Source organism: Lates calcarifer, linkage group LG18, assembly GCF_001640805.2.
Source record: "Lates calcarifer isolate ASB-BC8 linkage group LG18, TLL_Latcal_v3, whole genome shotgun sequence".
Lineage (NCBI taxonomy): Eukaryota > Metazoa > Chordata > Actinopteri > Centropomidae > Lates > Lates calcarifer.
In genome coordinates, this window is record NC_066850.1 from 14248108 (window position 1) to 14362685 (window position 114578).

General features: G+C 39.4%; 3 protein-coding genes and 2 long non-coding RNA genes across 34 annotated transcripts; 3 read left to right on the plus strand and 2 right to left on the minus strand.

Moving 5' to 3' along the window:
* The first annotated feature begins 1222 nt into the window (after nucleotides 1–1222).
* LOC127143557 (uncharacterized) lies at nucleotides 1223–43160 on the plus strand. 3 transcript variants are annotated; one of them, XR_007815100.1, is made up of 4 exons: nucleotides 1248–1274; nucleotides 1407–1549; nucleotides 1634–1764; nucleotides 42835–43160. It is a non-coding gene; the product is annotated as an uncharacterized LOC127143557 (long non-coding RNA). The 3 variants fall into 3 exon arrangements; XR_007815099.1 differs by having other exon boundaries at nucleotides 1223–1549; XR_007815101.1 differs by having other exon boundaries at nucleotides 1223–1540.
* Nucleotides 4886–43919, minus strand: rerg (RAS-like, estrogen-regulated, growth inhibitor). 4 transcript variants are annotated; one of them, XM_018702853.2, is made up of 5 exons: nucleotides 43629–43919; nucleotides 35444–35575; nucleotides 16281–16337; nucleotides 8292–8365; nucleotides 4886–6361 (listed from the first exon to the last, which is right to left on the minus strand). In XM_018702853.2, the coding sequence occupies exons 2-5, from the start codon at nucleotides 35502–35504 to the stop codon at nucleotides 5951–5953; spliced, it is 603 nt and encodes a 200-aa protein (XP_018558369.1). In that variant the 5' UTR covers nucleotides 35505–35575; nucleotides 43629–43919; the 3' UTR covers nucleotides 4886–5950. The 4 variants fall into 4 exon arrangements, with proteins under 4 accessions (XP_018558369.1, XP_018558368.1, XP_018558367.1 ...); XM_018702852.2 differs by having other exon boundaries at nucleotides 35444–35578; nucleotides 43629–43916; XM_018702851.2 differs by having other exon boundaries at nucleotides 43515–43916.
* A 2933-nt stretch (nucleotides 43920–46852) lies between these two features.
* On the plus strand, nucleotides 46853–96325 carry plxnc1 (plexin C1). 25 transcript variants are annotated; one of them, XM_051077829.1, is made up of 31 exons: nucleotides 46853–47248; nucleotides 48519–48641; nucleotides 50400–50534; nucleotides 50802–50902; nucleotides 50979–51084; nucleotides 51173–51338; nucleotides 51933–52035; nucleotides 52139–52214; nucleotides 53483–53524; nucleotides 53656–53786; nucleotides 54218–54397; nucleotides 54593–54701; nucleotides 55047–55226; nucleotides 81693–81860; nucleotides 82024–82120; nucleotides 82263–82364; nucleotides 83236–83339; nucleotides 83465–83506; nucleotides 83606–83730; nucleotides 84041–84239; nucleotides 85497–85643; nucleotides 88776–88944; nucleotides 89520–89620; nucleotides 91067–91142; nucleotides 92671–92705; nucleotides 92805–92900; nucleotides 93318–93481; nucleotides 93569–93716; nucleotides 93889–94029; nucleotides 94111–94185; nucleotides 95464–96325. In XM_051077829.1, exons 1-31 carry the CDS (start codon nucleotides 46916–46918, stop codon nucleotides 95566–95568), a joined length of 3879 nt encoding a protein of 1292 aa, XP_050933786.1. In that variant the 5' UTR covers nucleotides 46853–46915; the 3' UTR covers nucleotides 95569–96325. The 25 variants fall into 25 exon arrangements, with proteins under 25 accessions (XP_050933786.1, XP_050933784.1, XP_050933779.1 ...); XM_051077827.1 differs by lacking the exons at nucleotides 51173–51338; nucleotides 51933–52035; nucleotides 52139–52214; ... (3 more) ...; nucleotides 54593–54701; nucleotides 55047–55226 and adding exons at nucleotides 62167–62332; nucleotides 77473–77575; nucleotides 77846–77921; ... (3 more) ...; nucleotides 80865–80973; nucleotides 81433–81612 and having other exon boundaries at nucleotides 46859–47248; XM_051077822.1 differs by lacking the exons at nucleotides 51173–51338; nucleotides 51933–52035; nucleotides 52139–52214; ... (3 more) ...; nucleotides 54593–54701; nucleotides 55047–55226 and adding exons at nucleotides 76771–76936; nucleotides 77473–77575; nucleotides 77846–77921; ... (3 more) ...; nucleotides 80865–80973; nucleotides 81433–81612 and having other exon boundaries at nucleotides 46859–47248.
* cep83 (centrosomal protein 83) lies at nucleotides 95997–104764 on the minus strand. The gene is made up of 16 exons (XM_018702895.2): nucleotides 104620–104764; nucleotides 103334–103540; nucleotides 103048–103198; nucleotides 102815–102907; nucleotides 101409–101540; nucleotides 101064–101315; nucleotides 100762–100893; nucleotides 99708–99822; nucleotides 98940–99084; nucleotides 98682–98831; nucleotides 98203–98278; nucleotides 97953–98110; nucleotides 97715–97844; nucleotides 97465–97568; nucleotides 97086–97275; nucleotides 95997–96546 (listed from the first exon to the last, which is right to left on the minus strand). Exons 2-16 carry the CDS (start codon nucleotides 103531–103533, stop codon nucleotides 96409–96411), a joined length of 2166 nt encoding a protein of 721 aa, XP_018558411.1. The 5' UTR covers nucleotides 103534–103540; nucleotides 104620–104764; the 3' UTR covers nucleotides 95997–96408.
* Nucleotides 104765–106443: 1679 nt separating this feature from the next.
* Nucleotides 106444–114272, plus strand: LOC127143555 (uncharacterized). The gene is made up of 4 exons (XR_007815097.1): nucleotides 106444–106850; nucleotides 108978–109424; nucleotides 110301–110339; nucleotides 113779–114272. It is a non-coding gene; the product is annotated as an uncharacterized LOC127143555 (long non-coding RNA).
* Nucleotides 114273–114578: the final 306 nt, after the last annotated feature.

Here is a 114578-nt window from a genome sequence, read left to right on the forward strand (position 1 = left end):
GCATTTTAGAAATAAACTCTTCAAGTTCAACTTAAACAGCTTGTCAGTGTATCGCCAGTCCACTGTGGGAAGAAGTATGTGTTGTTTGTAAGACATTGCGCTGCAGAGGAGGGAAGAGCTTTGGAGAGTCAGCCTGTTTACAGAGGGAACATTACCCCTCTCTGCAGGCCCTTCATTTCCTCTGCTATGAAACTTCTCTCCTTTCTGTTTTTCCCCCTCCTCTGCCTTATAATGGAAAATTTCATAAAGAGGATCTGGAGAACACGCTTCCTACTAAAAATGTTCACAAAAAATAAACACACCGCACACATGAACATCCAAACTCTCTTTTATTGACTGTCTTGGATTGATTTACTTCTGTTTGTCTACAATAGATCATCTTCTGCTGTATTTTTATCTCCTGTCTGTCAATCATTATGCTCTCTCGTGCTTATTTATGTCAATGTGCTGAAATCACTGCAGTGCTAATTTTCCCCTTGATTGCATATCTAAACAGGATGTATGGCGATATCAGCCTCTACAAGGATATGGGAATTACTTCTGCTCCAGAGATATTTGTTTCCCTCCAGAGATATTGTTGGTATCAGCAGAGATAGTTACATGCTTTTCAAGAGTGTTTGCTGAATGTTTTCCTCCTGTTGAGTGCAATGCTACAAAAGACTAGACACAGGCTACATTTAGCTCAGTTCAAGGACAGTGAACTGTTTTTAAATCTGCATCAGAGAACTTTTTTGCATTGAGGCAAAACAACATAACCACAAGATGCATTCACAAGCTGTTCAGAAGCTTTCAGTGTCCACACATGATCTTCATCTGCAGATGGAATTTGCACAGTGTCATGGATTTGTACATCAACACATTTCCAAGTTGACATACAGTTTAAACCTCATGCTAAAGGATGTAAAAGGCAAGAGGGTGAGAAGTAGATGTATCTGTACCCTCAGGTAACCAAACTTCTAAATGTATTACCATGGACCAATTTTGTTTCCATAATATTTTTTGATCTGACATGCATTATGAATTTACAAATGTGATTTTTTTTTTAAATGAACTGGCTCAATAATGCTTTTTGTATATTTATCTTTGCAGTGACTTGGTTGAGTGAATTGTTTTATGTAGTACTAGCAGTATCCTCTGTTTGGAGCAGTCCTTGAGCTTCTCATGTACTATTCCTTTGGTTGGTCAGGTGTGTGTCCTTATTTAAGCCAATCAGTAATGAGCACTGTAACTTCCTCGAGGGTGGGACTAATTAAGAATGGCGTCAAAGAGATAGGGTAAACAAACAATATGAATAGAAACCAAACGGTGTTTTTTGTTGTTGTTGTTGTTTGTGTGTCACGTTACTTTAGAGTGCTTAAGCCTAAAGATAGATGATATATATATCGTTTTATTAACATGTAAAACAGGAAAGTAAACCTTGCACTATTGGTATGGACGCCATTAGCACGCAGTGGACTGGTGCTAGCTTAATAGCTATCGTCCTCACCAGCTTGGTTGAGAAGGGACTGCTTGAGAAACAGATTCTTCACAGAGTTTCTGCGTGAGTATGGTCAGTGGTCTGTACGCCGTATTCGTGGGTACATATATAGTTTAAAAAAGAAAGAGGTTTCATTAATGTTTGTGGATTTTTCAGCTTGTTTCGGATGCTGCTGCAGTTGTGGAGGACGGACTCGCGGCCATGAGAGGAGTCACACGCACGTACACAGAGCCTCGCCAGAGTTTGACGAACTGTTGGAGAAAAGTTTTCTCAGTTTCCAACGAACAGTGAGTACTGAACGGATACGCGGAGAATATACAACCACATGTTATCGTAGATCCGGGTATTGAAACCTACAGCCATCTATTCGTTTTCCATGTGGGGCGGGGTTGCAGTGAATTCAAACGGTGTGTTTATTTTCATTTCATTATCATTAAGGGTATTACTGTGTAACACTGCTTCTGCAATACATGTTTGGTATTGTTATTACAGTTACACCGTTGTGTAGCTATATTATCAGTTTAGCTAGGTGGCATCCTCTACCAATAAAAGGAGAAATGTGACTCCAGGTCACTTCAGTGTTACCTTATTTAGTGTTACCTTGTGAGCTCAAGAGGTTGAGTGGGTTGCCCATTAATTGGAAGGTTCAGTGGTTCAATCCCTGGCTTCCCCAGTCTGCATGCGAAGTATCCTTAGGCATATAGTGAAGATACTGAAATTGTCCCTGATGTATCATCATGCTGTGTATGTAGAACAAGCACTGTAAGAATGTGTGTGTGAATGGGTGAATATGACCTGTAGCTTAAAGCACTTTGAGTGGTCGATATGATTAGATAAGCTTTATATACGTGCAGTACATTTCCCTTTTAAATACACAAGATGCAATGTGTGGGTATGGAGGATTTGGAACTATTTAAAGGTACTTTTGATGTGCTGACAGCTGACTAGTGAAAGTAATGAGTAATGCAACGCATTACTTATGCTCTTGAGTCATTTGAAAAGTAATGTAGTCACTTTTTCAGTGAGCAGTGTGTAATGAGTAATTGATAGCAATTGTGTATCCACCAGTCAGGAAGCAGCAGTAGATTCAGCTGATTGTAATAATGCCGCCTACATTTTTAGCATCCATATGTCTAAACCATAGTGATGATAGGGAGCCATACCACCAGGATGGAAATATTTCTGCCCCAGCCATGACGTTTCCCGTTTTTCAGGAAGCACATTTTTTCCATCTCCTGTTGGCACCCTCACTTACTCTGTAGCTGACCCCTCCACCTTGTATTGATGTAAGAAATCAATGAGAGAACTGCGTTAACTCCCAAAATGTTGCGGTCATACATCCTCGTGCCACGTGGTGCCTGCATCACATCCACCCAGAAGCTAAACCCCTGCTGCTAAGTGGCAATGAGAACTGTGGGAACAATCTGCTGTCCTTTGCCCTGTAATTCCCCCACAGTGATTTCCTCTGGATGGAACACCTTCCAGCTGGCTTTCCCAACAAACCTTCCCTGTGTGTCTCTCTTCAGAGCAATAAAAAATGATAAGTGTCCCCACAGTGCCTTGAACTCTGGACCTTGCTTTGCACCAACCTTTATTGCATCATAACATGACAGGAAGACACACACTCTAATTCATCCATCAGCCCCTCTAGTGAGTAAGTGCATGGCCACTACAATCCATTCACTTACTCAAAGCTTTGTATCCACTGAACATCCATTTGAAAGTTTGATGTTAAAGCTACAATAATCAGTATTTTTATCCCAACAATGGGTCAAGTGAAAGCGTTTTTTGAAGTGATGAACCTACAGAGAATTATCACTCAGCTCTGCACTTCCCTCTGCTTACCAGCTCAATGTATTGGTTTTAGGTACTGTTTTGCCTCAGTCACATCCCTTTCACAGATCTCAAGTTCCCCATATCAATTTTTGAAGTAGGAGATACTGTTGCTAAATAGCTTTAAAGTTAATCGTGACAAATGTGGAATAGTGGAAGAATGTAATCATCTCAGTATCTGTGGCTGCTTCCAAATTTTGTGTTTAGAAATATTGCTAGCTCAGACTTTTTTGTTATGTGTCTGTGTGCAGTGGTTGCACAGTTCACACTAAAAGATAAAGAGCCTGTTGGCCACCTGGTGCATCAAATCTGGAAAATGACCCTTTGGCCAGCACAGTGGAAGGTCAAACCTCCAGCGGCATCCAGAACTGTATGAGGGTGATTAGAGCTGATCGACCTGCCCACCAGCGGTAAAAAAAAAAATCTCACCACATCCACTCATATCTACCTTGTATGTGACACAGCAAGACTGTCTCCCTCTATTTAACATGATTCACTCAACTAGGAGTTTTTTTTTCTGTGTTCAGTCAGAATTCTTGTGCAGTTGGGGACTACCCTTTTACACTGGTCAGGATGAGGAGTAGCACTGTGGCTCCTTTCCCTGGTTATGGGATTATGGGATTTTCACCTCTAGTAATCATCTGCCAGATAGCTGGGCCACTCCTCCCTCCTTCACCCAAACTTAAAGTAAGCCATTTGTGTTTTTGTGTCCTCTCCCTGACTCAGCAGACTATTTGAAATAACAGGGTGTATTTTAGTGGGAGTTTTTCCTTTCCAGTGCAGTTCACTGTCAGACGTGGGTAGCCCTTAGCTTTGATTTTCTTGGCTACTACTGTGGCAGGAAGTGAAAAAAGTTTTAATTTAACAGCTTTAAATTTCAGGCTTCAAGGCAATAAAAATGAATGAGGAGGAGGAGTGTATTTTGATATCTATATTGCCCAGAGGATACGTGACTGATGGAATAGTGAGCTGTAGCAACACAACACGCCACTGAATCCACCCAGTATTGTCAGTGACTGTACAATGATAAAGGAGCTTTTTCCTGTGACTCACCAAAACAGCCCCAGTAGGGATTTAGTAAGAGAAAATATTCCAATCATAGGTCACTTGCCTATCTATATATTTATGATAGTTTGTGCCCATGACATAGATGATGAGACAATGATTCGCTCTTAAATTTTGACAGTGCAGAATAATTTTTACTTCTCAGGTTGTTTCATTTGATCAGACTGAAGCATGTTTTGTATTCAACTACAACTGATTGAGCTCTCCACATGTATCTTCTGAAGCTTGTCACTGATGTTGTCTGCCTCCTCTGTGATTACAGCATAAAGGTATTCATTATTTGTGCACTATAGTTTCATTGAATAATTTGAAATGAAAAAGAAAAACTGACATAAATCTTGGCATAGTATCAGCTCAACTTGCAAATGAGTTTTGGGAGTTGGGTATAAGCTGTATAGTCTGGAGACACTGTCATCATGTTAATGTGACATTTAATGGTCAAGCTGAAGGCGTCCACACCAGTCACATTTACATTGACGTCAAACAAACATATGGACTCATGAGGAGAAGTTGGGGATATATCTCAGTTTTTAATTACAAGTGCACAGCTGGTTGTTTTGATCAGAGACAGGTCACACACAAGTAACATTACATTTCAACAATTACAGTATCAACTACTGTAGATGCCTTTGGGTTCTGTACACACCTAAGACACAGCAGTGCTTAAGGCAATATACTATATCATACATACTGTAGTTTACAGTATTAACATTACAACCATAGGGAGCATCCCTGGAATGTGGCATGTCAGGGTAGATGGTGACGGCTTCTCTAAGGTTTAGAGAAAACAGCAAAAATGTTCACTCATGAGCCATGACATGTTCTGAACCTGTCCTTTGGTTCCTTGAGAAAAAGATCTTGAGTTCATATGTCGTGGACAAACACAGAGAGCCACATCCCACTCTGCAGAACAGTTAATGTCAACAGAACATAGTGGACTTTGTTACAAGGTTTGTTTGAAGGACAGGCATTGACAACTCTGGGGATTTTTCTAGGGTTGACATGGGCAAAAGACAGTGGATCTACTTTTATCTAATAGTTCTCTGATCTTATTTTTCTTTGCTGACACAACAGTTAAACACGTGGGCTGAGAACATCACAACATCCCCCTACAGACAAGATACAGAGAGGAGCTACAAATCTTCTCATAAGAAAATTCTTGGATTCTCTGCATGCTAAATGAGACTGTTTGCATGCATAATTTTCAGACTGCCCTCTGGATTACTGTTTGATTTAAAGAGAGTTAGATGAGAGGATAAAAGAAAAAGTTGAGAACCTCACCATGTTAATGATTCATCACGAAACGTTCCATATCTCACTAGTATCCAGGATTATTTTGATCCAAATGAGCTTGAATGTTTGGATGATAAATAATTTGTTAAGGTTCCCAGTGATAACATCATTAACCTTTTCCAGAAGAAAGAGACATTGCACTTGGGATCTTTAGATGGAAAATGATCAGAGAGTAAGTAAAGAACATATTCCACATCAAATCAGTCACAGTTTGTCCATTTCAGAGCCATTTACATTTACATTATCTGTTCTTGTGGCATCAGACGATATTGTGGCTCTTTCCTAGCTGCTGATCTTGGTCAGCATCTTGTTGATGGCCTGTTTGACGTGTGTGGTGGAGCTGCGGCGTCTGGCCTTGCCTTGCACAGCCTTGCGGCGCCTCACCTCACGGCAGAGCTCATGGAAGGCTTCAGCCACTGCGCCACCTTCATCAGCACACGCTGAACATTCATAGAAAGCGCACGCCATTTCAGCCGCCAGCCGCTCGCCTTCCTCTGTGCCGACCTGCCTGACATGGTCCAGGTCCGACTTGTTGCCCACCAGGACCAGAGGGACATTCTTTGGCTTCTTCACCTCCTCTAGGAGACTCCGGAGCGGCGCCACCTCCTCAAAGCTTCCCCGGTCTGTGATGTCATACACAATGACAAATCCATCACCCCAACGCATGTGGCCCTCCTTCTGCTGGATGTCCTCCTGAAATCAATACAAAAAAACTGGTGATGAACTCTAATTGTAACTTAAGCTCAAATTTTGAAGACTCTTAAAGGAATAGTTCCAACATTTTGGGAAGTTCTACACCTACTTTTACAATGTGTAAAACAACCCTCTTGCCTGCGTTCCTATTTCAGCTACAGCCATGCAGTTCAAGGTGAGATCAGCATATCAGGTAGTTATGGTGTCCCATTCTAAGTAGAGGTCCACTTCTGTGTTTTGGGACAATAGCGTTCACACCTCATGTGTACCATACTTGAGTACACATGAACTGTCCTTAAGACCCCCTTTTCAGTTGGTCTTGAGTACACAGTTAATTGATCTCTGCCCCAGTATATTATACAGTGTTCACACCAGCTAAACAAACTGGACTTGGGGGTCAAGTGTACTCGGATCCCGGCCCAGGTCCATTATCTGAAAGCCCTGAAAGACTAGCTGCTTCCCCTGTTTTCAGGTTTTGGATTAAGCTCATCTGGCTGGCTGTAGCTTCATATTTACTTTGATATATTTTAGGCTACAGCCATGTACAGACTCTTGGCAAGAAAGCAAACTTCCCAACATATCAAACCATTTCTATAAATTTGGTTTCTCAAATCATCAAATGGTCAAGCTTCAAACAAGGATTTTTCTTAATAGCTCTTGCATAGGTGACAGTTTCAGTCATGTTTGTGTATGTACGATACCTAGTTTCTTTATGAAAAATCATTTGTTTTCAATTCCTGACTTTTTCCTCTCTCCTCTCCCACATGTGCTTAAGCTATTAATTTAATTCTGGAGCAGTCTGAGGAAGGAACATTCAGGCATCTGCTCCTAATTTGATCATGTCGAAGCAGAAACAGTCCCTCCAGTCGTAACAGGACCAAACTGTGCATGTGGTAGACTTGAAATTGTAACCTGACTGGAGGGAGGCACACCTATTCTGATCTCATAGTTATTGGTAGAGGAAGCTTAAAAAATACCGCATTCCTCCAGATGACATATGTGAGAGCTTGACATTTGGGTACCTGACTGACTTTTGAACCTGGAATTTATGAGCTACCAATGACAGTTAGCACCATGCTTTGATGCAATCAGAGTCAGGAGAGGTCTGACATCCACCATGCCTGGAAACATTCAGACCTCATCCTAATGCCCACTGGAAATAGACTACAATGTAATGAGAGAGAGATGACTTGGCTGAAGTGTTGCAGGGGAAATCAACTGCCAGCAGAACACCTACGCAGCACTGCAGCATATTTATCTTCAGCCCGAGGAATTGCGCAAGCTCTCCCTCATGGCCATGTTTCTGTCAGACTGCAGGAAGTAACCATCTTTAAGTGCCATTCAGTCTCATCTCTCAAGTCCACTCTTACATTCTTCCAACAAGTGTTTTTCCAAAGTAAGTGTCAAACAGCATCACTAAAGGCTGGATTCTGAAGTTGGACTGCATTAAAGAAAACTGGAGCCATCTCGGACTCCAGCTGAGCTGAGTGATTTAAAGTGTGGATTGCTTTTGCAGTGTGTGTCAGCTCTCCCTATGACCAGTGTGCCCTCTGAAAATGGGCTTTAGTCCCATGTATAGAAATTTAGATTTTTTTTCATGTGATATAGACAGGATATAATTTAGTTTTTAACATGATATCAGGATAAACTTAAGGCTTGTGGCATATGTTTTCTTTCCCCTGCTATATGATGTGCAATCTGAAATTTTGCAGGTTGATATACTTTATTCTTACGTATATAGATGTAAATATAATGTTATGATAGTTTTGTTTTTCTGTATGTGATACTAGAAGATGTTGTATATGTTATTTATATAATATAATATTCTTTAATTTGGTATTGAAGTTTTAAATCTAATGATTGTGCAAATGAAGTTTGTCACATTTCACCTCCTCAACGCCACAAATGTTTGACGGATAATTTCTCTCACCTGCCCTGCAGTGTCCAGAATCTCCATGGTAACAACCTCATCATCAATGTTGGCTTGATGCCGATATGTGGATTCTGTAACACACAAAAGACAACAAAGAGTTAGTCCATTTTTTTTTAGAAATCCAATCCACTGTGAATCATCATTTGATAATAGTGACACCTGACTCCAAACAAAAGAGTAAAACTCATTATGATGCATTTTTGAGTTAGTAAATTATATATCAGGTGGGCAGATTTTGGAAATGTCTCGACAATAACTCATCATTATTGAAGTGGGGAATATAATTCCACCTACTATTTTCTTGTATGATTCAGAGCAGTGGTTTTGTATAGGAAGTAGGTGTGGAGGAGCATTTTCTAACACATAAAACTGATTATAACTGACTGTGCCTTTGCAAACCAAACTTCTGTCTTGAGCCTAGATTTTCCTCTTACGCAAGTAATTTACTTTTTCTGTAATGAAGTAGTTTTCTGATCTGTTGTGTGATGTTGTGGTGTTGCTATTATTCCAATTCATCCTTACAGTAACATGACTATCTATGCCAAATTTCATAGCGATCCATCAAATAGTTGAGGAGGTAAAAAATAAATAAATAAATAAATAAAAAATGAAAAACTGAACTGTGAACCACAAATGTCAACATCATGGTGGCTCTAGAGGAATAGTCAGGGATCATAAAAGTTGGCAAGATTCATGAATACAATTGGATGTTATCAGTTAGCTGGTAGTCCATACAATGGATAATATGGCTGCAAGCATGATTTCAATGCTCTCCTTCTGTTTCATTTCACTTCTTTTTACACTAAATACACGGTTGATGTTGGTTGATTTATTAGTTCTTTTGTGTCACAAATATTCTATAGAAACTTTGCCCTCCATACTGCCTGCTTAAATTTTACTACCAGCACTTATGGCTACCCAGCTTGACACAGCCAGACCAAACACATGTGGCTTTGAAATGTCTCATCAGAGACCTATGTCTGATATGGGCATCACTGACATCTGTGTTGCTCTGGTTAAGCATTTTCATGCACAGGGTAGGGAGCTTCTATCATAGGTCAAAACAAGGACGCACGCTGGGTTCTGCCTGGCTCAGACAAACAATCCATTGTTTGAAAAAGGACATCATGTGTCCATTTTCCTTGGTTCCTCTTCCATTAAATCATTACAGCACATTTTGGAACCAAGCTCTGAGGTTTCTTTTCAGCGGGTTGTTGGACCTTCCTGGTTGCTGGGAGATGGCTGACTCCTGCAGAGACCTCAAATGACCTGAGCTTGACCTCTATCAGGATAAGAGCTTCTTATTCCTGGCACAGGAACACAGGTGTGAACTGTGACCGTGACCTTTCATTCCACCTCGGACAGCACAGGACTTATCTGCCTGAATTGCACCCTTGTAAAAATCCCATCTGTGTAAACACCTCGCAGAGAGCACTGAAGCCCCCGAAATCCTTCTTGTAAAGACAAAGATTCTGAAGGATTTTTTGCCATCATCTCTACTAAAGGGTTTAAGCCAACCTTTCTCAAAGCTTTCTGACTTGGTGAATCCAGTTTTATAATTTCTTTCAGCTCGTGAGTCATGTCCTACCTGTTCTGCTGCCATTTCTTGATGCATGGTTATTCAGTAAAGGGGGTATTAGAGGAATTTGTTCCATTTACAAGCATAGTAAGTCAGGAAATTCTTCTCACTTCACACTATACATTATGTACAAAAACTTGTATTTTTTTGTTCATCCTCTGTACTGATGATTAAACTGGGACAGTATCAAAGTGCTCCAACAGCTGATCACCTAATATCACATGCGACATGATAACTAGAACAACTTGTTGTCATAGTAATACAGGAATCATATTACTTGTTTATACCAAATGCAATAAGAATGTAGTGGACACTGGTGTAATACTGTGAACAGGTGTATATGCTTATGTTTATAAGGCTGACAGCTCATTTTGTGACATATAAAAGCAGAGAAGACAGGAGAAAGTGAGAGTTTTTGTTTTTGTTTGACTTAGGGAGTGTGAGCATGTGGCTATTTCCTGGAGGCAGTACATACTAGTGCAGACCTGAAGTGAATCAAACTCCCAACAGGATCAGTAGAAAAGAAGTGTTTAGTCATTTTTGGTCCTTAACCAAGGGCTTTTCAGGTGATGTTGCCATTAACTCTGTGAGTAAATGTCCATTTCAGCAAAACTTAACAAGCTTTTAAGCCATCTTACCAATTTTATGATTAGATAATAAACTTGTTCGCTTGCTAACTAGCATCAGGTCAGGTAACATCTTTGTCTTGTTGCTGACAAATCTAAGCTAATATCTTAGCAACCTGTGCACCGAGAATCTTTTCAAGACCACCATTTGTAACCATTGGCCTGGGAACATTACTTTTAATTGAGCAAATAACAGTAAAAAATGTACACTCTTAATGACAAAATTGTTATGTGGTACCATAGTTACAGTACTCCTAATTAATGTACACATCAGAAAAGATAACAAGCCATTCCTACAATGTGTGAGCATGTTGCTGTGACACCTCACTACTAAAATGCTATTGTTTCTATACTTTCTATAATATTATTATTATTACTTATATTTCTATACTTAGACCTTTTTTCTGTGAGAGTCGGCACTGATTGGCATATTTGGAAAAAGGCCAAATTATTAGCTGGATCATGCTCAGCCAACTCCAGCCATCTCGACAGTGTGGCTGGAACTTTCTCTCCCTTCTCGTTACTCCCTATCACTCTCCCTCAACTCTTATGGTGATTTTCTGTTCTTTATACATGTTTTTGTCCGAATTTTGTCCAGGAAACAAAGGTTTGAAAAACATTTTATCATCTATGACAGAAAACAAGCCAATTGGCAGTAGAATCTGATAACGCAGCAGAGTGCACTTAACATGCTTGAGACAGGCGGCGGCTTGCTTTTAATGTTGCAGTGGTAAATAATGAAGATGATGATGATTGCACAAAAATCATTCATCAGAATAATGTGAAATTCAGCTCTAGTTTGTTTTTATGTCAGTCTATGAATAGTGCGTCTGATTCAGCGGGCCAATTATAATGTCGAGCCCTGCTTTTACAATATATATCTGTGTGTGTGTTTCATGTCACTTATTGCTGTACAAAACACTGGAAGCTATGTGAATTGTGCTACAGTTAGCATCTGCACAGGGAGAGAGAGTGGGGGAATGACACGCAGTAAAGGTCCGGCCGAACCGGGAGTTGATTCGGAGACCAGCTGCTCAGGGCACTCAGGCCCATGTGGTACGTGCCCCAACCATTTGGCTATGGCGGCGCCCCAGCATCTGCATTTTTGCTATATGAATTTACTGGATAACTAGCAAACAGTTCAGGTTAACTGAAGCTGACTTTTCCAAGGCTACAGGCTACAACAAAAAATATTTTGAAGTAGCAGTATTGTTATAAACCAGAAAAATTACACATAACCACCATATTAATGTTAACTTTTTAATGTGAGAATAGATTGTCCAAATCTAACTCCCTCAGCGAATGTGTGCTAAAACTTTTAAATCTTCTGTACCAATGATAAAGTACCAGCTTTGCTCCAGTAATTTAGTAATAATTTGGAGAAATCATGCAAACAATGATACGCAAAACCTGACAGAAAGATGTTAAGATTCTTAGTGACAAGAGAGTTTAAAATAGAAGGTCTGAAGCTTTTCTGTTGCTCCAGTCCCTGCACGTCCACCCTACTGTGTCCCAGGTGCGCTCACTTCTCCAGGGGATAAACTGCATCCTGTGACGTAAATGAAATGTCACAGAGAGCCAAAGGCGGAAGCAGTGTGGTGATTTATAGCTGTTTAGCTGGAGGCATGAGGAGCATATCTGAGGAGGAGAACCAAGAGTCTCACACTGTGACTCGTGGGACCGCCTATTTCAGGAGCCATCACTCTGTCAGCTGCAAACAGCACTCTTATCTGTCCACGTCCACCCCTCTGTGTATTTGTTGCTAAATCCACTGACAAAGGGCAGGGCCGGGATGATTTAACCAGCCTGTTCTGTCTAAAGGTCTTGGAGAGAAACAAAAGCAGTAATTTTCCTGGCAGCGAGCAATTTCATCCCTCATAATTCAAAACCCCTCACTGCCTGAAGGCTGTTTTGGCAGAAGACAGAATGAGAAAGTGTCACACCAGACTGTGTCAGAGGTGTCAAAACTGGAAACAAAAGCCAGTTAGCTTGTCAACATTTGCTTCCCTAAACTGGTCCACTATTTGAAAAATACTTTTCAGGTTGGTTTACAGTAACTCTATTCCCATCATTTTCATACCAGAAGTGTTATCACTGCACACATATGATGCAATATTAAGCACAGCTGCTGTTGTGTGGATGTAGCTCAGAGTTAATTTTCTGTGCTGATGAGATTCTGTAACTGGCTTGTGTGCAGGGACAGAAATAACTGTTGCAATATTGTGGCCATCTGCAATTTGTGCTGCTGTTTCCCATAGTGCTACAGGGAATGAGATCCAACCGGTTTCTGGGGAGTTATGTACATTTGCAGTATCTGCGAATAAAAGCCCACAACATACGTAGACAAAGACAGCCTACGACTGAGTTTAAGTGGCAAGTCTGTAATAATCAGTTATCCACATTTTCATGTCTTCTTTTTGCATAATAATAATGCAATACTGTGGGATGTTGCAGTTATTGCTATTTTATGTCTAACAGTTTGGATAATGGACAAATGAGTGCAATAAACAAGTTGAGTCACACAGTTTAACACATCTTTCTTTTTAACAGTGTACTGTGGGAAAACAGTGACTCAGTATCAGTGATGTTAGTCATAGGCTTTAGAAGGGATGTACCGATGCTTGTATTTGTGTTCTTGCTACCAATTTAGTAACTGGAGTGATAATATCCAAATGTAGTGTATGATATACCTGTCAGTAAAGCAAACATGCTCCCAGAGTTATCCGTCTTGAAGCATTGGAGTCTTTTAAAAATAAAGTAGATATAAATAATTTGTGTTTTAAAACAAAAAAAGTGGTATATGTCACTTTGTGAATAGGTCTCATTACAGTGAGATTTTTATCTAATGGTGTCAAGCAATGGTTAGTCGTGTTGTGCAGAAGCAAACCATTACCATAATAATTTAAATTTGAATTTCAGCAACTGAATACTAAATCTTGAAATTCATTCAATTAAATGAATACTAAATAACATCTATACAGACTCGATTGTTTTTTCTTGGTGTCTTGGATGTTGAAGTCTGAATTTTAGCATCTGAGTTTAACCACATGTATGCAAGCAACCAAAAGTTTGGACTTGCCTTGGATGTGAATTGATCATAGAGCAATTTGAGTATAGCTTTTGAATATTAGAATGTGAGCATATTGTAGTAAATACAGTGATATTTAAATTCAGTGTACAGTACTGATTGAATTTCAAAATGTTGCATTCATTTGATGGTAAATTCTTATTGCAGTGATTTAATTAGTGATGATTGGTTAGGGTAACAATATGAGGGTACACCAAGCCAATCATTGCTTGAACATCGTTCAGTCAGTGCTGAGTTTGAAGAGACTGATTTCTTAAAAAAAAAAAAGTAACTGCCAAAATTGGCCTCCATGCTGCATTGTACTGTTTACTAACCCTGTTTTCCAACACTTTTGTGATCTAGAACATGGCACACCAGGAGTAAAAAGGAAAACATGTATAAATGTGCTAATTTTGTGTAAAAGGATATTACAGTTTGCCCTTGCTATCACTTTCTGTCTCCATGTTTCAGAATTGTGTATTTAAGAGAGAACAGTTTAAACTGCCTTTTTCCTGATGAAGGGCTCTGCAGTCTCTTTACTTAAACCAGCAGATGTGGTTTGGGTCCTTGGTGTATGAGACACCTCCTTGCTCCAGCATGTCCTGGTTCTGCTGGAGCAAGGACAGGCAGCAAGCCATTCCTCCACTCTGTTTAAAACTCTATGTTATAATCAGCCAAATCTTGCTTGGTTCAAATGAAATTCTTAAACCCTTCATGGCATGTGATTGTCTAGCCCTGTGCTGAAGGGACTCAGTCTCCCAGCATGCCTGGGGACACCAGTAATTCTTTATTATAGAAAAGAGCATCTGAGCTTGTTTGTGACCCTGATCTGGATAAATAGGTAGATAATAAATGGAGATGAATGGTGAGCTGTAGACACTGGAAGGCATACTGAGATAGATGAAGTGCAGCCCAAGCTCTGGCACTAATCCTGCATTTATAAGCCTAGCACTCTGCACGCACACCCCCACCTGCATGATGCCCATAATAGTGTTTTAATAATGTGTTGACCACTTCATGGGTAATTTCAACCAGGCAGTCTGATTGATTACAGGCATCCGCCAACGGTGCTGTTACTCCCGTTATGCACCTCTTATGTTTTCTTGGTTGTGACGTCAACTCTTATGGTAACCAAGGTAGCAGCCACTGCCCTTTTCTTGTTTTCTAAAGCATGTATAGAGTTTAGAGTAGCTTATTAGAATAACAATACAACACATTACAAAAAGCCATCAACATCATTGTTGTTGAGCTGTATTCTGAGGAGAGAAAATGAATCTATTTATTTCTACCCATTTCACATTGTTAATAGCATGTACCTGAGCTCTAAACTCAAAATCTCTCTGTTCCTCTAAATGTAATGTGTTTCAATTTTCTCACCCTGGCACCTGAAATATTTCAACAAGCCATATGTTGAGATACAGTGACACAGAGGGCATAATGGCTACAAGATTGCGATCATCATGTTGTTACATGAAGAGCTGATTGACTATAAAAGAGAATATCTCCCTGAGTGCAGTGTGTTTATGCTGGTAACTGCACTCTGCTGAGATGCTGCACCTGATGTATCACCAAAAACAGATGTCCTATTGAGGAGAGCACCATGCGAGCAACCCAGAGGCACTGAGCGGCTGTTGTACAGCCAGGGAATGAAAAGCACCTTACAGAGGAGGTGTGATATCTTTGTGCCCTGTAATTACAGTATAGAGAATTGGCTCAATCAGCATCAGTGTATAAATAGCCCAATTCTATATTATGCATTGATGGATTTTTTAATTAAACATAGTTTGATCTCTTTGAGTTGTGCTTGAACAGTATCATCGAATTCACTACATCCATGACTCATTTTTTTTATTTTGTGTTTCTTCATGTATATGCTCTATATGATTATAAATTTAATGTGATAGTGTTCCTTGTTTTTACACCTTTTTAATATAGCAATTTTTAAAATCTTTATATGCATTTTTAATATAGATCCTTAAAATAATAGTGCAGCATTTTGGGAAAAACTATTGTCTACTTTCATGCCAAGAGTTTGATAAGAATATTGATAACACTTTCATGTCTGTATGCTAAGCATGATGTTATCGTCAGCAGGCAGTTAGCTTAACATGGCATAAAAGCTGGACACGGGGAGGAATCAGCTAGCTTGGCTCTGTTGAAGGTAAAAAAAAACAGCATCTCTAAAGCTCACTGTCTTGGTTGTTTGAGTCATAAAAACATAAATTATTTGCTTTATGTAGAATTATATGCTTAAACAATTTCTTGCTGCAGTAAGTTATCATGACCCAGCCAATAGCTCTGGCACAACTTCCCATAAAACCAACAACTTACATTTTTACTCTTGGGATACACTGACCCTAACCCCCACTGTATGGAAATCAGATACAACATGTTAAGTAGTGTTAGTGGGTGGACGGCCAGGCTAGCTGATTCCCCTGATTCCACTATTTACACTAAATTAAACTAACCATCTGTAGGCAATCTTCTCCTCTGTTGGCAAGAACATTTTTTGGGGAAAATTTCCCAAAATGTTGAACTGTTTAGTGACTTCTGACAGGCACATAAAAATATTAACAGAATATATTGATGGTAACAGTAGTAGTGTTGTAGTTTCTGTTGCAGTAGTTATAGAAGATGAGACAGCAGCAGTAGTATTGGCAGTACCAGTGGTCATAGTAATGGTAATAATAGAAACAGGTATGTGGTTGTCTTACCAAGTGTTGGGTCATACTCCCAGATGAAGCGTCTGGTCAGAAATCTCACCACCAAAGCTGCAGAGAACAACAAAAACATGTTCAGAATAGGTTTATCTTCACGGTTTCCAGATTATATTCAATAGAATTTATGTGGGATAGGATTTTGGTCTTCTCCATATTCTGTCTTCTTGAGAATGAGTGTGGATTTCCTCATATGAAGCCTTTGAAGTACTTATTATATCAGGCTGAGGTCCTAATATGCACATCCACTGACGTGTCGACTTCAATAGCTAATCAGCTGTGGATAACCCACCAAGAGGCCATAAGATCCAAACCACTTTAATACACTTTTCATCTAAATGCTAATACCTGTTTGAGTAGTTCCACATCATTAAGGCAGAGTTCAGAACAGCCTTCAGGATGAAACACTGGCTCTCAAAGTTCATCATCAGCTGCTTCTCTCATATGGGCTAGTTAGTCTGCCCTTTACAACATCAGCCTTCATCACAAAAAAAATAAATAAATAAGAAAAGCTTCCCCCAGTAGGCCAGTGACTCACTCCCTTAATGGTTTACCATCAACAAGTAATCTGCTGCACGGAAATGTTGATCTCCTTCATTTGGACATAATTAGCAGGCCACTGCTTGTGTATCACACAGCACCATGAACCAAACAGTCTGTGTGCTGTTAGAGTAAGAGTACCTGTAAACACCAATTGGAAATGTGAATTCTAGGAGTGTGATTCACAGGGTTTTCAGGGAAGCCTGAAAAGTGCATAAAAACCTCTATCACCAATCAGAATGTTACAAAAATCCCAATACAGCTTGTATTTGCTGCTATTACCAAGCTGAGATCCACTTTTCTGTTCTGATTTGTCTTATCAATAGGGACAGACACACTCCCATGCCTTCTCTGCTGCTTATTGTAATATTATAATCCCCTGGCACTTGAAAACTGAGCACTACAGTGTAATCCAATTAAAACACCAAGTGCTGTACACCCTCTCACCCCCCCCCCCCCAGGGAGTCACTACAGGAGGTGTAAGCCTCTCAGCTCTGCAACCGTTTATCTGAACATTGCAGTGTTTCTCTCTTTAGTTGAGTTAATGGGTAGACATGATGCCACTGAAACATTTAGTCCTCTGGGAGGGCATAAATGTACCCCCAACAGGAAAAGGAGATAATGCAAATATGTGTTTGTAGCTATTTATCAATGTGTTTCCTGGAGAAATTAAATTATATATGTATGTTATAAGAGTTAAAGGAATAGTTTGACATTTTTGGAAATGTATATCTTCAGTTTATTGCAAGAGTGAGTTGAAAAGATTGATGCCACTCACGTCTGTGCATGAAATATGGACCTAGAACCCTAGCTTAGCGTAAGAGTTGTCAGCTGTCTTGGCTTTCTCCAGATTTAATATATATGCATATTATTGCAGCATTTTTGCTTTCGTGCAGGACGAACAAATGAGATATATAAATAAGTGAGTTTTACAGAAGTTGGTAGGCAGATTTATTTTACCCTTGGACAGAGAGCGGCTACATATTTGCTCCTCTTTGCAGCTCTTATGCTAAGCTAGGCTAACTCCCTCCTAGCTTTAGCTACACAGATTTGCTGAGGCTTTGTGTGGTATTCATCACTTCTCACGCTTGGGAAAACAAATATGCGGTTTTCTCAGAATGTCGAACTCTATCTCTCTGCCCAGCTTTGCTCAGACCACATGTATTTTCATTTTAATCCATTTGAGTTTGACCACAAGTGACCACTATGGATAAGTGTTTAATGCTAAACTATTGTGTAACAGTAATAGTCCCACCACATCATAAATTAGAAGTGTTTATAGTATAGGCACAGTGAAAAGCTGGTCTTTTAAATATCTTTTCTCGAAGGCATTCATAGTCTTCTAACTTCAGAGGAGTGGGAGGATCGGTTGGGCCAGTCGATCGTTTGACAACTTCAGAAGAAGCATACTGGTCAGATAGTCATAACAGACAAAGTAAGGCTGTAGCAGCACAACCTCTGAGTGCATCATGTTGGACAAAAGCCACCTGTAGACCCAACAACTGCGTAGAAAGAAGACAATGACAGCTCCTTTACTTGTTTTACCTTAAAGTGAGTAAATACATTTTCCTGAGTTTTGCAGGAATTTTTTGTGCTTTTTGTTAATTGTTTGCTAACACACATCAGTAAGCAAGTGTTCACACTTTGAGTCCACTCCTCTACAGCACATGTCATGTGCCTGAGTGACTACCAATGGGCCTTAGTGGTCCACTTGAGTCCAGGCTGGTATCTTGTGTCCTCATGTCTTATTGAGCTGCTGTTTATGGAAAAGAGACAATGGGGAAAGAGTTTTGCCATTGAACTGGGGGGAAAAAACACATCCATCTTGGCCAGGCCTGTTTTCTGCTCATAATTAGCCATAACAAAGAATAGGAAGAAAACCAATTATGTCAGCCAGAGTGTCTCTGCCACGTTTCATTACGCTTCTAAAGAACTCAAGTCCAGCCTTTGAGCTCAGGGCAGTGTTTGATGATGACTGAGAGTCTGGTGTTCAAATGTTTCAATTTGTCATTCACACATACAGAGTAGCTGCAGAAAGCCTCACCCTAGCTTCTTTTTACTGTCCAAACTAAGATTGTTTTTGATTGAATGAAGTTGTACATTTGTTAATGGAAAATTGGCAAATTCACAAGGAGATGACTGGGGTGGATGGTGAGCGTTACAAAGTGCACAACTCAAAAACATATTAACAGTGCATTAATAGTAAACATTAATCAGGTTGCAGGTTAATTGTAGATAAATGCAATCTTGAAGAGGCTGCGTCTTAACACACTTAATGTGTTTTCGGGCAAAAGAAGAGTGTATCATGCAACATTTAATTATTCACTGAATGTGCTGAAAGCAGAACAGCAGCAGATAATTTGTCATGCTGTTAAGAAGGCACACTGACACGTGACATACAGCACTGAATTTCCCACTGAGGTTATTTCATGTTGCTTCTGCTACAGTGGCCTGGATTCCAGGTAGACAGAACAACCAATGGGGTGTGAAGTCCTTTCCTCATTAGACGTAACTGTATCTCCTGCTTTTCACTGCCACTGGAAAGAAATGTACACATAGAAGAAAGGAGCCTTTGTTAACCTGCGTCAGTATGGACACTGTGGCCCAGATTCACGAAGGTTTGTAGAGGGAATAATGTACACTGTATCACTAAGCTGACCAAATCACAAAGGCAGGTGGTTCACTGACTGTATGCAGTAAGAGGAAAGCTGATAATTGCTGGTTAAAAAAAAAAAGAGAGAAAGAAGAAGAAGCCTCTTTGCACCTGTCACAGTCAGCAGTAATAAAGCTTATCCCTTCATATATTCCAGACCAGTGCTCTAAGATCAAGCAACCAAGTCAAAAGAATTTAACTAAACTCTGTTAATACCTCTATCTAGGTAATGCCTGTGTTTCTGGTTTTTGCTATATATTTTGTGATATTTAAAATTTTGTCAAAAATAATCTTTAAAGCTGCACAGAACAGTATCACCTGACTCAGCTCTCAGACCATTTCAGACTTCTTTAAAGTCTGTGTTATTTTACAGCCCGCAACTGAACTGGTTTGGTTAAGTCTCAATGCCCTCATCAGTCTAGTTTCCCGTTGCAGCAGGAAGCTGTTTTCTGCAAAAAAGCTCCAATATTACCACTGTGCACTACTGGCCCAGCACTTAACAGTGCTGACAAAGTTAGCAGTTAGTTGATGAAAATAGGGGAGCATTTATCAGCAAAACAGAGCTAAATTTTGGTTCAGTTAGCCAGAAACAGAACTACAAATGAATGGTAATGTTGGATTAAACATTCAGAAGGCAAGGTTTGCTAGCATGTTTACCACAGCAGGCTGCCCAAGTGGCCATCAAAATCAATAAATGCAGCTTTAAAGTCAGGCCATGGAACTTTTGCTGACTAGTAGCCACTGTGGCTGCAAGTGACAGTACAGTGCTAAAATGCAGGATAACAGTAGCACAGTTTTCTCCCATGTTGATGTCTGGTCTCACAGTTTGACAGCCTCCTTGAGTTTGCTGTTGAGGTTGCAGTGGGTAAATACAGTATCGGCAAGGGAGCTGAACAGAGACACTTTGACAAGCATGCTGTACTGACAGGTCTCCTGTGGCGCTGACACCACACGCAAGGAATAGATTTCATCACCTGACAACTGACAGAAAATATATTTTGAAAATGAAATAACCCCTACATTCAGTTTTTATCATCAACAGTTGCTACATAGGGTCATAAAACATCATAGGAATGATGACATCCCATCTTTATCACAGAAACCCTAAATTTTGCATGAGAGAGTGAAAATCAGGTTTGCGGAGTGGTCACTGTTTGTGTTTATGCCCTGATGTCACTCCAGCATGGCAGTGTTGGAGTGACAGATACAGTGTACTGTTCACAGCTGTTTGAAAAATCCCCTGCCATGTTAAGTGCAGCTCTTCCCATGTATCATCTTGTATCTGGCATTCCGAGAAAATCAATACCCTGTCATCTTTTAAACCTGGGCTGTTGTGTTTCTGACATTCTCGAGCTGCAAACTGGTTTTCCAATACTTGATATTTCCTTGCAAATACTGCTGCTGAAGTCTGTGTGGAAGAACTGATATGATTTTTATGAGATTTATCAAGCACTGCTATGAGTGGATGGATGGAGCCGTGCCAACTTTTCAGATTTACGTCAAACACATCATCCACAGGAGGTGTTTGCCAAAAGCTGCTTTTGTCCAAAGTGACCTAATCACATTAGCAGCAGAATGTCAGACTAATTGCAAACAAAGCAGGAGCAATTAGTGGCGCCTATGGCCCTGTTCTAAACTGGCACAGTGTTACTCATTGAACAGTCTCTGTTGATTCCCTACAGCCATCAGACAGACACCCATGGCTGTTTGGTCACTTTGACCACAATAACACTTTCACTCGGCTGGCAAATAGAGCTCTCCCAGAGCTGTGCAGCTGCAGTCATGTTCTGTACCTATTGTGTTCATGTCATGTCAGGTCATGTCATACAGGCCAGTTGTGCTGATAAGACTGGAGAGGAAATGGTTAGACTGGGGCTGACAGAAGAACCAGACAGCAGAAGCAAAAAAGTACCAGCTTTAATTGGGGGAAGAAAAACTTCTAAAACTAAATATCAGAATCAGATTTTTGACATCTGTTGTACTGTATCAAAACATATCCCATAGAAAGTGTCATTTTATGAAACTGGCATTTTAAATTAGAAGTAATACAAAAGACAAACCAGTCTGCAGTATTGCTGCTTGTGGCTGTAGAACTTGCCTTGCTTTTACTCCACTGTTTACCAAAGAGACAGTAAACTAGACCATTAAAGCAAGAGCACTTGCTATATCAAGCAAAAGCTAGCTGATGAGATAGCTATGGATAGCCTTGGCTGAAACTAAAGCTAAATTTACTCCCTGATCTGTAACTGTAAAATAATAATTTTTAACTGACATCTTGGTAATTGGGTTTATTATTCCACAAAATTAAATGAGACAATAGCTAAATCCAGTTACGATGCAGAATAAAACTCCTGCTAAAGCTAACATAACTAGCAAGGAGATTTCAATGGCAGCTATCTATCTATATTTGATGTGGTTATGCCACCTTAAATTACATATTTGAACATATTAAATTGACAATCAATATATTGTATTGATTTAAATATACTGACAGTAGTAACTGCTCTCTGTCTTTGCAGGCTAATATTGATGGAAAACATTTGGTGTTAATTGAGGTGTACATTTAGAAACATTCGATGTTTGATCCATATTTATACTGTGTACTGACTGAATATTGTTAGTGTCTTCATGAATACTTTCATCCCTGTGAAGCACATGAGAGCTCAGAAATATCAAGATTGCAACAAATTTAAATGATTCATCAGTGGCATAAGCTCTCCAGCAAGAAAAATCCACTTAGTTGCAGAAAGATTTCAATCTTGTATCTGATGTAGACTGATTATGGTGCTCAGTTTGCTGATTGATGTAATCAGACCTGTTGTAAATTTCCTCCTCTGCTGGCAGGAAACACAATTTTTCTCATGTACGTGAATAGAGGAGAGGTGAATCATTAACCAGATGAGCAGTTCCTAGGGCTTTATTGCATTTCTATCAGAAAAAATACAGACGATTGCTGCCCTGCTGCTCTGTTGGCAGACAAGAAGCCACAATTTACAAATGATGTGGCTCCAAATGCTTGTAAAGGGCGAGGGTGTTGAAATACGATGTTAAGAGGAATCCTCCACCATTAAATCTATGCCAGGAATATGCCCTAAATCTAATTCTTTACACTGCAAAACATATTTGACATTTTGTTCGATTTATGTCAAGAAGTTTGAGATGGTAAGACCCATTACTAGCTCAAATGTCTATGAACATACTATTTTTGTTGCAGCCCCTCATCTCTAATTAATATTTTGACTACTACCAGAGTTGTTGATAACAGGCTTATAGATGCAGTGCTTTGTGCATTGATTATTGATTTATGAGTTCCTGCAGATACAAGCTTAAGCTTAATTATGAACATCTGTTGAGTTTCAGCACTTAAACAAGGATTAAATCACTTCCACTGAAGAATGATTAAAGAACCAGCATGATGTTAACCAAAGGACAGACACAGGAGAGAGTTGTTTGCAGAGTGTAGAGGCTTACAAGGAAGGATGAAAAACTGGACTTGCTGTTTGTTGCTTCCAGAGTTCACGCAGATTTATTCAGCTTTTTTATTAATGTGACAGTCTTAAAGTACTGTGATAAATCTGTTGGAGCACTGGAAGAATCATAAGCATTCTCCTTTTTTTTGTTAGTTCTTGCAAGATAAACTAGATTGAAACATGTTTTTGTCTGTTTCTGAATGATATCCAAGCTCAACCAGCATAGTTTTGTTATTAAATGCCAGTATGTAGGTACTTTTTCTTCAGTGACGATGTATCCATTACATCTGGGATTTTTTCCTCACACAAACTAAGAAGTGACAGTCCTGATGCTAAAAACAGACAAACAAATTAGCTACAAAAGCACACAAACCACTTCCTGAACAGGAGGTCAGGCCTATGTTCCCAGTCTCAGAGCTTTCCCAGAGTTCCTTTCACCACCAATCTCTCCCTGGGGCACGTCTGCATCCCAGACTACCAACACCAAATGTCCTTGGAGCTGCTGGATAGACAAAAATGACATTTCTCATAAAGAAATGTATGTATGTCTGTGGAACAGGGACTACTGGGAGTCCCCACTGTGCCAGGGGAAATATTCAATCTCTGTCTACTGCCAAATATAAATGAGAAGTCAGACATCTCACCATCTCAGTCCCTTTCCAGATCAGATTACAGCTCGCCAATCAGGCTCCATTCATATTTATTCTAGGAACTTTAACCAATACTCCATAAGAAGGGATGTGGAAAGTCTTAAGTGAGCAAAGTAACAACAACACACAAGGCAAGAGTAAACATGGCATCTCCCACGAGGGATGGCGTCACCGTCTGAGCCAATCAGGAACAAATATTTCACTGTAAATGAGCTGGGTTTCAGGGGAGTTCAGCATTTGAGCCAAACAGTGGTTCTAAATGAGATGCAGCAGACAAAGCAGAAATCAAAGTACTGACAAAAAGACCCATCTAACAAACCTTTTAGTCCCTTTTAGCCAAACCAAAAATGCTAGAATTGACAAACGATAAAGAACATTTTGGTAGCAGTTTGTCCTTGTGCATTTTGACTAAACTTCCTTTCAGTGAACAGCAATTGTCCTATCACGGCCTTGCAACTGTAACTAAGCTTACTAACTTTTATAAAACCTTTATAAAAACCTTTAAACCACCGCTCGAGTGGTGTTTATCTACTCTACTATAAGGTGCAATTGTTAGCATGTCCTGCTAACTTGGCTTACTGCCCACAGCAGTAACCAAGCATTACGTTAGAAGGCCAAGGAGCATCATGAACTAACTGTCTTTTGAGATTTTGTTAAAAAAAAAAAGAGTCCGGTTTACAACTTGCACATCCACTATGTAGTATTTCAGTATTTTAAGTGTAAGTTCAGGATGCTATCAGTGTTTAAGATAACATTAGCAGTTCTGTCATGTTCTTTTTTAGATTTGGGGAGATTTGCACTCCAGCTTCCCCAGCCAACATTACCCCAGTAAACATTGCGTTTGCCAATCATACTGGTTAGTCCTCATCTTAAAAGCGTCTTCTCTTGCAACATCAGAAGTGAAACAGATTGATCATTCTTTCAGTTCTAGAACTATTTAGATCTACACTGCACTACACAAACATTGTATTGCGTCTCCTACAAGTAGGAACTTGGTGAGGATGCTGACTTTTTGTCTAGGGAATGTAGCTTTAATCTCAGTCTTTAAACACAGTATCATGTATGTAGCTTTTTGTATATAATATATATATATATATATATGACTCTTTGTTCTACAAGAAGTTAGCTGGAAACATTAAAACCAAATCATGCAGCTGTAATTGGCTTAATTAGTTAGCTATCTATACAAATCTCCTAGCAACAACAGTCATTTCAGCCAGCAAAATCAACACTAGCCTGCTAGAAATGAGAGGCCTGCTTTTGTCTACTGCATCTGTGTCTGTTTTGTTTCAAATATTTCTACATGTAAGTGGTGAATCTGCCACTGTAATCATTATAAACTGCATATGAACAATGGAAGAATGGAAATCTTGACAGGCGTAGCAACAGTAACTAAAGGGGAAGAGGCTTAGGAAATGGTCAAATGAGCTATCAGATTTGCTCTCCTTTGTTCTGAGTCATTGCTCTCCATGTTGCTTAGCTACGCCACAGGAATTTGATTATCCGTGTGATCCAAATGGGAATTGAAAAAATGTAACTTGATGCAGCTTTTTGCCGTTCACACTGATCAGAAAATAACAGATGTGCATAATATGCATCCTTGAGGAGCAATAGCCATTCCCGAAATACGAAACCAATAATACTTCAAGAAATCTCATCATCTCTGTTGTTCTCCAGATCAGATTACAGCTGGCCAATTAACAGCACATGACTCATTGCTTTTTTCCTCCATGCCTGTCAACTCATTAGTGGCTCAGGTTGGCAGATTCCTGGCTATTATTCACCATTTAAATTAATGAGATGTGGGGCATAATCAGCGCTCTTCTGAGAATAATAGACAAGTGTTCCATTTTCAGCCATGCTTAATTAGTCATTAGGTTTGGGATAATTAATAATTAGGCCTATGTTTGTAAACAATAGGTAAATTACATGTTTTAAATGAAAAACCATTGAGTGCTGAGGGGTTTTGTATGAATCTCTCTTAATCCCCCACTTACCAATTTCCATTCCAACCACTTGAGATTTAGTATGATGTCAACCTGCTAGATAAACAAATTGTTTTCTGAAACTTGAGAGAACCATGAATCACCAGCAGTGAAAATTAATACATCTTTCTTAATTTCAGTGTGCCCAGCCTCCAGTTTGATGCTGGCAGACATCATTTAAATTTGTTGTGCAGTAAACACGCTTCCTGCGTCACAAGATGGCATTTTGGCAGCTAGATTGGTTTTGCTGCCTCAAGCCAAGTTCTCATAATAAATCAAACTGCAATTAAATCATCAGGCATTGCAGTGTTTTACTCTCCTGAGCTATTAAATCATTTCCTCTATAAATCTCTAATGCAGAGGGATTTGATGTGATCATGAGCTGTGTAATTAGACGCCCTGGTATTGTTGGTAAGACAGAGAAAGATAATCTTTGCGTGTGTTGACAGATTGGTAGACAATTAACAAAGCTCTGTCATAAGAGTTCAGATTGCCTTCTAAAAAACTGTCACTCATAGTGGTGAATATAATGAAGAAATATCACCTCAGTCTACATTTCATAACTCTGCTGAGTTATGAGTACTGTAGTTTTAGGTTTTATCACATTTGAATTAGATGAGTCATACTTTTGAGTTCTCACATTTATTCAATAACTACATTGGGGTCTAATGAGACTTGACTCAACTAATGAAATTACTTCTGTCTCCAGAGCACATCCATCTCTGAGAGATGACTATTTGACAACAGAGAATGTAAACAACTCAGTGGGAAAGGAATTATTTCTCACTGATTATAATGCAGCCAGTTTTTGCTTTGCTGATTCACTCACCTCAAATTCAAAGTTGTTTGTCCATCCAATGAGAAGCACCAGTCTGAAGCTTTAACTTTTTAATGTATACACTTTGCCTTTGCACTATAAAGATGGATGTCCCTTTGTTTGAACACAACAAGTCACAGTATATATCAAGTTCACTCTGAATGGCCGTAAAGGTTACACAAACTCCCCTCTGCTCCACTTTGGACAAGCTCCATGAACACACAATGGCAGAGAGAGAGGCAGTCATTCTCCTCAGGGCCCTGCAGCTCTATAAAATGGGACACCAGAGAGGCTTTGATTTCACATCTCTGAAGATGCAAAAGGACAGAAGCTCACAGTGGTGGAGTTATAACGGGAAGGGCGTGGGGACTCTGCATTCATCCTTTTAATTTAGTCTCTAACAATAGCACCACAGCGCTATTCATCAAAAGCCATGTGTGAGGCAGATGAGGGCTGAGATGCTGTGGCAGCCACACCTTAGAGAGTGATCTTCACTGGGATTACAGACATAAAGATGAAGACCTGTTTACAAGGGGCAGCTGAGAAAAAGTGAAGTACCTATTTTCACTTTGAAGACTGGCAATCTGGGTATTACAGCTTTTATACAATGGCCTTGTCCACATTGCAGCTACCGTAAGAACTGTGGAGATTAAAAGGGGGCCATAGAGGCAAAATATTTTCAAACACTGACTTAGAATTTTTTTTAAAAAACTGGTTTTGTCTTTTGTACAATACCTGGTAGCTACAGTTAAAATCCAATCAAAAAGTTACAAGTTTTGTTAGCAGAGATTCTGATAAAGGGAAGTATTTGAAAATTAAGAACTCAGTTCATTATCCTGATGGCACGGACTTGAAAAACAAAGCCCAGATTGACAGATAATGCTACAAAATGTTACTCGCTATTTAAAATTATGGATAAAGGTCAATGCCTATGTCCCATCCAAGACTGATCCAAACTCAGCATCAAAATAGGTAGTTTGTCAGTGCCTTCTAAAACGTATATGACTGCAAATATAACTTGTATTTCTGTTATGGGATCTGCCACCACTATGGTTAAAGTCTGTTTAAGTCGTTTAAGGGTTAGGAGAAGATTATGGTCGACTGTTGGTGGGAAACGAACAGTAGCTTTCCATGTCAGAGACATGCACTTTGTTGACTCATTCATTCACCCTGTAACACCTTTTTTTAATATTTGACATATTGTCCTGCTGTAAATATCTACAGTGTTGTTTTTGATTTATAGTTTAGCATCAGATCTTCCCCATTTATCCGAACACATATAGATGATCTGGACCTGTTGCGCTTTAATGTATGCTACTGTAATATATAGTTTAGTGTAGTTATAGTAATTTTAACACCTTTCAACAAAAACTGAACATTATAACCTTCATGAAGCTGGGAGTTATTGCAGGTATGAGTGTACATATGCATGCTATATGAGCCAATGTGAGGTTGCTTAATATTGCTGAAGTATTAAATACTGAAGTCTGCAGCTCAGGCTCAATTTTTGAATCATCAATTTCTGAAATTATATGGAAAATGTTGCACCTGTACATCGTGGGACACATATAACATTATGTACTAAAGTGGCTTCATTAGACTGGCACTTATCGAGAGAGGGAACAGAGGGATCTGTTTATATTAGATTTGGAGATGTGCAATCTATTTGCGATTTTAAATTTCATTAGACTGTCTGACATTAATAGAGCATTCATTAATCTGCTTTGAACTGATTCCACTGTTCCTCTGCAGTCAGGATATTTAAATCTCCTTTTTTAATTCTGCAAAGCTATATAATGAAAAGATACCAGGCAAGGATCTAAGTGTGGAGTTAGTTACATTCTCATAAGACGGTATGAACTTCCAAACACAGTCTGCCAGGGGACGGTGTTGAATAAATCAAATATCACCAAAAGTGGCCCTGAGCATTAAACATTACCCTGAATCTTGGCTGATAAACCAGCTTCAGAAGCAAAAAAGAAAATACTTAATGGATCCATCATGAAATGTTAAAAGCGCTGCTAATCTCCAGAGAGTAAGGTTGTTAAAAGCAAGGAGGGAAATAACCAGCAATGACTCACACCAGGCGAGGACAGCAGCAGCAGTCAGGGTACACGAGTGGAGAACAGACAATATGTGGAGGCTGCTGAGAGTCGGAGGTGCGCTCTAAAAATAATTCAACAGAAGAAAAAAAGTATGACCACTCAAGAAGCCCACCTTCCTGTGACACAATCATTTCCCTTTATGGGTCCGCTGCATCGTTGTGTGTGTCAAGAGAAGGCTGATTAATCAGTTTGCTGATATTTATACCGACAAAAGGCACAGAACATTGGCTACTAGCAACTCCAGAAATATATCCTTTCTGGCAAAGCCCACTATTAGTTCAACCTGTGTGTGTGTGTGCAAAGCGGAGGAGTGCCAGGGTGAATAGAAACACAGGGGGAGGTCTGGACACTGAAGCTCGGCAGATGGCCTTTAGAGAGCCCAAACAGATAAGGTGAATGACAGAGACACCTTGTTCATTTCTGTGGACAAAGGGAAACCATGGGCAGCTGATAATGTGTCCAGTATAGGAGGAAATGGAGGAGGATGGAGAAAGACGAGCAGAGTGCAGGCACACTGAGGGAATTCAGGTTCCCTGACAGTTTAATGAAGCCTCAGAGCTGTTAGGCTGCAGTAACAGAGGGACTAGCTGCATCTACTGTACCTGCCATCCAAAAAGTGCTGCTCCTCACTAGACTATGTATTGTTGTAGGTGAAACTGAAATATGCATTTTAGGCAGCTAATGATTGTTCATTTGGTACATTGCAATGGATGTTTGGGTGAATGAACACAAACTAAAAAAGTGGTTAAGCAGATTCACATGAATATCACGACACTTTGTGTCTGAGCACACCATAGTCTAAAACCATGATAGTGGCACAGCAAAACTGTACTTTGGCACGGTAGCTCTTTGAGCTAAATGCTAACAGCAACAATGCTAACATGCCAATGTTTAGCAGGTAATGTTCACCATGATTATTATCTCAGCGTCCCATCTTGTAATACCACTTTGCAATAGTGAGTTAGAATGAGGAAATAGCACTGCCTTGTAAATGCAACAACCATGTTTAATGCTAATGTTGACTTTTGCAACGATAGTAAAAACGTACCTTTAATGATGTTGTTTCTTTTCATGGCTCAGATTTTTGTTATCACTTAGACTACCAAAAATGTACTCATACATAATGTTCATCAGTATTTGTCCCCCAATATAAATGAAAAAAATGAATTAGGGCTTTTGGGGAGAGCTCATAATCTCATCACATGTTTCTTATTTATCCTTTTTGAAACCTTCTGAAAACGCTATTTCTGTCACATGCAACAAAAGCCTCTAAGGCTCAGAACCACTGATACCCAGCTGATGTCCTTGAAACGTATTTTTTCTGTGCCAGATTTTCTGGATGACTGGATACAGCTCAGTGCTGTTTTTCTTATAACTTTTAAAAAAAAATAACTTAGAACTTCTGTGTCTTGCTTCAGCAGGTTCATGTCTTTCCTTATCCTGTCATATTTCTTTCCCATCCCTTCCTGAAAGTATTTCACCAGTGCATTTTTCTTACCCCAGCTGTTGCAAAGATAAAACACACCAAAAGCTTCCCCACAGCATCAAATAAAAAGCTAATTTCAATTCTGTTCCATCACACCCCCAATACTGCACCCCACAGAAACTGATGTTCCTCTTGTATGCACCTGGCTGTGGTTGTGCTGTTGCCAAGGCACACTTTACTTTTCAACCATAGAGCAGCAAGATTCCATGAGCTCTGAGTTCTCAATGCAAACTGAACAAATAAGCACAATTTAAAAGAATAAAGCCTTAAAGTTAGGGAAAGTCTTATGTAACCCACTCGAGCATGTAAAAGTCACTTAACGCTCTGTACAGCAGACACACCCCTCATCTGAACAGTCACATCACTCCAGTCGCTCTGAAAGCCACTTGTAAACCTTTTCAAATCTCTTATCTAAAAGAGTATCATCTACCTCTGATACACTGATTAGAGCATTTGTGCCACAGCTTAATGCTTTCAACGAGTCATACCTCATGGCTGTTCACAGGGTCTGGCATACAGAATGTAATCAGGGAAGTCAAACAGCCAGCCAACTTCACAGCTGTAGGCTCAGTCAGCTGTCAAAGGCCAAAGATGTGCCTGGAAACCTGAGCAGCAGGATGAGCAACTGTCCTTATGCCTCTACAGCCTGTTAATTGCCAGACGGTTTGGAGCGAGTAGTCACGCACAGAAAGCCTGATGAATGTCAAATCCTATCAATTATTTGATTACTTTCCACAACTTTCATTTCCTCCAGCAGACATCACAGGAAGTTGATTTTAGGAACAGCATGATCGCTGCAGGAGTGATTTGAGTGTAAAAGGTTGGCTGTGCCATCTTTCAGCAGGAAGCCTATTTCAAAGTCATTATCATGAGTTCACAATGTAATACTGTCAGAGTCATTTGGAGACATGCTGTTATCTTGTACATTGTCTTCTACATAAACCATTTCCAGAAAAAGAAAGAATACTCAGCCTCACATTTTGTAGACTCCTCAAACAGAGAGACATAAGACTCATAATCTGAGCCATTTTCTTATCAGTAAATGTCTTGTTCCTTTATAGCTGCCATGACACAACCGTAATTCATCAACAGGAAAAATACAAATAAAGAGCATGAAGGTAAAACATAATGCGTCTCCCCTGCAGCAAAGCATTAGGAGACATGACTAGAACCTTTTAATGTGATGGAAAGGGGAAAAAAGGCAGATCCATGTGGTGCTACTATCATTTAGTGCTTTCATGGTGAAGGAGTATGATCTTCATTTTCCAATCATCAGTATTTACTATATTTCATCACAGTGAAAAACAGACTCTAAACTCGGGAAAACACAGATTTGAGGATTTTTGCATTACTTCTCAAACCAACACAGTAGCTGTCTGTCCAGCATTGTGTTTGTTTTTGTCTTGCTGCCTGCCCTCTGAATGATGTTTACATCATGCAGGAGACCAGCAGGTACATTAAGGTGATTCATGGTCCCTTCCCAGTGTTGAAATTGGTTAACAGTAGTACTTTAGAGGCAGTCACATGTTGGCGTGCTCCTTTGTTATTGTTCTGCTTTCTGGCTGTCAGACAGGCTGAGAGTTGGTTGGATGTTTGAGGATCGACGAGACATTTTACAAGCCGGCACTTTGCACCCCATAAAATCAGTTTCCCTAAAGAACATTCTGCCATCTTTCAGAGTACACTTTTCACTGCATGTGAATGTGTATTTGTGTTTTCCCAGCAATAAACAGCCACATTTTAGTCAGGGATTGTAATCTAATTATTTTTATTTGTATTATAATTATAACTGACAAAAGTACTTCATCAAATTCAAAACAATTTTAAAAACATCACCACTGCTGGTGCAGTGGTACAATGGGTTTTTCAAAGCTTTTTTGGTGAGAATAGCGTCCTGCTGCCAAGACAAAGCTGATGAGAATGGTGAGCGTGAACCACAACAGTAAAGTTACAAATAGTAATTTCATCCTTTGTTGAAATAAATGTATTGATTAGTGCAGCTTTAAATTTCAACAAAATATGCCATTCCATGCTAGCCTCGTCTCTACAAGAGCAGCTTTAATGACATTACATTTACCTTATTTACCAAAAAGCCTTGCCAGTATGTATGTCATTTTGTGGTATCAACTCTGTGTGAGTGTGTGTGTAGATGTGCGTGTTAGCAGGAACCTAGTTGGAGTTACAGTAATTGGACAAATTTAACCTATTTCCTAGACCCCGGTTTCCCTCTGCTGAGTCAATAACCCACAAGGTTTCAAAGTGCCAGAGCAACCGCACTCAACATAATGCACTCTGCTCTATATTAGCGCTGGATCGCTCTGCAGGAGTCCAGGTCAGACCATCACGAAGAGCCCGGTTTACCCTCAACGACGCCAAGACGCCCAGTGGGTCTGCTGCCACTCATTAGGTACACATTTTTTCCACACAGCAGGGGCACAAAACAGCTACTAAAACACAACTACACTGAGGTCCAACTAAAACAAGAACCCTCAGCATCACAACTGCTGTGTAAAATAAGAATGGAAACATTTGTGGATGGAGAACAAATATTGAATAGTAAATAAGAAATATTGTCCAAGCTGAACCAAGTATTCAAAGTCTGAAGCTGTTGATAAATGAGCTCCATGATAAAGAGCATGTAGTACTGTATGTTTGATTTATATGTCTTGTTCAAGGCTGATATTGATACAGATTCTGTTTTGTAATGAAGCTGACAAATTGATTGCCAGATGTGGCAACAATTCCCATTGCTTGATATTTGGTATTTTTTCTTAAGAGTGCAGATTTGCCACTGAAAAAGCATTTAGACCATCATGTATGATAGATGAACCTGTGATTTATGGGACAGTGGTGATGTTCATTTAAAGAACATAATGTATGTGGATAATTATTGGATGGATTTACATTAAATGTGGTACAGACACTCATGGTCTTAGAGGATGAATCGTAATGACTTCAGAGATCCCCTGACTTTTTTCTAGCACCACCATGACGTTGCCATATTTTGTCTTTAAGTGAAATCATCATCATGAAAATTGGATGCCCTTTACAATTTTGAAATGCTTATTTTGTTGGACCAAGTGTCCAAAAAATCATATTTCCGATGATATAGTACAGAAAATAATAGAAAATCCTCAAGAAGAATTGCTGCTTAATAATCAACTTAAAATTATCAATTATCAAAACTGATTAACTTTCTGTTATTTGGCTAAATGAGTTGTCACCTTAGCACAATTGCTTTATTAGATAAAATGTGACATGAAAATATCTGAACCCCTCCTCCACATGGAGGTCAAAGATCAGCTACATTATAGCTCATTTCAGGAATTTGGCATCTTGATCAAGGACACCTCAGATGAGTGGGTAGGTGGGATGTTGGTCTTTGGCCTTGTGTTTAAAACACAGAGTCTCTCTAATTGCTAGAACACTTGGTGTACAGTCTCTTTAGCTTAAATGGAAGAACAGGTAATAGGGATTTTATTCATATAGGAGAGAGCTCACTAAGACACACCAGAAGGGTCAAAACAACATGTAAAGTCTGTGTTTATTTTTTCCTCCCTGACATATTGTACATGCAGTGAGAGTATAATTTACAGCTCAAGTCCAGATGTTTGCCAGTTGTGGAGAAAGCTGATTCATTAGCATCTGTGGGCTTCCACTAAAGAGCTATGTTTAGATGAGAGCCGTTTATTGTTAAAGGGATCACAGAGACTACGTGTAGCTTCAGAAGTGACAACAATGACGCCTACTTTGCTGTGTGTCTGTTTTGTGCATTAAAAAGAGCAAAGGGAGGCATGCGGGTGACAGGAGAGGATCAGGCAACTGCAGAGCTGCATGAAGCAAGTGTCCATGTGAAAATCAATGTTCATGTGGAAGGGGAGGTAGTCTGTATTTGAAGAGTTTTCCAGGTAGCAAATAACGAGTTTATCACCACAACTCGACAACATGCAGGTTGAAAACTAGACTGTTGACACCGTTGTTGGACTTGATACTTTTCAGTTAATTTTCTCTGTTCTTCCACACTAGTTTTTTCAGCCATAAGTCCTGGCCCCCTTTGTGACCTTCGTCAAGTAATGTTCCATATACAAACTGTAACAGTTGATCAGTTGCACCAGATAGAAATATCTCAGCAAATGCTGACCAGTTTGCCAAAATTTGACAAATGTTCATTGTCTCCAGAGGATGAATCTTGCTGAATTTAGTGATCGCCTGACCTTTTCTGTAGCACCACCATGAGTGTTGTGTGGTTTAGGCTGAAATATCTAAACAACTATGTGTACAACTAATTTATCACTCAGGGCAGAAATCTGTGAGATAATGTAGAATACCTTGGAAGATGTAACCCACTGCTAGATAACCTGTAAAAAAATGTACATTTTAACTTTTCCCCTAAGGTTTGTGTAGGGAAGGCTATGTAACTGAATCATGGAGTAAGCTTGAACAATAACCTAATCAAGCATTTTTACAATTTCAAACGAGAACACGAGGAAGGCTACAGAGCAGGAAGTCTCAGTAAAAAGCAGCAGTGTTGAAGGATCAGGGCAGATGACAACTCATCAAGATGACTGACAGGTTTGAGGGGGATGAACTCTTTGTAAGTAAGGAGGAGATGGGCAGGGCTAACAACGCACTTCTTAAGGTTCAGGGAGAAAAGCTGCAGATTGCAAGTTTCAAGCTCTCGGTTTCCCGAACAAGGTTTCAGTCTCATGTCAGACACCGTCAGCCTCACTGCCATGTTTTACAACCGCACTCCTTTCAGCTGAAGGTTATGAACTCCTCAGTCATTATACTTTTCAGTATAGTACTTGAGTTCACCTCCCCAGGCATTTTAATGGCCTCCTTCAACATGGAGGAGATCCTGAAGTATGTTTTCGAACAGCTGATTGCAACACAGAAGCAATCTGTCTTGATTTGCAGCCAGCAGGAAACACATGGTCCATGTTATTGTCTTAGCTACTGGAGAAAACATATAGGGCGCCAGCTGAGGCCGAGCTGCTGCTGCTGCTGCTTACAGAGGAATGCTGAAACCAAATGATAATCACTCAACAGACTTATCTGTGGGAGTCAAGGTATTTAAGTCAGACCAAAAACAACCTCCTACTGTAATGTTGACTACGCAAACAAACTGAGAACGAGGCAAAATTATGGCAAGTATAAAACTGCAGACAGAATGATGGAGGAAAACATTAGAAAGCAGAGGTCATGGTGAGACACACAGAGGCAAGAGAAATGAGGCAGAAAGAAATAAAAACACGCACAACCTGAACACTGGAGGTACACAGCTGCATGTTTAAGTCCTTCAAATGTTGCCTGGAAATGGATTTAAAATCAATCTAAGCAAAGTTAAGGGTAGAGATCTGTTTACAGTCTGACAGAAATTAACTGAAGATTTTGAGAGAAATGAGAGAAGAACAGCACATGGACACAAATGAAGACATACATGCAGCAGTTTACCTGACTTGCCCACCCCCGCTCTGCCGAAGACGGCCAGCTTCACCTCTGGGCTTTTGGCCATGACAGCAGCTGCGACCAGCAAAGCTCAGCGAGCCAATCAGTGAGCTCCGAGGTCAGCCATCCATCCAGCAGCTTCTGAGGAAATATGTGGGAGAAAGCTTATATGTGACAATGCATTTTTACTTCTTGATGCTACAGAACATTTCAACACCAACAACCCGACTGTTTTGTCTGCATAGAGTGCAGAATTGTCCTTTTTGCTGGTCATTTTTCTTGAAGGTATTTCTACTTTTAGAACAGCAAAGGATGTTTCTCTTCCACCACAGTTTGTGAGTCATTCAGTGATTTCTTAATGCCCTCAAGCAATCTGGACTCAAATTAGCAGACATGTTAGGCTATGAGTGATTGGACTGAAAAAGGAACACAGTCAGGTATATCAGGATAGACTTACCCTGACCCCTAGGAGTTTATGTACTGCTAATTAATGTGACTTAAATGGCATGACATTTCTGACATTTATGTGGTTGTAAATCAATAGTATATAAACATGGTTTCTAGGGGACTGAGTTGGAGAAAAAGTGTGTGAGAGGGTTGGGTTCCTGGCTAGGCTGATGGGATTGTTCTATCTAAGTGAGAATGGGTACAAGCAGTTTTGCGATTTTGGTAATGACAGACACCAGTGCAGTCCTGGCACAGCATGGCTCAATCCAGAGAAGAGGATGAAGTACAGTGACTACACTGTTCATACAGTATGTAGGGCATCAATAACAGCCAGTTCAATTAATCACTTTTTAGCATGAATATAAATCATCTCAAATATGAGGCAAATAATGTCCCTTCCTGTTGGTGCCCAAAGAGCCAACTGTCCAAAGCAAGTAAAAATGGTAAGGCCTCTTTTGCTGGTTAGAGTTTCCACAGTTACTTCAGTCGTTCCACTGACTGCCATTTTCTGCTACCTGGAAAGAGCTACTAATAGCTACCAGGAAAAACAAAAGTGCTGTCCTCTGTTTTGGTTGTGCAACACCATACCAAGTTCAACCTCTTCACGTTCGCCCTTCACGTTCGTGCAGGGGCTACTGCTGGAAATACTTGTATGCGTTGGTGGACGCACTTCCTTTGTGCTGTAAATCAAGCTGTCATCTGGTGGCAGCCAGAATTTCATAGTGAAAACTAAGCTTATAGTGGTGTCACAGTGATGGTGTCATTATTCTATATGTGTTGTTTAATTAACATTTACTTCATAATGGAAAAGTGAAAATCTATTGCCACTTTAATTTTGAAATATTTATCATAGAAATGGTTGTTTAAATGATTTTGAACAAAATCATGTTTGAAAAGTGAAAATGTGGAAATGTGTGTCAGGTCTAATACCAAAAAAAAAGAATAACATTTCATAATTTTGTGACTTTCTGACTATATCAGAAAAATATTAAACATACTAATATTCTGATACTTATTTCAGCCAGAAAGTAATAATCAAGCATATGTTTTGCTATTTTTTCCTGAGTTGAATCACTTTTCGAGGATGAATGATGTCATATTGGGTTACATTTTCATGTGTCCAGTAATGAGAAGTAGAGGAACCTTCCTTTGTGGAATAGATGCCAGTTTGGAGTGTAGAAACCTGCAGAAAAGGTCCACTTATATTGCTTAAATAAAGGTGCCCACATTGTGTTAGTTATGTGCAGCACTTTGAGCAGCATATTCCTGACATTAAATACTGTAGATGAAACATACACTGTATCCTTTCTGCTGCTCCTTTGGCTACAGAAATTTAATTAGCTGAAGGTGACAGACATCACACACCCCTGACTGTCCCTCTCCAGAGACAAAGATCACAGCTCAGTAAGGTCTCAGTTTGAAACACCAAAATCAGCAGTATGTAGTACAGAGACAGTAGTGTCAGTGTGTTCGGAGTTGTTGACCTCGTATCTGGGATTTTTCATGCAGGTGTGCGAAAGATGCAAAAGGCTGATAAATAGAGCAGAAGACAGGCGGAGCAGGGAGGCGTAGAGGAAAGCATGCATACAGCTGAAATTGGCTGTTCAAAAAGAAAACACAACTGCAGCCCGGTTAAACAACCAAGCACAGGTCTGTTTAATAAGAAAACAACCCACTGTGAAGTTATTTCACTAGATAATTAATTCAAAACCTCTGGCCCAAACACACTCTGTTTTTCTCCTGGCTGCTGCTCTAACTTTGAACCAAAAACAAGCAATAATGATAATCTAAACTGAAATCTGCATCTTCATGTTCATTTCCATTTATGAATTTGGCAGGTGCTTTTATCCAAAGTGGCAACACTCAAGCTTGAGTACAGTAGTTAGACCTTAAAGTACTAAATCTAGTCCAATAAGACAGTGAGATCAGATAAAGAAGGTGACTCCAGAGGAATCCTGACATGCACTGGCTTGAGAGTGATGCAATTCCAATTAGCAGCAATATTGACTGAGATTATACCACAGCAAACACAAAGCTGAGGCTTGTGTTTTCATTTCATTTCTGCAGTGGTTGCAGCAGCCTCTCTAACTTGAGGGTTATTATGTTGAACCAGTGCAGTGTCACAACAAAAAAAATCCTGATTAGAATATGACCGACACATATCATGTTGACTCATTTGAAATTTAACAAAAACAGACATGGCACACAACTTTGTCTTGTGAAACTCAGCTGACCTACATGACTGCTTTGAACTGACAATAACAATTTGAACCTGTCATTGGCAAAAACAAGCACTTTAGTGGACGTACTGCATGTGGTTTGAATGTGTACACAGGTTTATTCTGAGCTTTACAGTTCCCATCAGGCTGATCAGGATCATTTTAAATACTAGAGTGCAACTGTATGCAACATGTATGTCCTGTTTTTCTGCAGAAAGTTTTAGTCAGTTAGGACACTACGTGTTAAACAACAGCATTAACTGGGAACTGAACTTGTATTGTTACTTTTATTGTGTTAGACACTATAATGAAACAAGAAGTGATTCCAGGTGATAAAATATTGGCTGTGAAACTTTTTTGGCAATCATGACAACCAATTTATCTTCTTCTGATATATATATCAGTTATGTTTGTGAAAAGATCTATTAGGAGTTGCTGTTGTGTAAATTTACTACATAGGGAAAATCTCTTCACTCTGCTCTCTGATAGTCTCTGTTGGATGAAATGAGATATGGCAAGAAAAATGGGAGAAAATAGAAAACAGATCACAGGTTCAGCACACTCTGTCCAGTCAAATAAAAGCTGAAAAATGTGTTTGGGTGTGTGTCAGTGCCAGAGACATGTTAGCCAGCTTCACACTGGCTGAATTTATGAAGTGGCCAACTTCCAGTTTTCTCCTCCCTCATCCACAGCACACACACACACATACATACGCACCCAGGGTTTAAGCTAACCTTTTGTACCAACACACACATGCCCATATATGGTGCGACTGTGTGCCGCTTGATGTGGCTCAAGTGGCGGTCGATCATCAATCTCCCTCAGCAAGGGTCATCATAGCAGCCGTCAGCATCTTTAAATATTTTTGTTTTTATCATTATTAATGTGAATGCATTTCTACCAACCAGACAGCACAGTCAAAACAGTGAATGATATTGTTATACTGCTGTAATAATAATAATAACTGCGACAACAGCAACACTTTGTTCTCTATTCAGTTTAGTTTAAGGTGCAAGCACAAAATCACTGTGGGACATGGAGGGGGTCATGTCCCCTCCCCAGTATATGAAAAATGGCAACTTGTCCCCCAAGTATTTGTCATGACAAGTCATCAAATGCAAATGCTGAATGTTCTCTGAACTCTCTTCAGTTATTAATAGAGCTGTAGTCAACCAAAGAAAATGTTGGTTGACTGAAATCGTATGTACTCTTCAACCAATTGATTGGCAAAATAAATACATGCATCTTATCTCTAAATTAACTAAACTGGCCTCAGTGCTCTCTACCTGGTAGCCTTATCCTAAATTAATTATACATAAACATAAAAAGCTTGTATTTGTAGCATATCAAATCATGATTAGACCAAACATAGTGAAATATTGGCAATTCTGGTATGTTCACACTTAAAGCTTTAAACAAGTGTTAAACACAGAAGTTAAGTGAGCGACCTAACACAGACAGACAGATGAGCTGTTTAGAGAGAAGTTTACACTCAACCTTTCGTTCATCTGGTTTAGCAAAATGCAGCCCCACTGAAGACTTCTTTGACATGGTGTCAGTTAGTTTGGAGCCAACTCTGGGTAAACATTGAGTAAATGTTAACCTTGCAGTTTCCATTAGGTTGGGTGAGTTCAAAGTTGTGAAAACAACCCCCATTTTCACAAGTGGTCTGTCCCTCCCACCGCTGAAGATAATGGATTAATCCTGGAGGACTATTGATGTAACACTTTTCTCCTTAAGAAACCGACCATTGCCCAACCAGTGGGAATTTGGTCAGACAAGAGCACATTGAATATGAATGTAATAGTAGCAGCCCACATAAACAGCTTGCATGGCTCTTCTCTGTTACAACAGACTTGTAATTATTTTTTTGTTTAGCTGTCCTCCTGCCTGGTTTCTTGCTTTTATGTAGTTGCTTACTCTCGCTATCTGTTTTACATCTCACACATATTACTGTAAGCAGACACACACACACACACACACACACACACACACACACACACACACACCACTGTAGTGATCCCTCGCTCTCCTACGCAGCAGCAGGGAAACACCAGTGAGAGAGGAGGAAGAGGAAAACACAGCAGTGTCTCCCTACTGACAGGGTCATTCTTCTTCACATTTAGCCATTTATGGCCTCCACCCACTCCACCCATCATCCTGACTCTTTCCCTCTCTGTTTCACTGGCATACAGACCATCATGAAATGAAGTCACAGGACAAACATCTGGAACTTTCTGCTTGAGGACAGAGCAAGTCTAGCAGAGCAACTACAATTAAAAAGTGCAAACACAGCACACACACCCAACACAACAAGAATAGAATATGTTGTGACTGCTTGGATCCGAGACAAAAATAACATACCACAGTGCTACAATTCCAACCAAAGACAAAAGGACAATTACAATGATATGGTAAAACACAAAGCTCCTGAAAAAAAGATTTACTGCATCAGAGATCCAAGAAAAACAGTACCACTGTACACCAGTAGCTGGATGTATGTATTTAAAGGACCAGTCCAGTATTTTGGTAAACACACACATGCTTGTCTGCTGCCTTTGCATGGTAGTTAAGACACTATCACCTTTATCTTAGCTTTGTCTAGTCCAAAAATAGACACATTGACTGCAGGTTGTCAGGTGACGCCTTTAGTTGCTGGACACAACATATTTTCAACCTATAACTGCACATAAAACCATGATTTGATATTGTTGTTCTCAGCTGGATGTTAGTATGACAGTGAACAATTTTCAAAAAATGTTGGCCTGTCTGCGTCAAGAAACAGGCCATAAATGAGAGCTGCTATTCAGATGTTCAAAGTGACAGATCATTGTCTTGGACTAATTGTCTGTCTCTGAACATTAAAAGAATAGTTCAACATTTTTTGGGACTGTGCTTATTAACTTTTTAAGTCTGATAGCTACATGAGAAGATTGATTACTTTCATGTCTGTGTGCTAAATATGAAGCTAAAGCCGAGAGACAGCTAGCTTAGTTTGGCATGAACGCTGAAATGCTAAATCTCACTGATGAGCGCATTATATCTCATTTGTCTAATCAGTACAAAACATGAAAAGTGTAAAAATGACAAGTTGTGGTTTAATATGCTAGGCTACTTCTTGGCCGGGTTATCATGCCAAGCTAACTGAACAGAGTCGGGCTAGCTGGCTGTACCCCCCTGTTTCCAGTCTTTATGCTAAGCTAACCAATTCCTGGCTGTAGCTTTATAGTTAACATAAAGGTGTGTGAGTGTTATCAGTCTTCTCGTGTAACTCAGCAAGATTTAAGCAAAACTAACTACACTGCTACAGTACAAACTGAATACAAGTATCACCTTTACCAAGTAATAGCGAAGTTGCTACAAGACAGAACAGTAAAAGTACAGCTATATTACTGCTTTTCAGGCTGAAGCCAAAGGATACCAACTGTGACATAAAACATGCCTCTATGTTTAGACTGAATTTGATGGACATTCTACTGTATAATCAGGCGTTTCATCCTAATAAATTATAACATATTTGTCTACATACTCAGCCCAACACAAAAACTGTTCTGTGTTACTTTTGTGAAAGGAAAAAATGAGAACAATAGACCTGATACCCTCTATTGAGAATCCACTGCCTTTTTTTTTTTTTTTTTTACCCATAGACCTCTGATGTACAGGGACTCCATCCAAACTGTCAAACTGGGCACGTGTTTTTTTTTCCGCTGTGTGCCCAGCTGGATTTTGTGTCATTTTTACCCTGAGAAATGAATCTGGGTGGTGGTTCTGTGGTTGAGGGAGATTACAGACCTCTGAGCTCCAAACCATGGGAGGAGACCTGCTGCACCACAGGCTATAGAAAGACTGCAAACCACAGGCCTGTCATCAAAATACATACAGTGAACTGGTGCACTGCCTCTGAAGGGAAACCAGTGAAACCAGTGGGGAAAAGAATGCTGTTATGTCCTACTGAAACCTATTACCTTGCTTTTATTTTCAAAAAATATAGTAGATTTAAAGAACTAGGTGAAAATTGTGTCTTTAAAGATACTGTCCTGTTCCTACAGTTCTTTCTGCAGCTGTAAACACTTGGTGTTTTCAGCCAGCAATGACCGGTCTCTGTCAGACAGCCCTCATACTGATTGGACTTTGGACCAGTTTGGCTCTGTTTGATCATGTTTTTATCTCAAAGTCTTCTCTCTTAGAAGATATTTGTCTTTCTCTACTGATGGAGTTAAGACAAGATGTTACTCAAACCAAAAACAAAACGTGATAGGAACAGCTATTCTATGAGTCGTTAGAGGTGGAAGTATGTAAATCCTTTACTTAAGTAAAGATAGAAATACCACAGTTTGACATATACTCTGTTCTAAGTAAATTAAATTAAATTCTAAGTATAAAGTATTTGCTGGAGTTCCTGTAAACAAGCAAAAGTTACGTTTACATTAATTGTTTCAGTGTAAACATTCCAAGTAAGTGGCATAAAATGGAAATATGCAAATAAGGTTCAAATACCTCAGAACCGAACATAAGTACAGTACTTGTAAATGCAGTTATATTCCACCCCTGTGAGTCATTGCCATTGCACTTCATTAGGATCCATTATACTATTTGCACTTTATCTTGATATGTGTATGACAGATAAAAGCTGCTGTTACTTGTTGTTATTGAGGATGCTCAAGTTTCTGTTATCTGATTTCAACACTGACCTCAAACCAATCTTCATTTTTGTTGGCATTCCACCTACAGCCGTCTTGAGGACCTCACAGAGTCCCCAGGACCCCAGTTTGGCAAGCGTGTGTGTAGGATGTGCTGAGTGCCCCTAAATCCCATTGGGATGCAGGCTATTATGCAACACTCAAAGCTGCTCATGAATGCCAATTACGTCCTCGAACCCAAGAGGGGAAGGTGGAGAAAGATCAAGTAGCAAAGTAAGATTAAACTGCATGTTCATGAAGATGGAGCTGTAAATTCACAACTGTGATTGCATTAGAAAAAAAAAACTATTATTTTTACTTTGTGTGATTTATCTTCAGTTTGTTCCCATTCAATATCCCAAATGACTGACTGGAAATATTTCTCCAACTTTTTAAATTTTACTCTTCTTCCAAAAACAAAGACTTTTACTGAGATTCTGTAAAATGTAATATAAATGACCATCAAATAAAATATTGTCCATTTAAACAAGCATGAATACCAAGGACAAACGTAAATACCCATTGAAATTTCATAGAAATCTTTATGTCGTGAGAAACAGCTGCGTCTCGGAGGAATCAGAGCGTTTGACCTTCCCCAAAGGTTTCTTTCTGTTAGGAAAATATCAAACCCTCTGGCCTGACCATGGGTTTGATCGTTTCCACACCTCAGTGTCGCAGAGCGGTCTCCTGAAGGGAAGCACCTGACGTGAAAACACTGGCAGAAAGACTCACCAGAGACCGCTTAATGCAGTAATAAAATCCCGACGATGAAACGCTGATCTGGATGAGATAAATTAAAAAAGAAAAAAGTTGGCAAGTCCGCTGATCAAAAATTATGTGTCTGACCTTCGCAGATGCGGACGCAGCGCACCGCTGGATCGAGGGAGAGATGTGTACAGCTGGACGGACAGACGAGGGATGAATGGACTGATCCTGTCTGGACAGACCGAACTGCAGCTCTGACTGGGATGAATGAAGCCCTAAAACGGAGGGTCAGTGGAAATATACGGAGCGGAGCTGCTGGAGTGCCCGACACTCTGCTGCCTCTGACCGGGCTGCTGCTGCATGCCACTGCATGTCCGCAGCGAAGGTGGACAGTGACCCCTAGTGGCTGAAAGTGATAACAAAGGTTTATAATCAAGTTTTTGAATTTCCATCCACGTTGCCACTCGACTTCTCTCAAAAAGGAACCGTTTGAAAAGCTCAGTCAAACGTTAACACATTTTTCCGTACTTACTTAACCTTCTTCTTCAGTCAGTCATAATGTTTTGTTCATCTAACTAACTGCACAGTACAAAATCTTTCAGAAAATATTAACATAATGTCCAAATCTCATAAATAATTCTTTATAGATTTATCCTAATAATGTAATTCATAGTCCTGACAGACAAACTCAACTCTAGTATGTATACCCATGTAGGAGAGGACCTTGTATAACGTTCCCTAAAAAAACCTTCACAAAACATTGGGCATGTTCCTGAAATGTCCTTTATTTTTTGTTGTGAAAGTGCTGTAGTTCAAAGTCCCTATTTTTAAAGGGATGTTCCATTTTGGTTATTTTGTGGTCACATAGCAACATTACAAAGAAGATATATCGGATGTAAACAGAACATTCCCATATGGTTCTCTGATGGTCTTATGGAGATGTTTCGTGAGGACTTATGGGCCTAACCCAGTTAGAAATTGTATGTTCCCAGAATGTTCTAACATCCCCACTCATATAAAGGACATTACGTTTAGGGGGCGGCTGTGGCTCAGGAGGTAGAGCAGTCGCCCACCAGGTTGGTGGTTCGATTCCTGGCTCCCTCCCGAAGTAAGATACTGGGCAAGATACTGAACCCCAAATTGCCTCCGATGTGTCAGCACTGTATGTGTTAGCACTAATTTATAGAACTGTAAGAATGTGTGTGTGAATGGGGTGAATAGTGTGAAGTGCTTTGGGTGGTCAAAAAGTACATATATATATACATATATATATGTACTTATATATAAGTACAGTCCATTTACCTTGTACATTCCTGTTGATGTAAAGGACACTGAGGGACATTATTTGGTGAACTTACAGGGAACATTCAGGACTTTCTGTAAACTTTTAGGGGTCCATAACAATCGAACGTTCCCCCTATAGGTTTCTGTACCACATTCCCATTACATTTGTAGAACCTTTAGGGATATTACAGGAACCTTTACAGGACCAACCGATCATTTTCTTTTTTGGTTGTATTTAGGTACTTGCAATTACCTTCCTAGGACATTCAGAGAACCTTTAGTGAAATTATAGGAGTTTTTGCAGATACATTAGGGAACCTTAAAACCAAGAACGTTCTTATACAGTTAGCTGAGTAGTCAGTTTTGGTTCCATGCTGTTACTTGCCATGCTGAGTTGTCATAAAGAAAGTTTGGTAAAAGCAATTGAAGAGACTTAATTTTGCACTCCCACGAAGTCCTACACCTCCTATAATGTAACTCAGTACAGTTTCATCAGACTGAACTATCCTGAAGACTGTCCCTATAGGCAAGCAAAATAACACTGTCTCTTTACATACTGAATATTCATTTTATTTTTAATTGTTTTTATTCATTGGATCCACTCCAAATATTGTGAAAGCATCACTGATTAGGGTCATTATTTGTTGTCATCTTGCTCCCAGGTGTGGGTTAATTTCAGGTTAATGCAAAGCTGAACTTCCCCTTTTATTTCTGTAAAGTTGGACAAATCACTTAGTTTGGCACTGTCACATATACACTATGTGTAAATGAAACATTCAAACCTAACACTACATGTTGTTATGGTTGCACCATTCTATCATCAGGTGTAAATGTGCTAGTTTTCTCTTAAATTACTTTATACATGTTTCAGTAAAGTTCACCCTGACATTATTGCTGTCTTTAAAAACTGGGATCTCCGCTAGAATTTAAAATCCAATCAACATTTTGTGCCGCAGATTGCACACAGATCTAACACAATAGAATATCGACCTGTTGTTTCTTTAGCTTAGTGGCAGTCAGCGCGTCTGTTATTACATGTAAAAAATTATTTTATTTATTTTAATTCATTCCTTAATTGGGCAGTAAAATCTGAAAGGAACTATATCTGTTCCACTGCTGAAGGCTGTACAAGTTAGGAATTTGCCCGGAAGCGCACACATGTGACTGCGTACACAGGCTCTATAGAACTTTGTTAAAAACATGGTAAAGGTGAGACGAATGGAGCTGAGTGAAAACAGTAATGCTGCAAAATCACTTTATCTTAGAACCAGTTAAAAAGTCTGTTGGTTTTCGCTTTCGTTGGCGCTCCCTCCCACTTTCGACATTTCTCTTTTCAACAGAGGCGCGCTGCGCTTTTACGCACGACTCTGGTGACACTGTGGTGGAGGCAGAGCACCATGCAGGCCGTCAGTGTGTGAGCGTTTCCCAGTCAAAGCTGCCACCGCTGTAGAAGATGATCCTGCTGCCTGGTCTGTTATTTATCCTCTGGGGAGGAGCGGCTCGGTGTCTGGGGGAGGATGGAGGCTTCACTTTTGATGGAGATCTCCGCCACTTCGCCGTGACCACAAACACGGTTTACATCGCTACAGAGGAGAAGCTGTACCAGCTGAACCACGACCTGACTCTGGTCCACAGTCTGACCCTGAGAGGAATCTTGAAGGGCGGGAACCAACAGCCGGACGACGTGTCGTTTTACCGGGTTTCTGAGACGGCTTCGTGGGACGCAACTTTCAGAGTCAACGTGTTGTTGCCATTTGTTGAGAACGACACTCTGATCTGCTGCGGGGTGATCGACAAGGAGTGTGGTTACTGCGAGGTTCTGGACCTGAAGAACATCTCTAACCTTGTGCACAGGGAGAGCATCCAGGTGGGACCACTGAGGAGCAGCAACGCGTCCGTCGCGGTCTTGGTGAATCTGAAGAAGAATCCAACACAAGACACTTACATTCTGACCGGGGTACAGCAACATCAACACCAACACCGAACAGAGCAGCTGCACCTCTAATATCCAAACTGTCAACCTTCACAATACAGATGATAAACAGCTGGGAGGTATATTTTCTATCACTGATAACCATCGCAGCCCAACATTCAAAAGTAAAGGTGATGTGGAGTTTGTGGACGGATTTCAGATCAGTTCAACCATGTATCTGCTCTCCAACGTGCTCTCAAGCGCTAAAAGTAACAACGTCCGTCTCATTTGGCTTGAGGGCAAAACCAGCAAGACCCAGACTTACAGGTCTCTGCGGGGTGCGACTCTCAGTGTCTCTGAAGCTGGTGGTGAGGGGAACAGACTCCTGGCCTCCTCGGTGATCCCGGGCGGGCCCTCGGTGCTCTGGAGCGGAGTGTTCAGTGTGGACGTAGGACAGAGCAACACCGAGCTGCTGGTGTTTGACATCAGCCCCGATCTCACCGGAGAGGACGATTCAGATCCAGACTTCTGCAGTGTCTGTCCCGAAAAGACAAGTGTTACAAAGGTAAGAAGTCAGTTTGTGAAGGTTAGAAGCTTCTTTAATTCATTTGTCGGTTACTGTGACTGCACACTCATACCACGTAGCTACACTGATATAAATGTATCAAGTGTCTGTACCGCCAAGTCAAGACTGACGGTGGGTTCTTATTTTGTTTTCATATTTTTGAAAGTTTTAGCAATGACAAAAAATAAAAATCAAAGAAACCTTAACTAATTTATATGGAGTTAAAGAAGAATGTAAGACTGTGTCATATTTTACAGTACTATTATACTTCTATTAAATGACATTAGTTTGTCCCCAGGTTTTCTTTGGGGACAGAAAGCTCAAAGACTTCAACAATATCTATTAATGGAAACTATGGAGACAAACATACCTTACACAGTGTAGTTCTCTAAAAGCTTGTGTGAACAAGCAACTAAGTTTTGTTGACTTAGGTCTGGCTTTATACACATTAAAAGCAAAATGCTGCAAGATCCTGCAGGATTGTATGTGTAGGTGAAGTGAGAGGTCAGATTGTTTGGTGGTTAAATGGATTTGATGCTTTATTATGACCTATGGTTGTAGGAGACTGTGGCTGGATTACCAAAAGGACCTACAGGGCTCAGGCCCAGGGGCCTGAGATGTCAGGGGGCCCATGGGCCAGAGCTCCTGATATTTAATGTCTTCTTTGATGGTCACAGAGCTGAGTTAAAAGACACAAAATGACCATAAAGACCAACAAGATATTCAGCCTAAAAGACCATTAGAGATCTTTTGTCTCTACCCTCAGATACAGCCCATAGGAACGTACTAGCAGCATGCATACTGGACCTTTGTTGTTGTGGTTACAATAATAAACACGCAGTTAAGGTTATTAAACAGTTATGGATAAAACAACCTGTTGAAATGAACAGTGGTCTACCATACTGTGTGACAGTCCTCTTGGAGACACACCAAATAACTACAAAGAAACAAAAAGTAAGTAAAGAGACGCAAAACTCTTTCAGTCTGGGGGCCCTACATAGGAGGGGTGGGCAGGCTTTCTATCTATCTCTGCCCACGGCCCCACTGTCTCATAGTTAGGAATAAAAAGTCATGACTTAAGGTTTGTATTCAATTATATAAGATCACAACACATGTAATTAAGCTTTGAGCAGTGATATTTCAACATGAAGTGTTCTGAATACTTGTTTCCAACCTGAAATCTCTTCACTTCAGAATTCCATCAATGCTGTTTGGCTCTATAAGTGATAATAGATCTATAAGTGATAATAGATGTGTTTGTGTTTCTCAGCCAAAGACCCTGAAGCCGAAGGCAGTGCTCTTCAGACAGAACTACATGACCTCTGTGCTGGCAGTGAGGCAGAAGGCCTGGATGGTTTTCTTCATCGGGACAGGAGATGGACAGCTCATTAAGGTGTATAAGAAGTTAGAGATACAAATTAGTAACAATTTTGCTCTACTTGTTAAATAGTAAACTAGCTCATAGACGTCCTAAATCCTTCTGTTAGCGTTTTATGTAGGAAACATAATGTGTTCTTATCTCATTCCAGTAACTACACTGTAAATTTAGGGAGGGTGTTCAGATTATTCTAATTCAAAACTCTGTAAAGTATTCTAAGTGGAGAGTGTAAAATAATGTCTGGTGTGTCTTGCATCTCACTTGACTAGTTTCCTGTTCACGCCTTCTGTATTTGTTGTGTTACTTTCACATCACGTTTGCTGTCTTCTCTCCATCACATAGCTGAAAACATTAATGTCCTGCAGACGCTCTGTGAACACACACGTGACTAAAGAACAGAGAAAGTCCCACTTTAATTGGTAACAGAATCTCTAAAAAAACAGATTTTTTTTATTAAATGGCAAATATAAGACTAAAGAGAAGGAAATGGGAAAATTATGGTATACCATCATTAATGCTGTTGTTATTCAAGATAATGATGAATTATGATTACAACAATGGTGTGAGAATATTCTGTAGATGCTCTTATGTTTTTTGAAGCATCTTTAGAGTACAATTTAACAATCATGAATCCAACCTGACCAAAGCACTGTTCAGGTATGCAGAGAATGTATATATGATGCTCAAAGGATAGATTTTAGATGGGGTATCATTTTAACTCTGGTTGTGGTAGTTGCCCTCTTGAATTGTAAGAAATAACAAACCATATCAGAAGATACTCTGCTGCTGTCACCACAGGATTTAAACTGTGGCAGAAAATAAAGCTGTTACTCATACATAGTCACCCATTATATGATTTAACTAAATGAGCTAAAGCTTACTGTGTGTAGGTTAGCTGGTTACCTAGGTTAACAACCCAATGACCTTTCAAAACTATGAAGACAATAGACAACTTTTTTGTTTTAACTTGCACAATGTCATATCATTAGAATAATGACACTATTGTAGTTTAGGTTGGTTTCCTATAAGCCTTTCTTTTACTATGCAATTCTGGCAGCCACATGGCCTGAATTTACACAGAAAATTCAGTCCTCTGGGACTGAATTTATGATTTCATAATTATTTCCCATGGTCCCTGTTGCCAGTCTGACTATGGAGAGATTTCTAGGACTTGAGAGGGTTCAAAACCAGCAGTTAGTCAATATTCTACTAGATCAGTAAGTAACAAAGCCTGCCAACTAACTGACACAACCAGGTGTTTTACTCTGCCTGTATCACAGTGCTGAGATCTGGGCTCCTAGTTCAAATTGGAAATTACCACTTGGAAACACTAGGTAGGAAAGTTGTCCATTGGCACTTTAAGTTGGGTGGGTGGATGACAAATTGAAGGAAAAACCTGAAAAATAGTGGAGAAAAAGAATGACAGTGCTCCCATCCATAGGGCATAAGTATGAAAATGATACCATTTCAGATGAGTCACCAGATCTCAACCCAATCAAAAACACCCACAGGAGATGACTGATGAGTGCTGACAGCGTTCCACACCACCATAATCAAAAACCAAATAAGGGAATATCTTTTGGAAGAAAGGTGTACCATCCATCCAACAGAGTTCCAGAGATTTGTAGAATCAATGCCAATGTGCATGTAGTTGTGCCAGCTCATGGTGGACTAAGACACTCAATGTTGGGTTTTCCTTTAATTTGTCACTCATCTGGATATAAGGTCAGTTTTGATTCAACTTTATAACCAAAGCTACATTCTTGTTGTCAGCTTGCTGTAGATAAGGACTATCACACCGCCTGTCCCATGGTGCTCTACAGGGCCAATGATGATCGCCAAGTGTTTCCTAAAATACTTCTGGATCCAGTGGATCATAAACATGTGTATGTGCCATTTCAAAACCAGGTAGGTGCATTGTACAGGAGTACACATACTTATGCAGCATTTTTTGTCTCATTCCAGTAACTACATTGTAAATTTAGGGGTTGTTTTCAGATTATTCCAATTTGAAAAGTATGTAAGAGTATGTAAAATAATGTCCAGTGTGTCTTGTACCACTTTTGGTTGCAATTGATTGCCAGGTGGGTACATTGTGCATGTAGGAACAAACCTGTGTAAGACTGTGGAGAACACTAGAGGGTTTTGAATCTAAGTGTTTGTGTTGTGTTCTAGATGAAGCGTGTACCTGTGTCAAAGTGCAGCATGTACACAAATGTGCAGGAGTGTTGGTCTGCACAGGATCCACACTGTGTCTGGTGTGGCTCTAAATCAAGGTCAGAGAAACAACATCTGCATCTGACGTCTTTAAACAATTCTAAACTTGGGTTTAACAAATGTTTCTTTTCCTAGGTGCACATTTGAAGATGACTGCACAGATTCAGACTGGGTGTCCATTCCTGATGATCACCAACACAAAATAGTTTCCTACAAAGTTGAAAAGGAGCCAACTGGTCAGGTAGAGATGAAGTCAAAGGTTTTAACTCTGATCAGTTGTGTGTGTCAGTTATTTGTCCTTTAAACACTCACATCTCCACCTTTCTCAGATCAAACTGAACATCCAGACACACCTGACTGTGGGTCAGAGCGCACTGTCCAGATTCGCCTGTCAGTTCTCTGCAAGTTCCAGTGAGCTTTGTAGCAGGAGTGGCCCTCCTCCACTGTTCCCACAATGCACCTGCATCCTCTCTGATAGCAGACTTCCTGCTGGAGGTCAGTGACCTTTGAACTCCGTAAGATGATAGGAGTAGTATTGAGGAGTATTGAGTAACAATGTATTAATGAGTTTCACTCCAATACTGCATGTCAAAGTGTCTCCTAAGCATTAACCCTTATAGTAACATGATTTTCAATAAAATGAAATATTAGTGACAGGAACAATGTATACAGTAGGATACAGATATCAGTGCCTAAAAGAGGAATAGAAGAGAAACCTGTTATACAAAGCTGAATTAGTTGCCTAACATTTCTAAGATTGCCTCTGCAAAAAGCTGCTCAGCTAATTAGCTAAAACTAAAGTGGATGAGTTGGTCAGACTAAAGTTTTGCTTGCCATGCTGGCAAACAGAACTGGCATCACATGGGCAAATTCAATATTTCCACAAATCAGGTGTGTGTGTGTATTGATTTGAAACACTGCTCACAATCACACAATACAACCTAAAATACTAATGGAACAACAGCTACACCACAGACAGAAACATTATTACCAGTGGCATATAGTGTTACATAATGTGTAAACACATATCAGTGAAAACTATGACAGCCTTTTATTACTGTAATGGTCATTGGATTATTTGCATGTCAGGCCTGGCTGTCAGTGTAAAAATTAGACTTGGGACGACACAGTTATTGGAGCAATGGACGCTAACCAGCTGTTCTGATATCAGGGGACCTCCAAGCTCTGTCCTGTAAGTCCACTACCATTTTCAAGAAATCAAAGGCATTTACTGAAGACAAATAATAGCTAATGATTTTAATAATGATAGAAAGACAGATTTGTTTTCTCTTCAGGTGTCAGCAGTGTATCAAGGCTGGATGTAGCTGGAGCACAAATGGCTGTTCCTGGTCGACTGCAGGAGTTATGAGTGTAATCATTTTTTTGTTCAGTTCTGTTTGGTTTCACTGTTGGCAAATTTAATGCTTTAATTCTCTCACTCATCAGTGTCAATTTTAGTAGCAGGCAGCAACGAGAAAGTTCTGATAAACCCACTGTACACTACCTAGCCAGCACCAAATGCCAGACACACAAAATTAGATGAACATAGTTGTGGAGACATAAGTGCTAAAAGGAGAGTGCATATTGGACACAAACTCCAAATAAATGCTAATGACACTCCCTGTCACCTTGGCAACATTGCGAGGGGGAAATGTGTTTTGTAGCAGAGGCTTAAAATGATCAGAATTGTAGAATATTGTATGTAATTCCTAAGGGAAGAGGAAAAAATAGGTGTGAATGTGAAGAAAACATGACATCAACTTTTTGACACCACCTTCAAATCTAGCCATATTGTTTTAAAGAGATAAATAAAATGCTGATGTAGTTCTATGATGTGTGGAAAGGAGTAGTCTTTTGGGACTCACTCAAATAAAAATGTCCCGACACTGAAAACAAATGCTGTTAAATAAACTAAAGGCTGTAATTTTAAATTCTGACAACACGAGTTGCAGCCTGTTCAGCATCTACATGGAAATTAAATAAATAATATTCTTACCTTATTAGCTCAAGCTCCATATAGCCGATCCATATATACTGATGCACAAGCTTCTAATAGGCAACTTTGTGTCTCTATGAGCCAACTTTGAAAAATTTAAAATCAAATATAAATTAACTCAAAATTTGGAAAGGCCTTCCAGCAATATTAAAATAGATACAGTGTATAAACAACTTAAATACAGCATATTTATGTTTTGTATGTTGTCAAGTTAGCTACAAAATACCAATACAAACTGGACAAACTTAAATGTACTTGGTTTTGTAACAAAAGCCGACAGTTTATGAGGACAGGATGTGTGAGTTGTTGAATGTGGTTCACTGGGCCTAGCTGTTTATTTTCACTAATCAGCTAAGCTAACTGCTCACTAACAATCTCATTTTCATCTTCTAGACAATGAACACACACACACAGTTTCCCTGTTTTTAGCTGTTGTGCTAAGCTAGCTGAAAACACATCCCAGGTCTCCTCAGACTGTGCACTGAAATGAAACTGATATTACTCTTCTCCTCTTGCTCCTTACAATACAGCAGATATGCAATTTCTCCAAAATATCAGAGTGATCCTTTACTTAATACTGTGACAAAAAACCTGCACCTATCAGGTAGACCTGGTAATTTCTCCCCTTCTCTTCGTCCTACAGGACAGTTTAGGCCAAATAATGGAGACCGAGACGAACTTTTCTGTGAGTCTGAATCTCTTAACTCTCACGTACACTTTTTAACCTCACACCTCTTCCACATTTACCAGTGATTAAGACATCAGTAGAAGGCTATACATTGAGACTAATTATCATTGTGTCTGTTTCACTGTCAGAGGCCAGTGATCTCCTCCATCACCCCCAGTGTCGTGTCTTTCTACGGCAGAAACCATGCAGTGTTGTCAGGTCAGAACCTCAGAGATGTGACCAGAGTGAGGATCCAGACTGACGACTGCACTCTGAGAGAGTGAGTCACTTTATAGTTTCTTCATACAATATTTTCATTACATTTAACAACTCCCAAAACAACAATGAAACAAATTAAACAAAAATGAAACAATTAAGAGGAAATGATGGTGGATTTCCGTTTCCTTCAATATGTTGTCAACTTCATTTCCTAAAGCCAGAAGCTGGATTTTTGATGTGAAGTAGGCTTTTATAATTGATGAGGTTTTGTGTAAATTAGATGTAAATTTCTTCCATACCTATTAGCATCAGTATATTAGAAACTTCAGTATTTTAAGGCTGTGCAAAGACAGACACACACACATTTTCAACACACTCCACAGGTGTTTACTATTTTTACCATTTTCTAAAATGTTATATTTCAGTATTCACATTTTAATGTTATGTTAATGTATTGAACTGATTCTCTGTCGTCCTGTGTACTGTGCTCAGATCTCCTGTATGGAACAACTCAGGTGTGAGTCTGATGTTCCACATTCCCAGCACCAATATAAAAGCTGTGGCCAAAGTATGTGTTCTCCTCCCAGATGGAAGTTGCCATGGCAACACTAAAATTAACTACTGCTCCTTACTGTTCTGCACCAATATAACACCCAGCAGCACCTGGGCCAGGTATGACTTGACTGGTCAGTACTTGTTATTTCTACACAAACACAGACAGAAACAAAGAGAAAAAAGTCAAACAACAACACTGTGACATCTGATCTCATCTAAATGTTTCCTAAAACCATGTCATTATAATATCATTATAATAGTTACTTGTGCTCTTGAAGTGTGTGTCAGTATGAATATTCCTGTGTCCTTTAGTGGGAGAAGGAAGATCACACTCATGGGATCCCGCCTTGAATTTGTTGAAGGGGTCATACACAGCCACGCCCTGCAGGAAGTCATGATTCCCAGAAACAGCAACTTTCAGGTGGGTCTCTCTGTATACACACACACACACACACACACACACACACACCGTTGTACAACTGTCTTTGTAGGGTCCCGTCATTGACATAATGCATTCCTTAGCCCCTTATCCTAACTTTAACCATCACAACTGAATGCCTATCCCTCAGCCTAACCATAAACTAAACAGTAAAACAAACAGTATCAAATACTGGATCTGATGTCATGAAAATCTTGAGCATTTTCACTTTAAATTTTATATAATATCATGCAAATACAACTATCTCTTTAGTTTACAGTATACCACGTTACCATGTCATCTCATGCTATCCACAGATTAACCACTTTACTTTTGTATTTATTGCAGCATCTCACCTATGACACACCTGCAGCTGAAAACACCCAGAGGACTTTTACCAGCGCTGTGTTTCTGAGAGTAGCCAATGAAACCTTGTCCTGCTCCAGTAAAATCACCTACTATCCAGACCCTGAGTTTACTGGTTTCACATCCACGAGAATAGGGGACGATGTGCGCATCACCATAGAGGTACGACATATTTTCCACACGCATGCACACACGTGGCATCAATTCATAAAAGGTTCTTTTGTCATTTCAGAAAGAGGCAGACAAACTGGAGATGACAGCAGCAGAGTTGTCAGTGTGGGGCGTTCAGAAAGGAAAACAATATCCCTGCATCATGAAGAGCAAAGAAACTTTTCCCAAGATTGATCTTTTCATCTGTTTTATTCAAAACACACCAGATGCTGAATTTCTGCATTTAATGGTAAGTCTTTCATTCCCACTGCACCAACCTACACAGTGCTATAAAGACATACAACCTAAACATTATTGTAATTATAAAGTTTGTGAGGTGGTGCCACATTCTTTCACAGCAAATACTGATTTTCATGCAGTGGTTTTCAAACCAGGGCATGGTTTGGTAAAGCAGTAACCACACTTCAGTTATTTTTGACCCACTGGTCCTTTGAGGCGTCCCACTGTGAAATCCTCTGTAGCAGTGCTGTTATTGTTTTTCAGATAAAGTATGGTGATAAGACGGTAAGACTCGGCCCTCCATCTTTATTACATCAAGTCCTTCTGATACTGCGCCTCCTGCTGATTCCCTGTGTTACTGTTGGTAAGAACATTAAGTAGGCTGGACTGACAACACCAGCTGTTTATAAGACAGTCTGAACTGGAATCAGTTTTAACAATGTTTCCTTTAGATTCAGTATAATTGTTGTGTATATTTATGTTAATGTTTAATGATAGTTTTCTACTACATTCAATAGAGTGCAGACATCCAGTGGTGGTAGAAATACTGACTGAGAACCTTTTCCACTCCACTGTCTGTCTGGTTTGAATCAGTAACTGTTTGTCTTTCAGTGTTGGTGATTATCTGTCGATGGCAAAAGAAACTCACTGCTGAGATGAACAAGCTCTGACTGTTACATCACACTGGCTGAACCTTGTGCATCTCCATTATAGCAGACATAATATCCCAAGTTCATGTTTATTCCTCACTGATAATTCATTTCCCCACCCATGGGTTAAATTTGAAGTTCAGTGTTTTGTCTCAAAATTTCTAAGTAGAGGGAGACAACCTTAACTAAACAGTGAGTGTAAGAGGGATTCATGTGAGCTTTATAACGGAGCTTTTACAGTATCTTTCAACCATTTTCTGTATTATGTAACTCCGGTGTAATTGTATCTTGAAGGCTACTTGAAGAACCTGACCTTTGTGTCCTTGCTTTGAATCCAAGATTCACAGATTTTACTTATGGAAGTAAAAAGTATTTTTAGTCTTGAGATAGAGTATATTAGAGAACTGACAGAAAATGAGGTGGGGTGACATGCAACAAAGTTCCCCAGGCAGACTCAGGGATATCACAACTTGTCCTTTTTGCACACATTGCACAGATTTAACAAATAATATGAACTAGTGCATTTTAAAGATGTTGGTAGGTACATTTTTTTCTTTGTAGAAAAAGCCAGGCTAGCTTTCCCCTATTTCCTAGTCTTTGTGCTAGGCTACGCTAACCTGCTGCTGGCTTTAGCTTCATATTAACTGTGCAAACTTGAGTGTTGTTGGTCCTCTCATCTAAGTCATTGTCAGGGAATAAGCATATTTAAAAATATCAAACTACTTCTTTACAGACACAGGTCACTGAGGCTCTTTCTGACATCTAACCTTCTCTGTGCGTCTACCATAAATTTTGTAATCAAGTCTTTTTTTCTACTGAGTTCATCCTCTCTGATGGTACAGCTGTTATAAGAGGACATATTGTATAGACTAAGTCTCCTGCACTGCTCAGCACCTCAGCCATTTTATAGACATTCTTAGAGCCACAGGAGTCCCTACAAGAGGAAAGACCTTCACCATAGACTTCCTTATTGCAGTCAGCAGTCAGGATGCTGCAGTTGACATGAGACACTGTGGACATAACATGTTGCAACAATGTCCCACCACAGCACATACCCAAAGTAATGGAAAGAGACAGTCCCACACCAAGATAAACATTTGCTGAAGGGACTCAAACAGAAGCTGAACACTGTAATTACTGTATATCAATGTCAAATCAATAACTTTGATCAATAAATGTCTGTAATGAAGTAGATAAAACTAATGAGGCCTGTTTTTCCATCACAACAATAGATGATTTAAAGGTTTTAATGAACAGGACAGTTGTATTTACAATCAAAATACTGATTTACCTGATGATGGATAATGTAACAAGACTCCAACAGTGACATTTGCTTGTTGATCATCTTAAAGGTTGTTGGTGGTTTGGTTTGAGTATGTGACACTGGACAAATGACACTCCAAACATTTTCTGGGGTATTTATGTTTTATAAGTGAGTTAGTATTAAAGAACAATTCTGAACAGTGGGTGGTGGTGGATGAACTGACTTTGCTAAAATACCAAACTGATGTAATCTAACATTGTGTTATTGAGAAATATTGATCAGCTTTATTGTGTCAATACATGATTTCAGCAAATACAATATTTGTATTCACCTGTTTAGTCAGTGACATCCAGCGCAGCCAGAAGAAAAACAACTTCCCAAATCTGACACTAGATGTCATCCAGACATCACGTGCTATCATCTTTGCTGTTCTGTAGTTTGAACATGGAGAAAGTTGCTCATTGCAGTTTTAAATATTGGTCACCTGATGATTTTGGTTGATGGAGTCAGTGGACATGAGATGGTATAAAGTGTTGAAGCCCATTACACAATCTAAAGATCATCACATTAAGATCAGACATCTCTTTATGGGCGCTCCCTCCCACTTTCGACACTTCTCTTTTCAACAGAGGCGCACTGCGCTTTTACGCACGACTGGGCGGAATGCAGAGTCATGCAGGCCGCCAGTGTGTGAGCGTTTCCCAGTCAAAGCTGCCACCGCTGTAGAAGATGATCCTGCTGCCTGGTCTGTTATTTATCCTCTGGGGAGGAGCGGCTCGGTGTCTGGGGGAGGATGGAGGCTTCACTTTTGATGGAGATCTCCGCCACTTCGCCGTGACCACAAACACGGTTTACATCGCTACAGAGGAGAAGCTGTACCAGCTGAACCACGACCTGACTCTGGTCCACAGTCTGACCCTGAGAGGAATCTTGAAGGGCGGGAACCAACAGCCGGACGACGTGTCGTTTTACCGGGTTTCTGAGACGGCTTCGTGGGACGCAACTTTCAGAGTCAACGTGTTGTTGCCATTTGTTGAGAACGACACTCTGATCAGCTGCGGGGTGATCGACAAGGAGTGTGGTTACTGCGAGGTTCTGGACCTGAAGAACATCTCTAACCTTGTGCACAGGGAGAGCATCCAGGTGGGACCACTGAGGAGCAGCAACGCGTCCGTCGCGGTCTTGGTGAATCTGAAGAAGAATCCAACACAAGACACTTACATTCTGACCGGGGTACAGCAACATCAACACAACACCGAACAGAGCAGCTGCACCTCTAATATCCAAACTGTCAACCTTCAGAATACGGTTGAAAAACAAGCGGGAGGTATATTTTCTCTAAATGATGATCAACTCACGCCCTCGATCAGAAGTAAAGGTGATGTGGAGTTTGTGGACGGATTTCAGATCAGTTCAACCATGTATCTGCTCTCCAACGTGCTCTCAGCCGCTAAAAGTAGCAACGTCCGTCTCATTTGGCTTGAGGGCAAAACCAGCAAGACCCAGACTTACAGGTCTCTGCGGGGTGCGACTCTCAGTGTCTCTGAAGCTGGTGGTGAGGGGAACAGACTCCTGGCCTCCTCGGTGATCCCGGGCGGGCCCTCGGTGCTCTGGAGCGGAGTGTTCAGTGTGGACGGAGGACAGAGCAACACCGAGCTGCTGGTGTTTGACATCAGCCCCGATCTCACCGGAGAGGACGATTCAGATCCAGACTTCTGCAGTGTCTGTCCCGAAAAGACAAGTGTTACAAAGGTAAGAGGTCAGTTTGTGAAGGTTAGAAGCTTCTTTAATTCATTTGTCGGTTACTGTGACTGCACACTCATACCACGTAGCTACACTGATATAAATGTATCAAGTGTCTGTACCGCCAAGTCAAGACTGACGGTGGGTTCTTATTTTGTTTTCATATTTTTGAAAGTTTTAGCAATGACAAAAAATAAAAATCAAAGAAACCTTAACTAATTTATATGGAGTTAAAGAAGAATGTAAGACTGTGTCATATTTTACAGTACTATTATACTTCTATTAAATGACATTAGTTTGTCCCCAGGTTTTCTTTGGGGACAGAAAGTCAAAGACTTCAACAATATCTATTAATGGAAACTATGGAGACAAACATACCTTACACAGTGTAGTTCTCTAAAAGCTTGTGTGAACAAGCAACTAAGTTTTGTTGACTTAGGTCTGGCTTTATACACATTAAAAGCAAAATGCTGCAAGATCCTGCAGGATTGTATGTGTAGGTGAAGTGAGAGGTCAGATTGTTTGGTGGTTAAATGGATTTGATGCTTTATTATGACCTATGGTTGTAGGAGACTGTGGCTGGATTACCAAAAGGACCTACAGGGCTCAGGCCCAGGGGCCTGAGATGTCAGGGGGCCCATGGGCCAGAGCTCCCGATATTTAATGTCTTCTTTGATGGTCACAGAGCTGAGTTAAAAGACACAAAATGACCATAAAGACCAACAAGTTTTTCAGCCTAAAAGACCTTAGAGATCTTTTGTCTCTACCCTCAGATACAGCCCATAGGAACGTACTAGCAGCATGCATACTGGACCTTTGTTGTTGTGGTTACAATAATAAACACGCAGTTAAGGTTATTAAACAGTTATGGATAAAACAACCTGTTGAAATGAACAGTGGTCTACCGTACTGTGTGACAGTCCTCTTGGAGACACACCAAATAACTACAAAGAAACAAAAAGTAAGTAAAGAGACACAAAACTCTTTCAGTCTGGGGGCCCTACATAGGAGGGGTGGGCAGGCTTTCTATCTATCTCTGCCCACGGCCCCACTGTCTCATAGTTAGGAATAAAAAGTCATGACTTAAGGTTTGTATTCAATTATGTAAGATCACAACACATGTAATTAAGCTTTGAGCAGTGATATTTCAACATGAAGTGTTCTGAATACTTGTTTCCAACCTGAAATCTCTTCACTTCAGAATTCCATCAATGCTGTTTGGCTCTATAAGTGATAATAGATCTATAAGTGATAATAGATGTGTTTGTGTTTCTCAGCCAAAGACCCTGAAGCCGAAGGCAGTGCTCTTCAGACAGAACTACATGACCTCTGTGCTGGCAGTGAGGCAGAAGGCCTGGATGGTTTTCTTCATCGGGACAGGAGATGGACAGCTCATTAAGGTGTGTATAACAAGTGAAGTGATATACATTATATCCATTATTGAAAAAACACTTTTGAAAAATTAGTAAACCATTTGCTATAATAATTGTTTAACATTGTCATGTTAAACAATTATTTAAAAATAAATGGCAAAAATGTTTGTTGAGCTTTATTTTAGAAACATAATGTATTTTTATCTAATTCCAGTATCTACATTGTAAATTTAGGGGTGTCAGATTATTCCAATTTAAAACTCTGAAGAATTCTAAGTGGAGAGTGTAAAATAGATAAGAAGATAACTAGTTTCCTGTCAACACTTTATTTCCCATCACTTCAGCTTCACCACATCATCTGTTTTCTCACTATCACCAAGATAGAATTATTGATGTGCTGTAGACTGAACATGTCCCATGAAATTAAATGTCTAAGATGAACTTTTTTGATAAAATGGTAAATATGAGACTAAAGAGAAGAATGTGGTGGAAAAATTAATGGCACACCATCATTTATCCTTTTATTATTCAAGATGCTTTCATGCACTCATTTTTTCAAGCACCTTAAAATATGCACAGAATGCATATATGATACGCAAGGATATATTATAGATGCAGTATCACTGTAATACTGGATGTGATAGTTGATGCCGTAAGGGTCTAAGAGGTACCAAACCAGATCAGGAAATACTCTGCTGCTTTCACCACAGGATCTAAACTGTGGCAGGAGGTGAAGCTGTTTCTCATACATGTCTAGTGAGCTATACATCTTAGTGGAGGGTACATATGCTAATGTTAGTGGTTAGTGGTTGACTGTTTTCACAGCAGCATAATGTTGTTATAAGTAAACATTTCAGTGGTTGAGAAAAGCCAAAAACAAAAAGTGTTTTATGTTTTGAAGCTGGTTACCTAGGTTACCTAGGTGACCTTTCAAAATCATAACTTCAGCAGGGTAAAATATATTAGATCAGGTTTAATAAAAAACTTCTGATCTTTATAAACGCAGCAGCTCAGTTCCTCAGAAACATAACCAAAGCTACATTCTTGTTGTCAGCTTGCTGTAGATAAGGACTATCACACCGCCTGTCCCATGGTGCTCTACAGGGCCAATGATGATCGCCAAGTGTTTCCCAAAATACTTCTGGATCCAGTGGATCATAAACATGTGTATGTGCCATTTCAAAACCAGGTAGGTGCATTGTACAGGTATACACACACCTGTGTAAACATTCAAATTTTCAGATTGTCTTTTTATTACCACAGTGTCACATATGCTGTATTTTATAGTTTTGCTTAATGTTTGTGTTCTAGATGAAGCGTGTACCTGTGTCAAAGTGCAGCATGTACACAAATGTGCAGGAGTGTTGGTCTGCACAGGATCCACACTGTGTCTGGTGTGGCTCTAAATCAAGGTCAGAGAAACAACATCTGCATCTGACGTCTTTAAACAATTCTAAACTTGGGTTTAACAAATGTTTCTTTTCCTAGGTGCACATTTGAAGATGACTGCACAGATTCAGACTGGGTGTCCATTCCTGATGATCACCAACACAAAATAGTTTCCTACAAAGTTGAAAAGGAGCCAACTGGTCAGGTAGAGATGAAGTCAAAGGTTTTAACTCTGATCAGTTGTGTGTGTCAGTTATTTGTCCTTTAAACACTCACATCTCCACCTTTCTCAGATCAAACTGAACATCCAGACACACCTGACTGTGGGTCAGAGCACACTGTCCAGATTCGCCTGTCAGTTCTCTGCAAGTTCCAGTGAGCTTTGTAGCAGGAGTGGCCCTCCTCCACTGTTCCCACAATGCACCTGCATCTTCTCTGATAGCAGACTTCCTGCTGAAGGTCAGTGACCTTTGATAAATGTAATAATCCAGTGACCTAATACCTGATTATCAAGGACCTCATCAGTGTCATAATAAATCACAGAAATTCTCAGTTGATGAATCTGTGTTGTCTCTTGTTATATATCGTTACATTTTATAAAATGTACACTGCTGAACAAAGACAGTCACTGAACAGGCTGCATGTCACAGTAACAATTAGACTTGTTTATCAGGAAATCCATAATATTAAACCCTCAGGCCTGCATATGATCAGCTAGCTGGTGTACCTGAGCATCCAGCTGGCACACCTGATATTGATTTGCTGTTCACTGGTTACTACCTCTGCTGTTTCTAATGATAGTTTCAGAGTGAAACAGAAAGTTTGTCTCTGTCTTTCTTTAGTAACTTCACTCTATATCCAGTTGTTTAGCAGCTGACAGATCTGTGATGCCTCACAGCATACAGTGTTATATTACATGTAAACACATTTATCACTGAAAGCTCTGACATAGAACTGTTTTGCTGTAATGTTTGTTGTATTATTTTCATGTCAGGTCTGGGTGTCAGTGTAAGAATTAGAGTTGGGAAGACGCACTTTTTGGAACAACTGACGTTAACCAACTGTTCAAACATCAGGGGACCTCCAAGTTCTGTCTTGTAAGTCCACTATCATTTCAAAGAAACCAAAGACACTGACTGTGAAGAAAATAATAGATAGAGCTGAAACACAGAATCAGTCAAATGCATCACTGATGAAATCATTAGGTCCAAGTTATATGAAAAAAACTTTGTCTTTTCATAGCCAGGAAGCATATATATTACTATGTTGTGGTCTCTGTTCTCTGTCAAGTCCATGTGATCCATTTCTCTAGTGTTATATCAGTGCTGATCTTAACACCAACATGTTATAAGGTTTGTTTTCTCTTCAGGTGTCAGCAGTGTATCAGGGCTGGATGTGGCTGGAGCAAAAACAGCTGTTCCTGGGCAAATCAAGGAGTGATCAATGTAATTATCTAAAATAGGCTTTTCCACTTTTTGAACATGCTGTCAGATATTTGTTATTAACAGTCTGTAAATAGTGACTTCTTATTGGTATTTACCACTGGTAACAATTAGCAAATTTATTTTCATCACAAACCCACAATTTCTTCTTTTGGTGATAAATACTTGGTATTACTCTGGAATACCAAGTATTTATCACTTCAGTCATGCAAACATACACAAGCTTAGAACAAAAGAGAAAAGAGACAAAACAGTTAGCTTCCATCAAAGTTACAAAAAGAAATGCCTTCCAGCAACACCGGTCTTATTTACATGTTGTGTCTTGTTTACTAACTGGTCACCAGCTGATTCAGCACCCAGCTGTCTGCTCTGAGTTGTTCAGAGTTTAGACACTTTGTAAAGATACTACCTTCACTGTGAAAACCCTCTGAGTAAGAGAGTGTGTTTCACTGGGCCCAACTGTTTCTGATCAGTCATTAGTGAAGTAAACTACTCATGAAACCAAAATGCCTCATTTTCTTTATGCTCATACACACAAGATGTAAATATGACAGCATTACAGTTGTTGGCATTTACCTCAGGCTGGATGTTTTCTACCGCTTCAGCTGAACTAACCTGAGGTGAAACAGGTCTTGAGTCAAATCTAGAAGCACCTTTACTGTGAATGTCATGTAAACTGATGAATTTCTTTCCCCTGCTTCCTCCTGCAGGACAGTGTTTGTCAAACGATGGAGTCTGGGATGAACTTTTCTGTGAGTCTGAACCTCTCACACACATTCTTCCTCTCAAGTTCAACTCATTCACATTCAGTAGAGATTAAACAGTGGAAGGCAATACATTAAAAATGGTTGTTTCTGTGTGTTTTTAGAGGCCAGTGATCTCCTCCATCACCCCCAGTGTCGTGTCTTTCTACGGCAGAAACCACGCAGTGTTGTCGGGTCAGAAACCTCAGAGATGTGACCAGAGTGAGGATGACTGTGGACACAGACTGCACTCCCAAGAGTGAGTCCGTTTATGGGCAACAAACATTATGCTTTCAACATCTGAAAGATGCAGTTATTAAAGGGAAACAGTTTTCAGGTTTTCTGCATTGTTGTTGTCATGATGTTAAGTTGTCAGTGCAAACAAACAAGTCTTGGACTCAGTGAGATGAACTGGTTTCTCTCTCTCTCTGTCGTCCTGTGTGCTGTGCTCAGATCTCCTGTATGGAACAACACAGGCGTGAATCTCACGTTCCACATTCCCAGGACAGATGGTAAAGGTGTGGTCAAAGTATGTGCTCTCCTCCCAGATGGTGGTTTGCCATGGCAACACTAAAATCACCTACAGGTCATCACCATCCTGCACCAAAATTGTCCCAAGCAGCAGCTGGGTCAGGTATGATTGGATTTGTTGAATCTTTTTACAGTCTGATAATACACACACATGTTAAAACCTTCCTGAGGATAACACATGACTGAGTTTCTTTTCCAAGAATAACTGAATAACTGTCACAGTGTCAAATCTGATCTCATTAGTGTGAAGGCTGAGTCACTGTGTGACATCACTCACTCTAGCCATTCAGTCCTTCAACTTTTTCAGAAATTCTTGTGCTTCAACTCTTCTCCTGCCCACAGCTTTCACGTCTCACACACAATTTATGCCTCAAATTGTAGATAATTTTGTGCTCTGTCACACAGTGTGACTCCCTAAGCCATAGGATTTACGCTTTTGCAGTAGCAGCCTCTGATCACCAAGAGGAGCCCTCACCTGCTCATTCATCTCCATATTATCTTGCTCTCTCTGTTAATAAAACAGCCAAGCCAGGCCAGTTTTTAGGGTTGAGCCACCTCTCAGTACTGTGTGATGGACATTTGGCCATTAAGACCTCCTCTGTTCTCTGTGCTGTTTACACACACACACACACACACACACACACACACACAACTGAGACCTGCACATTTACACATGGGTCATTCTCATTGGTGATTTACCATTACACACACTTCTCTTTGAACTGTTTGTCCTCACCTCCTCTCTCTCTCTCTCTCTCTCTCTCTCTCTCTCTCTCTTTCAACAATAATTTCAGCCATTTTAAGCATTGCCTGAGCAATTAATTTAGCTCTCAGCATTCACAAGCATTTACCACAGGAAATGCATTTTCTAATTCAGATCTGTTATTTCCAGCTGCTGCAGTGTCACTGAAATGTTTCAACAAACCACAACCATGTTTAACATCAAGTTTTGATATCTGTTTCTCCAAATCATAGAGTTCATTTACAGAACATCACACACTGCTGATAGATATAGATCAACAGAAAGGAGATATGAGGTCAAATATTTTTAGCAGGCTGTTTAACCACAGCTTCTCTTGAAGTGGTGACTTCTTTCTCATTATTTTAAATGTAGTGGAGGAACGTAAAGGTATTAAAAGTATTAGTAAGTCATTTCAAGAACAATTTTAAGGAACACGTGTAGCATGCTGCTACATCACCTAATCCATTCTGAGACAGCAGATTAACGATTATGAACAAACAGGACCATCACTGGGATCATGAGGTGACATGGGCAGATAGGAAATTAGGTCTAAAAAACAAAAAGGTGACATCATGCCCTCATTAATGTACTGTAATTACACCAACTTATTGTAACTGATTTGACAGTTGAATTTGACACTTTGGCATTGCATTTTTTTAGCTACCATCAGTGTTTTGTCACTGCTCAAGTAGATTCTGCTGAGAACAGTCACAGGTTGAGGTTATCTGATGGGGAAAGATAGCAACTTCCTAAAAGCAGTCTCTCACCATAAGAGCCACTTCCCCTTTTAGCTGCAGCAACACCAAGCCCACTTCTAAGGGGTAGACCACTGACATTATTTTTTTTACATTGAAAATAAAGTTTGGTATTGAAAAGAAAACTTGAACTGGAAACATTGGCATTTAGAAAGGTTTTTATGGGCACTGAAACTTGAATTTCCACTGACAATAAAACACAGGTACAAAGAAACAATAACAATATTTTCTTACTATTTTATTTATTTTTCTTATGTCTTTTTCTTCATGTGTTTCTTTATTCTATCAGTTTTTTCAGTGTCACTGGTTTTAGGTTTTAACTGTGTGTCACTGTTTTGGAGTAGAGAAGAGAACACAGGCCAAACACACAGAAGAACACTTTTTAATAATGAGTTAACTTACAAATCAGAAGAACTTACAAAGAAGGAGAGAATTCTGAGGCCTGTTACAGTACAATGTAGTTAGTGATAATCACTAGTTGCAAAACATGTATCACCATGCTGAGGATATCACAACAAAATGTTCAACAGAGCCTTTGTGCTAAATTGCTTTCCTTTGATTTGGCTGCTGCTCTGTGTCCTGTAGTGGGAAGAGGGAGATCACACTCATGGGCTCTCACCTGGACTTTGTGGAGGGGTCACACACAGCCACGCCCCACAGAGGGTCAGACCTCCAGGAAGCAGCAGCTATCAGGTGGGTCTGTAGACAAACACAATGTTCCATTGTGTTGTTATCTTCTATTTATTATGTCATGCTGCATTACACTAGACTGTGGCATTATATCACAACATGCCACAGTATATTAGAATATGTCCTGTCACTCCAGCTCATCACATGTAATCTTCTAGCGTTATAGTACAGTTACATTATAACTGTCACATGCATCTAAACATATGCACGAACATGCAGAGTGAAGCACGTCATAAATTATCTTCCACTTGTTTGACATCACATTTGTCTTCTTGTGTTGTGTTAGCATGATTTGTTTTTTTACATCAACAGTGTCATGTTGTTTCATACTGTTATGTCACATCCTGTTGAATCATGTCATATTAAATTGCTTAGTTTACCATCATGTCATGCTATGCCATACAGATTATATCATATTCTATATAACACAGAATGTTCCTTTAATTCACTGCAGAATCTCACCTATGACACACCTGCAGCTGAAAACAGTCAGAGGACTTTTACCAGCACTGTGTTTCTGAGAGTAGCCAATGAAACCTTGTCCTGCTCTGATAAAATCACCTACTATCCAGACCCTGAGTTTACTGGTTTCACATCCACGAGAATAGGGGAATGTGCGCATCACCATAGAGGTACGACATATTTTCCACACGCATGCACACACGTGGCATCAATTCATAAAAGGTTCTTTTGTCATTTCAGAAAGAGGCAGACAAACTGGAGATGACAGCAGCAGAGTTGTCAGTGTGGGGCGTTCAGGAAGGAAAACAATATCCCTGCATCATGAAGAGCAAAGAAACTTTTCCCAAGATTGATCTTTTCATCTGTTTTATTCAAAACACACCAGATGCTGAATTTCTGCATTTAATGGTAAGTCTTTCGTTCCCACTGCAACAACCTACACAGTGCTAAAAGACATACAACCTAAACATTATTGTAATTATAAAGTTTGTGAGGTGGTGCCACATTCTTTCACCACAAATACTGATTTTCATGCAGTGGTTTTCAAACCAGGGCATGGTTTGGTAAAGCAGTAACCACACTTCAGTTATTTTTGACCCACTGGTCCTTTGAGGCGTCCCACTGTGAAATCCTCTGTAGCAGTGCTGTTATTGTTTTTCAGATAAAGTATGGTGATAAGACGGTAAGACTCGGCCCTCCATCTTTATTACATCAAGTCCTTCTGATACTGCGCCTCCTGCTGATTCCCTGTGTTACTGTTGGTAAAATTAAGTAGGCTGGACTGACAACACCAGCTGTTTATAAGACAGTCTGAACTGGAATCAGTTTTAACAATGTTTCCTTTAGATTCAGTATAATTGTTGTGTATATTTATGTTAATGTTTAATGATAGTTTTCTACTACATTCAATAGAGTGCAGACATCCAGTGGTGGTAGAAATACTGACTGAGAACCTTTTCCACTCCACTGTCTGTCTGGTTTGAATCAGTAACTGTTTGTCTTTCAGTGTTGGTGATTATCTGTCGATGGCAAAAGAAACTCACTGCTGAGATGAACAAGCTCTGACTGTTACATCACACTGGCTGAACCTTGTGCATCTCCATTATAGCAGACATAATATCCCAAGTTCATGTTTATTCCTCACTGATAATTCATTTCACCACCCATGGGTTAAATTTGAAGTTCAGTGTTTTGTCTCAAAATTTCTAAGTAGAGGGAGACAACCTTAACTAAACAGTGAGTGTAAGAGGGATTCATGTGAGCTTTATAACGGAGCTTTTACAGTATCTTTCAACCATTTTCTGTATTATGTAACTCCGGTGTAATTGTATCTTGAAGGCTACTTGAAGAACCTGACCTTTGTGTCCTTGCTTTGAATCCAAGTTTCACAGATTTTACTTATGGAAGTAAAAAGTATTTTTAGTCTTGAGATAGAGTATATTAGAGAACTGACAGAAAATGAGGTGGGGTGACATGCAACAAAGTTCCCCAGGCAGACTCAGGGATACCACAACTTGTCCTTTTTGCACACATTGCACAGATTTAACAAATAATATGAACTAGTGCATTTTAAAGATGTTGGTAGGTACATTTTTTTTTGTAGAAAAAGCCAGGCTAGCTTTCCCCTATTTCCTAGTCTTTGTGCTAGGCTACGCTAACCTGCTGCTGGCTTTAGCTTCATATTAACTGTGCAAACTTGAGTGTTGTTGGTCCTCTCATCTAAGTCATTGTCAGGGAATAAGCATATTTAAAAATATCAAACTACTTCTTTACAGACACAGGTCACTGAGGCTCTTTCTGACATCTAACCTTCTCTGTGCGTCTACCATAAATTTTGTAATCAAGTCTTTTTTCTACTGAGTTCATCCTCTCTGATGGTACAGCTGTTATAAGGACATATTGTATAGACTAAGTCTCCTGCACTGCTCAGCACCTCAGCCATTTTATAGACATTCTTAGAGCCACAGGAGTCCCTACAAGAGGAAAGACCTTCACCATAGACTTCCTTATTGCAGTCAGCAGTCAGGATGCTGCAGTTGACATGAGACACTGTGGACATAACATGTTGCAACAATGTCCCACCACAGCACATACCCAAAGTAATGGAAAGAGACAGTCCCACACCAAGATAAACATTTGCTGAAGGGACTCAAACAGAAGCTGAACACTGTAATTACTGTATATCAATACCAAATCAATAACTGTAATCAATAAATGTCTGTAATGAAGTAGATAAAACTAATGAGGCCTGTTTTTCCATCACAACAATAGATGATTTAAAGGTTTTAATGAACAGGACAGTTGTATTTACAATCAAAATACTGATTTACCTGATGATGGATAATGTAACAAGACTCCAACAGTGACATTTGCTTGCTGATCACCTTGAAGGTTGTTGGTGGTTTGGTTTCAGTATATGACACTGTTATGGTCATAGCTGAAGTAAACCAGATTAGATGAAAATGCGTATGTTAAAATAACCATTTAACTGGTTGAGACAGCAGCTATAGATGTGATGCCAGTCAAAGGAGTCCAGAGGAAAATGGCCTCTAACAACAGCCTCTTTTAGTGACTATCAGAAAGGTAGATTAAGTGGGACATGTAATAAGGTAAAAATAAATTAAACACAGAGCATTCCTCCAAAACAAACAGATAATGCAAATAGTAAATGTAAATAAGAACAATTCATGTGTAAGTAATTCTGGAAAAATAATAATTATCTTTGCTATAATGAAGTAATCAGAGATAGATTTATCCACAGGAACACACAAACTGGAGTAATAATACAATGTTTCAGTTCAACCACAAGAGGGCAGCCTACAACTGTCTGAGATTAGGTAGGTTTTTTAAGTATATATACTATATATTCTACATAATGTTACCATTTTTTCAAAGTTATTTTGATGTTTTTATGATTAAGTGAATATGAAAAAGTGTAAACAGTGATACAATTAGCTGAACCTGCATACACACAAATGTATGAATATATTTGCACCTATATTGAGAATATAATTTTGTTTCATTGTTTGTTGGGACATTTTACCTTTAATTGGCTCACAGTGGAGAGACAGAGGGAGATGACATGGAACAGGACCCTTATTGTGTCTTTTCTCTCCTCTCTGTAATTTGTCCTCACATTCACATAAAGTATTTTAGAGATTATTAATGGCGAATATAAAAAAACAAACAAACAAACATATATATTGGGGCAAATATTGGTGAAGAAATTACTTTATCTCTATTATCTGTAATGGATTTCTGGTTTATTTGATCATTAGAGTGGAAAAACACTACAAGGGTCCATTTATTTTCTGGGATATTTTTGTGTTACAAGGCTCATTATTATGAGTAATTATTGTTTGGTCAGTGACATCCAGTGCATGCTTACAGCTAGAGGAAACAACTTCCCAAAGTTGACACTAGATGTCATCCAGAAATCACGTGCTATCATCTTTGCTGTTCTGTAGTTGGAACATGGAGAAAGTTGCATGTTACAGTTTTGGTCACTTGGTGATTTTGATTGATGGGGTCAGTGGACATGAGATGGTATAAAGTACTGAAGCCCATTACACAGTCATCATTACAAGATCATCACATTAAGATCAAACCCTCTGAGGATTCACAAAGTTCATTTTAAAAATGGATAGGAACCATTCTTTTGTGTGGATTGGCCACAGCAGTCAAACAATCAGAACCTGCTGCCTCACTGAGAATCGATGAATTTAGGGCGGAAATCTTCTCGTCCGCCACACCACGACTGTTGGTTCTTTTTGAGGTGGATGTCATTATGTGGATTGTTTAAAACTGATGTATTAGAGGCCTTTTATTCAGCTGGAGGCTGCCATCGTCAGGAATGTGCCCGGGAGAGCGCACATATCACTGCGTGCATATGGTCCTGTGATTAGATTAAAACTTTACAGATTTTGTATGAAAACATTATAAAAGGTGAGACAAACAGAGCTGAGTGAAAACAGTAATGCTGCAAAATCACTTTATCTTAGAACCAAGTCTGTTGGTTTTCGCTTTCGTTGGCGCTCCCTCCCACTTTCGACACTTCTCTTTTCAACAGAGGCGCGCTGCGCTTTTACGCACGACTCTGGTGACACTGTGGTGGAGGCAGAGCACCATGCAGGCCGTCAGTGTGTGAGCGTTTCCCAGTCAAAGCTGCCACCGCTGTAGAAGATGATCCTGCTGCCTGGTCTGTTATTTATCCTCTGGGGAGGAGCGGCTCGGTGTCTGGGGGAGGATGGAGGCTTCACTTTTGATGGAGATCTCCGCCACTTCGCCGTGACCACAAACACGGTTTACATCGCTACAGAGGAGAAGCTGTACCAGCTGAACCACGACCTGACTCTGGTCCACAGTCTGACCCTGAGAGGAATCTTGAAGGGCGGGAACCAACAGCCGGACGACGTGTCGTTTTACCGGGTTTCTGAGACGGCTTCGTGGAACGCAACTTTCAAAGTCAACGTGTTGTTGCCATTTGTTGAGAACGACACTCTGATCAGCTGCGGGGTGATCGACAAGGAGTGTGGTTACTGCGAGGTTCTGGACCTGAAGAACATCTCTAACCTTGTGCACAGGGAGAGCATCCAGGTGGGACCACTGAGGAGCAGCAACGCGTCCGTCGCGGTCTTGGTGAATCTGAAGAAGAATCCAACACAAGACACTTACATTCTGACCGGGGTACAGCAACATCAACACAACACCGAACAGAGCAGCTGCACCTCTAATATCCAAACTGTCAACCTTCAGAATACGGTTGAAAAACAAGCGGGAGGTATATTTTCTCTAAATGATGATCAACTCACGCCCTCGATCAGAAGTAAAGGTGATGTGGAGTTTGTGGACGGATTTCAGATCAGTTCAACCATGTATCTGCTCTCCAACGTGCTCTCAGCCGCTAAAAGTAACAACGTCCGTCTCATTTGGCTTGAGGGCAAAACCAGCAAGACCCAGACTTACAGGTCTCTGCGGGGTGCGACTCTCAGTGTCTCTGAAGCTGGTGGTGAGGGGAACAGACTCCTGGCCTCCTCGGTGATCCCGGGCGGGCCCTCGGTGCTCTGGAGCGGACTGTTCAGTGTGGACGGAGGACAGAGCAACACCGAGCTGCTGGTGTTTGACATCAGCCCCGATCTCACCGGAGAGGACGATTCAGATCCAGACTTCTGCAGTGTCTGTCCCGAAAAGACAAGTGTTACAAAGGTAAGAAGTCAGTTTGTGAAGGTTTTATAGAGTTGGTGCTGGAGAGACAGTGACAAAATAATTCAGCTGTCAGTAACTGTAACTGGACACTTATTCACATTGATAGTCATTACCAGCATATTAGTTATCTGAGACAAAGTTGGTCATATAACTATGCATCATGGTAAGACAATTAGCTGAAATTAAATGTCAGTCTATGTGTAAGTAAATGTGATGCCATACAAACAACAGCCAGTTCACTTGAAGCAATTAAAGTGAACTGGCTTGAGCTTTGAGTAAGGAAAGGTTATTTCCAGTACCTTCTTGACTTTAAAGTTATACTCTTCTGTAGAGCTTGAATACCTGTTGGATCCAAACCTGATGATCAGTGTGTTTGTGTTTCTCAGCCAAAGACCCTGAAGCCGAAGGCAGTGCTCTTCAGACAGAACTACATGACCTCTGTGCTGGCAGTGAGGCAGAAGGCCTGGATGGTTTTCTTCATCGGGACAGGAGATGGACAGCTCATTAAGGTGTATAAGAACTGAAGTGATATACATTATATCCATTATTGAAAAAACACTTTTGAAAAATTAGTAAACCATTTGCTTACTTATTTTGAAAAAGTGAGGACGCACATTGTCATGTTAAACAAGCTCATTAAGGTGTGTATAAGAAGTGATATGTATCTATTATTGGAGAAAGATTTACTCAGAATTTCAGTAACACAATTGATAGCATACATCAAGGACTATCCACTTGAAAACTGAATGGCAAAAAACCTACAGTATCTCTTTTCAGTGCTCTGTATTTAAAGGTGCTATTTGTAAGTTTTTGCTATTGCTACATAGCTGGTGTTAGCGTTAACAGCTGTTAAGACCTTCAAAGCTTCATTATTGTTTGACTAGAGGTTAGAGCTACTTCTTTATACCCTCATGTTGGACTGAGTGCAGACTAGATGCTACAGTGACTCACTATTGCAAAGTGCTATTACAAGACAGGATAGGGCTAGCTCATTAGCAGAAGAAAATAAGTGATAGAAAAAGAAGCAAAACAAAAATTAACATAGGAGTTGCTTCCCACTGCTGGAGGTAGCTCTTTCAAGTTAAGGAATCAAGTTTGATGCTAAACTTGTAACTTTTCTTCTAGACCAGTAAGGAAACAGCTGTTAATATTAATGTTGGCTATGTAGTGTTAGCAGAAACTTATATATAGCACCTTTAATTAAGATGCTATTAAATGCTTCCATTATTCCTGACTTTACATCAGAACCATACAGTAATATTATTTGATCCACACTGTAGTTTTATTTGATATGAGAAGGTACAGAAGGTAGTAACAGACTGACATTTCAGTTGCGACCTCTTCATACTGTAGACTCTTCTGGTAGGGCCTGAAAAATAATCTCCCATGTCTTGAATTACTCCTGGGTGACAATGACCAGTTTCATGTCAGTCATGCTCTTATTTCCTCTGCCACGTCTCCATCACATCACTGTCTATCCTCTCTCCATCTCTTAGATAAAACAATTAATATTCTTCAGACACTCTTTATACAAGCTCACTCACATGGTTAAAGAATTGAATAGAAGTCTGGAAACACTCCAGTAATTCTCCACGAGACACAATAGGTTCTTTCATGCTGAGTTTAGCCTCACAAATGTTCATAAAACCTCTAAGTGTATTTCTTACAGCTCTGCAGCTGAGAGGAACAGCTTTTCTCTGACTGGCAAATGTAGCATGTAAAGGAACACAACTGATAGTGCATAGAAAAAATGTTGCAACGTGGACTGACCACTTACCGCATTTTATTGTCAAAAATGATTGTAAGATATCTGTACCTGCAGATGAGGTACAGACTTAATAATTAACTGGAATATACGTAGAAATGTGTGCAGTCAGTTATGAGTATTTAACTGGGTGTGGTCAAGTTTTAGACATAAGAAATTCTGTTTGTTTAGCAATATTTATTTATATTGAGTTTTTTTTATTTATGTTTTCTTAAATTATGCTGAAGTATATTTTTTCAACAAAAAACAAAAATAAGAGTTATTCAGCTGCAGCTCTACAGCAGCATAGCAGAGTAAGCTGACTGAAAGATATCTACATCTATATACACTGAGAGTGACAGAGGAAATAAGGTCCAGGTGTACAGATGGGTGAGTGGTCAGGTGATATCCAGAGAAGGAAAACTTGGTAGAGAGGAAAGTGAAGTATGATGGAACCTGGAAAAAATTCCAGACAGGAAATGGTGATATTTCTGTGTACCCATTCACCCTGAGCATCACAAAATTCAATTGCATCACATCCTGTGTGCTAGTTAATGGCACAGTGAAGCAACACAGTGGAAGTGACATGATGTGGTAATTAAGCAATATTAGCCGAGAGGGTGTGTTTTAACAAGCACCTCAGTCCTGACCACATCACTGTCGTGCTCAAATGACGTTAAAGGACACCCTCGAGTGTAATCTTGCGATTATACAACTATGACCAACAAAGTAAAATGTATATGGCGGAGTAATATCTTTGGTGATGAGTAAGCCACACTGTCATGCTAATTTGAGCACATTCTTAGACTTAGACTTAGACTAGACTTTACTGATCCCTTGGGATGACTCCCTCAGGGAAATTAAGTTTCCAGCAGTTTATATGGACAGAAAAGCAGCACACACAGGACAGTTTGCAAGCAACAACAGCAACTGCTTGCAAACAGGTAGATAGAGAATATATATATAAGAAATAAACAGTAAACTCTTAATAGGATAAAAAAAAAATACACTGTAAACTCTTAACTAAATATACAAACTATAAATAGAATAAAATAAGAATGAGATAGGATAAATAAATATGGAGAACTGTATATGGCCTGTGGTTAAATTAAATTAAATTATTGCACATTCTAAATGTCTTGTTAATCAATCAGATTGCTTGGTCAGAACTACTTGTTTTATAATGGACATTCAATAGAAACACCAGCATGAAGTTTTCAATGCACATCTTTTTTTCTGTGATGCTGTGATGCTCTTAGTGGATTCAGAGGACAAAACAGTGTTCTCATTAGGACTAAAAGGCATCAGTGAATTAACGTTTTCTTCAACAACCATAGTGGTGGTGGTGGTCATTAAGCTAGTGGCCTGACCTAAATGAAGCCTGAACCACAGACATCACAAGAATTCAGCTCTAAGTTCACCATTCACCACAGTTACTGATTGCAGCAACAAATAATGTTTCCGTTATTTTGTCTGTACAAGTCTTGTTTAGTACAAAATATCTCCTGTTATATTCTGTTTGAGGAATTAGATAAGACATTCATATATGCAGATGTTTTTTGGCTGGACTTTAATTAAGCTGTTTGTCAAAAGCAGCACTAATGGTCTTTAAGGATGATTTTATGCTCAAGCCAAATCTCAGTTAAAGGGCCAAAGATCCATTTTTCTGGCTGCGTGAGTGAAGCTCACTGTGGGTAGGAGGTAAGACTGGATCAGTGATTTGAAAGATCTGGTGATATTCAGTATTTTTCTTAATGTGAACAAATCAAATCAATTTGACATTTACATTTTTCACTTTTTGCAGTTTTCATATTTTGAACCAAGTGGCTCCAGATGCTTCTCATTTTACCAGAGCAGTTTTTTGTTCCACCCATTTTAATTCAACTTCAAATATTTACCAGTGCAGCAGCTCAGTTCCTCAGAAACATAACCAAAGCTACATTCTTGTTGTCAGCTTGCTGTAGATAAGGACTATCACACCGCCTGTCCCATGGTGCTCTACAGGGCCAATGATGATCGCCAAGTGTTTCCCAAAATACTTCTGGATCCAGTGGATCATAAACATGTGTATGTGCCATTTCAAAACCAGGTAGGTGCATTGTACAGGTATACACACACCTGTGTTAAACATTCAAATTTTCAGATTGTCTTTTTATTACCACAGTGTCACATATGCTGTATTTTATAGTTTTGCTTAATGTTTGTGTTCTAGATGAAGCGTGTACCTGTGTCAAAGTGCAGCATGTACACAAATGTGCAGGAGTGTTGGTCTGCACAGGATCCACACTGTGTCTGGTGTGGCTCTAAATCAAGGTCAGAGAAACAACATCTGCATCTGACGTCTTTAAACAATTCTAAACTTGGGTTTAACAAATGTTTCTTTTCCTAGGTGCACATTTGAAGATGACTGCACAGATTCAGACTGGGTGTCCATTCCTGATGATCACCAACACAAAATAGTTTCCTACAAAGTTGAAAAGGAGCCAACTGGTCAGGTAGAGATGAAGTCAAAGGTTTTAACTCTGATCAGTTGTGTGTGTCAGTTATTTGTCCTTTAAACACTCACATCTCCACCTTTCTCAGATCAAACTGAACATCCAGACACACCTGACTGTGGGTCAGAGCACACTGTCCAGATTCGCCTGTCAGTTCTCTGCAAGTTCCAGTGAGCTTTGTAGCAGGAGTGGCCCTCCTCCACTGTTCCCACAATGCACCTGCATCTTCTCTGATAGCAGACTTCCTGCTGAAGGTCAGTGACCTTTGATAAATGTAATAATCCAGTGACCTAATACCTGATTATCAAGGACCTCATCAGTGTCATAATAAAATCACAGAAATTCTCAGTTGATGAATCTGTGTTGTCTCTTGTTATATATCGTTACATTTTATAAAATGTACACTGCTGAACAAAGACAGTCACTGAACAGGCTGCATGTCACAGTAACAATTAGACTTGTTTATCAGGAAATCCATAATATTAAACCCTCAGGCCTGCATATGATCAGCTAGCTGGTGTACCTGAGCATCCAGCTGGCACACCTGATATTGATTTGCTGTTCACTGGTTACTACCTCTGCTGTTTCTAATGATAGTTTCAGAGTGAAACAGAAAGTTTGTCTCTGTCTTTCTTTAGTAACCTCACTCTATATCCAGTTGTTTAGCAGCTGACAGATCTGTGATGCCTCACAGCATACAGTGTTATATTACATGTAAACACATTTATCACTGAAAGCTCTGACATAGAACTGTTTTGCTGTAATGTTTGTTGTATTATTTTCATGTCAGGTCTGGGTGTCAGTGTAAGAATTAGAGTTGGGAAGACGCACTTTTTGGAACAACTGACGTTAACCATCTGTTCAAACATCAGGGGACCTCCAAGTTCTGTCTTGTAAGTCCACTATCATTTCAAAGAAACCAAAGACACTGACTGTGAAGAAAATAATAGATAGAGCTGAAACACAGAATCAGTCAAATGCATCACTGATGAAATCATTAGGTCCAAGTTATATGAAAAAAACTTTGTCTTTTCATAGCCAGGAAGCATATATTACTATGTTGTGGTCTCTGTTCTCTGTCAAGTCCATGTGATCCATTTCTCTAGTGTTATATCAGTGCTGATCTTAACACCAACATGTTATAAGGTTTGTTTTCTCTTCAGGTGTCAGCAGTGTATCAGGGCTGGATGTGGCTGGAGCAAAAACAGCTGTTCCTGGGCAAATCAAGGAGTGATCAATGTAATTATCTAAAATAGGCTTTTCCACTTTTTGAACATGCTGTCAGATATTTGTTATTAACAGTCTGTAAATAGTGACTTCTTATTGTAAATGTAAAAGTTACAAAAAGAAATGCCTTCCAGCAACACCGGTCTTATTTACATGTTGTGTCTTGTTTACTAACTGGTCACCAGCTGATTCAGCACCCAGCTGTCTGCTCTGAGTTGTTCAGAGTTTAGACACTTTGTAAAGATACTACCTTCACTGTGAAAACCCTCTGAGTAAGAGAGTGTGTTTCACTGGGCCCAACTGTTTCTGATCAGTCATTAGTGAAGTAAACTTCTCATGAAACCAAAATGCCTCATTTTCTTTATGCTCATACACAAAAGATGTAAATATGACAGCATTACAGTTGTTGGCATTTACCTCAGGCTGGATGTTTTCTACCGCTTCAGCTGAACTAACCTGAGGTGAAACAGGTCTTGAGTCAAATCTAGAAGCACCTTTACTGTGAATGTCATGTAAACTGATGAATTTCTTTCCCCTGCTTCCTCCTGCAGGACAGTGTTTGTCAAACGATGGAGTCTGGGATGAACTTTTCTGTGAGTCTGAACCTCTCACACACATTCTTCCTCTCAAGTTCAACTCATTCACATTCAGTAGAGATTAAACAGTGGAAGGCAATACATTAAAAATGGTTGTTTCTGTGTGTTTTAGAGGCCAGTGATCTCCTCCATCACCCCCAGTGTCGTGTCTTTCTACGGCAGAAACCACGCAGTGTTGTCGGGTCAGAACCTCAGAGATGTGACCAGAGTGAGGATGACTGTGGACACAGACTGCACTCCCCAAGAGTGAGTCCGTTTATGGGCAACAAACATTATGCTTTCAACATCTGAAAGATGCAGTTATTAAAGGGAAACAGTTTTCAGGTTTTCTGCATTGTTGTTGTCATGATGTTAAGTTGTCAATGCAAACAAACAAGTCTTGGACTCAGTGAGATGAACTGGTTTCTCTCTCTCTCTGTCGTCCTGTGTGCTGTGCTCAGATCTCCTGTATGGAACAACACAGGCGTGAATCTCACGTTCCACATTCCCAGGACAGATGGTAAAGGTGTGGTCAAAGTATGTGCTCTCCTCCCAGATGGTGGTTGCCATGGCAACACTAAAATCACCTACAAGTCATCACCATCCTGCACCAAAATTGTCCCAAGCAGCAGCTGGGTCAGGTATGATTGGATTTGTTGAATCTTTTACAGTCTGATAATACACACACATGTTAAAACCTTCCTGAGGATAACACATGACTGAGTTTCTTTCCAAGAATAACTGAATAACTGTCACAGTGTCAAATCTGATCTCATTCAGATCTGTTATTTCCAGCTGCTGCAGTGTCACTGAAATGTTTCAACAAACCACAACCATGTTTAACATCAAGTTTTGATATCTGTTTCTCCAAATCATAGAGTTCATTTACAGAACATCACACACTGCTGATAGCCACAACATTAAAACCACTGACAGCTAAAGTGAATGACACTGGTCATCTTGTTACCATGCTAATGGGTTTTGGGTCCTGTCATTCATCTGGATGTTGTCCAGCATTGTCCTGCTAGGGGAGCCCCCTGCCATTGGGGAGTGCTATTTCCATTGAGGGTTATGCGTGGTCTTCAACAATATTGAGGTGCAACATGAAACCAAAACTAGGTTAGCACAGTGGTGCAGTAATTAGCACTGTCTCCTCAAAGTAAGAAGGTGCTGGGTTCAAACCCCAGTTCACCATGGCCTTTTCTGTGTGGAGTTTGCATGTTCTCCCTGTGCCTGCATGGTTCTCTCCAGGTACTCTGGCAAGTCCAAAGACATGCAGGTTAGGTTAATGGGTGACTCTAAATTGTCCGTAGGTGTGAATGTGAAAGACCCCACCTCATGCCCAGTGTCAGCTGGTCAGCCGCCATGACCTTTGAGGATAAGCTGTGTAGATAATGGATGGATGGCAACCAAAATTAACTGGATCAAATGTATACAATGTAACAAAAACATGAACCTTGGTTTAGACCTTGGTCTGGACTCTCAGATGTGAAAACACCCTTAATTTGATACTTTGGCTTCTCAGTTGCTCTAAACTACTTATTCAACACTGATAACTACCAAAACGTTAAACCAGTTAAAACTTAGGTTGACTATTTTTGGAGCTACCCCCAGTGCTTTGTCACTACTGAAGGAGATTTTGTATTTATTTTAGGTAACATTGTCAGTAACTGTGGAACAGTTACAAGTTGAGGGTCGTCTTTTGGGGAGAGATAGCAACTTCCCAAAAGCAATGTCTTTCACCATGAGACTACTTCCCTTTTCAGTTGCAGCAAGTGAAAGTGCCACTTCTGCTTTTCTTTTTGCACCCTACAACAGACTTTGGAGAGGCATGATAGTTCGTATAGAACACAACATGTACACATAAAACATAAATCATTCCATAGGTATTTGTTTTCTTACCATTGTGTATTACTTAAAAAAAACAAAACAAAACAAAAAAACCCTGTTTACCAGTTTTATGGCAACATAAGTTAATGGCAACATTATTTTTCTGCGACTTTTGGCAATACGTTCAGTTGGTAATAATCACTGGTTACAAAGAATATATCACCAAGTTGAAGGAGTCCCAACAAAATGTAAGCAACAGAGATAGACCTCTTAACCTATTAAAGAATGAGATCCTTTTTGTTTAACTAGAAACATTGTGATGTATCACAACCAGGCTACACTGGTTGTGAAACTAATTTTATCTGGCAGAACACCCGAGTTTCTGACTACCACTGCCTGTATCTGTTTGTGTTATTGTGTGGCACTTTTACTTGCATAAAGGATCTGAATACGGATTGGCTCCAGCCTTCACCATGACCCTCAAGGATAAGCCATATAGTAGATAATGGATGACTGGATGGATGATTGACTACTGCTCTGTGTCCTGTAGTGGGAAGAGGGAGATCACACTCATGGGCTCTCACCTGGACTTTGTGGAGGGGGTCACACACAGCCACGCCCCACAGAGGGTCAGACCTCCAGGAAGCAGCAGCTATCAGGTGGGTCTGTAGACAAACACAATGTTCCATTGTGTTGTTATCTTCTATTTATTATGTCATGCTGCATTACACTAGACTGTGGCATTATATCACAACATGCCACATTATAGTATATTAGAATATGTCCTGTCACTCCAGCTCATCACATGTAATCTTCTAGCATTATAGTACAGTTACATTATAACTGTCACATGCATCTAAACATATGCACGACCATGCAGAGTGAAGCACGTCATAAATTATCCTCCACTTGTTTGACATCACATTTGTCTTCTTGTGTTGTGTTAGCATGATTTGTTTTTTTACATCAACCAGTGTCATGTTGTTTCATACTGTTATGTCACATCCTGTTGAATCATGTCATATTAAATTGCTTAGTTTACCATCATGTCATGCTATGCCATACATAGATTATATCATATTCTATATAACACAGAATGTTCCTTTAATTCACTGCAGAATCTCACCTATGACACACCTGCAGCTGAAAACAGTCAGAGGACTTTTACCAGCACTGTGTTTCTGAGAGTAGCCAATGAAACCTTGTCCTGCTCTGATAAAATCACCTACTATCCAGACCCTGAGTTTACTGGTTTCAGTCCCATAAGGATAGGGGACGATGTGCGCATCACCATAGAGGTAATGGATATTATTATCACACATGTACAAACATAGGACATGAACACATTGGTCAGCATTTGTTTCTCTTGTCATTTCAGAAAAAGGCAGACAAACTGGAGATGACAGAAGCAGAGTTGTCAGTGTGGGGCGATCAGGAAGGAAAACAATATCCCTGCATCATGAAGAGCAAAAAAACCACCAACGAAATAGAACATTTTATCTGTGAAATTAAGAACACATCCAAAACTAATTTTCAGAAAATAATGGTAAATATTTCAGTCACAATAAACCAAGCTAGATGATACAGAAAACCAATACACTCAGAAGTGTACTGGTTATTAAAGATGAACTTTTTTATTCAGAGTAGTAAATATATCTCTGTTCTGTAAAATCCCTTTCAAATATAGTGCAATTATTTCTTTCTTACAGATAAAATACGGCGAAAAGAGTGTAGAACTGCAACTTAAATCTTCAGGGCTCCTTCTGATACTGCTTGTCCTTCTGCTGATACCCTTCATTATTATCAGTGAGTACACAAAGCAAGGTTGAATGATTTCATCCATTTTGTTCCACCACCAGCCTCGTATACAGAATGTTCAACCTTAAAACCATTTTTTCTTTTTATGTATGAAATTCTGTATGTTTATCTACTTGGCTTTATCTTGCAGTGGTGGTGTTTGTCTACCGAAGAAAACAGAACCAGCTCACTGCCAAGATGAACAGGCTCATGGAAGATCTAGAGCTCGACATTAGGAATGACATCAGACAAGGTCAGTCACACAATCTCTCAATGTATCTGTACTGTAAGTAAGGCACTAATAAATGTCTTGATTTGAAGTATTGTGTGTTCTTCCCCTGTAGACTTCTTCAGTTTTTAGTTTTGTCTTTCCTAGTGACATTGGCTAGCTTTGTTTCCTGTCACTTACAATGGATTCCAAGAATCACCAGTTTAAACAGTCAAAATTACCATTTTTGGATAAGTATCCACATTTTAATCAGAATTTACATCAAGCAGCATAATCTCCTCCTCTGCTGTACAGCATTGTCAGTATGTGAAATATGTATGTGTTTTTGATGTATGCAGTTTAACTGTTTATGTATTTGGGTCTTGATTTCATAAAACGCTATGACCATATTTGCATGTTTTAGCACTGTATTCACAAATGTTCCCACACTGAGTCTTTTGAACATTAAAATGTTGCCTTGCTAATTACAAACCTGCAACTGATCACACTTGATAAATAGCTCAGCCTTATCTCACACTGCCCCCAGGCTTAACCACCTTAATTTCCTCAGTTCCCTGAGCCTCAACACACACACACACACACACACACACACACACACACACACACACACACACACACACACACAGAGTACTATTTTATGGTGTGAAATACTCTGAACCTGTTCCTTTTTCATCCTTACATCCAAGTTGTCACACTAAAACGGTGTTAAAAAAAATAAAATATGATAAATATATACATTTATGTGTCATTTGTAGTAATCAGCTCTGAGCCCACAATTAGTGAGTTGGAGAACCACACCCATTTACACTGCCTTATTTGTTCCCTTGTACTATTTCTCTGGAGAGTTGGTGTCACTCAGGTCTATAGTACAGCCTCACTTAACTGTCCTCCATAGGCTTTGTGGATCTGCAGACAGAGAAAGCTGACTTGATGGAAAATGTTGGAGCGATTCCTTTCCTAGACTACAAGCACTTTGCCTCCAGAATCTTTTTTCCTAAGGTACAGTGAAGCTGGAAATAAAAGCAAATGTTCATATCTGACAAGCTGATGCTGTAAATTGTGAAATATGAAATATGTTTTTACCACAAGATTAACAGAGCTACCTTTTTGTTGCTGTTTCCCAGAGTGAACATTTGATGATGTTGTGTATCAAAGACATTGGTCAGGTAAGGTTTGACACCAGCTGTGGCAGATGTTATGATGTACAGTTTTGTAACTGTCAGTGATGGGCCAGTGATGCATTGTTGTATCTGATCTGTGATCAGGATGCAGAAAAGGTTCAGCTTGATGAGTGTTGCCAGGGCTTGTCCAAGCTGATCCAGGACCAGCTCTTTCTCACATCTATGGTTCACGCTCTGGAGGAGCAGAAGAGCTTCACCATTGAAGACAAGTCAGTTTTTCATTATTTACCTTTAAAGCCTGTTTATGTGACTGTCTTTTATATACAACATGATGCAAATGATGTCTGTGTTGGTATCCGTGCAGCTGTAGTTCAGATTTATTCCATTTTCTGTTTGGTCTTACTGACCCCTCTGTCTTATTCTTCTTACTCAGCTTCTCCACTATACTTTTAGTTTTCTGTTCTGCTCTTCTCTCGTTGTCTTTTTCTCGCCTTTTATTTATAGTATTGTAATGTCCTTGACCTAATTTGCTGTATCCTGTTCTTGCCTACACTCTTATTTTACTCTGTTGTGTTTCAGGTGTGTATTGGCATCTCTACTAACAGTAGCACTCCACGGCAACTTGTCGTATCTGACGGAGATGATGGAGGTTCTGCTGAAGGATCTGATGCAGCAAAACAGCAATGCTCAGCCCAAACTGTTGCTCCGACGCACTGAGTCCACAGTGGAGAAACTGCTGACCAACTGGATGTCCATATGCCTTTATGGCTTCCTCCGGGTCTGTTGCTCTTATGTTTCTTGTAGTCTTTGCTCTTTTGTATTACTACCACCACGTAAACCAGACTAGTGCTGTGGCTGTATGGTTCTGTCTGTCAGTTGTGTCAACAACTTTGCTGAAGGCTGAAATACTGAAACAACTTTTGGTCAGACTGCTTTGAAATTTGTGAAAAAAGAAAAGACAAAAAAACATTAATGAAAATATTCATGGTCCCCAGAAGTTGAATCATCATCATTAATTACTTTAGTGCCATCTGCAGGTCAAATTTTTCACTTATTCAGTTACTATTATTATTGGCTATTATTAATTAAACTCTACTAAACTGACAGACACAAATTTGGTGGAGACAGTCATGTTTCCAAATGATTTTTGAGCTTGAGAACACTTTATTGAACTCTCATTTGAAACTAAGATGGTGAACATGGTCAACATCATACATGCTAAACATCAGCATGTGACTATTAGTGTGAGTTTGGCAGTATGCTGATGCAAGCCTTTAGCTCAAAGCACTGTTTTGCTTAAGAATAAACTCAGAGCTGCTATCTTAGACTCTTAGCCTTGTCATTACTTGTGACCCAACTTTGTAATGTTGGGGAAATTTGTCAACATAATACAGTGTGTGAAGTAAACAGAAACTTCTGTTCTGTTCTGTGGAACTAAAAAAGAAATGTTACTACACCACACGAACCATGTATCAGAATGCAAATGTTGGTTTTACAATTTGTAAAAGACACAAGTATTTGGTGAAAGTCCTCACCCGAGCTGTCTTTCCAAATTTAAGTGATAAGTAACTCCTTAGTGTAAGGGACTGTCTCTGGCTCACCATCTGTGACACACAGGAGCACTGGTTTGCTGTTGTTGTATTTTATGTTGCTGCATTTTTGGCTGGTGATTTACTTTTGGTGATTTAGATTTTGTCAGGTTGTGTTTGTGAGGTCTCAGCTATTTACTTTCAATCTAGAAATAGAGCTGCCACGTCAGCTGTTAAATAAACCACATCCTGTCCTGTCTAAAGCTCCACTGCTAAGAAACATATTACCATGGTGATGGGCATTACCTATCATCAGCATTGATTCTTTCTTAGTACTAAATTCATTTAGCATCTACACAGCTCATGTGATGATGGTTTACGAGCCCTACCTCTTTTGTTACTGGCCAGTGTAAACCAGATGACACCACTGGAAGTGTCTGCATAAAGTTACTCTAGCTTCAGTGCCCTGTATGACTGGCTGAGTTCCTGTTTCTGATTTTGTTCAGGAAAGTGTCGGCCAGCACCTGTTCCTGATGGTGAGCGCTCTCGCGCAGCAGATCGCCAAAGGACCTGTAGACTGTGTGACAGAGAAAGCTCTGTATACACTCAGTGAGGACTGGCTGCTGTGGCAGGCTCAGGACTTCAGCTCCCTGGTACACACACACACACACACACACACACACACACACACACACACACACACACACACACCACACACACACACAGACTCTCACACTTTTTACATCTCAAGGCATTTGTACACTTGAGCGGATTACTAAAATCCAAACAAGTGGTCCTTACTTATTTCAAACACTTGGAATAACCACCAAACTGTGTGGAACATTTTCATATTATGCTGTACCAGTACGTCACAAGTTTAGTCAGCTGTACTGGAAGTAATCACAAACACTTCCCATTTCTCAGTTCTGTTTTTGGTCTGTTGGTTTGATAAGTACAAAACTGTGTTTATGTAATTCTGTGTTTCAACTAAATTAATACACTTTAATAGTACCGTAATCTTCCAATACACGCACTTCATCAAAAATTATAATATGATATTACATCTCCAAATTGTGGGGTAATTTTTCACACCTCATGTAAACTCATCAGAATTTTAGAGTGATCACTCTCAGGTTTGGCTGTTTGTCGTATTAAGAGTATAGAGACATGTATCTTAAGGCTGTTTTGAACACACAAAGAAATACATCTCTAAAAAGGGCTTCTTTTTTTTTTAAACCACATGTTCTTAGGTTATCTTGAGAAACTAACTTCCTGGACGTTGCACTAGTGGGAAGTTATAAAATAGTTCCTCAGAAATATACAATGCTGTGCAAAGTCTGAGGTTAACTTCATGCAAAGTAGAGTAAATCTATATTTGGTGTGACTGTCAGCACCATTTCTCTTTGATGCATTTGACAGGCAGGTTGTTCCAAGCATCTTGGAGAACTTGGCACAGTTGTTCTGTGGATTTAGGCAGTCTCAGTGTCCTCTGTCTATTCATGAGATCAGGCCTCTGTTGGGCCCAGTCTATCTATTGCAAGAATCTTTGTTTATCCTGTTGCTAATGTTCTTTATGAGTCTGGCTATATGTTTGGCTCATTGTCATGCTGCAGAATGAATCTGAATCTTTTGCGCAGTACTCGTATATCAGATTACTCAACCCACTATTTAACAGAGCACGAATTAGTTGAGATAAATTCAATTTATTTACTTTTTGACTTTTCAAGAAGAATTCAAAACATCATAGAGTATCTTGGCAACACAACTGAAAGTGAAAAACAGTACATCTCATCCTAATGGCAGGAAATATCTGCCTGCTGTCAAACACTAATATGAAAATGAGAGTGAAAGATGTTTGGTTACGGCAGTGAGGGATGTGTTCACCATAGTGACAGGAAACTAAACACTGAGAAAGGCTTGGGTTGGTCAGTAACCTACTCTTGTGTATGAAGATGTGAATGTTGTGGCAGTTTTTTATAGTTTACTTGCTCAACCACTGCGACTCATTGCCATGTATCCTTAAAAGGAAAAAACTACATTTTGTCATATTTAAATAATCAAATGTTTCAGGCCCCATGTGTGAGAGCAAATAACCAGTTCTATGAGTAGAAAGACACTGCATACACTCTTTCATTTACATTAATGTGCTATGTCTGATGAAGAGAAACCCTAGAATACATCACATTTAAACTGTGACAGAAGGAAACTGCGACTTGACAAAAACATCTAATTCAAGGAAGTGGAACATCTCAGTATTTCTCAGATTAAACATTTCCTTAAAGTCACATTTTGTATGTAAGTTTCTTTGAACACACCCAACTGATCAGATTGTAGATAGAGACGTTTCGATTATAAAGCATTTAAATACCATTAAATCTGAGAGCAGGAAAATACAGCATGAGCTAGTGGCCAGGCATGAGTTGACATTCTATATTTTGAACTTTATTTTGTAATCAAACGCGGTAACTCTGTGGGTTACACTACAGTCACTGTCACGGTCTGTAAATGCTGACAACCAGAGACTGACCTGTGTCATCACTCTCATATGACAAGTCCAAATGTTGGTTGATTTTAAAGGCACTGAAAGCATTTTCTCAGTCAACTTGAAAATAAATGAGTGATCAGGTTTATTATGAGCTGTTGACTTGTTTGCTCATGTTGCCTGGAGGAGATGCTGCTGCTAAAACCACTCCCTTACACTCCTGATGAAGAGATTAGCTGAGGTTTTGACGCTGAATAAGTAATACCACAGGGTGTTAGTATGAGATTTAAGTTTGATTACTGCTTATTTAGTCAAAAATATATAATGCTAAACCTACAATAGCTTTTTTCTTTGTCCAACAAACTATAAATACAACACTGACATATTGTCGCCTTTAAAAGCCTACCATTGTTTATTTACACACCCAGAAAACATAGAGCTATATTAGTGTTTGTAGTTGTGTTTCTGGTCACCTGCTGAATAGTGCAGTATACTTTTAGCTGTTTTGGTCTGTTTAGCTGCTAAATGCAAGGAGGGCAGTATTTCATGAAACCAGCTTAGCATCAAATCATGGTACATCTGTACATGTACATGTGGTAACTTCACATGCTGTAATTTAGCTATAAGCACATAAAATGTATATTATGTGCAGTATTTTGACACATGAACACCCTGCACATAAACTGCATGTCTGCTATCTATAACACCTCACTGTGTTTCATCCTCAGTACCCTGTGTTTGTTCTTCTTTTACATTTCCTTCTCCCCCCTGCTGCAGCGACCCAATCCACAACTGCCATGAATGTTTTATCTCACAAACCATCATCTCACTTTACTGCTCATTTACATCCATTAGATGGGGCAAACATGAACCACAGAACTACACAAAGGAAATAAGATGGAGACTGATGGTACTTCCTCTGTTGTAACACTGCTGAAAGGCTTTCATTAACCTCAAAGATCCCTGCAGCTGCATTACATTTTCCAACAATGAATGATGGACAACACTTGCAATGAACCAGCTGTTGTTTCGATGAAGTTTAGATTCAGTCAGATTTCATAATGTTGAAAGTGAGGTTAGCAATAGTGGTTATTTTAGTGGTTTTTGACACGTATGAGTGCAGGCATGTACAGCATCGTGCCAGTGAGGTAAGCGTTTAAGCTCTGGGTTGTGTGTATCAGAGTGAATGAATGATGATAGTTGTTTTCATTTTGACTGAAGTTATAAAGATCATATAAGAATTATTTTTGGTAATTAGAAAATACAATGACATGTCTGTTTTGTTGAATGTTTCTGTCTGTAGAAGCTGAAGGTGCTGTTTGCTGTGGGCAGTGATGGAGAGGTCAGTGAGCCTCTGGAGGTCAACGCCCTCAACTGCGACACTGTAGAGCAGGTCAAAGAGAAGATCCTGTCCACCTTCAAGGCCAAGTTTGGTTTCCCCTACAACACTCCCCTCAGGGACGTTTGTATCGGTCAGTAACAGACCAGCAGTTTACAAATATACAGCCTCATCTCTTTGTCTCAGTCTCTGCTTTAAGTTGAAGTTTTCATCAGTATGATTTAATTGCTGTGCACTGCACACTAAAACCATAAAGTGATCCTACCAACAAGTATTGTGTTTGTAGCCAAAGAGTCACATGTCTTATTCCTCTGTGCCATAGATCTCCATTGTTGTCCAAAACCTATTAACACATCAGTTTTTTCATTAACCTGAATGTTGGTTTAAGTCAGTCTCACGTACACCGTCCTGGTGAACACAGCTGAAAATAGTCCCCACCAAATGCAGTATTTGAGGAACACAGACAAGGAAGGGACGCTTGAAAGTTGTTGACTATAAGAGGTATAATATCAGCTATATTCTTAAAGCACAAAGGCTGATTTAATGGGTATTATTGCACATTTTTGCTCATGTACTTTAATATGTTTTATGGCTATTCATTAAAATTAATTGAACATTTGATACGTAGGTTGCCATAAAGTCACCTATAACCTTCAAATAAGTCTTTCCAAACTGTTTAACCTCAACGTTTCCACTTTGTCCCACCAGAGTATGAGAAGGATGGCTTGTTTGTCCCTCTTCAGGAAGTAGATGCAAGCTCAGAAGTTATTGGGGAGGTGACAATGCTCAACACACTCAAGCACTACAAAGTAAGAAGTGGGACTGTTAAAAAAAAACACCACATATACAGGCAGTTATTGCGTTGACCATTTGTGTGTCAGATAGAGGATGCTGCTGAGGTGTAACTTAACAGAAACTTGAAAACGCCCACTGCAACGGTGCATTTCATGAACCACAGTAATCACAGCCTCTACAAGTCTCCTCCCCTCACTTTCAGTATTATTGCTACTGGAAAAGAGAATGCAGTGGTCATAAAATTCAGAAACTGGGTTTAAAAAAGTAAAAAGTAAAAAACCCTCCAGATGTTGCAAATACCATCTGAAATATGTTGAACACAGACAGATTTAATGTGACAGGAAAAGGGTACAGAGTTTAATGTGTTGGAGACCCAAACAGCAGCATTACCTTTATAATTCATTTCCAGTCAGATTTCTTTATACAGCACAAAATCATAACATACATTATCTAAAGGCACTTTACAGAGTAAGGTAAGATTCAACAGTTCCCACCATAAGCAAACATTTTAACACTAAAAAGATATTGCATTATAGACCAAGGTGGTCTGTGTGGTATTAACACCAATCTGATATCAGGGTGCTGAACTCTTGCACACTTTTGTTTTTGGGGCCTGAACTATACATTTTGCTTTTACTTTCCTTTCTTTGAAACTCGCTGTTAAATGTAGACGCATCATTTCCTGTAGGCAACAACAAAATTTACTTTAACCCACTTAGTTGACAGCAGCTCAGTGAGAGGAGCTCTTCTCTGTCTCACTTTGTCATTAAAGCTGATAAGAAGAGAGGACTTTATATAATAGGAAAAAAAGCATACTGGAGGGAGAGTGGGTTGTAATGGCTTCATAATGGGATCATGGAGTCTTTTGTGCTGAGTGTATTCATCATCATAGGGTACCATTAGAGCCTGGGGAAGATACAACTCCAACACTTATGTTGTATCTTAGCCTTGTGTCCTGGTCTCTGTTGACTGTAATACAAAGCCATGCTGCAACTTGAAAAAAATACAGGATTAGTCGAGCAACAAACGATACATACGTGTTGCTGTCTTGGAAAATTCATGTTTTAACTTTAAGGGTATTGAGCAAATGTTCAATAACGTAGGTTTTCTTTAGTTCCTGAAAAGCTGATGTTTGGTGAGTGTCTCCCTTAAACAGCAACACCCACATTCGTATAAACCCAAATTTCAGGGGGAGTTCTGTTGGTTATTGTGGTTTCCTTTTCTATTCACACATATACACAAACAACAGAACCAAAACACAGAAAAAGGTAAAACTGAAAGCATATCTGATGTAACTGGTAGGTTTTACTGCAGGACGCTAAATAAATGAAACTTGAAGCTGGAATGTAGAGACTGTAAAGTTTCAATTGTTTGTTCCCTCTTTACAAAATTTGAATTATTCAATTAATGATTATTCAATAATTAACCTTTCTGTGTGTTGTTTTTTTAAACTCCTCTAGGTTCCTGATGGAGCAACAATCAAAGTGCTTTCTAGGAAAGCTCATCCTCCTCTGAGTCCACAGGGAAGTGTGAAGGGTAAGAGCTGAGAGGAAAGACTGCTGACAGAACACGAGGAACAGCTCGACATATTGGCTAAATTTTTTTCTTGCTGACAGCATGATGGGAAAATTGTTAGCACTTTCATGTCAGCACATTAAATATGGGGATAGAATCAGGAGGTGATTAGCTTAGCTTAGCTTAGCATCAAGACCAGAAGCAAGGGAAAACTCTCCAAAGTTCAACATTATCCCTAACAACACGTCTAAAGTGCAGCAGATACCACTTTGCATTTCGCTATGTCAAATGTGTAATTTCACTAAGAGATAAACAGCTGATAGTTCCATCATTCATGGCAGCTGTGAGGTTAAGATAAAATGAAAGAAAATGTACTTTATTTATTAACAAAGGACTTAAGAGTTAACATAATACATAGTACATAATCACATAGATGCATACACACGATAGTGTAACATGAGGATATGTGTGTATGAGTATGTGGGTATATGCTGGTGAGGATGTGTATGCGTGAAAATGTATTTTTGTATGCGTATGTCTGTGTGTGTGTGTGGACATGCAACAAGTCGAGTGGATATACACCTGACACTGATGCTACAGTTGCTACCATGCACCTTAACCAGCAGATTAGGAGAATAGGCTAGAATGTATTTTAATATTTACTCTGCTGCTGTTTGTCACAAAAAAGAAAAACAAACAAGTGTGAAAAAAATGTGAAAACAACATACAGCTGACTTTTATTCAGAATTGTATTTATTTAATTAGTGGCCTACATGTCACTAAACCCATTACATTACATATTTCAGTCTCACTCTGCAATAATAACATTAGTAATGAGTGTATTTTTGTTACTGCTTATTTTAAAATGGGTGAGATAAAACCTCTTTGACAGAAATAATCATGCAAAGTTAATCTAAAATAAGCAGAACATTGTTGCATGGCTGTCTATGTGGTTGTGTATGGTTGTGTATGTATATGCAGTATCAGTCAAAAGTTTGGACACACCTTCACATTCAATGTTTTTTCTTTATTTTCATTATTTTCTACATTGTAGATTAAAACTGAAGACGTCAAAGTGTGAACAACAAAGTGTTAAACAAACCAGAATATGTTTTATATTTTAGATTCTTCTAGTCAGGCAGGAATGCTTCTGCCATTCTCTCTTTCAGATGTGTATGTATATATATGTATATGTATGTTTATATGTATATGCCTGACTGTATGTGTAACTGTTGCAGCTGTAGCTCAGGAAGTAGAGCGGGTCTCCCTCTAATCAGAAGGTCATTGGTTTGATCCTCGGCTCCTCTGGTCCACATGCTGAAGTATCCTAGGGCAAGATACTGAACCCCAGTGTATCATCTATGTGTGAATGAGTGTGTGTGTGTTAGAGCTGTAGTGTAAAGTACTTTGAGTACTCAATATGACTTTAGTTTTGGCCTAGATGACCTTATAAATTTGCAAACACCAACCAAAAAACAGGTGCCAGAAAAGAGGAAGTGAATTATTTCCACTAATGATCAGTGTTTATTTCTACTCATTTTTCCTCTAGATGATGAGAACTTCTCTGGGAAATACTTCCACCTGGTGAGTGACAGATTGTGTTTTGTTTGTTGAAGTCATTCATAAAATTTCAAGAAGATGAAGATGAACTCATCTCACGGCCGGTGTCTTCTTTAACCGCAGATTGATCCTGATATAGTCGAGGACCAAAGAAAAAACCCAGAGAGGAAGAAATTAAAACTGAAGGAAGTGCACCTCACCAAGCTGCTCTCCACAAAGGCAAGAGGAAGCAGTCGCCAACATTAGCAGAACTGATACTGAGTCTGATCATTTCCAGCACCAGCAGTAGTGTTAATGCTGTAAAGGAAGCACGCTATTCTTGTTATCTGTGCTGTCAGAGTAGCTTTGCTGAATTTGAAGAGGGTTTTGTTTTCAACTGTGAGAAAGAGCAGGTGTCACTTTGAGCTTCATTTTTTAGACAGGAAATTAATTAGCAACAGTACAGAGAGTTCTGGTAAGAGGGCATGTGGTGTTATTTCAGAGGGGGGAAGAGTCATATTCAGTTCAAACTTTAAATATCTCTGCTGCTCTCTACCTTCAGCTGCTACAGTTTCTAATTCAATCTACTGTTAATTTAGGGAGGTTTTTCTTTTTACTGCTATGAAATGACACAACCCTGTTCTCTCTCTCTTTAAGGTGGCAGTGCATTCATTTGTGGAGAACCTGTTCAAGTCAATCTGGGGGATGCCGCACAGCAGAGCTCCGCACGCTGTCAAATACTTCTTCAACTTCCTGGACACTCAGGCAGACAACATGAAGATCACAGACCCAGATGTCCTACACATCTGGAAGACCAACAGGTACAGCTGGGCAGTAGATGTGCTAAGGTCCAAATCTGAAAACTGCACCTGTTTTCCTCTCTGACAAGTCTTTACTCTGCTTCACAGTTTGCCTCTGCGCTTCTGGGTCAACATCCTGAAAAACCCCCAGTTTGTTTTCGACATGGAGAAGACTCCACATTTGGACGGTTGTCTGTCAGTCATCGCTCAGGCCTTCATGGACTCCTTCTCCCTCAGTGAGACCCAGCTGGGAAAGGTCAGTTTCATATTTTATTAGTAGAAGAAGAAGCACAGGAAGTCCAGTTTTCCTTTAATGTTGAGAAAGTGGAATCACAGGTGGACGTCTCATGGATCTGCCCTCGGATTTTGCACCTAGGAATGCAAACAAAATAAAAATCACATTGCCTTCAATGTTTATTGTGTTCCAGCATGCACCAACCAACAAGCTCCTATATGCCAAAGATATTCCCAAGTTCAAACAGGACGTGAAGGCTTACTACAAGCAGATCAGAGACCAGCCACCAATCACAGACTCTGAATTCAAGGCCTTCCTACAGGAGGAGTCAAAGGTAACCATCCATTTTATTACAAAATCAAAAAAAAAAAGTTAAGACCAGCAATGAGAGGATGACTGTTTGTTTTGATTTCAGAAACATGAAAATGAATTCAACGAAGCAGCAGTCCTCAGAGAGCTCTACAAATTCATCCAGAGATACTTCACAGAGGTCAGTTCTCTTCATGGCATCACTTTGGATGTTTTTATGCGGTTTTTAATGGCAAATAAAACTCTTAGAAGACATCAATGTGAACTGACAATGATGTCTGAGATGCCACATCCAGGTTTGCTTCAACACATTGTAGTTACAGTTTGCACATGGAGCTTACTTTATGGGGCTGCACGATAAAACAATAACGATAAACTGCACAATGATAGAAATACAACTAGTGGTTGATAAATGTTTGATATGATTCATTTTCGTGCTTAGAGAGCATGTGCTGCTGATCACTTTGCAGGAACAGAGCACTGGACAGGTTAAGGTTCACTTTCACTCGGGAGCAAAAGTCGTCAAAGAAATAATGATTTATCATGACCATTATCAGTATCAACTGATATGCAGGGTTTTTTTTATCGTAATAACAGCCCTCATTAAATCTGTGGTGGGTGACCAACTGCCAGCTGTCTGAAATGAACAATATGACTGGCAAGTTTCACTTTGACCACTGGAGAGAAATTGCATAATTTTGGATGAGTTTGTCAGAAAAAATTCAGAACTCAGCAGCATTTTGCTTTTAACACTGGCTACAGATCAGATCTGAGTCAACAAATTTAAACTGCAGGACTCTTCTAGCTGTTATTGAGACAAAGGAGAGAAATTTAACCATGTTAACCCACCGTCTAATCAGAATCACACAGACTTTCTTTAGGCTTTACCACTGACTATCATATGCATCAAAAATAGGCGGTGCACCATGCGTCATAATATTTCATATTTATACTGGTGGTTTTTATTTCATGAGAACAGCTGGTCCAAGTGTTCATACATACATTTTATTTGCTGTCATCTCAGACTAAGCTGCATCTGAGCCACAGGCCACAGAGTCTTCACTTGTGAAACCAACAGTCACATGAGACTGTGAGTGCGTGTGCGTTTAGAGGAAATGAGATTGAAAGCCTTCTGATTTTCCCTTTGCTTCTTTATCAGGCCGTTGTTTCCTGTTCCTGTGCACAGAGTGGCGCATTTTCAAACCTCAGTACACAGAGTGTCACTTATTATAAGATGACTAATCTGCCTTATTCTAAGTCTTTACAGAGAATTCCTTAAAAGATTCAACACATTTATAAACTAGAAGATGAAATAATGTTTCTTTTTTTATCTATGAACCTAGTACCACAGTAAAAAGCTTGTTATGGTGGATGATTTTGGAGCTACAAGCAGAAAGATAAGGATTTTAAATTGCAATGTGGCTGTAAAATGCCTGATCCTGGTTTTATTTTCCTACAGATAAGAGAGAAGCTTGACCAGAACGGAGCCCCTACTGAGCTGACCGAGCAACTGCATCACCTTAAAAACCTGTTTGATGGACTGAAGAGCTGCACCTGGAACTAAGCTGCCTGTCTTTAACTCATATGGAATGAACTGAGTGGAGCTCTGAGCGACGCAGCGACAGGAAGGCTCTTATGAAGCTGTCAGGCGACGACAGAGGAGACTGTGGCCAGCGTGTCATCCTCCCGTTACTAAGATGGAGATGAGGTACTGAGTTAATAAACTGTTAGAGGGGCTGCTGACCACGTGGGTTGTTTCATTAGTCTGTGAGGAGTTTTGCAAACATCCTGTCAGTAGTTTCTATAAAGGGACACTTCTGCTGAATGCTATTTTGTAACTATATGTGACACATTCTGCTGGTCTTGTGTCTAATGGAGGTTTAGTTCTTTACTGTAGTGTCACAGTGAACAACTACTGCTCAATGTAAACAGACTTGTTGCCACGTGACACTGTTAGGATCACAACTCAAGGACAGAGTCAAAACACAGATATTGTTTGTCACAAAAAAAGTTCATTTTTTCAAAACAATTCAAGTAAAACATGTTGGAGTGACATCAACAGTCTGTATAAACATTGTGCAATTTGCAGCCTGTAGTGTCTTGAGCCTTTCTATTGGCTCCTCGATATAAAAACTGTTTCTCCAGAATGAGCAAACATCTGTAAACAACAAGCATCTCAATACAAAATCAAACCCTGAGGACATCACGGTCAATTAGCATTTCAAAGTCCTGCCAATATTAGCAAGAGGTGTAGACCCTGACAAAATGCATTACATTTATATGTAAATACGTCAATAAATAATGTTTCTATTCTGTAAAAACACTGTTTGTGTCCTTGATTTGAAAACAGGGCCCGTCTCACTCTGTAATTATATTGCAAGTCCAAAGGGAAGTAGTGTAGGGGTCAGAGGCCAGGCTGGGGAGTGGGCTCCCGGTCCCTCTGCACCAGAGACCCCAGTTCCTCCAGCTGCTGCTGCTGGGCACTCTCCAGATCCTCCAGCCTCCTGCGCAGCAGAGAGAGCTCCCTCTGATGCTGCTCCTCCTGCAGCACGCATACAAAAAGATGGCAAAAGCAACAGTGTTACAACAGCCTGACTGGCATTGCTACATTAATGCATCTCTTTCTCACACACACACACATATACTGGAAGTAAATGTGAGTTACACATGCACCCTGCTTCCTGTGTGTTCACTGACACTTCGGTAAACCTAAATCATTCTATGGTCACACGTTGGTATCATGGTGTTGGAGTAGCTCAGACCTACAGAGTGAGATATTATTATGATTTACTGTCAGCCTCTGCCATGTATTTTTGTTTGTGATATTTGTGACATTTCAGGGAATGCTCTATAACAGCCCACAGAGAGGAGGTGTTCGCTTGTTACATTCAGCTGTGGCTTCTCTGCATCTGACAGGAGAGTCCGAGTAGGAGGCTCCATTTCCTCAAAATTCAACCTGTGCTGTTGCTGCATTGCATTCTGGACTACTTCCTGCTGCTGTGGGTGTAGACATTAGACTCTACCTGTTTAACAAAGAATTTCTTTCTTGCTGCAAACGTGTCTGTTCACTGCTGTACTTACTGGGATGTTGGATAATGGCCCCTCAGACCCCAAGAGGAGGAAGGGGGTGGGGGAGGAGGTCAGAAACGCGGGGCCTGTGCTGAAAGGACCCTGTCCGCCCAGCAGGAGGCGTCGAAACTCGTTGTGTCGTCGCTGCAGCTCCTTCAACCGTCGGCTGAGTTGAGCCTGTTCCTCTGAGAATGATGAACGTCTGGACAAAGGGAAAAAAGGAAGTTAGGATTTATGTTTGTTGGATAATTCAATCAGGACATCATCCTTACAAGAGATATCATATAAAACATCTCGGGTTGCAAGCTGCTTTGACCGGTGACGCAGCAGATTTCCTGGCAGTTAAACATCACTGGATTATTTCATTCATGAAATGATAGTTGATGTTTACTTCTTGGCTGCAGCAGCTTCCAGTTCCAGTTCCTCTATCTTTGCCTCCAGCAACTGGATCTTATCCTGCAGTCTCTTCTCTTTGTTCTCTGTCAGCGTCTTCCTCTATACAACACACACACACACACACACACACACACACAGCACAAAGAAACCTCTATTTGTAACTGCATCTAAATTCTTTCTGAGAGCTACAATGTTGATAATTTCCAACCTGCTGGAGTAAAGGACATTGTAGAGAGCATCAGTACCTTCTTCTGGGCCACTGCTGCCCTCTGCAGTTTCTCTTTGACCTGAGAGTATTTGTGCTGCAGCTCGGCCTCTCGATTCTGCAGCTTGTGTTTCTCCTCCAACCACTCGATCTGACGGTCCTCCAACACCCTGAAGACGAAACAACAGACAGAGAGAAGACAGAAGAAAAAAAAGTGTTTCAAATGAGAGGTCATGCTAAGTTAAGCTGATTATGTGAAGACAGAGCAGCTGATGTACCTCTCTGCCTCGTGTTGGCTCTTCTCTGCCTGGCCTCTTGCCGTCCTCAGCTCCTCCCTGACTCGGTCCAGTGTTTCTCTGAGGCGCCGATTTGTCTCCATTAAGTCACTTTCGGAGTGTGACAGTGTCCCCAGCTGGACACCAAGATCTTGGTTTTGCTGTTGGGTCAAACACAGTCACAGTTATTTAAAGCATACAAACCTTAGCAATGACAGCTTCAGGACTTTGTATCTTGAGGTTAAGGACTAACCTGCTGCAGCTCAGAAATCTCTGCTTTCTGTCTCTCCAGCTCCTCAAGCTGTGAGTTCTGCTGCTGAAGTCTGGTTCTGAGTAAAACAGTAATTAAAACATTAAATAAAATGCCATCATGCAGGATAGTTGACCTTTTTTCCCCAGTTTCCGTTCCCCAAAATGTTTGTACAGGAAAAGAAACTAGGGTAAAAATGCTGAAAAGGAAATGCTTTTTCAAAACATCAAACAACCACAGAGAAGTGATAGCTGGTATATGCAGTGCATCATCTCACACCCTCCTCCACTTTTATTTGATCGAATTGTGTTTCAACAAATGTGCTGTGGCCCTCTACGTGTGCTCCTATGTGTTTTATTTACTGGTGTCTAAACCTCAGAGTTGAGACAGTGTCACCATGCAGCTGAGATTCAACAGAATTCCCCTCTGACTAATGCAACTGTGTAGATTTAGTAACACTCAGTGTTCTGTGTAAAGCGAACCTCACGCTCTGCACTTCTTTGCGGGCTGACTCCTCGCCTTGCTGGGCACTGCGGAGACGCTCCTCCCACTCTTCCTTCTGGGCGTGTTCTGCAGCGTCCTGCAGCACCCTCTGCTGTTCCAGTGTGGCAAGATGATTCTCCAACTCCAACCTAAAAACATAAAACCGTATTAAATGCAGCACCCACACTTTCTCATCCTTTTCAAGGATTCAAACATTTTTTTATCAGTAACTGAAATGACACAAAGGTGATTCTCACTTTTCCTCATGCAAAGCTGCAGTTTTGCGGAACTCCTCCTCTCGGGCCGACTGCACCTTCCTAATGGTCTCCCTCTCCTTCTCCACCAGAACTTCTTTGTGTCGCTCCACTGCAGCTTTTAGCACCTCCACATCTGCCTGCAGACCTGAGGCACACAGAGTTACTGTGAGAGTCTGAGAGTGATGGGGATGCACACTGTAACAGTTTGTGGATTCTTCTTCAGAGGGAGGTCTGGACCACATTTTGAATTTTTGGTTAATTATAATCTGACTATGCCTGATCATAGGTACAGAGTACAGAGCACAGCTTAGACTCTGTAGTCACTAACTGAAAAGGTGAAACATACTTTTATAGTCAGAGGCATTTTTGACAAAGGGAAGTGAAAAGTTAGTTCTAAGAACAGTCAGCTTATTTCTGTGATGGAAAATGTGACTAAAAACAAGATGACTGTGATATTGTACATAAACAACCTATATAGAGTTAGGTCACATGGTTATGAACACACTTATTTTTGGCCCTTTGACAGGTCTCCCACACAATGAATGTGGGAGGTAGAGATGAATGACATAAAAGACTTAATTCTCCATACTGTGTAATCACAGCCCCGAGTCAGTAAATCAAATCAAATCAAAGGAAGTTGTAAGAAAACAAAAAACAGGCATAAGACAAACAGAAAGTCAGGACCTCAGCACATCTCACTGCAGAGAGTTGAGCAGTGTGTGTGTGTGTGTGTGTGTGTGTGAGGGAGGGAGAGAGAGAGATCCATACCTTCCATCTGCCCCTGCAGAGTGTCTCTCTCCCTCTCCATCTCCCCTTTAGAGCGGGTACACTCCAGTTTGATGCTGGCCACCTCCAGTTTATGTGAATGCTTCAGGCTTTCAATCTGAGAAGAAGAACAGAGTGAGTATGTGGCCACAGTGATAGACAGAGGACACTTGCTGGATGTTGTTAGAAATGTCTCTTTTTACCATCATCTATATATATTTTTTTTCTTTGCTTAGCATTCCATTTTTCTTGCAATTGTATATGAATCAGTGGAGGACCGCAAGTGTCAAAGAAATAGTAAGCATTTAATTCATTCGTAATTAATTATACAATAATAATAGGCATTAATAACTGTGTTAAACTAATTTATTTACCCATACATAAACTGACTAAATTACAATGTAATGAATTGTTTGATATTTTAAGGCCAGTAAAATGAGGCATTATAAAAAAGAATTTACAAATTGCAAAGTACAAAAGAATTAATAAATAATGGCATTTAAAAATCTATATCAATGTGCAGTTTAAAGGAGAAATGAATAACTGGTGCCACACATTGAATTAAGAATACAGATTCTAATGTATTTATTGTATTTATTGACTGTTTGAAGCTGTTTTTGTAACTTCTTCTATGGCACTTGTGGTCCTTCATATAATTCACACCTGTATACTAGTTACTATATTAGTAAGGTATTTTCCTGTACTAATATATTTGCTGTAGTTGTCTATTTTCTTAACAATATCACAACAGGCTGCTTTAAGCTTCATTGGCAATTAGATCAGCTTTTCACTTTATCCATTGTAAATAGATCAACTGTATGATAAAGTATCTATCAATACTCTCATGACAATGAAACACTGATCTGAAAGCCAGTCAACCTAAATGAGAATGAAGCTGGAGAGAGAAAAAGGTTTCATGTTATTGTTGTTACAGACAAACTTTTCCAGAATCATCAGTCTCTTACTTAATCTGGCATTGACACGCAGACACTGCTCAACAATGGCTCATGTAATGTTACAGTTAATAAAACATTTCAGAGGTCATAGAGCAGTGCACCTGGCAGGTGAGGGAGTTGACCTCTCTCTCAGCTTTGTGCAGTCGCCCTGTGAGCTGGCTGTTCTGCTCGTGGCTCTGATGAAGCTCACTCTCCATCCGCTCCAGCTGCAGACGTAGTGACTGACGCTCCACCTGTCAAACCAACGACCAATTACATTATGATGCAAGATGAACTGTGATAATCCTGCAGGTAAGTTTAATAATTGCTGCAGCAAATAACTAAAAGATACAGCAGACAAAAACAGATGATGTGTGATGTTAATCCAATCCCAACACGCTATGAGATGACTTTGTCGTCTCACCTCCAGTGACTTCACTGCAGCCTGAGACTCTGACAGCTGTCTGATCTGGATACGTTGGACGTTCTCAGCCTGCTGACCCGAGTTTTCCTTCTGTGCTCGGAGCTCGGCCACCTCTGCCTCCAGGCCCTTTAGCCGTAGGTGGAGCTGGGCTTTCTCCCTCAGCAGAGCTTCCACTCGTTTCCCGTCACGCAGAGGGTCTGAGCCCTGGTACTGAGCCACCAGGTCCTCCCTATCCTTCTCCAGACGAGAGATCTGACAACAAGGTATGAATATTTTTGATCTCATTTACTAAGTTAGTATTTATCATTATTTTAGACACAAGTGTATCTCAGCAAAGGCACACACCTCTGCCTCATAGCGAATCCTCCTCTCCTCCAGTATATGAGCATGTTCCTCCCTCTGGTGGTCAAACTGGGACTTGAGGAAGGTGTACTCATACCTCAACTTGTTGTACTCAGATCTGTACTTCTCTGTCTCCTGTGAAAAACCACAAGTTACACATATTAGCCACAGATCAGTGAGAGGAGGGAGGGTGCAATCAAGCAGATAAAAATGGAAATTATCTGCTATTCCTTTGAAACCACAGATTTTCAAATGATTTTCAATAGGCAATCAATGCTAATCTCTTGACTGTTGCTATGGACTTGACAATCACAGCTGCTGGTGCCATGTGTAGAGCAGGTACTAAAGGATAATAGCAGCAATTTCCCTCATCAGCAGAGGCCATTTGCAGCTGCTTATTCATGCAAATGACTGACAATAAATTCCACAATGACAAATCTTTTTTTCTTTTTTTCTCCACATTATTTCTTCAGTTACAACCAACAAGTTTTCAACACAAAATTTCAGGTACAAATGCATATTTTCATTTGATCTAAACAGTGACTGAAAAGAGCAGAGAAGGGCTGCAATGAGAGTAAGAAAATATTATTTAAAAGAAACAGTCCACTGAGTGTGGATATTACTCATAAAGTTCATCCATCATCCAACCATCCGACTGCTCAGAAACTGTGGTTTCAGTCGTATTTTAATATACCTATATTATGATGCTACACATGTACGAAGTTTATTAAGTTCCTTCCAGAAATGAAGCTCTGTGATCAACAAAAGTTTATGATACATGTTTTGTTCATTAGATGATCTTCACAAATGAAAATCACTGTTATGATTTTTGAAACCTAAATACAATAACTAGAAGTAAAAAGCTACTGGTTATAAACAAACTACACCATGGTCACATGACATCAACATCACCACCACTAAGCTTCCAACTTGTATTTCAGTTTAAAAATGTCTTGAGCTTGTGCTGACCGTATTTAAGGTATTTAACCAAAAACATATTCAAAAACCCACTGACTTTGGGACAAGGGAAGTGGAAGTGCTAAAATGCTAACTTACTGCTAGGTTTTAGGACTCATTCCTGCACCACTATATTATAAGGTTGTCACTGAAGTTGCCACAGGCAGGAAATGCATCAAAAATCAATTATTACCTCCATGTCTTTTCATTTAGAACATCTTTGTTAGCAAAGACAGCAATTAAGCTAGTTTTGACACAATTAACTTCAAATATGATTTCATCAAAATCTATTACAAAATGGCAGGACACTGTGAACCAGACACAGTACAGGGTCATAGCTCTAACAGTGATACTACTGTTCTCTCTCTTGTGTACTGAAGTGAGAGAGCTGACTGCTGTCTGATATTAGCAGCTTGTAATAAAGAAAAAAAAACAAACAGAGAGAGGCTGACCTCCTCGAGTTTGTTGAACCTCTCTCTGACTGGAGCCTCCATCTCCTGCTGCACCTGAGCTCTGAGCAACTCCAACCGCTGAGGGGTCATCACCTGGTCAACACAAACACACACATTTGTATCCAGTAAGTCAGTGGAAGTTTAGTCACAAAGAACTGATTTAAATATATTTTGTGGGGAGAAAAAAAGGGAGTTAAGTTCCACCCTTTCCTCTCTTCTTGATCAAAGTGTACCTGCAGTCGGAGCTCCTCCAGCTCCCTGGTTTTGTCCAGCAGCTCTCCTCGCAGCTCAGCCAACAGCAGCTGCAGTTTCTCCTGCTGAGCCTGCCTGTCGCTCAGCAGCCGCTTCAGTTCACCCTGCGCCCGCGTAAACTCATCCTGAAGGCTATGAAAAAGATGGAACATACAATACAGATACCTAACCGCCATAGCAAACTGTGAAGTATGGTGAACAGCAGACTGAAAAGATTGTCTTTTCACCATGATTTAAAAAACTTTTTTTTTTTCCATTTAGTTTTACCTTGCATGTTCAGCCTTCAACGTTTGGTAGTTGGTCCTGTGGTTTTCACACTTCATCCTCTCATCTATGAGCATTTTCTGCAGCTCCATCTCTGCTCCCCCAAGCCCAGCAGACAACCCCAGCATGGCTGCAGACTTCCCCATCCCGGGCTCCAGGTTTGGAACCAGGGATGCCGACTGGCCAAGGGCAGACGAGGTCATCTTACCTCTGCAGGAAAGAGTAAAAGATAGGAGGAGATAAGGAAAAGACAGGTAAACCAAACAGAGCACTGTAGTCTGTATCCCAAAGAGAGAAATAAAAGCTGTTAGTACTATAACAGTGACAAAGACTGTCTGCAGTCTGTCTGTGGTGTGGTGATTTCAGAGGGAAGAATGAAGGTTGACTTTGTTGTTAGTTAGTAACCATGGTGGCTTTGAGAAGAGTCCCCTAGCTACTTAAAAATCTCAAGGCTCTGAATCAATCTCAAGTGATTAGTTAGCTCCGCTCTCTGGCTGCTGGCTCTGTTATGGATACGCAGTCTGCGATCACAACTACTGAACCACTTTAACACCAGCCACTTATCATCAAGCATCCTGTCTGGTCTATGTGGCGATTATCACAATAATGTCACTTGACCAGAATAAACTGACACAACGCTGAATTTCAGTATTTCAGTAAATACAACCGCAGTGTCACAAAAGAAACTTTATATGGACAGGCTGATGTTTGTTGGCATCTGCTCTGTTCAAGTACAAGCAACTAAGATTACCCACACTGGAGACAATGGAGGTTTAGCCTATAGACTGGCTTTTGCTGATCACAATACTGATGCAATGCACTTTAAACTATATCAGGATTGTGTCAAAAGCTTTGTGTTATATTTAAATATCGCGCCCCATGTCCCGCGACTTGATATGCTAACTAGCCAGTTAGCTACTTTACTGCGCCCGTTATCGGACACTGCCTTTCTAACATTTTCCATGCCAAGTTGCGGTACTATGCTTTAAGTAAGCGGTCATTAGCACGGCTCAGACGTGTTCTCTTAGTTTAGACACAAACAACCACAATTCAAGCAAAGTTCTGAGTGACTTAACGCGTCTGCTAAACAAGCTAACTTTAGTAAACACTTTGGTGAGCCACGTAGTTAATGTTAGTACAACTGATATTAGCTTGTTGTGCTAACTTCATTTACAACCCAGCTCGCGTTTTGGTCTCCAAGCAACGAAATATGAAGTCATGAAGTAACGTTAAACAACACTATTGTTTACTTTATTTATTGGAGCAGTTGGCAGCCGAAAGCCATTTACCTCTTGTTGAACTGAAGACTCCTTCCTCTCCTGCTTTGTATTTGCTTTGCTAGCCAGCGCTAGCAGGCTAATCTGTAAACTACAAACTGTGGGATCATGGGAATCTTTTCTTGACGTGCATTTATCACGATTAAAAAAAACCTAACTCACCATGACGGGAGCGTATTGCTGCCACACCAGAAAAATAAAAACTGACCACTATCACGTGATAACGTTATAACTCACACATTATAACCATAGACTGTATATAAAGATTATAACGTGATAACTTTGTTTGACGTAATAACGTAATAAGTTAGTTGTACGTTGAAACCATAGACAGTCTATGGTTGAAACGTGATATTAAATGAAATGGTGTAGAACAACGGAGAAACAGAAAATTGCTCATTTACACGATTTGGTAGAGCTTTGCTTCGTGCTTGGATTAAGACATGGCGAGATTTTGCTATTACTGAGCGAGGTGGATGATATCATGATGAGCTTCAACTGAAACGTGAAAATTTTCACGTTATAACGTAATAACATCGCTACAGGTTGTACCTATAGACTAAAGGTTATACCCCGCCCCACACTGCATCTGAAATAATCTTCTATGGCTTGTATATAAGTTATCCCTGTGCAGCGCAGTTAATTTCCTCTTGAAACAATAAAGATTCAGTTTTTCTACTTGACAGCTCACTCTAATTAAACAGCTCAATTCCCCCACTGAATTCTGTCACTTTGCTGCTACGACGACCAAATGTGTCCACAAGGAGCACTTACAGTTCTACATCTCAAGGGAAATACTGAGTCTGCAGTTCGATCAAATGCAAACTATAGAAGATAAACATTATACACCATGTGTTAACAACTAACAGCTGACTGATTGACGCTGTTATTGATTAATTACTAACACCGCCAATCACAACTCTACTTCTGCCAGAAAGTTAAATATTGCAATTTTCATCAGAAAACATCGGTGTATCGATCAAAAAAAGAACATAAATGCTCCTCTGTGGATAAGAGCACAAACATGAAATCATTCCATTGTAAGAAAATGAAGAGGGGGACAATAAAGAAACAGTAATGTTTCTGTTTGGTGTTTTACCACACAGGCATGTAATACTCTGGGTCCAGACATGATGTAGGAGAGGGAGGAGAAAAATATTTCTTGAACAATACATGTTCTTCAGAGACTAAAATGGCTCATTAACAAGGAACCTAACGCAGGTAACACGCCTGAAGATACGGATTCTCAGCCAGGAAGGGTACAGCTGCCGCCAGATAGCCAGGAAGTGCAGATGCAGACCTTCAGCAGTTAGATACACTCTGCAGAAATAGAGACGAACCAACAGCTTGGAAGACAAACCAAGATCTGAGCGTCCAAGGGTTTCTCCAGCAAGAAATGACCGCATCCTGATTCGCATGTGCAGGGAAAACCGCTGAATGACATCACAGGAGCTTCAGCAGCAGTTCTCAAACCAAACTGGTGTCCAGTGTTCCACCCGCACTGTACGTGGCCCACTTTCAGATCATGGCTTAAGGTCCTACAAGGCTGTCAAGAAGCCCCTGATCAATGAGAGACAGAGGTTAGCCCGGCGTCGTTGGGCCCAAGCACACAAGAACCGGACAGCCAGGAATTGGAAGAAGATTCTGTGGTCAGATGAGTCCAGTTTCCAGCTTTATCCTCCTCCTGATAATGTGAAGGTACGCAGAAGGCTAGGCCAAGCATTATCTCCAGCATGTACAGTACCTACTGTCAAGCATGGTGGAGGCAGGTCTTAGAGTGGACATGAGCCCCGTTGAAAATCTGTGGTGGATTATCAAAAGGTCTGTTTCAAAGCGTAAACCAAAGAATTTAGAAGAATTAAAAGCGGTAATTCAAGAAGAATGGGACAAGATTACCCCTCAACAGCGTGAAAGACTTGTGGGGAACATGCCAGCCAGGATTAGAGCTCTACTGTGTGCTAATGCCAGGACTACTAAATATTAATGTTGTTGGCTTGCGTGTATTGTCATTGGCTACATCGTGTGTCGTCATCGGCCATGATGACCTTCCGGGTGGAGCGCAGAAAGGCGGAGAAAGGAAGTCGGAAAACAGATATAAATCAACGTCTGGGCCGTTGGTTCGGTTTGTCGGTACTGTGAAAAACCTTACTCACTGAAGAAGCCTGGCTGCTAAAACAAGCTTTGAAGCTGCTTTTTGTCGAACACGAGTGATGCTGGACGCTGAATACACCTGCGGCACAAAGGTAAGGCTAATGGGCAAACTACCTAGCGTTAGCATTTGCGTTAGCGGCGAGCGTTAGAATTAGCCTTCTCTTTTCAACGACTTCTTTTAACCTTATTTCCATTTCAGTCGTTTTTATCGCGTGGGTAAGAGTGTGTTTGTGTTTCCGTGACTGAGGCGTCCCGGACATGAGTTGCGGACCTCCAACGTGGACGGGTGAAAACTCAAGCTCTTGATAGTCTGTTCAAATCCCCGTTGTAATTGTTGTCACTTTACCGACATCTTGCATCTCATTGTAATTTTGTGTTCCATCCTGGTCAGTTTAACTCAGTTTATAGTGGTCTACCATGTCATTGTCATCATTCTGTGTCTCATTTTGTGTTATATTGCGTCTGACTTGGCTGCTTTACGCCTGAGGCCTGTAAAACGAAGCGGGATTTGCGGTTAGCGTGGTAATCTCAGGTTTAACTCTGGGTTTTCACTTTTACGATGGTGGTTCACTTCTTATCGGGGTAAATCACCACGGTAACTTCTGCTGAACGGCTAACCTGTTCCGGGGCAGGTTAACCTCAGAGAATCAGATCAAAACCTGTCATCTACTCCATCAACTACTGATCAGTGGAATCACTGGAAGATTGGCGTCAACCTTTCTGGAGGATCCCGACAGGGACAGAGTTTACAATAAAGTGACAAATAATAAAGATCAATTGATGTTTTTTATACCTCAGTGGAATCGTTTTATTCGAGGCTTTCCATTTTCCACAACACAGCTTCTAACAAACACAGAGAGTTTATCAAACTAAGTGATCACATACTTACTGTTATATCTCCACTTTGATAGAACAAAGATTCTTTTATCCACACACTGTTGAATATTTCCCACGATTATAAATAAATCAGTCAGATCGATCTCAGACATTAACTCTCTCCTCCCCTCTCTACTTTGGCAGCAGAAACAGTATGACATGTCTGTAACTTTTTATCTGCATCACATATTCACAATAACTAAATAACTAAATCACCATCTGACTAAAGAGCACTAAAGCATTTGTACTTATTTACAATGAATCCTCAGCCTGACTTTGATAATTACAAGTTATTTCTTGTGTTTCTATTCTAGTCATGTGATTATATTGTACACATTTCACCTTTTTAAATGTCATTTTTGGACTTAGCTAGAACCAAAACGACATGCAGCTATCAGCGTTACTTATATAATATTAGGTACATCAACGTTAGCAACAGCAAATTTAAGGTGCCACCACAGCCATACCCTTTGACAAAAACTCAATCTTTTTATAACTTTTAATCACAAAGGCGTTAGCAGTATACTGACTAAGTTTGAAGTGGATATGATTAAATCTCTAGGAGGAGTTCGTTCAAATACAATGTCCCCAAATGGCGAAAAATGAGCAAAATTTGTGTATTAACGTCAAAATGGCCAACTTCCTGTTGGTTTGAGGTCATGGCATCTAAAGACATTTTGTACATCTGGCCATGTTATATATGTGGTCCGAATTTCGTCCACCTACGGCAAATTAATCCCAATGGGGGATCACTTTTGAATGATTCAAGGGCGCTATAGAGCCCCTGAAATACATACACAAAGTTTCATGAGTTTTTGAGCAATTGTTGGCCCTCAAAAAGGCGATTCATTTTGGACGATGAGAAGAATCAGCGCAATTCCATATAGGGTCTTCGCACACTTTGTAAAGTTTTGTTATGTAACAGTAAAAGTAAGCTAGAATATAAAAGCAATGCAGAAGTAATCCAAACAGAAGGAAAGATGTGGTCAAAAATGTAAAAAAATGTCATAGTCTAGTGAGGTATAAAAACAGTAATATGTAACTGTTAGTGTTTATTATTGTTGTACAGTTCACAGTAACATACACGTCTACTTCAGTGATTAGTTGATAGACACAAAATAAATAATCATTTTACTTTTTCCCAAATATTTATTGTTATTGGTTCTTTAAGAGGTGGTGACAGTGAACTGTTCATTTTCTGAAACAGCCCTCTAATGTTTGGAAAATGCTCTGGTTCAGCTGTAATGTTGAATTTTTATCTGTGTTTTCATGGTTAAACTGTCGATGAGGAATAGGTAGTAGTGTATTGATCATTTTCCTTTGAATGTTTCTCTTTCCTCCAGGTGTCACCACGTTGTCCGCAACATTGTCCATGATCTCAGAGACACGGTCCATGATCGGAGAGACATTGTTGAGGATGAGGGAGACATCGTCCACGATCAAAGACATTGTCCACAATCGCAGAGACCTTGTCAAAGATGAGAGAGACGTTGTCCATGATCAGAGACATTGCCCATGCTTCGTAGAGACCTTGCGATAGAATCGGCGGAGACGGGGGTCACCGATTTGAAGGCATTGCCCGCGATCATGGAGACATTGTCGATGATCACTGAGACAGCGTCTATGATCTCAGAGACATCGTCCACGATCACAAAGACATAGTCCATGATCGCAGAGACATTGTCCATAATCTCAGAGACACTGTCCGCGATCACAGAGACGTAGTCCACGATCACAGAGACTCTTCGTACAATGAAGAAGTTCTTTGAGACCAGGACAGAGGCCTCCAGGTAACCGTCTAACACAGAGCACTGACATTGTTTAAGTCATTAAATCAGAAAAGTAAATCAGAAAAGTGTAATAATAGAAGTAATCTGCAATATAAAAATAATGTACAAGTAATCTGTATTAATAGAAGTAATGTAAAAGTAGCAATAGCAGAAGTAAGATGTAATAGTCAGAGTAATCTGTTACTAGATGTAGTGTGCAACAGTGAATGTTATCTGTAAATCTGGAAGTAATATGTAATTAGAAAAGTAATATGCAATGGGAAAAGTAATCTGATATTAGAAGTAACAGCAAAAGTAATCTGTAATATAAAAGCAATGCAGAAGTAATAGTAATCCAAAATAGGCATAAAAATGTAACAGTATAGTAAAGCATCAAAAATGTCAGATGTTATTGTACATGATCAGAAATTCTTAATCTTATGTATGTGCTTGACATATTAGACTACAACATACACAACAACATCAATTCTACAAATTAAATATTGGATTGAGTTGTTTGTAAGTGTGTTAATTTTAACTGTTGGTCAGAGGGTGATTTTAATCATGTCTTTACAGTGTGTAACAAACAGTCCTACACTTATTTACTTAAAAATTTCAGATAAGCTGCTGTTAAGACCTTTGTAAATTTGGTTGTCATTCATTAAAGGAAAACAACACAAAACAAAAACATTTTAAATATATGTTAATAAGAAGGTTGAACTTTGAAAAAATGATTCCGTATGTGACTGTCTGTGGTGGAGGAAATAATAAATAATAAATGTTACTGTAAAGTATTGGAAAGATAATGACCAGTTATGCCATGTTTGTCGTAGTTATTTTTGATTAATGTTGTGTTTGGAAAAACCTGGTTTTAAACAAATGTTCAATGTGTTTCAGCTCCTTTCACAAAAACAACAGGATCCACCAATAGCGAAGGTAAGAAAATATTTTTATTTCTATAACAAACATATCAATAAGATATTTTTGAATATCAACAATTTATTCAGTTATAAAAACATAACTACGAAAGGAGACACTTGAGCTGTCTCTCAAATGTCAGACCTTAACAAAAACCATGTGACAGAAGTACTAACATCAAAAAGTCTAATAATGAAACTAATTTGCAAAATAAAAATAATTTAAGTAATGTATTAGTAATCTGTATTTATAGTAGTAATGTTATGTAGAAGTAATGAGTAATATCAGAAGAAAGGTGTAATAGTTATCTGTACTATAAAAGAAGTTTGCAATAGTTGAATGTACTTTGCATCACTAAAAGTTTACTAAATTTAGAAATATGTAATATAAAAGTAATGGTTAAAGTAATCTAATATCAAAGGTTACACTAAAAGTAATCAGTAATATAGAAGTGATTCAGAAGCAAAAGTAATCTAATCAGAATGACGTCAAAATGGTGAAAAATGTCATAGTATAGTAATGAATCAAAAAACTTTAAAAAAATGTCATAGTATAGTAAGACTTCAAAAAAAGGTCAAAAAAATGTCACAGGTATAGTATGGCGTCAAAAACTGTCAAAAAATGTCATAGTATAGTAAGGCATAAAAAACTCGTTGAAAAATGTCACAGTATAGTAAGGCTTCAAAAAATGTCATAGTATAGTAAGGCTTCAAAAAAAATATTGTCCAAAAAATAATTGTTGTAGTCATAGTAAGGCTCTTCAAAAAATGGTCATAGTATAGTAAGGCTTCAAAAATTGTCAAAAATGTCATAGTATATTAAGGCTTCAAAAAATGTCATAGTATAGTAAGGCTTCAAAAAATGTCATAGTATAGGTCTCAAAAAATGTCATTAGTAGTATAAAAATAGTGAAGGCTTCAAAAATTGTCATATATATAAGGCTCAAAAAATGTCATAGTATAGTAAGGCTTCAAAAAATGTCATAGTAAGTAAGGCTTCAAAAATGGTCATAGTATATAAGGCCATGTCATAGTTTCAAAAATTGTTGCATAGTATAGTAAGGCTTCAAAAAATTGTGGCTCAAAAAATGTCATAGTATAGTAAGGCTTCAAAAAATTGTCATAAAAATGTCATAGTATAGTAAGGCCATTTCAAAAAAATGGTCATTAGTATAGTAAGCTTCTGGTCCAATCTATTAAACTTCATGTCATAGTATAGGCTTCAAAAAATTGTCATAGTATAGTAAGGCTTCAAAAAAATTCTGTCATATATATAGTAAGGCTTCAAAAAAATGTCATAGTAATCAGTAAGGCTTCAAAAATTGTCAAAAAATGTCATAGTATAGTAAGGCTTCAAAAAATGTCATAGTATAGTAAGGCTTCAAAAATTGTCAAAAATGTCATAGTATAGTAAGGCTTCAAAAAATGTCATAGTATAGTTAAAGGGCTTCATAATATGGTCAAAAAAAATGTCATAGTATAGTAAGGCTTCAAAATGTCAAAAAAATGTCATAGTATACGTAAGCGTTCAAAATTGTCAAAAAATGTCATAGTATAGTAAGGCTTCAAAAATTGTCAATATGTATAGTAAGGCTTCAAAAATGTCATAGTATAGTAAGGCTTCAAAAAAATGTCATAGTATAGTAAGCAAAAATTGTCATAGTATAGTAAGGCTTCAAAAAATGTCATAGTATAGTAAGGCTTCAAAAAAAATGTCATAGTATAGTAAGGCTTCAAAAATTAATGCTCAAAAAATGTCATAGTATAGTAAGGCTTCAAAAATTGTCAAAAAATGTCATAGTATAGTAAGGCTTCAAAAAATGTCATAGTATAGTAAGGCTTCAAAAAATTGTCATAGTATAGTAAGGCTTCAAAAAAATGTCATAGTATAGTAAAGGCTTTCAAAAATATGTCATAGTATAGTAAGGCTTTCAAAAAAATTGGTCAAAAATGTCATAATATAGTAAGGCTTCAAAAAAAAAAAAATGTCATAGTATAGTAAGGCTTCAAAAATTGTCAAAAATGTCATAGTATAGTAAGGCTTCAAAAATGTCATAGTATATAAGCTTCAAAAAATGTCATAGTATAGTAAGGCTTCAAAAAATGTCATAGTATAGTAAGGCTTCAAAAATGTCAAAAAATGTCATAGTATAGTAAGGCTTCAAAAAATGTCATAGTATAGTAAGGCTTCAAAAATTGTCAAAAAATGTCATAGTATAGTAAGGCTTCAAAAATTGTCAAAAATGTCATAGTATAGTAAGGCTTCAAAAAATGTCATAGTATAGTAAGGCTTCAAAAATGTCATAGTATAGTAAGGCTTCAAAAAATGTCATAGTATAGTAAGGCTTCAAAAATGTCAAAAATGTCATAGTATAGTAAGGCTTCAAAAATTGTCAAATATGTCATAGTATAGTAAGGCTTCAAAAAAAAAATTGTCATAGTATAGTAAGGCTTCAAAAAAATGTCAAAAAATGTCATAGTATATAGTAAGGCTTCAAAAATGTCATATATAGTAAGGTCAAAAAATTGTCATAGTATAGTAAGGCTTCAAAAATTGTCAAAAAATGTCATAGTATAGTAAGGCTTCAAAAATTGTCAAAAAATGTCAATAGTAAGCTTCAAAAAAAAATTCATAGATATAGTAAGGCTTCAAAAAAATAAGTCAAAAAATGTCATAGATATAGTAAGGCTTCAAAAAATGTCAAAAATGTCATAGTATAGTAAGGCTTCAAATCAAAAAATGTCATAGTATAGTAAGGCTTCAAAAATTGTCAAAAAAATGTCATAGTATAGTAAGGCATTTCAAAAATTGTCAAAAAAAAATTGTCATAGTATAGTAAGGCTTCAAAAATTGTCAAAAAATGTCATAGTATAGTAAGGCTTCAAAAAATGTCAAAAATAGTATAGTAAGGCTTCAAAAAAATGTCAAAAAAAATGTCATAGTATAGTAAGGCTTCAAAAACTAAAAAAAAAAAAAACATCATACTATAGTATGACAATTTTTTTTTAACATCACAAAAGTGTTTTGTAATGCAGAAATGCGAAACATTGTCTACTTGCAGTTTGCAATTAAAATATATAATTGAGGCTATAAACGCTAACCTCTGGCTACAAGTGGCTAAAAATATTCATTTTCATACAATATTAAAAAGACCAGCAAGATATTCAGTGTTCAGAAATATTTATTTGAGTAAGGTTATCCTGTATCAGTCCTGCAGCAGCAAAAATAGAAAGAGGCATTATATAAAAATATATATATAAAAATTATAAACAGGACTATATACACAGTAATAGAATTTTAGTACTGATATTGCACTGTTGGAAATGGCAAAATAAGTGTGTGTGTGTATCTGTGGAAAACAAGGTAAGATGGCTAACTTAAGATAGTTCCTTTGTCTTTAAAATATTTTCAATTACTGATCAGCTTCCGTGATTAATACGGGTTCTTGTCTCTGCAGAAAGAGAAGACGACAGCAGCTGAAGACCTGAAGTGGATGAAAGAAAACAAGTGTTACGAAACTGTTTATTGGATAAAAGATAAAAGACCTCTACCATCCACTGTAAACGGTGTTGGTTTCCTGTTCTTCAAATAAAAACATGTGTTTCTCTACCATCTGTAATCTAGTCATGGGCACATTTTCCAAAGACTCATGTCTTTATCAAAACTTGTGAGAACATTGAACTGCTTAGGATAAAACTATTTAATTAATTGATCACAAAGATGCTTAGTAGACATGTTTGTCTTTGGAAAATGTGCTCATAACTACATTGATCCTAACCAGCTCTAACAAGTGTTTCCTTGTGGTCAAATGTCTGTCATTATCTTTGCTGTGATTTGTTAAATGTTGTCTGGAATAAAATCATTAAAAGTGTCTTCCTAAACCTTTGAGTTGTATTTCTCTATTTTGAAACTGATGTTATGCAAAGCATTTTATTGCATTAAATGTTATGATTCCAGTGTTTTAAACTTTTTGAAAATATATATTCTAAGATTTTATATTTAACCTTTAAAGGTTTTACATTCATTGTTCAGATATTCTTATGAGGGTTTTTAATTCATTTTTTAAAGTTTCATGCTTATATAACTATTATATAACTAAAACTTTTTTTAAGGTTTTGTACTTTTCATGGGTTGGATACAGATTGTGATTTATTTAAGGTTCTAAATGTTTTCTTTTTTAAAGGTTTTTTAAGGTTCTTTAAATGATTTGGTACTTACTTTTTAGAAATTCTTTGAAGGCTTTTTTACTTAAGAATA

Coding starts and splice junctions, on each gene's coding strand:
- rerg (XM_018702853.2), bottom strand. CDS start 35,504: ATGGCCAAAAGCCCAGAGGTGAAGCTGGCCGTCTTCGGCAGAGCGGGG. Junction 16,338..35,443: donor AGCGGGGGTGGGCAAGTCAG/GTAAACTGCTGC, acceptor TGTTCTCTGCAG/CTTTGGTGGTGAGATTTCTG. Junction 8,366..16,280: donor GGAGTATGACCCAACACTTG/GTAAGACAACCA, acceptor TGTGTGTTACAG/AATCCACATATCGGCATCAA.
- plxnc1 (XM_051077814.1), top strand. CDS start 58,098: ATGATCCTGCTGCCTGGTCTGTTATTTATCCTCTGGGGAGGAGCGGCT. Junction 81,861..82,023: donor CTAATTTTCAGAAAATAATG/GTAAATATTTCA, acceptor TCTTTCTTACAG/ATAAAATACGGCGAAAAGAG. Junction 92,706..92,804: donor CTGGGAAATACTTCCACCTG/GTGAGTGACAGA, acceptor CTTTAACCGCAG/ATTGATCCTGATATAGTCGA.
- cep83 (XM_018702895.2), bottom strand. CDS start 103,533: ATGACCTCGTCTGCCCTTGGCCAGTCGGCATCCCTGGTTCCAAACCTG. Junction 101,541..102,814: donor GGTTCAACAAACTCGAGGAG/GTCAGCCTCTCT, acceptor GGTTTTTCACAG/GAGACAGAGAAGTACAGATC. Junction 98,111..98,202: donor AGATTTCTGAGCTGCAGCAG/GTTAGTCCTTAA, acceptor TTGACCCAACAG/CAAAACCAAGATCTTGGTGT.